Source organism: Notechis scutatus, chromosome 1, assembly GCF_049901735.1.
Source record: "Notechis scutatus isolate UNSWTSFEM ecotype Mainland chromosome 1, rNotScu1.2, whole genome shotgun sequence".
Taxonomy (NCBI): Eukaryota; Metazoa; Chordata; class Lepidosauria; order Squamata; family Elapidae; genus Notechis; species Notechis scutatus.
The window spans coordinates 23,266,465-23,379,642 of NC_142009.1; the positions used below are offsets into that span (position 1 = coordinate 23,266,465).

At 40.3% G+C, this 113,178-nt stretch overlaps 5 protein-coding genes, 1 long non-coding RNA gene and 2 other non-coding genes across 12 annotated transcripts; 3 read left to right on the forward strand and 5 right to left on the reverse strand.

The window, feature by feature from the left end:
• Positions 1-2,740: 2,740 nt before the first annotated feature.
• VKORC1L1 (vitamin K epoxide reductase complex subunit 1L1) lies at positions 2,741-18,756 on the reverse strand. Its single transcript, XM_026671701.2, has 3 exons — positions 18,527-18,756; positions 6,083-6,192; positions 2,741-3,691 (listed from the first exon to the last, which is right to left on the reverse strand). The coding sequence occupies exons 1-3, from the start codon at positions 18,718-18,720 to the stop codon at positions 3,465-3,467; spliced, it is 531 nt and encodes a 176-aa protein (XP_026527486.1). The 5' UTR covers positions 18,721-18,756; the 3' UTR covers positions 2,741-3,464.
• A 5,666-nt stretch (positions 18,757-24,422) lies between these two features.
• CHCHD2 (coiled-coil-helix-coiled-coil-helix domain containing 2) lies at positions 24,423-34,479 on the forward strand. 2 transcript variants are annotated; one of them, XM_087958450.1, is made up of 4 exons: positions 24,423-24,591; positions 32,567-32,804; positions 33,267-33,420; positions 34,201-34,479. In XM_087958450.1, the coding sequence occupies exons 1-4, from the start codon at positions 24,542-24,544 to the stop codon at positions 34,209-34,211; spliced, it is 453 nt and encodes a 150-aa protein (XP_087814576.1). In that variant the 5' UTR covers positions 24,423-24,541; the 3' UTR covers positions 34,212-34,479. The 2 variants fall into 2 exon arrangements, with proteins under 2 accessions (XP_087814576.1, XP_087814583.1); XM_087958457.1 differs by lacking the exon at positions 34,201-34,479 and having other exon boundaries at positions 33,267-33,428.
• Positions 34,480-39,954: 5,475 nt separating this feature from the next.
• PHKG1 (phosphorylase kinase catalytic subunit gamma 1) lies at positions 39,955-64,591 on the forward strand. Of its 3 annotated transcripts, none has more exons than XR_015748211.1 (11): positions 39,955-40,150; positions 43,038-43,174; positions 43,803-43,978; positions 47,361-47,415; positions 52,383-52,448; positions 54,703-54,866; positions 56,152-56,242; positions 59,406-59,559; positions 59,890-60,015; positions 62,308-64,172; positions 64,207-64,591. XR_015748211.1 is itself a non-coding variant. In XM_026671693.2 (10 exons), exons 2-10 carry the CDS (start codon positions 43,092-43,094, stop codon positions 62,557-62,559), a joined length of 1,167 nt encoding a protein of 388 aa, XP_026527478.1. In that variant the 5' UTR covers positions 39,955-40,150; positions 43,038-43,091; the 3' UTR covers positions 62,560-64,591. The 3 variants fall into 3 exon arrangements, 1 of the variants encoding a protein (XP_026527478.1); XR_015748213.1 differs by lacking the exon at positions 39,955-40,150 and adding an exon at positions 41,360-41,458; XM_026671693.2 differs by having other exon boundaries at positions 62,308-64,591.
• Positions 64,592-64,998: 407 nt separating this feature from the next.
• On the reverse strand, positions 64,999-76,751 carry SUMF2 (sulfatase modifying factor 2). Of its 2 annotated transcripts, none has more exons than XM_026671695.2 (9): positions 76,572-76,751; positions 74,543-74,690; positions 73,477-73,591; positions 72,728-72,772; positions 70,660-70,810; positions 69,967-70,022; positions 67,914-67,998; positions 67,058-67,223; positions 64,999-65,538 (listed from the first exon to the last, which is right to left on the reverse strand). In XM_026671695.2, the coding sequence occupies exons 1-9, from the start codon at positions 76,705-76,707 to the stop codon at positions 65,430-65,432; spliced, it is 1,011 nt and encodes a 336-aa protein (XP_026527480.1). In that variant the 5' UTR covers positions 76,708-76,751; the 3' UTR covers positions 64,999-65,429. The 2 variants fall into 2 exon arrangements, with proteins under 2 accessions (XP_026527480.1, XP_087814531.1); XM_087958405.1 differs by having other exon boundaries at positions 67,058-67,293.
• LOC148132699 (uncharacterized) lies at positions 66,116-67,947 on the forward strand. The gene is made up of 2 exons (XR_015748249.1): positions 66,116-66,230; positions 67,868-67,947. It is a non-coding gene; the product is annotated as an uncharacterized LOC148132699 (long non-coding RNA).
• A 1,947-nt stretch (positions 76,752-78,698) lies between the features above and the next one.
• CCT6A (chaperonin containing TCP1 subunit 6A) lies at positions 78,699-90,423 on the reverse strand. Its single transcript, XM_026671692.2, has 14 exons — positions 90,252-90,423; positions 88,157-88,220; positions 86,681-86,815; positions 85,713-85,886; positions 85,468-85,571; positions 84,797-84,907; positions 84,212-84,371; positions 83,661-83,743; positions 83,055-83,151; positions 82,393-82,540; positions 80,743-80,876; positions 80,406-80,508; positions 79,328-79,400; positions 78,699-79,019 (listed from the first exon to the last, which is right to left on the reverse strand). Exons 1-14 carry the CDS (start codon positions 90,383-90,385, stop codon positions 78,947-78,949), a joined length of 1,593 nt encoding a protein of 530 aa, XP_026527477.1. The 5' UTR covers positions 90,386-90,423; the 3' UTR covers positions 78,699-78,946.
• Positions 85,015-85,149, reverse strand: LOC113414700 (small nucleolar RNA SNORA15). The gene has a single exon (XR_003371214.1). It is a non-coding gene; the product is annotated as a small nucleolar RNA SNORA15 (small nucleolar RNA).
• On the reverse strand, positions 86,252-86,382 carry LOC113414702 (small nucleolar RNA SNORA22). Its single transcript, XR_003371215.1, has one exon. It is a non-coding gene; the product is annotated as a small nucleolar RNA SNORA22 (small nucleolar RNA).
• Positions 90,424-113,178: the final 22,755 nt, after the last annotated feature.

Consider the following 113,178-nt stretch of genomic DNA (forward strand, 5'->3'; position numbering starts at 1 on the left):
CAGAAGTCAGGATTTTGCTTAAACATACACAGGGTGACGATACCTTCACACCTCTGTCTTGAACAAAAAAAAAAATAAGAATCAACATTTAAAAAATGTTGACTTGGAAAGAGAAATGAGCAGAACAGGTAACTTTTCAGCAGAGGGGAAAATGGGGTCAACTTGCACTTCCGCCCAAGGAATTGGAGAGGGGAAGTCCTAGGAAGAAAACTACAACTCCCTTGTATCCCCTATAACTGACCCTGGTGTATAGGCAACTATGCAACTTTATGAGCTGTGGACTTCAACTCCTAGAATTCCAGAGCATGACTCAGGAATTCTGGGAGTTGAAGTCCACAGGTCATGAAGTTGCCATTGTTGCCCACCCTGGTATAGATAATGGAAATCTCTACTTAGAAAGATAGAAAAGCCCCATCTCATCTGCAGACATGTAAAAAAATAAAGCTTCACACTATGTTACATAAATGTCTTAAAATAAAATTTTATCAGTGAGGGTATAAACTTGAAAATATTCTCCACATACCAAAGGTAACAAAATTTGAAAATTATACTTCCCCCATCAGCTCTAATTTCAAAATTCAAGACAAGCTTTAACTGTACTCTGGTTAATACAAAATACATTTCTGAGAAACTCTTTGACAAGGACAACAAGCAGAAATTAGTGTTCCTTTTAATACATATATACATACATGTACATGTACATGTACATATACATATATATACACACACACACACCATAAACACCTGTCTTCCTCCATTAAACTTGCGTTCCACCATAGTTCTGTACATAAACCGAATGTTCATTTGGCAGGCATTTAAATACTGTCAGACATCCCATCTTCAGCAGATGCTGCTCCCATTGGAAAATAAAATCCTGCACTTTTACAAAATGTTAAGCGAATCACATTTATACCTTAATGCTGATTTTTTTTTTTTTTATAGAAAATGACACAAAAAAAGAGGTCTCCTTACAGACTCAGGAGGAGGAAAGTGTTTAGACGCAGACTGGAATTTTAAAAGGGAGCTTTTTGGGAAGATCACTCTTCTTGGGAATAAGCAGAAGCAAGCATTGACGGTAAGGAAACAACAGGGTTCAAGTTTTTGGCAACAATGCCCTTTGTTGTATTCTGGCTATATTCTGGCCTGACCCGGTCTTTTTAGTTAGCTTGTTATGACCCAAGTGCACGGCTATCTCTGCTATAAAAGATGCCAAAATTGCTTTCTACCCTTAATACAAGTCACCCAAATGTGTTCATCATGAGCAGAAGAACCGTCTTAATGATCTCAGGGAGCCCAACTGGTGAATACACATCACAAGAAGCCTCTGGCAGATCACAGCATCCATTTGCTTCCAAAAGCTGCTTCGGTCACCGATAACTCCTTTTCGATCCTATCAATCCTGTAACTCATTCATTCTCTGGAAGCTTCTGGTACATTCTTGCATTCCAATGAGAAACAGGCTGCTGCAACAGGATCCTCGTTCTGCCACCGCAGGAAGAAACAGGGCAATCTTGCTGAGGAGTAGCTCTTCTGGTTTGCTTGGAACAGCTATGACTCAGCTGTCATATAAGAAACTGCAACCATCTTCCAAGGCTTCCCTGACATACCGAGGCATACTGAGGGACTCCTGGGTAAACTAAGCCCTAAATCTAAATATAGCAGACAAAATTTTATGTTCTGAGAAAAAGCATGTCTTTCTAAGGGGTACTCCAGCAGGAAAAGCAGAAGTCAGCATTGACTGCAGAGTTCAAAGCTGTGCCAATCAGGTCGGCAGCCTGTCTCTCTCTGTCTCTCTCTGTCTCTCTCTGTCTCTCTCTGTCTCTCTCTCTCTCTCTCAAAAAAAAAAAAAAATACCTCCAGGAATGTCCTACAAGGAACCATTTCCCTGGTGCCCTGGTATAAGAGAAGCTCAAAGGATCACCTACTACACACTGCAAAGATCTGATTCATCAAAAATATTATATATAGAGATGCAAGAACCTTTCTGCCTGCCAATTTCAATCACCCCCAATATTTGGTTTGTTAAGACAGAAGGCACTTTTTTTAAAAAAAACACTGCATTTTAGGACGATATGAATGGGAAATTACTTCAACTTGCTCTTTCAATAGAACCATGACTGAATCTTGGGCCAATTTTGTTTACTGTCTATTTCCTTTATCCTAAATGGGTGAGGGAGCGTCAATGTACATCTCCCTAAGCCTTAGCCAAATTTGTATGTAGGAATTTGAAATTGCTCTGCCTCTACAGATATAAATCTATCTATGTCCATAATCTGGGTTTTCTACACAAGCTTCACTAAATGAAGGGGAATTTCTCAGGAACATCAAAGCACCCTCCACTGACGTTTCTTTATATACCCCCCTCTTCACTTCTGTGGAACTTAGTTCCAAAGGGCTCACAGACGGACTGCATCCTAATTCTTCAGTGCATTCATTTACCCAGTGGGTTACTGAGATCCAGTGTCAAGTTGTAATTCAATACAGCAGCTAGAAATATTATAATCAAATTGGCTAACACTCTTTGGCTGTCTCCCATCTTCTGAAGTACACAGCCAATTCTGCCCCTCAAATGTCATTTGTACAGGCTTCCTACTGATGAGGCCTGGGCAACTCTAGATGCCCCATTACCCTTGTTAAGCATCCCCAGACAAAGACTGTTTCCATCCACAGCAAACAGTTCAGATGTTACAAGGAAACCCAACGTAGTTCAGGCTTTTTTTAAAAAAAAAAAAACAAAAAAAAACGCCATTTGAATTCCTTTTCTTTAGACATATCCTGAGGAAAAACAGCATCTTGGCAAAGATCTTTTGTTGCAAATCTTCTCCAGGGAAACAGACTAATTTCAATTTCATTTTTTTAAAAAAACATCTCAATAACACAATCAACCGTTCTTCAAAGTTATGCTTCAAGTCATCACTTGGTTGAGCTGTGCTGATCTTTCTTTGCCAGGACATAGCCAGTCTTTTCTACCACTTTGCGCCAAGTTGTGGTAAATGTTTTAGTTCCATCTGTGTGGTCAAATTCCCTTGGCTACCAATACACATAATGTAAACAGGGCAACATTTCCCTATGGTACCTATAAAGTCTAGAATAATCATAATCTCCCAGTTAAGACTTCCCCTACCTCAATTCACACTGAGATGGGAGACTTTCTGTAGCCTACCTGGAATATTTGGGGAAGGGTAAAGAAGGAGTAAAGAATATGCCTCTGCGAACTCCTTCAAAGTAAAGTTAAAGCTTGTCTCTGATCAGATTAAGACGTTTGCAAACAGTTCCTCCCCATAGCTATTGACTGAGGAGTTACCCAGGGCCCCTATCCTTTGAGTCATTCTAACTGAATTAGCTATGATTCCTGGGGAAAGCAAGTGATATGAATAATAATTAAAAAAAATCTTTTTACTGTGGAAATGAATATAAACAGAAGCCGGGCCTTCAAACTGTCAGTCAAAAGTTTTGCAAAGCAGTTAATCCTGTTTGGGTGGGAGCTGCCGTTTCCAGGCCTCATTCAAGTATACTAGTCGTTTGTAGTTGATGATCAAGAGAACGAAGTTCAGCAAGTATGTGATAACACAGACTACGCAGAATTCCTTCAGCACAAAGTACAGAATATAAGACAGGTACAAAGATCCTATTACTGACACTATGGAGGACATCATGAGGACCAGCGCTGCTACTGCACTTGCTGTCATACCTAGAAGAAGAAGACAAGCAGTTAGTGCGGTGGCTTTCTCTGGTTACAAGCCATTATCTATCAACAAGAACTTAGGTCAAGGGGTTAGAAGAGCAAAATGTGGTCAAACCTGCCAGGTACCATTTCAAAGTCTTGTCAACCAAGGAGGAGGTTTCTCCTCAACTCAAAGGCTTAAGAACAAATTAGTAAAAGGCTGTTCACTGCATGCTGATGTGAAGGAAACAAGCAATGCCTTTTTTCACAGAATGATAAAACTGGCAAGGACTGGACCTTGCCCCATGCCAGAATCCAATATGTGGCATTCCAAAACAATGACTGTCCGGTCTCCACATGAGCACATCCATTGAAAAGGAGCCCACCAGTTCTCTGGGTAGCTGATTCCACTCGCAAAGTATTTCTAAAATGCTGCAAACACCTACAACATCTAATTTATGGATAATTGTTAAAATACAGCAAAGTTCACTAACTGAGGAGCAGAATTTATGAGAAATGTAGATACATGCATGAGGTTTATTGCTGTTCATAATCCTGATTAAATGGCATTTCCAAATTTAGAGGCAGAATGCCTCTACTTTTCTGTTGCTAAAATGGAAGAGAATAGGGTCCTCATGCCCTGATCGTGGACTTTCCCAGGCCCATCTGACTGACCACTGTAGAAAACAATCTACTCACTTAGAAGAATCAATGCTTTGGATCCAGCACTTATGACTGATGGCTAGCATCAGAAATGCCAAGCAAGCTGATATCCATCTCTCCCACCACCTTAAAAATACAGTACATGTTCCTTATTTCAACAGATAAATTCCCAATTATTCAGGAGTTTCAAGATTGTATGATAGCTTAAGGTATTCATTAGTTTATGTTAGCAGACCCATTAAATACAGTCTAAAAGAAAAAGAGCCAGGATTCTCAGCCCACTGATATTAAGAACTGAAGAAACATACAGCAGCTCACCTTGCTCTTTTTGCAATTAACATTAATATAATGTTGTGTGGGCATTAACCATGACACACAATTAACTGCAATTCAAATCTCAGTTTGCAAAACCTTACCTTGCAGTTAATTTTGTAAGCATTAATATTTCCCAAGTTTATTTGGTGGGGGGGAAGAGAAGGGGTGAGTTTGCAGGCTGGAGAAGCAGCACAAAACTGGGGACAGGAGAGGAAGAAGACTGCATGAGACCTTGGAGTGGTTCCACATTCTCTTAACTGTCCCCAGGAAATGAAGCAACATTATGACTGGGCTCACAAAATGTAATTAACCCATTAAGCATTAAATTAAATTAATAAAATAAAATAAAAATGTAAGTCATGCAGAGTCACCATGTAGGGCAGGTGAGCAACATAAAAAATTATTAAATGAATAAAATTATATCTGCTCAGTTACGAACTACGTCTGCCCCTCTTTGAAGATCCAAAAGTTACTTTTATAACAGAACTAAAAACTGGTCAAGAGACTGAAGCAGAAGATTAGGACTCCTGCTGGAAATTCATACACACTCACTGCGGGTACAGCTCCGTGTCTCAGGTGAAGAAGACGCATAAGACATCCCTATATTGTTTTACACAGCAACAATGTCATGCATGGCATTTTTCTATGGCATGCAAATAAGAGAATGGATCCCACAACCTGAAGTCTTGATAGCTGGGAGAGTAGAAGAGGGGGAGCGGGAGGATGAAAGGGGCAAGGGCAGACAGGGGCGAACAGGAGCAGACACTGTTACACACACCTGCAAATACACTCACAAAAAACAGTATTGTGTATAATGCAGCATGATTACCTGTGCATAATCATTTAAAATCTAATTATTAAGGGTTTTTTTTGGGGGGGAAGGGGTTTATTTTTATTAGAATTTTTGAATCTAGTTGTTTGGATTTTAGAATCTAGTTGTTCTTTGCCATCATCCACAAGCAACTAAAGCAGTGGGTATTTGCAAAAGTCTGGCCTGGATTTAAAGGAAGGAGTAGGCACTTCATGGAGAAGATTGGGAAGGGAATTCTAGCTATCGTAGATAGCAGAAGGAGGTAAAGAGGAATCTGATTATCAGCCCCAGTTCTCTAATGTTGATCCCCCCCCTCCAAAAAAAAACGCCCTGCTATGAAATCCCTGGGAATTAGCAAGTTTTTCCAGCCTTGCTTTAGGATCTGCAGGCACTGCTGAAAGGACTGTGAACGTAACTTAGACATCACATTTGTCAGGCAGGCATGAATTAAATGGGAGATTAGGGAAGCACATGCTACAATTGTTAGCACTCAATACTATTATACAAGATTTTGATTACGAGACTGAAATAATCACACACACACAAAATTATATCCTACTCATGCCTAGAAGAGCAAAAAAAATAAGGAAGATATAGGCAGGGGTGAGAGATGGTAGTCCGCTACTTACCAAGCAACATTTGTAGTATATAGAATACAAGACTGAAAACGCTGTTTGGTTGATTTATTGCACTGTCTTTTCCAAAAATGGAGCCTAGTAGGCCAAATCCTCGACCCCATCTGAAAGAAAATAGTCCATTAAGTCTTAAGTGGTAAGCACTTGCTTTAATAAAAATACAAATCTATACACACAATGCACTTATGTACCCCCATTCGCTATGGACAGGTCAGGCAATAAATATATAGCATTATTGGATGGATGGTGTTCCCTACTAATTTATTGAACAACATTCAGATTATGCTAAATCTTGATTACAAGCTGTGGCTTAACAAACAATCCACGATATATAATACAACACAATAATAAACTATATTTATTAAAGCTACATTAAAAAATGATTAAAGCGACTAAAACTTGCTAATCTAAAACAAAACACACATGCTAGCGTGATGCGTGAGCCCTAATCCATCACAAACAAGATGCTACCCATTACCCAACTAAGCACTATCACTAATGTGAGTCCATCACCACCAATGCAAAGCAGAAAAAAAAATCTATGCAAATTTCATTTCAAATAGTAACTATCACATATAAGGGGTTTTTGTTGTTGATTTTTGTTTTGGTTTGATTTGTTTTTTTGCCTTCAAGTCAGGGCTGACTTAGGGACTATGTAGTCTCCGTGGTTTTTCTTTTTCTTTTTCAAAGAGTTCAGAAGTATTTTGCCCTTGCCTATGGCTGAGAGAGAGTGATTGACCCGAAGTCATCCCGTTGGCTTTGTGTTTAAGGTGGGACTAGAACTCACAGTCTCCCAGTTTCTAGCCGGAGTGCCTTAACCACTACACCAAACTGACTTTCAGTAATGAACCATGGTCCTTAAAATAAAATTTAAAATGCTTGGCTGTAGAGTACTTTTCTCTTTCTATCATAGTATTTCCTATACCCGTGATGGCGAACCTATGGCACGTGTTCTGGAAGTGGCACGCGGAGCCATTTCTGCTGGCACGTGAGTCACCCGGAATAGATCCACTGCACACGTGCGGGGGCGGGGCGTGCACAGGAGACACGCGTGCATGCAAAGGGGGCAAGGGGCATGCGGGTGGGTCGCACACACGGCGCAATGTGCACAGGGGGGCATGCCCATGTGCAGGGGGTGTCACGCGTGCATTGAATTATGGGTGCACTTTCGGCACGCAACAATGAAAAGGTTAGCCACCACTGTCCTATACCCATGCAGTAAACAGACTCATAAACAGCCTCTGTGTGCTGTGTTGTGCTCCTGGGTTGTCTCACAATAGTAATCACACTGCAAACACTCTGACAGAACTCCATATGTGACTCAGCTGGCATTCCCACCCCCAGGAAGCTTAAATCAGAATACAGTTGAAAAGCAATAATCTGCAGAACTGAATACAGAAGTGAATGAATCATCTGATTACATCAGCCTGAACCCTGTTAAAGGTATGACTAACTTCCACATAGGCTAAGAACATTCCTGAAACCTAGAGCCAAATGGGTGGGGAAGATATGGACTGAATGTAGGTGGACCTGTTTTTAATGCATCAGGTATTTTAAAAGTGTTATCACAATTTTTTTTTAAAGAGAAATACAGAAAAATATACAAATTAAAAGAAAAGTGTAGAATCCAATGATTAAATAACAGGTAAAGAATCGTAAGCATTAATATACAAAATTAATATAAACCACCTACATATATTTAAACATACAATAACATCATATCAAATTATGCAAAGAACCGAGTCCCTTCTCCTAAGATACTTTTATAAGAAAGAACTGGGTTTAAGTCTTAGCATTTCAATTGAAATAGGGCTTAAGGAATGCTGCATTTTAGGGGCCTCAGGATCCTTATGTGAAGAGATTTGCCCACTTTTAAGGCAGTTGGAGATTCTCAGTAAAAAGGACATTTAGGGTATAAGGATAAGGATATTTAGGGTATAATATAAGGATATTTTGAATACTGTACATTCGGAATCAGTATACAAAAACTGCTATCTTTTCAGAGACTAGAAAAACCAATTAAATACTCCCAAAACTATGTTCCATCACACCTCTAGATTAAGAAGTACATATCTGTTGTGGGGGAAACCAGTTAGACTGGTAATTTTTTTAACCAATTTTTAACTGGAATTGTTTTCAATGAATGAAAAGGGGCAACGAGAAAAGGCAAATTACTTCAAGAAGTTTGCATTACTGGTTAATTCAGTTGTCGCATTCATAGCCTACACTGCATGAATGAGTCTTACGATACCTGAGCCCTAAAACATGAGGCTTGTGACCCAAATCAATGAACCTTTTTAAGAAATGCACAAATACAGGCAACTTGGCATTAAATCATGAACTGGATGTGCAATATATACACCCATGTAAAATATAATCCACAGACTGTTGGCATAAGAGTTTGGCTGCTCAAGACAACAATGCAAAATGCTACATCTTGCTGGGCCCACACTATCTTCTGCTTAAGAACAGAATATTAATATTGATTTTTAAATTAGTGCAACTTTTCAGAACAGCTGGGGACAGCCATTAGTAAGCAACTGCCAACCACAAAATATAAGTCAGATTGCTTGTTGGTAAACAGCATTCATCTGACTAAAAATGTACACGGTAAAATAATTGTGCCACCCCTCTATTCTCTGCTCTCTTCCACCCCATCCTAGGAATTAAAAAGATGCTAGTGAAGTAACACATGTTTTATGTACGCTGCTCAAAAAAATAAAGGGAACACAAAAATAAGACACCCTAGATCTGAATGAATGAAATATTCTTATTAAAAACTTCGTTCATTACATAGTTGAATGTGCTGGCAACACAATCACACAAAAATTATCAATGGAAATCAAATTTAGCAACCCATGCACGTCTGGATTTGGAGTTACACTCAAAATTAAAGTGGAAAAAAACACTACAGGCTGATCCAACTTTGATGTAATGTCCTTAAAACAAGTCAAAATGTGGCTCAGTAGTGTGTGTGGCCTCCAAGTACCTGTATGACCTCCCTACAATGCCTGGGCATGCTCCTGATGAGGTGGTGGATGGTCTCCTGAGGGATCTCCTCCCACACCTGGACTAAAGCATCCCCCAACTCCTGGACAGTCTGTGGTGCAACGTGGCGTTGGTGGATGGAGCGAGACATGATGTCCCAGATGTGCTCAATTGGATTCAGGTCTGGGGAACGGGCGGGCCAGTCCATAGCATCAATGCCTTCGTCTTGCAGGAATTGCTGACACACTCCAGCCACATGAGGTCTGGCATTGTCTTGCATTAGGAGGAACCCAGGGCCAACCATACCAGCATTTGGTCTCACAAGGGGTCTGAGGATCTCATCTCGGTACCTAATAGCAGTCAGGCTACCTCTGGCGAGCACATGGAGGGCTGTGCGGCCCCCTAAAAAAATGCCACCTCACACCATTACTGACCCACTGCCAAACCGGTCATGCTGGAGGATGTTGCAGGCAGCAGAACGTTCTCCACGGCGTCTTCAGACCCTGTCACGTCTGTCACACGTGCTCAGTGTGAACCTGCTTTCATCTGTGAAGAGCACAGGGCGCCAGTGGCGAATTTGCCAATCTTGGTGTTCTCTGGCAAATGCCAAACATCCTGCACGGTGTTGGGCTGTAAGCACAACCCCCACCTGTGGACATCGGGCCCTCATACCACCCTCATGGAGTCTGTTTCTGACTGTTTGAGCAGCCACATGCACATTTGTGGCCCGCTGGAGGTCATTTTGCACAGCTCTGGCACTGCTCTTCCTGTCCCTCCTTGCACAAAGGTAGAGGTAGCGGTCCTGATGCTGGGTTGTTGCTCTCCTATGGCCTCCTCCATGTCTCCTGATGTACTGGCCTGTCTCCTGGTAGCGCCTCCATGCTCTGGCCACTATGCTGACAGACACAGCAAACCTTCTTGCCACAGCTCGCATTGATGTGCCATCCTGGATCAGCTGCACTACCTGAGCCACTTGTGTGGGTTGTAGACTCCGTCTCATGCTACCACTAGAGTGAAAGCACCGCCAGCATTCAAAAGTGACCCAACCATCAGGCAGAAAGCATAGGAACTGAGAAGTGGTCTGTGGTCACCACCTGCAGAACTACTCCTTTATTGGGGATGTCTTGCTAACTGCCTATGCTTTCCACCTGTTGTCTATTCCATTTGCACAACAGCATGTGAAATTGATTGTCAATCAGTGTTGCTACCTAAGTGGACAGTTTGATTTCACAGAAGTGTGATTGACTTGGAGTTACATTATGTTGTTTAAGTGTTCCCTTTATTTTTTTGAGCAGTGTATAAGAGATATGCTTTGATCCTGGCATCTCCAAGGAGAACAATTGCACATGGGGGGAATAGATGGTACATTGAATAGGGACACTGTTTAGCTGTGCAGAATGGATTGCAGTAACGTGGCTAATGAATTCATTAGTGTTGGCTTAGCTTAGCCATTTGGGGGTGATTCAATAAATCATGATTAAATAACACACGACTCAAATAGTACTACTCAATACAATAGCCATACTCAATACAAAATTTCAGGAGGATAGTAGATTTACAAAAGGCTGGGCAGAGAATACTGGGTGGAGAGATCCAGTTGTCAAATATATGATAAGGCAAATTCTAAACTTATATAATGTATTTGATATATATTACATATCTTTTCTATTTAGTTGCATTTATACATTGCCTGACTCCCAGAAACAAGAGGCAGTTCATAAGTAAAAAAGCAAAAAAATATAACAGTAAAAATAAGGAAAAAGATGACAAAAGATGCAGTAACAAAGCACACCCATTCCATGAAGGGGCTTCCCTTAGCCAAAGGCCTTCTGAAACACAAGCAGTTTGGGGCCACCTGGATATTTGGGGGACCTCACTCCAAAGAGTAGGAATTAGATGTGGTCATATTTATATAAACCACCTATCTATCTTGATATTGTTCATCAGTCAAACTCAAAGAAAATTCATGGATATTATTCAAGAGAGCAAATTAATTGCCTTAAGACCACTAAGTAATTTTTTTTAAAACAAAAGCTTCTGTTTCAGGTCAAATCATGTTAACACAAACATTTTATGGTACTGATAATGGATTGATTTAACATCTAAGTGAAATTTTCCCAATGGTTTAGGCACATTAAATTAAGGTCTTGTGGTTTGATTTCTGAGTAGGCCCTTGTGATTGAATTGTGAAAGGGGTTATATGCATTAATAGAGATAGCAATGCTCTCAACAGCTTTCAATGTCCGTGGTAAAAAAACAACGGAGTTGAAGTGAGGAATTGTACTGAAATGTCAACTTCTGGTCCAAAAAACCTCACATCATCATCATTTGGGTCCAATTCTTTTATGCAAACTTCCAGGAAGATGGCAATTGCCAATTAATAATGTCTTTCCACACTTCAGCCTGGATAAGTTAATCAGGAATAGAAATCAGTTTATGAATGTATCCTGGGTATAACAACCACTGTTAAAATATTTTTCTCTATTTGAATGTATTTTAATAAATTTTATATTATTTTTAACTAACAGTTGAATTACAAGAGAATTTCTAGATAAACAGTAGGCTTATGGAGACCAAAAACATATCCAAAATTTGGAGAAAGGAGCAGACATTCAGTGGAACAAAGAGAGTTCCGAATTAGAAAAACACTATTTGATGAAATAAGCAAATGAGTTTCCTGGTTTGTTTGTTTGTTTTTTGAACAGCCTGCCTCAACGTTACGACCACCGGATGCGTTTGGGCTACACTATTCACATTTCCTAACTATTCCACTAGAACATTCACAAAGTATCTGAACAAACAAAACTGTGGCCCAACTCATTAGAAAATGTATCTTTGAAACTTGGCAATAGGTATGCAAAGAATACATACATTTTGTCAATGCTATGATATAACATAAATATCAGCCTGACTATAACCTAATAGACAAATGATGAGGACCACATGAATATGCACCTAATATTATTACTAGTACACTCAGTCACACAGCCAGATGTTTAGACTAGATTTGGCATTTTTATCCACCACCACTTACTGAGTCCTTCCCAATGACCAAGATAGGCAGCTATTGTTGTTTAATAATATTAAAGGCACTGTCATAAGATGTAAGCTGTTCCAAGTAAACCTGTCTTTTGCAATTGACTGATGGTTATTTTGTCAATACCAAATGGTGTTCCAGATGTTTTGGGATTGCACCCAAGGAACCCCTTACTATTGGTACTATTTTTGTTTTCTTTTGCCATATCCACAATCCAGACTTTTGGGTTTATTTTATTTTTTTACTAATAATTGCTAAGTCTCAAGTGTTATATGGCAGGTGTTTGTTTGAATTCTAAACTCCCAGAGAACATTAGCTTCATCATTTTCTATTTCTTTCTATTATTTTGTGGTCCCACCAAGTTCTTGCTTGCAGGCAAATGGTATTTCTTGCAAATATTCCAATATTGTTGCTACTTTGTCACACTGTTGTTCCTAGTCAGTCTGTGCGGTCTTTTTCCAGCAGCTAATTAGCTGGTCCACTGATTCTTCCACTTTTTATTCTTGTCTTTGCATCAGGGTTGACTCCTGATGACAGCCTGGAAAATCCCTGCAATTTTCTTGGCAAAATTTTGAAAGTGGCTTGCCATTGTTTTCTTCCTATGGCTGAGAGAAAGTGACTGCCCAAGGTTATCCAACTGGTTTTGTGCCCAAGGCAGGACTAAAACTCACAATCTTCCAGTTCCTAGAGTGTTGACATAACCACCAACAAAATTACCATTATTCCTACTGTCAGAGGGGCAAGACATTACACTCAAGCATTCTTCATCATGCCCAAATACACATTTAATTAAATACACATTTACCAATTGCCATCAGCAGCCATGAAATCATGAAAGGAAGCAGCAGCAGCCTTTCCACTTAATTAGACCCAATCCTTTCATTACTACATGTGGAACTAGTAACCAAGAACTAATAACCACTTACTTTTTTCCTCTGACTTTTTTTTCCTTCTGTATTGTCCCTTTCTGATCATAAGCTGCAGGCAACAACTTTTGGATTTCTGATCATGGTACCAAATATTTGGAAGCTTTTTTTAATTGAACTGTTGGACCATTAGTAATATCTAAACAGAACAACAGATCCACAGGCAAGTGGACTAGAAACCAACAAGGCTGGCAGTAACTTAAGGACAAATGAAACAAGTGGGAAAGGGCTGTTCTTTCCTTTGCCTCACCTTTACTGATCTACAGATATTGCAGTAGCCCACAAGATTTTCTTTCAAATATACAGTACATATACTTGTTTACTGAGACAGAGATAGACAAACCCTTTTTTGCCCAAATCTAGCCATAGCCCTATGTCCAGTTACTTTTCACAGAAAGGGTTAGACTAGAAACTAGCATTATTTGAAAGTGCAAACTAATGAATACAGATCTAAATAACAGCCCATAACTGGACCGAAAGGTTCTATTACATTATTCTTAGATTATTGTATACAAAAAGATACAATCTGTTTTCTTGCCTAAGTCTGATTAGCTAAAATTACTTGATACTGGCTCTACCAGTTTCAGTTCAAATCTTTTCAAAATTCAAATCCAGTTTGATCTGTTTGTCACATATCCATAACAAGAAATCAAACAAAACAAAACTATGGACACAATTATTTTTCTTTTCAAAGTGTCACACCTTTCCTGCACCACTATTTCAACCAGTTTACAATTTTACAGACATTTCCCAATTCTAAACTGAAAAACTACTGGAAAATTGGGAGCGGGGTTGCACACAAATGTCCAAGTTTCCTATAGCTGTAAAATATTCAGATGTTACTCAACTTCTGAAAATATACTTGTAGAAGATGCCATCTCTAGCAATAACTACAACATGCAGGAGAACACCAAGATTCAACCCTGAAGAGATATTCTACAAGTGCTGCTGTTGCCAGAAATCTGTCAACCTTGAATTTAGTAAAGAGCTGAAAATGTCCAGTTCCCTTGTCAACCTATAGGAAGCTAGGCAATCAAAAAGAGGGTGTATACAATACTTAACATGTTTTAGTTACAAATGGCTAACTTAAAACACAAATGAAGTCAGCGTTACTAACTATTCTGGATTTGCAAGGCAAGGCTGGCATTATTTTCTTTCAAGGCATAGCAAACATGAAAAGTACCATATTTTTTGGACTATAAGATGCTCCAGATTATAAGATGCACCTAACTTTTGGAGAGGTAAACAAGAAAAAAAATCTGCCTCTGCCTCCCAGCAATTTCCCACCTTGCAGCAAACAGCCTTGACAACTTCAGCACAGCCTGATTTAGCATGAGCAAGCTGATTGACGGTTAGATCAGCCTCCCGGAGTACAGACGACCAGCTGTTCCAGGCTGCGGGGATTGCTGCCATCCATCGCCACCACTGCCAATCACTGTCTATCGCCGCCTCCGTGCACCCCATTTTTGGCTCATTCTAGCTAGCTCTGATGCCTGGAATGGGCTGAAAATGGGACATGCGGAGGCCAAAAACGGGATGTGGAGAAATCAGCTGTTTGCTGCAAGGAGGCAAATTGCTGGGATGCAGAGGCCAAAGGGTGGAGATGGGTGGGGCTTCGGTAACATTCGCTCTATAAGACGCAAACATTTCCACCCATATTTTTTTTGGGGGGAGTGCGTCTTATAGTGTGAAAAATACGGTAATTACAAGTAGTCCTCGATTACAACAGTTCATTTAGTTAGTGACTGTTCAAAGTTACAAAGGCACTGAAAAAAGTGACATGACCGTTTTTCACAGTTACAACCTATACACCATCCCTATGATCATGTGCTCAAAATTCAGATGCTTGGCCACTGGTTCATATTTATGACCATTGCAGCATCCCAAGGTCATGTGAACCCCTTTTCAATCTTCTGACAAGCAAAATCAATGGGGAAGTCAGATTCACTTATCAAGTTATTAACTTATCAACTGCAGTGATTCACTTAACAACTTTGACAAGAAATGTCATAAAATGGGGCAAAACTCACTTTAATGTCTCACTTAACCACATATGGCTCAATTGTGGCCATATGTTGAGGACTATCTGTTCTATATGCATACGAGGTGTCTGCCGTTCTGTTAAAAATGTACAGTCTTTGCATGTTTCAAGGGAACTCAGAACCAAGTATTCCTACTCCGATGAAATTTAATGACACACACATAATTTAGGAACTCTTTGCAAGTGGTCCACGGATTGGTTTCAGGATTTCTGAACTGATGCAGGGATGCAGGACTAGAAAATAATCAATGCTACTTAATTTCTAGAAAGAAAGGAAGAAACCAGGACTTGCTCTGTCTTTGTCCACGATCTAATTTCCTACAAGCCTAATAATGCAGGGGGGACATGTCTTTCCCTGCTAATTTGTTTCCCGAGAAGGAACTTCTTTTTCATTGAAGAAGAAAATCAGGTGTGCAACGCAGACGAGCGAACTCTGACATTGAGCAAACAAATCCTTGCCCTGCTCCTTTTTCTCAATGCAAAGAAAGCAAATACAGTGGCAGAAAAGATGAAGCACAGCAAAAAGCTGTTCTTGGTTCTAAACATTGGTTCTTTAAACATTCCCCAGATTTATTACTAATACATGGTCTGTAAAAAAATTAATGTAGTCCTCCAGCTAAAGTGGTTCACTAGTGCTGCTCTCATCATTTCTGTAGTCACCTTATATGATTGACATTCCTTTATTTTACTTAGTTTTTCTGACTAGACCCCAGCCCAGGGGTGTCCAAACTTTTTGCAAGGAGGGCCAGATTTGGTGAGGTGAAAATGTGTGTGGGCTGACCATTCAGCCTGACATTCACAGGAACTGCTGTACAGTGAAGGAAAAAACACCAGCTGGCGGGGATGAATGACAGGCTGAGCTGGCAGGGAGAAGAGGCTGCAGGCCGCTCAAAATTTGAAAACAGGCCACAATTGGCCCCTGGGCCGGACTTTGGACATGCCTGCTCTAGCCTGAGGTTATTCTGATTTTGAATTGACCCTTTAGATTTGATATCCTACTCTCCAACCCAGCTAACTATGATAGCCCTCACTAATTGTCTGTTAATTAAAACGGATGTATATTAGGTGAAATCTAATCAAACCAGAACATGGCAGAGATTCTCTAAGAGAAAAGCAAAGAGAGGTCAGTCTCATTGGGAAATCTTTATTGGCCAACTAGAAATAGGGGTCAAAGACTCTCACTGTATCTTATTAGGCAATTTAGCTCTGAACGTAACAGAAAAGATAGTATCACCTGAAAAGATATTGTATTGTCAGAGAAGCATTTGGGGGAGGGGGAATGATAAGTCAAACAGCAAGGATTCTATTACAAAAATGGATTTAATCTATCTTTTTCATACTACATATACACAGAAAAAAATCACTGGCTGCTTTCAGCAATTACCAACACAACCTGAAAAGAACATAATTTGGTTCTGAACCTAAAAAAACCCAACCCAATATCCAGCACTTAAAGCAGTGGCAAAAATATTTTTTCCAATTTTAAGTCAACAAATGTAAACAATGTAAAGTTGAGGCTATTGCTTTGAATTGAAAAAATAACTTTTAATGTAATTTTGTTTGAGATCTTGCAAGTATTATAAATCTGCCATCTACAAAAACTGTTCTCCACTAAGCTAAAATAGACTGAACATTACTGGATTTATAAATAGTTGTGTGAATACTGTAAAAATTACATGATTACAAGTACACAGTAGTATGGAAAACACAAAACAGTAGAACTAATCTCTCTACTTGCAAAATATTATCCAACCTAAACAGCAAGTCAATTTTCTGAAAAAACAATATTACCAATGATAGGCATTAACAAATGCAGTGGTACGCAAGAATATTTTGACCCTTATTTTTAATACAGAATTTGGAAAATACCTGCATAACAAAATTGAGAACTCTTTTTATTCCCGAGAGTAAACTTAAAAGCTTCACCAGGCAATATCTAACAATGTCTAAGATTGTCAGCAAATGTTCAACTTGAGCTTCTTTCAACACTTTCAACACTTCAGTTCAAGACACAAAGTATTTATTGTTAAGTGATAAACATTTTCGGAGCAGGAACATCTATCTAGCCATAATAAAATACATGCTTTGCACAAATGCACTTCATTTGACAGGAACCTTCTTTACTATTTGCTATTACTATTTACAACAGGCTTAGTGTCAACTCATAAAATATTCCTGTGGTCGGAATCCTGACACTTAGCTCCATAAGAAACCTTTACTCAGCATTTGGCCCCAAATGTTTCCATACCAACACTCTACTGAAATTCTGCTAGTAAGCAATAGTATACTCATACTTTAGAGACACCTACAGGCATTGTTGAATTTAGTCTTCCTCCACATACACCTGACTTTTCTAAATGTTTCCTTTTCCTAATTTCTACAAACCACCCACTCAGTTCATTCAGCGAGGGTCGGCAGACATCATCAGATAAAAACTTATCACAAGCTTTCGATTCTTGAAGCCTACACAGTATACAGCCAAAGTAAAAATAGTTCAGGTTCACACCCACATTAGTGTTGCAGCCTCACCCCATTCTTCAATTCTCTGCTTCAGTCCACTCAACAACCACATACTCTCCTTCAAGCATGTCCAGGCACTAAGCATAAAATCAATTTATCAATACTGATTAGCAACCTACCCTGGAGACAACATTTAACGTGCTAAAGTAATGGAAAGGTCCTAGATCAATGTTCTGAGCTTTCTTTCATGGAGCTGTTCCTTTTAATTCAGTTGTAAAGTCTTGAAGCTCCCTAAAAAGTCACTCACAAGATATAAACAGGAAATGATTGACAATTACAATAGGTTTCACAGATCTGCCATTATCAAATAAGTCTGATAAATGGACTTCTCATTAAAACCAATTTTTGTTAGTAAATTAGTAACTAGTAGTAATGCTAGTAATATTAACACTGCTTAACTAACCTAGTTGGTATGTTACAGTGTTTTGCTCTGATTTGCAATGCTAAGCTTTTTCATCTCATTACTTTTTAATGTTTCCCTTCTCCCTTTTCTTTCCTTTCTTGTTAATTAAAAGCAACATTCATCATTCTGATCTGAAGGAAACTGATCCAGAAAAACAATCAATACCCTTTGCATCTTTAGCTGTGATTAACAGCTCTGTAACAGAAGCCAACATGATTAACAAGGGAGACTTTAGGAAAAGAAATTAATATTGGGAATGATTTATTTCTGCGATTAGTGAATAAGTTTTCAATCGCGGAAGGGTTTTAGGCAAAGCCTCAGGGCTGAGGAAATACCCCCCCAAAACTTGAGGGACTAGTGAATTTGAATCAGAATCATTTTGGAGAAAGGATGAGCAACTCTACAAACACTCAGCAGCTCTCCTAACTTTCGCACAATCACGGCTAGCCAACGGAGCAGATCCCAAACAGTTCCTGGCGGCTTCCGCCTCAACCCCCCACCCGTATTCTCCCGCTTGCTTGACCTGGAGGAGATGGCAGAGGAGCACCGGACACGCTCGCTGAGGTCACAGAGTGCCTGGTATTGGAGGTCGCGACCCTTCTCACGCTCCAGATGGCAGGCGTAGAGCGAAAGAATAATCCCGGCCAGACACACGACGTAGCGGGCCACCCGCTCCCAGCGCGGCACCGAGACTCGCAGCAGGACGGGCGCCGCCATCTTAGCCCAGCCCTCGCTTAGGCGGACCCGGTAGGAGACTCCTCACCCTTGTGCGTGCGCAGGGCACGCCACACCACGCCGAAATGCGGAGGGCGCGCACCGCTCGTTTATTGGCTCGCCGCCGTAAGGAAAACCACGCCCATTTTCTCCTGCCATCGGCTGCTTGCCGGGCCATGGGTGTTTCTCCTTTTTTCCCGTTCCGAGCAGAACGTGGCGCTTTCCGTCGTAACAGAGGCGAAACCGGGTAACCAATCATTCGCGAGCGCGGGAGGCAACCCCGCCCACCTGCCTCTTAAGAATTAACGGCATCGCGAGACTTGCAGTTTGAAACAAGGAATGAGAGTGTTCTCTCACAAGCTTGCTCTCTCACAAGCTGCGATTTATTGTGTTAAGATTTTTTCTGACCGGGCATCTGGCATAGCTTGCAACACACAATAGCTCAGCTGCTCAACTATGGCTTATTGAATAAACGAACTAGCTGAATCAAATGCACTGCAGTAGGTCAGAACTGGAGATTTCAAACTCCTTTCCCAGAAGTGCTCTGGCAGTGCACGTCCTAGCACTGCTTCCGACCTTGCCTGCGATTTTATAATTTGTAGAGCACCAGGCTAGAAACTAGGAGACTGTGAGTTATAATCCTGCCTTCGGTATGAAAGATTCTGCTGGGAAACTGGGTCACTCTCCCATTCTCTCTCTCAGCCCAAGCCACCTCACAGGGTTGTTGTAGAGAGAATAGATGGATAACTATAATAGATAACTAAAAAGTGTTATGTTCACTGCTGTGAGTTATTTATAAAAATACTATAAAAGGTGGGATATAAATAAAGTACCATTCATTCCAAAGGAAGAAAAATAAAGAGCAGCTCGCTCATTTTCTCTCAATTCTCTTGCACTGTTTTCAAAAATAATCTATCCTGTTTTGCAGAAAGGGAGAGATTTGGACACTCTAATTTTTGTAATCTGAAAGGGTTGAAAGGGCACCATGTAGAAGGCGGAACCAACTTGTTTTGGGAGGACAAGAAACAAGGGTTTAAATAAAGTAGATTTTGGTGAGTCATCAGGGGAAAAAAATCAGCAATGGTACAGAGTGCCTTGCGGGGGTGCTAGAAGTGTTAAAACACAGGCTTGATGGCCATCTGTACCATTGTTCTATGTGCTTTAAGCAGGAGATAGCTTGTCAACTAATTAATGAGGAAACATGGAGGTAAAATTTGTGACTAGAACTTGAATAACAGAGTCTTATTTGTGCCAAACGAAGATGATTCTGCTGATAATTTCCAGGACACCTAGTGAAAAGTATTCACCAAGGGCTTCTCTGTATTGTTTTGGCTTGTCTTTGTACTGTACATTTTTATGTACACAATTCTACACAAGGAACAAAACCCCAAGGTCTTGTTTGTAGAGTAACAGACTTTTCAATATTTACCTGAAAGTTTTTATTTTTTAAAAAATTAAAAATGCACTTCTTTCTCATTTGTAATTAATGACTCCCATATAGAATGAAAATTTGAATTGTAATGATACTTTAAACATAGACTTAAATTAACAGCACAAATCATAAATATTTTCATCTTCTTTATAGAAGAACTTTAGGAAGTTTAAGATGTGCGGACTTCAGCTCCCAGAATTCCAGGAGTTGAAATCTACACTTCTTAAAAGTTGCCAAAGTTGGTCCTCAAGTTTACAGCAGTTGATTTAGAGACTGTTCAAAGTTACAACAGCACTGAAAAAATTATTACCAGTTTTCGTACTTATGATCACTGCAGCATCCCGATGGTCACATGAAAATTCAACCGCTTGGCAACTGACTCATATTTATGACAGTTGCAGGGTCCCGGGGTCATGTGTTGTTCTGACAAGTCAGCAGGGATGTCAGATTAACTTAACAACCATTTTAACTAACAACTGCAATGATTCATTTAATAACTATGGCAGAAAGGTCGTAAAAAGAGGCTAAAATCACTTAGCAACAGAAATTTTGGGGTCAATTCTGGTCCTAAGTTGAGGACTACCTGTATTGTAGATGATAGATTTGCAGGTCTCCCAGTTTTTAACCTCAGTACTGCGTCACCACGGCAACTCCGAGAGCAGGAGAAAGGTGCAGCATTAAGATCCGGCTCTGTGACGCAGGTGGGAAGGACCCGCCTCGGCCGCGTCTAATGACTGGACTGAAGCGGGACAGCAAACATTTCGGGGCGGAAGGCGAAGCCCAGGCGCCGCCATGCGAAGCGGACGGAGCGGCTCAAGGGCGTCCGTAGTAGCGGCGCCCTCTTCTGGGTCAGAGGACTCCGAGTGGGAGGAGGAGCGCGTGGCGCGGCTGCGGGAGCGGGCGTGGCGCGATGGCCCGCGGGGTCCCGGATCCGGCGGGAAGGGCCGCAGCCGCCGCTCCAGGGAACAGCGCACCAATTGGCGCGTCCCGGCCGGCCACGAACGGAAGATCACCGCCAAGATTCGCGCTAGCTTAGCTAAACGTCGCCTCCAGCAGCGTCCGGGGAGAGGACCTAGATCTGCCCCGCTGCAACCCAGAAAACGCGCAGAAGCCAACGCTAAGGTGTGGGGCTTTGCTGGCGGATCGAACGAGCATCGTCCCGCTCTCAGAGCCTTCCCCGATCTGGGAGCCTTTCAGATGAGCTATAGTGTCTGCCTTCCCCAGGCTGCACGGCTGATAGTCACGGGAATAAGACCGCCCCCCTCCTACAGCAATAGAACTTATACACTGTTTTATAGTGCTTTACAGCCCTCTCTAGGCGGTTTACAGAGTCAGCATATTGCCCCCAACGAGCATGGTGGGATTTGAACTGTATTTTAATTGTTAATTTGAACTGTGTATTAATTATAGGCAGCTGGCTGCAGAAATAGCTTGCAATACAGCCCTCTAACCACTGCGCCACAGAGGCTCCTTAATTATATACCTGCCCCCTTTGTATTCTTTGCGTTCCCCTGCCATTTCGAGGGGAATAGAATTGTAGAATCACTCAAGGCAAGAGCCTTATATTATCCCAGGCAAATAGTTGTGTCAGGTCTATTTTGGAAAAACCTCCAGTGATGAAGCAATGATTGGGAAAATAATAAGGGAGCTTTGACTGTATTTATTAATAATAGATATGCTGCCCGAAGCCCTGTTCTCATGTTCCCCAGTATTTCTGACCTCTCCAAAATACACTTTGAGTGTCTTTCCCTTTCCTTTGGCAATACATATACAGTACATTCCACTTCAGTCTTAAAGAACCCACAATGTAGATCAGTGTTTCACAGCTTTCCCCATTACCTGGTTGGGTAATTTGGGAGCCAAAGTCCACACCTCTCAAATTTGCTAAGTTGAGAAACACTGATACAGTTTTTCCTTCTTCATATGAGTTCCAACCAGTCCTAATTCTCTAGCAGGTGGCTTCCTGGTAAAATTAGGAAGTTGTTCCTTGATAAATGCATGTGCTTTTCAGTGTTTTACAAAATACATTAGTACTATTAAGCTCTTCCTAGTACAGTTCTGGAGATGTTTTCATTTTCTTGCTCATCTCATTTTGATACCATTAAAAGAGGATAGAGTCTAAAACATCCCTTGTGAACTATACTGCTGGTACAATCGGCCTTCAGGAGTCTTTCATACAATGAAACCTTTTTAAATTCGAAAACCAGCTCTTTGGTTGTTCAAGATTGGAATGTTTTCCCAAGTAAATAGGGATCCTGCCAAATAATGAAACATTTCCATGTTTTCACATAGAGGAATAAAATGCCCTGTGCAGATACGCCCTTTGTAGGCCAAAATGAAAAGTTGCCTTCCACTGCTGTTGTATTTCTCATTCCTGCTCCTTTTGGTTCTATAGATGCAGTCAAATAATTATTTAACTGCACATAAATTCATAGTCTTATCTTGAATGGGTACCCTCAACGGCTCCAACAAATGCATTAAGGCAGTAGATCTTGCTTCCACAGGTCTATTGCTGCCAACACTGGGCAAGTTTGGGCTGCAGATTCAAGGCATCTTTTGTTTCTTTTTTTCAGACTCCAGAAATGGTCACCTGCTGAGCATCTTTTCTCACAATCTCTGACTGCAGCTACTCTGTAGCTGAAGACCCTCTCTTCAGTGTATGCTGCTGTGTTTCAGAGTCTCCGTCCACTTCAGTTCCCTGTTGTGTTACCTAGAAACCATTTCTTCTCAATAACACCAAATCTGGGCACTTCTGTTCCACTCTTAGCATGATTACATATTTTCCATTTTTATCTGTGAGATAACAGATTACTCAGGTGTCTTCAGATCACGCTTTGAAAATCACTGCTCTAGGAAAAAACAGCTGTTTTTGATACACCTGAGTGAAGAACTGAATGATTGGATGAATTGTTGCCTTTAAAACGTGCAAAGTGCATGTTTGGCACACATGTGCACGCAAAGTGTGCACAGCATGCCCACTAAGCCACGCCCACCGAACTGGTAGCAACTTTATTTGAATACGACCACTGCTGCAGTTGCTAAGTTAGTAAGAGAATCTGGCTTCCCCCGGGGTGGGATGCTACCGGTTGTGCCTAGCTCTATAGAACCGGTAGCTCTGAAGAGCAGCAGACACCGAACCGGTTCTGTATTTGCTGCTGTTTGGCCCACCCACCCACCTGGGCTCTTACCTGTCCTTTATTTCCTGCTTTTTCAACCTCAGCTGCTTTGCACAGCACAGCTGAGGTTGAAAAAGCAGGAAAAAAGAGGCTTTTCAAATGCTGCGCAGCACCTGTATGCAGCGCTTTTCAGCTGTCCTGGCAGCACAGCTTAAGTTTTTTTACACGTGTGCACAGTCAGGAGCAAAACGTAGTCACTGAACTGGTAGTAACACTGGTTGAATCCCACCCCTGGGCTTCCCCATTGACTTTGCTTATCATAAGGTCGTAAAAGGTGATCATGTGACCTTGGGACACAGCAATGGTCATAAATATAAAGCAGTTGCCAAGCACCTGAATTTTGATCACATGATCATGGGAATGCTACAAAAGTCGTAACAGTCACATTTTTCAGTGCCATAATTTTCAATGGTCAATAAACGAATGGTTGTAAGTGGAGGACTACCTGTACATATGGTATTCATCCCAGTGTATGTCTAGGATGCTGTGTGAGCAAGGAGAGGAAAAAGGAAGGCTTTTCTTTTTAGCACCCTGACTAAAACATCTGCAGCCCTTCTCTCCCTTGAGGCTCTCCAAATATGCTAAATCAGAGGTTTCCAAACTTTGTAACTTTTAAGACTTGTAGCCTTTAAGTCCCCGAATACTCCAGCCAACTATGCTATGCTGGTTGGAGAATTCTGGGACTTGAAGTCCACAAGTCTTAAAAGTTGCCAAGTTTGTGGACCCCAGTGCTAAATGGCAACTATCCCTGAAGTCTGGCGCATCTGAAGAACATCTAGCGGGGAAAAAAATCAGGCAAGAAGTCTAGACGACTTCCAAGGTCCCTTCAGTTATTCTGTTATACCGCTAAAAGGGCTTTTGGGCGGAAGCCTAAAGAAACAGAGACGCGCCATGGGCCTCATTCAGATTTCCTTGGCGTCGCTCTCGGAGGGAGAGGGGGGGAAAAGGAGCGCCCCGATCACGTGATCCAAGCGCCGATGCCCTCCTCGCTTTCCCACAAACTCCGAGGCTTTCCGCCGCGGCGAAGCGGTGGCGTCATCGCGCATGCCCTTTGAGGCGAAGCGGCTTCGGTGACCTTGGGCCTGGAGGAAGTGGTCATTGGGACGGAAGTGGGAAAAAGAAACATCGCAAAACGCGGAGGACGAAGATACGATCGACCAGGAGGAGAAAAGCCGCTGCAGGGGAAGGAAGGTTGAGCATTCGTCCGTGAATCATCATGCCGAGGGGGAGCCGAAGCCGAACGTCCCGGATGGCGCCACCCGCCAGGTGAGAGGGGGCATATGCAGCCAAAAGGGGAGCGAATCCGGGCTTGCAAAATCCGAAGGGCAGCCGAGGGAATGGGGTGAACTTTAAACGGGCCTCGGGGGGTGGAGGAGGGGGGCGGGTTTCGGATGGGAGTGCATTGAAAGGCCGTTGAGGGGAGCTTTGAGTGGGGGGGGGGGTTGCAGTGGGGGCGCAGGCTGTCATTTGCCTTATCACGGCTGAGGGGCCACGTGACCCGGAGCGGCGGCGACTCGTCAGGGAGAGCGGATGAGAAGGCCGTTTTGAGAGGGCTGGAGAGCTGGGAGGAGCATCCCCGGAGGTTGGGCTGAGAGAGGCAGAGGAAAGAGAACATGGCGGGCGGATTTTTTTTTTTTTTAAAGGAAAGTGCCGGTTGCACGAGGGAAAGTTCTTATTTATTGGATTTTTTTTTTATCCCGCCTTTTTATTTTACTTTTTTTAAACAAGTTTTATTAATCCTTCAAGACATACAATACATAAATACACATAAACACAAAACATAAAAGCATAAAAAATCTCTTTTCTGAAAGTTGCTTAGTCCCGGGTTATAACTCTTGGTACAGACACAAATTCAAATTCATATTCCTTTTATATACCATTTCATATCTTATTAACATTTTCAATTTTCTATATAACTTCTCCTCTCTTTTAGATTTTCTCAATTTTATTTTATTTTATTTATCTCCTCTCAATTCAGATCATAATATTTATTATTCTTTGTCTGTTCTATTTCCAGCCATCCATTTATTTTTCTTCTTTAAAAAAGAAGAAAAACTTCTCCTGTACACTATATGGCAGGGGTGGGCAAACTTTTTGGCTCGGGGGCCGCATTGACTTTTAAAATTTGACAGACGGGCCGGGTCAGCACAAGATTTTTGGGAATCGCCCCCCCTTCTCCTCCTTCCCCTCCCCTCGGAGGCCCCTGAGTCAGGAGTTGCTACGCCGCGCGGCTCCGGTCCTGCGTTGCCTCGGGAAGGGAAAGGCAAAAAGGAAGAGCCGCGGCGGTGCTTTGCAACGGGAGCAGCACCTGAGGCAGGCTGGTTTTGCCTGAGGCTCAGGCTCAGCGGCTCCTGGTTTTGCCTTTCCTTCCCAAGGCCGGACACCTGAGCGGAGCCCGGGCGAAACTGCCTGTTGCTGCTGCCGGAGCACCGCCGGGTCGCCTCCTCCAAGCAGCCTGCCCGCCCGCCAGGCTTCCCTCTGCCGCGCGGCTCGGGGCCAGGCGCGAGTGCCCGCGAGTTAAAAGGAAGCCGAAAGTTGCTGGGAAGTTGCTCGGGTGCTGGGAGCAGGCTTTTAAAGTGCGCCCGAGCAAAGTTTAAGCAGCCCGCCCGCCCGCCGGGCGGAATCCTTCCTGCTCCTCGGCGGGAAGACGCTCCAGCCTGCAAACTTTGCCTTTGCAAAGTTTAAGCCTGAAGCCCCGGAAACCCAAGCAACTTCCCAGCAACTTTCGGCTTCCTTTAACTCGCAGGCGCTCGTGCCTGGCGGAGGGGAAGCCCGGAGCCTCCTCCAAGCAGTCCGCCCGCCCGCGCCGGGCTTCCCTCTGCCGCGCGGCTTGGGGCCAGGCGCGAGCGCCTGCAAGTTAAAAGGAAGCCGAAAGTTGCTGGGAAGTTGCTCGGGTGCTGGGAGCAGGCTTTTAAAGTACCGCCTGAACAAAGTTGAAGCCTGGAAGCCCTGGAAATCCGAGCAACTTCCCAGCAACTTTCGGGTTCGTTTAACTCGCGGGCGCCGCCCGACCGCACGGCAGCCCACTCCAAGCAGCCCGCCCCACCTGCCGGGCAGAACCCTTCCCGCCTCGGCAGGAAGACGCTCCAGCCTGCAAACTTTGCCTTTGCAAAGTTTAAGCCTGAAGCCCCGGAAACAGCAACTTCCCAGCACTCCGTTTAACTGCGGGCGCCGCCCGAGCCGCACAGCAGCCCGCTCCAAGCAGCCCGCCCGCCCATCAGGCGGAACCCTTCCCGCTCCTCGGCAGGAAGACGCTCCAGCCTGCAAACTTTGCCTTTGCAAAGCCCTGGAAGCCCCGGAAAACCGAGCAACTTCCCAGCAACTTTCGGCTTCGTTTTAACTCGCGGGCACTCGCCCCGAGCCGCACGCCGGAGGGGAAGCCCGGAGCGCCACGGGTCGCCTCCTCCAAGCAGCCCGCCCACCCGCCGGGCTTCCCCTCCGCCGCGCGGCTCGGGGCCAGGCGCGAGCGCCCGCGAGTTAAAACGAAGCGGAAAGTTGCTGGGAAGTTGCTAGGGTGCTGGGAGCAGGCTTTTAAAGTGCCGCCCGAGCAGAACCGCCGAGCCGGGAAACGGCACCAAGGCAGGGCAAGGCTCCACCAGCAGCGGCCTAGCTTTAGGTGGCTCCAAGCAGCCCGCCCCGCCCGCCGGGTGGAACCCTTCCCGCTCCTCGGCGGGAAGACGCTCCAGCCTGCAAGCTTTGCCTTTGCAAAGTTTAAGCCTGGAAGCCCCGGAAAAAAAAGGGGGATCGACGGGGACTCACCATCGGAGAGGTCGCACTCGAAGGTGATTTCGAACTCCCAGCCAAGGCCTTTGCAAATTTCTTTTCTTTCCTACCCCTAGATCGCTCCGCACTGTTTTGCAGCTTTGGCGGCACAGGGCAATACGCCACGCCCAGCGATTTTTTTTCAGGGGCGGGCCGGATTGGACAGACCAATGGCAGCGATTTTTTTTCAGAGGCGGGCCGCATTGGACAGACCAACGGGCCGGATGTGGCCCGCGGGCCGTAGTTTGCCCACCCCTGCTATATGGAGTATGATGCCTTTATCTCTCTCCTCTATATTTATAATACTTAATATAAAACACATAACTTACATTGGGATTCTGTCTGGTACATTCTAAAATTATACTATGTTATCAAAAATGATACAAATCTATTCATTAGTATTGATACTCATTTATATCTTAAACGTTTAACACATTACTTTTCAATTAAATCACATACTTTTATGGGAGCCCTATTTTCCATAGTTATTCCCCCCCCCACACACATCACATATTATAGCTCATTATTTCATTACGATGTTCCTCCTCCTTCTACTTCAAATCTCTCATTTCACAAAAAATTTCGCTAATATACCATAGTCTGATCATTAATATTAACAATCAATTATATCTTAAATATTTTATCCATTTCAATTAAATATCATGCCTTTGTGGGAACTTTCCAAAATGCTTTCCAAAAATTATTACCACCCCCCCCAAATAACAATCTTAAATCATATTTCATTGCAGTACTCCTTTTTTCTTAACAAAAATTTCACTAGTTTATGTTAAATATTTTATCACATTTTAAATTACATATTATTTCCAATTTTCTATAGTTATTTCTAAATACAAATATATAAAAAAACAGTCTTATGTACCTTTCTAGAATCCCTTTATCAATAAAGTTTATCCATTATCTCTAAACAAACTTTTGCTTCTTAACATCTTGCTCCCCACCATTAGGGCTTCTCATCCCTTCCTTTCTCCCTTGCTTTTTCTTCTCCTTGTCCTCTTTAACCCCTTGTCTCTCCACCTCCCTTTTATTCTGTTTTCCCCCTTTCTGTTGTTTCCTAACATAATGTCCCTTTTTCACCTTATTCTTCTCTTTTTGGGTTGTTTTTCCAGATCTTAGAGTCCTCTTTCCTTTTTTCTCTTCCTTTTTCCCTTCTCCAACCAAAGTCATTTGTTCATCAAAGATGGCTTCTTCTTTGTCCCCTTCATCCTGTTGTTCATTCTGCTTCACATAAGTATAAAACGTCATTTCTAAAAATTGAAAAATAGTGCCAAGACCATCTTTCCCTTCTTGTTTTTCTTTTTCATATTTTTGATATACAAGTTTCAATCCATCCACAAGTGATGCCATTGTGTAGAGAAAAAGTTTTTCCAGACAACCACCCAGATGTTTTAATCAGAAATAATTCTCAAAAGTTCCAAAGTCACCAAACAATCCAAACAGGCTGTTTCTTTTAAATACCTTCTTCTTCTTCACTTTCTCTTTCTGGAGTTAAAGTTCAATCACAAAGTTCCCTTTCAAATATATTTTTTGGAAGTCTTATTGATGTTTAGTAACTCTTTAAAATTCTAGGCAATCTTCTCCTTATTTTCAAATTTTGCTCCAATTTTTTTCCCTCTCCCTTCCCACTCACAGCCAAAATGATTTCCCTCCGCTGTCACTTTAGGAAGGAGAGTGGAACAAAGAAAAAACTTTCCCTTTTAAAATATTCGCAGCTTGTAACTCTCACTAGAGACAATGCATACTTAGCAGCCTTCAAGATTCCAGGTCACTTTCTCTTGTCTTGTCCCGGTTAGAAGCAACTTTCACTATTCTTCCGACTTTCTTCCTCCTGCACCTGCTTGTCCGGCTGCAGATTTCTTCATGGCGGCCATTACTGACCGCCGTTCCTCCGCCTCGGGAAAAGGGGGTTTAGCCGGCTGGGGAGGGGGTCTGCGTCGCCCCCAAACCCCTTTCCGGATCCCCCCTGTCTTCAGCTGCCTCTACGGGGCAGCTTTATCCCCCAGATCCAAACGGATCGGGGGAACCTTGGCGGCGAACGCAGCAGGGATTGCGCGGTATCGCGAATCCCTGCCGCCGCCGAAACCTTGCAAACCGGAAGTCCTATCCCGCCTTTTTATATGTACAATTAGAGGCGGCAAACATTGTTTTTTTAAAAAAATTACATTTATTTATTTATAAAACTTATATTACGCCATCCATTTCGCGGTCCATACTTATTTTCCCCACAACAACCCTGAGAGGCAGACTGGGCTGAGAGAGACTGACTGACCCAAAGTCACCCAAGTGGCTTTTAGGTCTAAAGGAGGCCTCTTGGTTTCTCGCCAAGCCTGTTCCTCACTACACCAAACTGGTTTATTTCAAGGCAGGGGGTCCCCAAACTTGGTAACTTTAAGCTGTGCTGGCTGGAGTATTCTGGGAGTTGAAGTCCACAAGTCTTAAAGTTGCCAAGTTTGGGGACCTCTGGTTCAAGGCAACAAACATGCCTCTCTTAGTGAACTTCAGTGCTGCCACTCAAAAAACCTGTGGGGGAGGTTGGTTTGACCCACACTTACTGAGTTAAGGCATGAGGGCTGAAAGTGGACTCAGTTCATTAGATTGGATACCATGGTCTGCAACAGGAATAGTTGGTCCAGAGGAATGAAAAGAAGGACAAACAAAAACCCCAGGCTTAGTTATAAGGAAGTGGTGAGCTGCAAGATAGAATAACACCATAGATGTGTACAGAACGGAATTAGAATATATAAATGAAGATTCAATCATCCAGTAAAAAAAGTATTTTAAAAAGGTTAAATCATGGCAACTCGACCAGAGTTTATTAAAACTGAGATGTTTCATTACTCATCCAAATAACTTCTTCAGTCAAAATGGAAATTTTGGGTAGGCAGAGTTGTTGGAATGCACCAAATCTTGCCATACAGACTGCAGGGGGAGGTTCTCTCCATAATGAAAAGCAACATATAGATGAAGACTCAATCATCCAGGCCAAAAGTATCTAAAAAGGGTTAAAACATGGCAACATGGAAATGGAATTGGAAGATACCGGAAAGATAATCTAGTCCAGCCTGCTGCAGTGCACAGAAAATTCTACCTGAGTGGTGGCTATCCAGTCTGTTTTTAAAACTTTTAGATGGACATCCCATAAATTCCATGAGTACAGAACTTACCATCAAAATGCTTTTTCCTGATGTTTAAACAGCATCAAGATAGTCACAACATAAATCCAATATTTTTGTCCTAGTTTCTGTCATAATAGAAAAGAGTTCCTCACTGTCTTTATAGCAGCCTTTTTATGTAACAGACACAGGCACACCATTAAGAGGGAAGAAAAACAAAAACTTTAAGCAAAAAGGGGCTCAGACTTTTTTTTATTATACCCTAAAACAGGGTCCCCACCTTTTGACCAGGACCGGCACATTTTGCAGGGGAGAAGAGAAGGAGCCCCCCCACCCCGGGGCCCTTCCCCACCCGCCGCGCTTACCACATCCCACCCCGCCTGCCTGCCTGTTTCTGTTGTTTATAACAGCCTTTTTATGAACCCCCACCTTTATAACAGCCTTTTTATGTAACTAACCATTGATATGTTTCCTGTCAGTCATCTTTGCTCCAGATTGAACACCTGCCTGACTTTAGAGAACATGATCTCAAATCCCCATTTAATTTTTGTTACCTTCCTCTAAACCTCTTCTAATCCATCAATATCCTTTCGGAAATAGGATATCCAAAACTACAGATAGAATTTATGCTTAAATTTATTAATTTAATTTATTATTAGAATTTATGCTTAAACATTCTAGTTGTCTAAAGTCTTGCTTGATTGTAGGCTTATCCTGGAGAAGCATGGTCTTCCCTGCACTGATTAGATGTGTCAAATGTCATAATTTAGTTAGATCTTCAAAAGCAGCTGTTGGGGGCTTCCATGTTTTATAAAAGTTACAATTGTAAATGCAAATTATAAAAATGCAGTTGTAAATTGTAATATAGATTGTGCTTTCAATTGCATCTTCTTACTTTCTATATATGATTCAGAGTGACTTGTGTATGGACCTGTTAAATTAGGTTTCATTTTCTATCATGTTTTTTTCATTAAACAAGCTTTAAAAGACAGACAAAATGAATGTCAGCTAGTTTTGTCAAAGATCATCCATAGCTGTGTTTTTCTGTCTTCTGGGCTGTGCAGATTAGATAAGCTGTATGTGAATATTTAACTTATCTAGCAGAGTCACAGCTTTGTAATTTGTTATGTTGACAGTTCAGTTAAATATTACAGTAGGGAAAATCAATGTTCCTTTTCTTTGAGAAGAAAATCAGATTTCTCCAACAAGTCAACTCTAACCTTATTCTGTGAACAAGAGATCCTCCTCTTACCTATGAAAAATTTGTCCCTTTAGTATATTAGTGTGGCATAGAATGGTTCAGGCAGCATGTCTGAAAACATGTGTTCCAGGTGACAGGCACATTGTATGACTGATACAAGTGGATTCATCTGAACATAAGGGTAATGGTAACAAGTTGTATTTGTTTAATTTTCATCTTAGGCTTCTTAAGAGAAGGAAAAGTTAAAGCATGAACAATACTGACATAAATATTGCTGTTTATAGTGCTTCAGAGTCTCTCATATGTTGTAATGGTGCAAGACACTAAGAAGATATAGTGGGTATTGTCTGCTTTCTCACTTATGTACTTAACTGTGGATAAAGTCTGTGAGAATGTGGTTGGCACTCGGAAAATAATTCCCAATTTCAGCTGGAATTTCATTGCAATGTTTCCAAATATACTATACTGGTTCTGTGTTCTCAGAAAGCTTTGGCAAACCACAAATGTGCTTCATCTTCTCCTTTCAGACTGCATGCTCTGAAACATGACGTTTCCCAGCCCAGTTTACCTTATAGGGTGGTTGCTGTAGGGAAAAATAGCAAAAAGTGGTAAGTGCAGGTAGTCCTCAACTTACTACCACAATTGAGCACAATATTTCTTTTGCTAAACAAAGCAGTTTTGAGTAAGTTGTGCCCTGTGACCTTTTTTTCTGCATTTGTTAAGTGAATCAGGCAGTCACTTAAGTACATGCCAGTTGCCAACTGTCTGGATTTTGAGCATGTGACCACATGCATGCTGCTATGATCGTAATAGCCAATCTCATTGTACATATGTTGTACTCTGACAATAAAAGTAATAAGTATGAAAAACAGCCATAGGTCACTTTTTCAGTGCTGTTATAATTTTGGTCACTAAATGAATGGTTGTAAGTCAAGAACTACCTGTATTGTATGCCTCTTGAGTTCCTGAATTAAAAGTGGAATATAAGCCAAAAAAATAAATAGCAAGAAATGTGGCAGCAGTTCATGACAACATACAAGAGATACTGCAGAGAGGTATCTTCAGTAATCTTCAAATGTGAAAGAAGCTGGTATTTCGAATTATACTGTACTTGGCTTTTAATTGTTTTCTCCATTTCTTTTCATAGCCGTGCACCAATGCGATCAGCTCCACCCATGGCTGCACGTGCTCCTGTCCCTGCTCCAGCCCCAGCTTCAGCCGTGGGTTCTCCTGCCCCCAAGCAGCCTGGCCTGATGGCCCAGATGGCCACCACAGCTGCAGGTGTCGCTGTAGGTTCTGCTGTGGGCCATACTTTAGGACATGCCATGACTGGCGGCTTTGGGGGTGGAAGCTCTGAAGCTGCAAGACCTGACATCACTTACCAGGTAAAATAAATTACTTCTTTTCTGAAATGTATACTTTCAAAAAAAATTGTGAACTGGTTAATAGGGAGAACAAAAAGGGAAAGACATGTGGTACTTTAAAAAATGATATTTTTAACATGAAGTGCTATTTTTTGAAGACTCCATTTCTTCATAGTGTTCCACAAGACAAACCATTTATTCTTTTTCAGGCTGCTGCTGCTATTAGCATAATTGTATTAAATATAATGGAATGCTTGAGACATTTAATTGAAGAAATTGGAGGATAAAGCCTGCTAATTAGGAAATGGGTTACATGAAATTGTCAGCAGGACTGAGAATTCCACAATTTGTGTATGTGAACTTTCCCTGTTTTTGCAGTTTGTAACAAGAAGAGGTCCTGGTTGGACTTCCTTATCAGGATCTGTTATTCTCTCCCTTCCCCTCTTCCAATTCTCAGTCTCATTGCTTGCATTTCTTCCTTAGGAGCCTCAGCCAGCCCAGCCTGCTATGCAGCAGTCCCAATACACGCCTTGCCAGTATGAGATGAAGCAGTTCTTGGAGTGTGCTCAGAACCAGGCTGATCTGAAGCTATGTGAAGGGTTCAGCGAAGTCCTGAAGCAATGTCGATTTGCAAACGGTGTGTAGCTTCCTCTGGAAATTGGAAGCAGGCTTCTTTTTGAAGCATGAGAAAGAGGACAGCTCGTTTAGGCACTGTTGTGAATCATTGCCGGAGGGCTTTTGACAGTGATAGTTACAATGTTAGGAAAGCATTTAAATTGTTTAACTTAATTTGTACAGTAAACTTTGCTTACTTACAGTGATAATTGAACTCCATTATTCCATGCAGAATGACAATTTAAAACTGATTTCTATAATTGCATGGCAGTTTATCCTGCAAACTTAAGATTTCCACTGTTTGTGTGCCTCCTGGCAAGCTGTTAGTTCCAGCTTTGTCAGACATTCCTGACATAGTGCATAATCTAAACTTTATGAGAAGAGGCATTTTGAAGATACTCAGTTATTGGTAGTGGTCTAGTATTGGCTATCAGTTGGCCTCATGGTATCTTGAAGAAATGCAAGTACATAATGCATTAAAGTAAAGTCATATCTGTGTTTGATCAAGGTAGTAAGTCACATCAATATACAACTTGGGAAAGTCTGTACTAAAAATCTTCAGGTAGAATTTAGTATCCAGCAACCCACTTCTACTAGCTCATTTTTAGAATTTTGATGAAAGAATTAAAAATAACATTGCATTGGTGTAAATAGTGGAGGAAAAATGGAAGTGACTATGGTAGTACCTAAATGTGGTAAGGAAAGGTCAGGGAACTTAAATGTGATTTTCTTTGGATCCTGCAATGTATTCTTTTTATGTATTGATACTTATATGTTTTATTTTTTTCCTTCAAATCCACAGGTTTAGCTTAATTAAACTCTGGAGGATCAAATCTAGCTCCATCACTGAGATAGATCGCCAGTAAAATGTTCTTTTAACGTCTAAAGCTCTCCGGCGTTTCTTTGTAATCAGTTTTCCATCTGACAAGAAAGCATGAAGCTTGCAGCAAAAAGAATTGTGGCAATAACTTCTTGTGATTGGAAAAATAGAATGATCATTCAGTTGTAGGATTACTTCACGTGTTATTCCAGATTGTGATTGTGTATGATCCTCAGAATAAAACATTATTATTCTGGAAAAGAGGTTTTAAATTGCCTGTCAGTCTTTGATAAATAATGATGACTGGAAACATAGGAGGCATGGGATGCATTACTTTTATTTGTAACAGTTAAGAACTTGTTTTCTTAGCTTATTGTTAAGGCAAAATATTATAAAATGCAGCATCTACTGTCATTTTTCCTGAACAATTGGGCTCAATCTACATTTTGCAATTTGGGGAGGGAGGATTATTTATTTAGTCCATTTCTGAGGCTGTTCAAAAATGGACAGATAACAAGGCAGTGATGGGATTCAAAAAATCTTACTACTGGTTCTGTGGGCATGGCTTGATGAGCGTGGCAGGGGAAAGATATACTGCAAATCCCATTCCCTCCCCACCCCACTAACCTGATTTCCAGCTCTGTTCTCCTGTGCAGGGCAACCAAAGAAGACCCAGCCAATCAGCTGGGACTCGGGAGGCAGAGAATAGATGGGGACGGAGCCAGTCAGAGGTGGGATTTGCCAATTCTCCAAACTAGTCAAAATTTCTGCTACCAGTTCTCCAGAACTGGTCAGAACCTGCTGAATACCACCTCTGTAACAAGGGTTAAAGCAGCTTAAGAACAGGAAAAAACACAACAGGTCTATCTGAGGAAGTGCTACTATCCAGATCCAAAAGTGGAAAAACTAAATGGTGGTGGTGGTGGGGGAGGGTTGAGGAGAGAAGTCAACCCAGGCACCGTACCCTCTTTAATGTCAAGTGTCAAGAAGAGATGTTCTTCCCCCTTGGGGAGGGATCATCTGCTAACAGACTCAACAGCAAAATACTTCTTAATATTTCTATAACATTTCCACAGAGATCAACAAGGTGTCATAAAATTCAGCACTGATCCCCACATTTCTTACCCTGAGCAAACAAAGTATTTCAGGAACATTCCATGGTTGAAGCAATACATACAATCAGTTGCTATCCGGAAAAAGCAACAAGGGCATTTAAAGTGATTTCCCAAGTCTCACTCCATGAATTCAGTACACAGAGACCCAGTCATGGCAATTTATACAGTACCTGAATTTGTATAAAGGTTACACTATCACGGGACGCATTCTCCCTTTCAACCTCCCAAACTCCTGGGAAATTCTCGGAACTGAAGGCTACATCTGAAAAGTGCCTGGCAATAAATAATTGATTTTGGGATACTAATACAAAAAGCAATCTTACGTAAAATAATAGGCAACAGGATCAAGATGAATTAGGGTGTCTTTTTTTTTTAAACTGAATTTACTTGACTGTCAAAAAAGATTAGCCAGAATCCTAATGTTATATTCCATAACAAATAGCTATAATGGACCCTCAAAAGCATTAAATAAAATACATATACGGTATTTCTGTTCATCATTTTGGATTACATATAAATCCCAGGGATATGCCTACGGGGAACAAAACAGTGGATAGCTAGCTGCAGTTCAATACTTTATTGATAAACTGCCTGTTAATCCAGAAAAAAAAGGTAAATTGGGAATTAGAAGCATTCTGGGGACTAAAATGGTGACCAGAAGAGGTCTCATTACTTTGCCTTTTGTTAAAAGAGTGAACAGTGATAACCAATCATGGATAAATTCTATTGCCTTTCAGTATGTCTCGTTAAATGCCAGTGCTTCAAAAAAATACCTTTGACATGAGATATGTTCCACCTATTTTTATGTAATTAAGCAACCACCTCTTCATTAATTCACTTCTATTAATGCCTTCTAAACTAAATATAATTTGAGAAAACTTCAGCTTCAGAAATATGATGAAATATACTGATAATTCTTATGTTTTAATTTTAGAATTGGATAAACCAATGTTTTTCAAACTTGGCAATTTTAAGATGTATAGACTTTAATTCCCAACTAGTTGGGGGAATTCTGAGAGCTGAAGTCCATATCTTGTAAAGTTGCCAAGTTTGAAAAATGAGAAACACTTAAAAAAAATAATGCATACATCTAATTTGTAAGCTAGAGCATACAGAAATAACATGTTAGAGACTTATGATTCATAAACAATAGTCAGATAGATGTATATAGTCAAAATACTCAATTTAAATGTGGACCATCAATAAACCTTACAGTGGTCAGGAATTTAAATTTTTGTACATAGCTCAGATCATAATTATTGCATTACAATACTCAGATTTACTTTTATGAAGCAGTGATCTAACAGAAAATATGGGGGAGATAGAATGTTGGATTAACTTTACACTCTTTAAATTTTCCTTGGAATTGTAAATAATATTCCTGTTTGCCAATCTGACCTTTACTGAATGATATGAAGAACAAATCTAAATTTTATGAATTATGTAAACAGGTTTGTCCTTGACTTACAACCGCAGTGGAGCCCAAAATTTCTGTTGCTGAGACATAATTAAGTGAATTTTGCCTCATTTTATGACGTTTCTTGCCACAGTTGTTACATGAATCACTATGCTTGTTAAGTTAGTAATACAGTTGTTAACTGAATCTGGCTACCCCATTGACTTTGCTTGTCAGAAGGTTGAAAAGGTGATCACATGACTCGGGACACTGCAACCATCATAAATATGAGCCAAGCATCTGAATTTTGATCACATGACCATGGGGATGCCACAACAGTCATTAGTATGGAAAACTGCATAAATCACCTTTTTCAGTGCTGTCTTAACTTTGAACACTCACTAAACAAGCTTGAGGATTACCTTTATCAAATGTACATGGTTTGTCTCGGGTGAGATTCAAATTTTTAACAATCGGTTCATGTGACTGGGTGGGCGTGGGTTTTTTGCAGCAACCCCCCTGCCACACTCCATATTTTTTTTTTGCCTTCCTGGGCCTCAGGAAAGCCTCCTGGGAGGTGTTTTTGCTCCCAGAAGGCTTCCCTGAAGCCCAGGAAGGCAAAAACAGCGCCGGGGGGTGGGGGTGGGGGCTGCGCAGCACACACACATCCCATGCACACCTTTTTGCCTCCTGGGCCTCAAGGAAACCTGGGCGAAGCAGTAAGACAGGGGGATCCGGGCACAGCTGATCATTGGAACAGGTGATTGTCAGGAGGAGGAAAAAAAAGAAATACCTTAAGCAGTGACTGGGCGGGGGAGAATGCAGTCTGTGATGTTTGGCATGTGCGCAATGTTGCGCATGCATGATAAAGACTTACTGGGAGGGGAGGGGAGGGAGGGGCAGAGGGGGGCGGGGCCAGCCACGGGCATGATTTGCCGGTTCTCTGAACTGCATAGAATCATAACAACCGGTTCTATAGAACAGTCCAAACCAATAGAATCCCACCCCTGCTTTGTCTAAATTTGCATCATATTGCCCTTTTAAGCCTTCTATATTTTATTTTATTTTTAAATAAACTTTATTCAATTTTCAAAATAAGCCTTCCATATTTTAGTCTGCTCTTCATAAGTCATCTGGGGAACAGAATGTGTAAAATATTAAAGGCAGTCATTACTGCAGATGATATTTAGCAGCCCCCCTGATTTCTAAAATTTCACTAAGCACCGTTAGATATAGCATCCTGAATTTCTCAGATCTGATGCCATCTACATAAATGACTATGGGCATAGCCAGGAAAGCTAGCTGATACCCAGAGAAAATACTGAAGCCACACAACTCTGAAAACCTTCAGCAGACACCCCACTCCACAACAGCTTTCCAAAAATTATCACCCAATTGCAATTTTTATTTAATTGATTATGAGCCATCGAGTCAATATTGACTCTTAGCAATCACACAGATTTTCTCCAGGAGTAAATTTGTAAATTTGCAGACAATCTGCAATCAATAGCAGCACTGGAGAAATGTTGGACTGGTTTTACACACCGCATTCAGTTCAAGTGTGGCTAGCTTGGCTAGTTTGTCATTGTATAACCCAGATGCTTTGGCTAAATCAGTGGCCCCCAACCTTTTTTGTACCACGGCCCAGTACAAAATGTACAAAATGATCCACGGACCGGTACCGGCATCAGCACGCACAACCAAGGCAAGGCGAGCCGAGCGACCGGCCAGCCAGCCATCCCCCACTTCTCCCCGCCACCTTCAACTCCTCCTTTGTACCTTCTCGTGGTCGATGGGCTTTTCGGGCTCTTTCTTAATCTCCTCCTGAGTAACGCGAGACTCCACCGCCATCGGGACGGCTCTTTGTTCGAAGCCGCCCCCCCCCCTTCGACGAAACTAAGGCGCAAGGATTCCTTCAGCACCCAAACGCCGCTTTCCAACCAATGACCGACAAGCTTACCCGGAAGCACTTTCTCAAGCGCCGTTGAAACAAGATGGCAGCGCCCAAGCAAAATAGGCGGCCCGGTACAAAATGATCCACGGACCGGTACCGGTCTGGGGCCCGGTGGTTGGGGACAACTGGGCTAAATAACTAATCCATGGCTCAGTGTCTTGTTTAATGCAGTGCCTCTCAATTTCAGCAGCTTTAAGATGTGTGGACTTCAACTTTCAGAATAAAGTTGCCAAGTTTGAAAAAAAAATACTGAAATAATTCTAGCAAATTTGAATGAAAAAAAAAGTTTTGATGTTTGTGCCCTCTCCCTAGCATCAGGACCACAAAGTTGCCTATAAAAGCTTTGCTATGAAAGAGGTTAGTATGTAGGGGAGGGAAGGAGATGCTCGTGTGTGTGGAAGTAAAGCAGCAGAAAGCAACTAGAAAGGTATGCTTTTCTCTAACAGTACTTACAGGGAGTAGGAGTAGGAATAGTAGTAGAAGCAGTGGGGGAAGAGTAGAGAAGAGTGAACAGTGGGCAATGGTAGGGGAATATGTGAGTTCTTGTATGTGTTATTTAGGGATCTATGAGGTGGGCTTTTTTGTGTATGTTTTGAGCCCACCAAATTGGATACTGTTCCATATTAGCAGGCTTGAAACCCTGCATTCCTATTGATACAATTTAAAATATCCATGATAACTTTTGATTAAGAATTTAAATATGCCATTAAGAGCCAGCTGCATTCTCAGCTGCTCCCAAATGTGCCCATTAAGATACAAGGTATTATAGAAGTGAATTAATGAAGAGGTGGTTGCTTCATTACATAAAAATAGGTGGAACATGTGGTCTCTTGCGTCAAAGGTATTGTTTTGAATCATGAGACAAACTGAAAGACAACAGAATTTATCCAGAGTAGGTTATCACTGTTCACACTCTTTAAAAAAAGGCAGATTAATGAGAACTCTCTGGTCACCATTGTAAGAATTTAAATATGCCACTTAGGGCCAACTGCATTCTCAGCCACCCCCAAATGTTCCCTCTTACAAAGGAAAAATCAATCCTGTTGCACTTCACATGTCCTGCCTTGTGGAATCACATTCATGCATTCCAGATTATGTTCCTGATTCTTGTTTCCTTGGTGAAGGAATCCCTGTTTGTCCTTTCATTCATGGGAGCGCTGTTGGTTGTTGAAGAATTCCTTCACCTCAAAGAGGGTCACTCCAATCTAAGCAGAGAGGGAGTTGAGCGTGCAAACTAGAGGACTTGGAACAATTCTCGAGTTGCACTGCGATTTTTATTTTTGGCAATGCAGTCGCCAGAGTGTGAGTGATCCACAACAAATTAAAAGAGAACGCGAGACGCTGCTATGTGGTTCAATTGCTGGCCATCAAATAACACAGGGAATTCTTTCTCAAAGTGGGCTTTGGGAATAGATCTGCAGGGTTACTCTTGGTTAGAAGATACCGATTGTGCAAATTTCAGTTAGGGTAAGTAATTATGTCTTGTATCAAATAATTGATCGTCTTTAGTGAAATAATTATGCAACTCTGAAAGGATATTAGTTGATTTGGAGATATGTACAGAGAAATAAGGCTAAGGCTGAGTTTGGGTTTAGCACTATATTAAAGATAAGGAAAGAACCTGTAGAAAAGGATAGTTTTTTTCATTCCCAGGCTATCAGAATGTATCTTTAAGACTTTTAGAGTGCAAGACAAACATTTTGATCTTATAGTCTGCTTTCCAGGGAAACTTCATTTTAAAATGTCTTCAAATCACCCAGTGAATCACTTTCCTACAGTTAGCAATCAGAAAGAGGAAAATATTTGGAGTATACCTCAAACTAATTAATACTATACTACATATGAACTGAATTACAGTACTGTTCAGATCCAGATTACATTTGTCCTTTATTTAAAACTATCTGTCTTAAGTAATAACTAATGTATGTTATGATTTCAAGGGGATAAAAGCAGCTTCCCACAGATAGATAGATAGATAGATAGATAGATAGATAGATAGAGATAGAGATAGATATGTTTTATTATAGATATAGATATAGATATAGATATCAGATATGATATAGATATAGATATACATCATGATATATCTTAAGTTTTGCAGTACTTAGCATGTATGGTATTCAGCTTTGTTTGGGTATTTGCCATCATTATAGTTGTGCTTTTAAAGTTGTAGTCTGTTCGGTCAGAAAAAGTCTGACTCACAGAAGAACACAATACAGAAGCCTGATGATGGCAGATGAGATTCTGCCAAACGTTGCTACAACTACAAAGCAATTATAATGGCGAAAATACCACAAATATATATATATATATATATATATATATATATATATATATATATATATATATATATATATGTATGTATGTATATGTGTGTGTGTGTGTGTGTGTGTGTGTGTGTGTTGTATGTGTATGTATATGTATATATATTATATGTATATGTATATGTATATGTATATATATATATTATTATATATATATATATATATATATATATATATATATATATATATATATATATAACTTAAGTTTTAAAGGCACAATATATGGTATTCGGCTTTGTTCAGGTATTTTCCCACGTCATTACAAAGCCGAATACCACACACACACACACACACACACACACACTATATATATAAGGAAATTGCTTTCAGTTCAATAGAACATTCAGATTCAGCCTTATTCTTAGACCATCTATCTTGGCTTTCCTTCTATGACCATGAAGAAAGATTATGGCAGGTCAACATTTCCTACATAGAATCTTCATTATTTGTGGTGTGTTTCAGTTTAGACATTTGTTAGACAATGTCTAACAAATTTAGACAAATATTGATCTGTCATAATTTTTTTAAAAGATCTTATTTATAAAGCAGTGTAAATACATTTATTTAAGAAAACTGTAAGTTTGTGACTTCAGTCTGTGTATATGAACAATTGAACAAAAAAAAACCCACATAACACAAGAGAAAAGAACTACAATCATATCTATATTCATAATCAGTAGATGGATTCCATTACCATCATTTGAGGAGAAAAATGCCAGGTGTTTCCATTATATGAAAGACTAATAGAGCTGGGGCCATCATATCAGAGGGAGGAAACTAATTCTGAAGAGCGAACACAACACCAGCTGACAGAAGAAGGATTAATACCTTGGGTAGTTTTGCAGTATAAATGTTGAGATGATGATGGAAGCCAGTCAGGAAAATAGAAAGGGCTCTTTCCCATGGCCAAATTAAACATGCATTTTAATTTTGCAAAAGTGTTTTGGAGCAGGTGCATTCAAAAGAATGAATAGTGCTAAACCTGTGAACAATGGCTGACAGATAGAGGTATTTGTTGGAGAGGAGATGAAGACAACATTATGAGGATGGTGTAGAAAATGAAAGTAAGTTGGTACCATGATTAGATGCAAGAGAGGGAAGGCTCAAATAGGACAGGACAACAGAATATGAACAAATTTTTATTAAGGCTGAATTAGTCATTTTAGTGTATATACACATGCCTAAGCCTGAAGTTTATGAGTCATGGTTTATTAATCAAATTACAGCAGTACATAAATCTTGCTAAGCCACAGTGCCTAGATTCTGCCATTACATTTACTAAAAAAAAAAAAAAATAGCAAACTAGTTTAGCTAAATGGAATGTGTGAATCCACCAATTGCTGTTTTCATCAAATATTTTTGATTGTGATTATTTTGACCAAGATTAAGTGAATCATGATTTATTCAGTTAACCCAATTTTATGGATTTACATGGCACAAAGAAGCTGGCAAAGCAGGAATTAGTCAAAAGACCAAAGACTTGAAAAGGAGAAAAGAAACCACTTAAATTCTGGAGCCAAGGAAGAGAAAGAAACTTGATTTCTGTGTTCTGCAATAAGCAGATCTTCTAAATAAGTAGTATTCTTGTTCTCTGCAATAAATCCATTTATCTACTGATACTCTGCCCTTAACTAGTTCAGGTGGGACTGAATTTGTGGAATTACCATCTTGCCTCTAAATTCTGACAAATGGGTTCAGTTAACATATATTCAAAATAGGTTTTAGGTCTAAAAACTTTGTGACACAGACATTTCCATAATTTTGCATATCAATATAGAACAGTATTTTTCAACCTTAGCAACTTTAAAATGTGTGGACTTCAATTCCCAGAATTGAATGGTAGCTGGATAATTCTGGGAGTTGAAGTCCATACATTTTAAAGCTCCTGAGATTGAAAAACACTGTTGTAGAACTGCACAAAGGAACCTTTACAGAATATTTATCAAGGGCAACATAATATGAAATTCCTTGCTGTAACTATAATTTTGAGAAAGATTGCCTGGGATTTTTGTCTGTTTCTGTTGTTGCAGCATTTTGTTATTTTAGAATAATCCTTTGGGAGGCTCCTAAAAAAGACAACCAAAATGACCAAAACGGAAGAACTGCCAGATAGCCATACTTCTGAAGAATTTTATGAAAAATATGAACCTAAGGAAATCTTGGGAAGGTAAATATTTGAAAGTTGGGGCTATTGTAATAGGTAATTTGCTATGTGACCCTCAAAACAAAACCCCAAAAATGCATTTGTTCCTTTAACCAACATTTCCAATTTCAACATAATCAACTCAGAACATAGCAAGTTAATTTTAATATACATGTATTTCAAATAATTTAGTTACAAGAACAGATAATTGAAAATAATTAATTGGGAAACTTCAACTCCTGAAAAAGGAGGGTAGGTATAGTCAAAGCATTTAAGTAAATATTGAAGAAAAGTACTGTATTTTAAACCTTTCATAAACATGGAGCTGGGTATAATTTTTCCTCAGAAGAGACTTTCAGAGAACTGTGGCTACCATTGAACAGAAAATACCATTCACATTTCTGTTAAGATATTTTGCTATTTTATGAAGACAATGCCTACAAGCATTTGTGATGCAGTAGTAGTATTTCCAATAACTACCAATTTTAATAAACCTCTTTATCCTTGCTTCTCCTCTTGTCACTTTGAACATGAGTGAACAACAAAGTAACACCGCCTTTTAGAGATCCGTGTGTGCGAGCTTGATTCTATCCCTCTCTCTAATCCTCGCTCCCTCTCTCTAAGATTTCTTCCGTGTGGACTGTCTTTTCAGAGGAGTAAGCAGTGTTGTCCGTCGATGCATTCATAAAGTCACTCGACAAGAGTACGCTGTTAAAATTATAGACATCACAGGTGGAAACCTCTCCCCACAAGAAGTTCAGGAGCTGAGAGAATCCACTCTGAAAGAAATCAACATCCTCCAGAAAGTGTGTGGACATCCTAACATTAGTAAGTTGGAATTTGCTTCCAGATTATCATAGTTGTACCATAGCAATAAACCATTGAAGACAAACACATTGAAACTACCTTCTAAATATAGTATATAAAATCATACATTGCAATGTCCTACCTGCAAATGAATACTTCAGCTTCAATCATAACAATACAAGAGCACATAATAGATACAAACTCAAGGTTAACCACACCAAACTTGACTGCAGAAAATACAACTTCAGCAACAGAGTGGTCAATGTTTGGAATACTCTACCTGACTCTGTGGTTTCTTCCCCCAACCCCCAAAACTTTAACCTGTCCACTATTGACCTCACCCCCTTCCTAAGAGGCCTGTAGGGGGTGTGCATAAGCGCACCAATCGTGCCTACCGTCCCTGTCCTATTGTTTCTTTTATTTTTCTTATAAGTATCTATCTCATGTATTCAAAACTATATTTATTCTTATACCTGTATCTTGTAAGCGATTGACAAATCAAATAAATACTAAAAATACTAAAATACTATTGGCTAGGCTTGCATGACATGCCTAACCATCCCCTTCTTAAAATATATTGCAAACAGAGTGATTAGATGCTATTTAGAACATAGAGCATATATTTCATTGGCTGGAAGGAACCTTGGAGAACTCCTAATCCAAACCCCTGCTTAAGCAGGAGACTTTATACCATTCCTGATAAATGGCTGTCCAATCTCTTCTTGAAAACCTCCCGTGACGGAATAACCACAACTTCTGGAGGCATTCGACCGATTAATAGTTCTAGCTGTAAGGATTTTTTTTTCCTTAGTTCCAGATGGGATCATTCCTTGATAAGTTTCTATCTGTTGCTTCTTGTCCTTCCCTCACGCGCTTTGGAGAATAAATTGATCCCTCTTCCGTGTGACAGCCCTTCAAGTATTGGAAGATTAGACTGGGTATTATGTCACCTCTAGCCCTTCTCTTTTTTAAATCTAGTTCCCTCAGCAGTTCATCATATGGTTTAGCCTCTAGACTAATTCAATTTAATCAATATTCTTATAAATGTATTTCTAATTTTTGGTAGCCTCTAATAATTTTTAAACAACTGAGAATCCAAAATCCTTCTGATCAATTAGAAAACCACCCAATCTGCCATCCACTTTTATTGTTTGATGACTGTTTCTTGATCTTTTCCATTTCAACCAGTGGTCCAGATTACCCTCCCCCCTACCTTTCCCTTGCACTGGTCGGGATGATGTATTTTCAATTTGCTGATGAATTAGTATTATTATAAGTGCAGGATATAATTTCAGGAGGAAGCGTTTATGTTTGGGGAAAAAAGTGTCCAGTTAATGTTAACTTACAGTATTGCTAAATGTCTATGGAGATTTTCAGTTATTCAGGTCATGGTTGTCCTAAAGATGATTTTCCAAAATGTAACTGGACTTTTTTTCCCCCTTGAAAACATTTCGCTTCTCATCCAAAAAGCTGCTTCAGTTCTGAAGAAATCAAATGCTTTCAAAGAAAAAAACAACAAGAAAGTCCTGTTGCTTTTTAGAAAAAATACACTATTGCTACTTTCTAGTATGAAAAGCTATGACCAAATTTATCATCCCTATGCCATTTGTAAAAAAAACATTGGCATCTTCTGGTCTGGAAAGAATCTCAAACATTCCTACAAAAACATAGATGACAACAAGATCATATTAGTATATATGTGTTCTCTCTCTCTCTCTCTCTCTCTCTCTCTCTCATTCTCCCTCCCTCCCTTCCTCCCTCCCTCCCTCATATTAATATATCCTACAGAGGATGAATTATTTGTATTTTTTCTTTGAATCTGCTCCTATCCTCGCTTGGATGATCCTTATGTCTACAATTCAAGTTATGTCATATGTATTTATTACAGCAATAACATTTCTAGCCTGCTCTGCCCCCAAAGGCATGGAAAGATACACACAGAAAAACCAGAGGTCTAAAAATAATAAGAAATAACACATATTATAATGGCATCACCCCAAATTTAACATCTCCCAGAGTCAAGTTTTCATATCATGGAATAGTCATCATCATAAATGAATAAATGAACAGGCATTTTATTCATAACATGTCCCATGTAACAGTAATTGAAAATAAGAAAATCTAATTTACTGATGTTGCTACACCCAATGATATTAGGGCTGAGGAAAAGCAATCTGAAAAAAGTTACAAAATCCCAGGATTTGTAGATTGAAGTTGAATGCTTATAAAAAAAAGAAATCTGCTGTTATACCAAACATGATTGAAGCCCTTGGAACAATACCTAAAGAATTTCCTCAGTATTGGTCATTTTGGATATTGGGCCTGAATACCCTAATTTTACACACACACAAAATACACTGGGACTGCCTCTATCCTGCTAGCTAAATAATTATTAGGTTCTTGGTTAGAAGTTAAATTATTAAATTTTCATCAGTCTTTGACTGTGAATCTAATTGTAGATTACTTGTATAATGATAAATTATTCACAAATGAGACAGTGACAATTCATAGGGAGATTCTTATACATGTCTATTGAGAAATAAATCTTTATTGTATTTACAAAGCACCATCATGGTTTAACAACCAAGCTTGTTGAATAAACTGTCATTGATTGGATCCACCCATCTTCTTAAGCCATAAGACAAAGAAGTCATAATGGCTTGGCAATGCAACATTTTACAAGATCTCAGGTTCTAATTCTACTGTTTTTCAAAACCAGAGATTTTAGAAAGTTACTGGTTGTCAAAGTGGAGAATGTTGGGATAAGTGAACTAATGGCCCAGATCAAGATCAAGACTATGTGGACAGTCTCAGAGATGCCTAGCTGAAGATCCAGGGCATGCTGGAGGAAAGGCAGAACAGTCTGTGGGATTGTGCATTGAAGCCAGGGGTCTATGCTTCAGTACCTTCCCATTCTTGCTTAGTTTTTAAGAAAATTTGTAATGTTATTTCATATTCGCCGATGAGGTTGCCTTGGTAAAATGCTCTCATAGAGCACTGTGCACCAGAACAACTAGACACAAGGGCAGTTTTTTCCCAAACGCCATCACTCTGCTAAACAAATAATTCCCTCAACACTGTCCAACTATTTACAAAGTCTGCACTACTATTACTATTAATCTTCTCATCACTCCTTATCACCCATCCCCTCCCACTTGTGACTGTATGACTGTAACTTTGTATCCTTATGATTTATATTGACTGTTTCCTAGTATGATTTGATTGCTTATTGTACCCTATGACTATCATTAAGTGTTGTATCTTATGATTCTTGACTCTTGACAAATGTATCTTTTCTTTTATGTACACTGAAAGCATTTGCACCAAGACAAATTCCTTGTGTGTCCAATCACACTTGGCCATTAAAGAATTCTATTCTTAATATATCCCACTTTATTTCCAGTCCAGCTGAAGGACAGCTTTGAATCTCACACCTTTTTCTTCCTGGTGTTTGATCTGTAAGTATCAAAGTTCTTTTTGGGGTGAGGAGAAGGGAAGTGTCAAATGTGTTCTCCTTAAAAAAGTGACTTTTCTAGGCTGGGTGATTGCCTTATGCTTTCTACGTTTCTGGGAAGCAGTTTCAGAACTGTAGCTAGCCAACCATCATAAGTTGGCCAACTTGACTTGGCAGATGGATCATTTGTGTGGAAATATACTCATTGAGGTAGATCAATGTATGGCTTCAGAAGACACTTCTTGATACAGCACGTATTTCCAAATGTGGACTTTTCTATCATCAAATGCAGGCTACTAATTTCAGTACCTTAAAAGAGGTTAAACAAATTCAATTATTTTTATTATTATGGTTGGTTGCACAGTCAGCCAGCGGTTTAGACTGGATTTGGCATTTTTATCCCTCTATCCTTCCCAAGGATCTGGGATAGAGGGACAAAGGTTGTTGTTTCATGGTATTAAAGGTAGCAAGACAAAAGCTGTTCCAGGTAAAAGCTCCCTTTTGCAATTGATTGATGGTGTTTTTGTGAGTGCTGACAAGTGATGGGATTCAAATTTTTTTTACTACTGGTTCTGTGGGTGTAGCTTGGTGGGTGTGGCAGGGGAAGGATACTGTAAAATCTCCAGTCAGAGGCGGTATTTGCCGGTTCTCCAAACTACTCAAAATTTCCGCTACCGGTTCTCCAGAACTGGTCAGAACCTGCTGAATACTTCTGGTGCTGACCTGGTGTCTAAGTGATGCTCCAAACGTTTTGGGATTTGTACCCAAGGCACCTATTACCATTGGTACTATCTTTGCTTTCTTTTACTACAGTCATTCTACTTCTGTTTGGAGGTCTTTGTATTTTGTGATTTTCTTCCATTCTTTTTCTTCTATTCTGCTGCTTCCAGGTACTGCCATGTCCACTAACCAAACTTTCTGTCTTATTGACGGTTGTTAAGTCTGAGGTATTATGTGGCAGGTGCTTGTCTGTTTGAACTGAAAAGACCCACAGAACTTTAGCTTCTTCATTTTCTATTATTTTGTCTAGCTTGTGGTATTACCAGTTCTTGCTTTCAGGCAAATGGTACTACTTGCAGATATTCCCCGTACTATTTTTGTTTAAAATCATCATGGCGGTCCTTTTTTTCCACCACGCAAAATGAGGCAATGCCAATTCACTGTGCAATCCTGTGCATGTCTACTCAGTGGTAAATCTTACTGGCTGTGTTTGTACATCACGCTTAATTGTCGTTTGTTTTAACCATTGCTTAGTGAATAAGTCATAATTGACAGGGTTCACACATCATGTTAAGCTATAAGTAGTCCTCGACTTATGACAACAACTCAGCCCAAAATTTCTGTTGCTAAGTGAGAGATTTGTTAAGGAATTTTTCCCCGTTCTATAACCTTTCTTGACACATTTGTTAAATGAATCACTGCAGTTGTTAGTAACACAGTTATTAAGTGAATCTGGCTTCCCCTCTGACTTTGCTTGTCAGAAGATCGTGGAAGGTGATCACATGACTTTGGGACACAGCAACAGACATAAATATGAAGCAGTTGCCAAGCACCTGGATTTTGATCATGTGACCATGGGGATACTGCAACAGTCATAAGTGTCATACGTCACTTTTTTCAGCGCTGTTGTGACTTCAAAGTCACTAAATGAACTGTTGTAAGTTGAGGACCACCTGTATAAAAAAACAAAAATGCTAACAGTGTAGGACTAGGATGAGGAGAAACAGTTTTTGATCTCCCCTGAGTCGAGCAACTGGCTGGTTGCTTTGGATCAAACCCTATCTCTCAGCCTATGACAGTGGTGGCTAACCTTTTTGGTCTCCTGTGGCAAAAATTGTGCACGCACTTGCGCGCACGTGCTAGCACCCAGAAGGCAATGTGCATCTGCCACCCTGTGCATGCATGTGCAATCCCCCCTGCCGCCCCCTTACCTGCACTGCGCCTCCCAGCTGATTTTCAGCCTGCTTGGGGCCATTTTTGGCCTCCCAGAGGCTTGAGGACAGCTTCTGCACCTTTGCAGGCCAAAAAATAGGCCCGTTTCGTCACTTCCGGTATTTCCGGGAATACAGGAAGTGACAAAACAGGCCTATTTTTCATCCTGCAAAGCCTGCAGAAGCTGTCCTCAAGCCTCTGGGAGGCCAAAAAAGGCCTCAAACAGGCTGAAAATCAGCTGTGAGGCGCGCACATGTGCAGTGAAGTAAGTTTGCCTGCTGAACGCGTGCCATAGGTTCGTCATCAAGCGCCTATGATATGCCACAGGTTAAGATGGGGGAGAATCATGCACAGGGGCTGCCACAAAGAAGAGGGAGTCAAGCTATTCTCCAAAGCACCTGAGGGCAGGATAAGAAGCAATGGGTGGAAACTAATCCAGGAGAGAAGCAACCTAGAACTAAGGAGAAATTTCCTGACAGTTAGAACAATTAATCAGTGGAACAACTTGCCTCCAGAAGTTGTGAATGCTTCAACATTGGAAGTTTTTAAAAAGATGTTGGATAATTATTTGTCTGAAGTGGTGTAGGGTTTCCTGCCTAAGCAGGGGGTTGGACTAGAAGACCTCCAAGGTCCCTTCCAACTCTGTTATTCTAATATTCTATTCTAATATTCTAATGTCACAGATATGTAGTTTAATCACATTTCATACAGGAAATACAGCAAGAAACCCCCATAGCTAAGTGAAATGCCCATGTCCTGGAGCAGCCTACCTCTTAGGCAAGTAAGTCAAGCTTGCCAGTTTCTCAAAGGCCTTGGTCTGCTTGATAAACGCCACAGTGTTTAGGAGCAGGTGCATGGTGACTCCAGCAAAAGACTTCTTGTGTTCTTTCCTCCATCCATATATTGTAATTTTATATCTCTGCCAGCTTGTTTAACTGTTTGTGAAGGTCTCTGCTGATCTCAGGGCCAGCTGTACCATCCACCAAACCGACCAACCACCCGCAGCCACAAGGGAGCGAAGTTGCCTGCAGCTGTTTCATCTTACTGGTCCCGTATCAATAGCCTGCTCAGATTTCCACATAACCTTTGCTAAGATCTTGGCAGTCACAGATCCACACTATTTTTAGGCATCCTAGACTTGTGTAATACTTTCACGGATGTCTGCTTGAAACCGCTGTACCAGCATTACAGCTTCCATGGGAAGAGAAAGTCCCAAATTCAAAAAGTTGTTTAAAACAGATTGTTTGAAGACTCTTTGCCAGTGAAAAACCTGACAGGCTAGAAAGGGATGTAACAACGGTCTTTGATATAGAGGAGCTTGTAGAACTGTTATTTTTAAAAGCAACTTGTAACGTTGACAATAGCAGCATAAATAAAATACTATACTGTATAGAGAAGCTTGTAGAGTAGTGGGTTGTTGTTTTTAAAGCAAATTGTAAAGTAGACAATAACAGCATAAATGAAATATTTAAATCAGCCTTGCAGATTCAGTGCCCTCCAGATGAGGAGAAGACGTTTGGTGGTACCATTTCAACAACACATTTTAACAGAATAACAGAGTTGGAAGGGCCCTTGGAGGTCTTCTAGTCTAACTCCTTGCTCCGGCAGGAAACCCTATAACATTTCAGACAAATGGTTGTCCAATCTCTTCTTAAAAACCTCCATGTTGGAGCATCTACAACTTCTGGAGGAAAATCGTTCCACTGGTTAATTAGTCTAACTGTCAGGAAATCTCTCCTTAGTTCTAGGTTGCTTCTCTCCTTGATTAGTTTCCACCCATTGCTTCTTGTCCTGCCTTCAGGTGCTTTGGAGAATAGCTGGACTCCCTCTTCTTTGTGGCAGCCCCTGAGCTATTGGAACACTGCTATCATGTCACCCCTGGTCCTTTTTTTCATCAGACTAGATCTACTCATTTCCAGCAACCGTTCTTCATATGTTTTAGCCTCCAGTCCCCCAATCATCTTTGTTGCTCTTCTCTGCACTCTTTCTAGAGTCTCAACATCTTTTTTACATCATGGCAACCAAACCAGGATGCAGTAGTCCAAGTGTGGCCTTACCAAGGCGTTATAAATTACAGGCATTATGTTTGATTAAAAGGCATAATCTTTTGGGAGTTATAGCTGATGTGTTCATATGCACAGAGTGATTAAATTGATACAGGATGTAATTTGGGGTGAGGGGTGGAATGAAAGAGCGGAAGCAAGAAGACAGGTACAGTTTACATATAAAGCACATTATAACTACCTTATCAATTAACAGATGTAATACATTAGAAACCTCTTGTGTGTCTTGAGATCTTCCAAGATGGTCTCACTCCTTTTGACGTATAGGTAGTTCACAACCTACAATCATTCATTAAGTAACCATTCAAAGCTACCGTACAACAGTACTGAAAAGTGACTTATGACTGTTTTTTCACATTTACAGCCACTGCAGTATAATCAGGGTCCTGTGATCAAAATTCAGCTGCTTGGCAGCTGGGATGTATTTATGACAGTTGCACTGTCCAGGGGTCATGTGACCACCAGTTGTAACCTTCCTAGCTGGCTTCCGACAAGCAAAGTCAATGGGAGAACCCAAATTTGCTTCATGATCACGATTCACTTAACAGCTGCAGTGATTTGCTTAACAACTATGGCAGAAAAGGTGGCAAAATGGGGGGAAATCCACTTAACAACTGACTTTAGCAGTGGAAATTTGAAGTTCAATTGTGGTCTTAAATCAAATTTAATTAAATTCCACAATCTCTCAGCTTTACAAATCAAGGATCGGATTCCTAATTTTTGGCTACCATAGACCAGTGTTTCACAACCTGTGTAGACTTCAACTCCCAGAATTCCCAAGCCAGCATGTTGAAGTTGAAGTCCACTGGAGGAGTTGAAGTCCACACATTTTAAAGTTGTCAAGATCAAGAAGCACTGGGATAGACAGCCACATCCAAGACAAAAGCAGGAGTGTTGTATTGTGGGTCCATGTTTTATTTTTATACCATTTTTGTTTTTAACATACTCTACATGTCTAAATTTCCCCCCTAAACAGAATGAAGAAAGGGGAGCTGTTTGATTACCTTACAGAGAAGGTGACCTTAAGTGAGAAGGAAACTAGGTGAGCTATTTCAACCAACCTGCTAATCTCGTCAAAACACGGAACTTCCCTCCTGCAAGCTAGTGAAATATGTGGTGCCCTGTGTAAATGATTATACAGATTAGTTGTGACTAGAATAGAATAGAATTTTTTATTGGCCAAGTGTGATTGGACACACAAGGAATTTGTTTTGGTGCAAATGCTCTCAGTGTTCATAAAGAGAAAAAGAAAAAAATATATTCGTCAAGAATCATAGGTATAACACTTAATATTGGTCAAAGGGTACAAATAAGCAATCAAGTCATACTAGGAAACATAATAATAAATGATCAAATCAAATCAAATTATACTAGTAAACGTCAATTAAAAAATCATAAGGATACAAGCAATAAAGTTACATTCATGCAGTCATAAATGGGAGGAGATGGGTGAAAGGAAGGATGAGAAGATGAATAGTAATAGTAATTGTAATGCAGACTTAGTAAATAGTTTGACAGTGTTAAGGGAATTATTTGTTTAGCAGAGTGATGGCATTCAGGGAAAAACTGTCCTTGTGCTTGGTTGTTCTGGAGTGCAGTGCTCTATAGCATCATTTTGAGGGTAGGAGTTGAAACAGTTTATGTACAGGGTGTGAGGGGTCTGTAAATATTTTCACAGCCCTCTTTTTGACTCGAGAATTATACGGGTCCTCGATGGAAGGCAGGTTGATAGTTGTTTTTTCTGCAGTCCTAATTACTCTTTGAAGTCTGTGTCTGTCTTGTTGGGTTGCAGAAGCAAACCAAGAGAGTTATAGAGGTGCAGATGACAGACTCCATAATTCCTCTGTAGGACTTTATCAGCAGCTCCTTGGGCAGTTTGAGCTTTCTGAGTTGGCACAGAAAGAACATTCTTTGTTGTGCTTTTTTTTAATGATGCTTTTGGTGCTAGTCCATTTTAGGTCTCTAAAATCTCACTGGTTTAAATAACCAACAAAGTTTAGGAATCTTAGTTTAGAATTGTACTGTACTGTACTGTGATTCACTTCAGCCATAGCTTAGTGTATGTGAAGTACTTTGAGCCATGTACAAAATGTTTTCTTCTCTCTATTTCAGTGCTTCTCAACCTTGCCAACTTTAAAATATGCGGACTTCAACCCACCAGAATTCCTCAGCCAGCGTAAGATATTCTTGGAGTGGAAGTCCACCTATCTTAAAGTTGGCAAGATTGGGAAACACTGTTCTATTTGGTAGCTGTAAGCAACTCATTTACCTTTCCATATAATACAGGGATTTCAAGCATTTACAAGAGGTGTCCATAGTGAAATTCAGTTTGAGATGTTAAACTAATGGATTTCTGCATTAGGCAGGGGTTAAACTAGATGTTCTCCCGGTTCTCTTCTAGCCCTTACAATCTATTCCAGTGGTGGCTAACCTTTTTGGGCTCCCATGCCAAAAATTGTGTGTGTGCTTGCATGCCAGCACCCAGAAAGCAATGCACGCAGGGCCCCCCCACTCATGCCGCGCATCTCTGCGCATGCGCGCACATCGCTCGCACACCCCTGCCCCCTGTGCATGCATGCCAGTTATCTGACAATATAACTGGGTGGGACTCTTCTGGACGACCTCTCACGTGCTGGCAGAAGTGGCTCTACGCGCCACTTCCGGCACGCTTGCCATAGGTTCGCCATTATGGATTTATTCAATACTATAATTCTATGAAAACACATTATAGGATTTGTTGCATCTCTTTGCTGCCCTCTAATGGTTGTCTAGAATTGGGCAGGCAGCCCAGATCTGGTAGCCCTGGTGACATAATCCCCAAATGCAAATATCCTTCATTCACACCTGATGATTGTGAGATCAAAACATCCCGACCTGACATGCTCATGTGTTGGAGATCTTCCAAGATATCTGAAAATTAGGGAAGACCAGCTAAACATGATCAATGGGCAATGCCAGGAACCAAGCATAGGTCCTTGGTGTGGGGTATAAAAAATGTCTGCCTTTTCTTTTGGATATTTGCTCATTTAAAGAGAGGTGTGGTGGCTCAGTGGTTAGAATGTAGTACTGCAGGCTACTTCTGCTGCCTGCCAACTGCTTGCAATTTGCAGATCGAATTTCACCAGGCTCAAGGTTGACTCAGTCTTCCATCTTTCTGAGGTCATTAAAATTAGGACCAGATTGTTGGGGGCAATAGGCTGTAAACCACTTAGAGCGGGCCGTAAAAGCACTGTGAAGTGGTATGTAAGTCTAAGTGCTACTACTATTTAACTGACCAGATCATTTTCTCCTTGTAGGAAAATCATGCGTGCTCTTTTTGAAGTAATTCAGTTCCTCCATACCTTGAACATTGTTCACAGAGATCTCAAGCCAGAGAACATCCTGCTCGATGACGACATGAACATCAGACTCACTGACTTTGGCTTCTCATGTCAGCTGCAGGAAAATGAAAAACTCAAAGGTTGCCTGTCCATCTCGGGCAGAAATTTTAAGGGAGGGGGCTGTGAATTGGTGGCCTGCCTGTGGCAGTGAAGCTTAGGAATGTAACTACCTAAGGAGAGACCTACATTGAATCAGCTTGCTCAAACCAGCTGTAGCATGTTATATGAATCCAGCTATCACAATTTGCTAACCATGGATATTAAAACTTTGCATATGGCAGTGGACTTAGCCAACTGCAAATCATTAAGTAAGCCATGGAAACCTAGGATTTAATGCAATGTGTAAATAATTTTCTACATTGACCAAGGGCACTTCTTCAGGATTCTGCAAAAGATTATGTCTTAGCCAGAAATTGAATTTGGGATCTTGTACAGACAATTTGCTCCATTGGTGAACCTTCTTTAAGTCCTCTTTAACTGCTACAATGTTAAAGTCATGTTTTTTCTTCCTACACAAATTTTGTTGTGCATATGATCTGACATGCTTCGTTGATAACAGTTGGTGATTATATATTTGGAGGCGGAGATTTTAGCTCTGGTGGTCATTTTAGGCTGCTGCAATCACCTCTTGTCTCCTCTGGTCTTGGGCATGGTTATCCAGGGAAGATTAGACATGTGGCTTCCACAGAAACATCTGCCTGTATAATGCCAAACGATTGCTTTTCAATACAAGCGAACTTGTAATATGCTTCTTATATTCCTGGAATTATCACTCTTATGAAAGAGCACTAGATCTATGTGTTATAAACATAATGAATTTTCTCTTGGGAGAATAATAATCCTGTGCTGAACAACAGATCAATTTAAACTGGGAAAGAGCAGCATTTTGCTGTAGTCAGATCCAGATCATAAATACCATTTTTGGGAATTGTAGCTTTGTATAGTCACAAAGCAACTGGTCATAAATTATAGGATCTCTATAATGCCCAGTTCCTGAGTTTAGTTGGTTTTGGCTCAAGGTTGACTCAGCCTTCCATCCTTCCAAGGTCATTAAAATAAGGACTCAGATTGTTGGGGGCAATAAGTTGACTCCGTAAACCACTTAGAGAGTGCTGTAAAGCACTATGGAGCAGTGTATAAGTGTTACTGCTAGTGCTATCCTTAACCACAAGGTAGCCAACTGGACATGTATGTTGCATGTCAAACCACTAAGGAAAACCATTGTGTGGATGCAACTATGAGTCTTTTATCTGATCTGACTGAGGCTACCCCTATTTTCTTTAACTCCAAGAATCCAGCAAGACTTGCATCTCCAGAAACAAGGTCACCAAAGTTTCAGCCAATTTTTTATTGCTTTTCTTGCAGAGATCTGTGGCACTCCTGGCTACTTGGCTCCAGAAATACTAGAATGTTCCATGGATTCAGATCATCCAGGTTATGGGAAGGAAATTGACATGTAAGCAAAATTGTGTGGCAAGTTCACTCATTATCCTAAGCAGTGGTGGGATTCAAATTTTTTTACTACTGGTTCTGTGGGCGTGGCGTAGCGTAGCTTGGTGGGCATGGCATGGCTTGGTGGGCGTGGCAGGGAAAGGATACTGTAAAATCTCCATTCCCACCCCACTCCAGGGGAAGAATACTGCAAAACCCATTCCCTCCCCACCCCACTAACTTGCTTTCCAGCTCCATTCTCCTGTGCAGGGCAACCAAAGAAGACCCAGCCGATCAGCTGGAACTTGGGAGGCAGAGAATAGATGGGGACAGGGTCAGTCATAAATGGTATTTGTCGGTTCTCTGAACTACTCAAATTTTCCACTCCTGGTTCTCCAGAACTGGTCATAACCTGTTGAATACCACCTCTGATCCTAAGCCATAATTTGGGTTATTTGAGTTTAAGCAAATGGTATGTAAGTTTCGGATATTCAGAGGATGTAGTACAATTAATTGTGGCTTATATCAGTAAATTGCAGCTTATATCAGTAATCAGCTTAGACTGTGAATCCTGCTATATTTATCCTAATGAAAAAAATAAATGTAACTTTTAGAGGAATTCACTTATTTCCCATCCAATCTTCTATAGCATTGTTTCTCAATTTTGGCAAGTTTAATATGTCTGGATTTCAGTTCCCAGAATTCCCCAGCCATGTTTCTGGCTGAGGAATTTTGGGACTTGAAGTTGCGAAAATCACTGTCCAAGGCTGCATAAACAGTGAGATAGAATCAGGATCATGTGAAGTGTTAATAACAGTTTATAATACCCTGGTAAGGCCATGCTTAGAACATTGTCCAATTTTGGTCACCGCAATGTAAAAAAGATGTTGAGACTCTAGAAAGAGTTCAGAGAAGAGCAACCAGGATGATTAGGGGACTGGAAACTAAAACATATGAAGAACGGTTACAGGAGCTGGGCATGGCTAGTCTAGTGAAGAAAAGGACCAGGGGAGACATGATAGCAGTGTTTAAGGAGCTGCTACAGAGAGGAGGGGGGTCAAGCTATTCTCCAAAGCACATGAAGGCAAGACAGATAACAGATAATCAGAGTTGGAAGGGACCTTGTAGGTCATCTAGTCCAACCCCCTGCCCAAGCAGGAGACCTTACACCATTTCTGACAAATGGCAGTCCAATCTCTTCTTGAAAGCTTCCAGTGATGAAGCTCCCACAACTTCCAAGGGCAAGGTGTTCCATTGGTTGATTGTTCTCACTATCAGAAAGTTTCTCTTTATTTCCAGGTTAAATCTCTCCTTGTTCAGTTTCTACCCATTATTCCTTGTCTGGCCTACAGGCGCTTTAGAAAATAACTTGACCCCTTCCTCCCTGTGGCAGCCTCTCAAATATTGGAAGACTGCTATCATGTCTCCCCTGATCCTTCTCTTTACTAGACTAGCCATGCCCAGTTCCTGCAACCGTTCGTTGTATGTTTTAGCCTCCAGTCCTCTAATCCAGGGTCCCCAACCGCTGGTCCGCGGACCGGTACCGGGCCGCGGAACAAACCTTACCGGGCCGCTGGTTGCTGGGCGCCGCCATCTTTTTTGGTAAAAAGCAATTTTTCGTCAAAAAGATGGCGGCGCCAGCGCTCGGTGAGCTTTTCCGGTAGAAAGCCATTTCTACCCGAAAAAGCTCACTGAGCGCTAGCGCCGCCTTATTTAACGAAAAATCACTTCCGTGACGCCACCGGAAGTGATTTTTCAAAAAAGATGGCGGCGCCCAGCTGACGCCGGAACAGGGCCGCGGCGCCCAGCTGACGCCGGAACCGGGCCGCGGCGTCGAAAAGGTTGGGGATCCCTGCTCTAATCATCCTGGTTGCTCTTCTCTGCACTTTTTCTAGAGTCTCAACAACTTTTTTATAATGTGGTGACCAAAACTGGATGCAGTACTCTAGGTGTGGTCTTACTAAGGCTTTATAGAGTGGTATTAGTACTTCCCTTGATCTTGATTGTATCCCTCTGTTAATGCAATTTAGGATTGCATTAGCTTTTTTGGCGGCTGCTGCACACTGCTTGTTGTGAACTAAAGAAATGTATTTAATAAAGATTCATTTGCATAGCAGGATCTTAATCCTGCACTTCCTATTGGCCCATATAATGGCGAGTTATGATTGGTTCATTCCGAGCAATCTGATTGGCCGCGCCAAGATTCAAACGCTATAATGCTATCCATTGGTTATCCAGATAGCAGCTTACTCTATAAAAGAGTGACTGCTAGCCGGGTTTTTTTTTGTCTCTGTTATGCTTGTGAATAAAGAGCTGAAGTTCAAGGTTTACAGTCTGGTCTCCGTTCATTAAACCCATGCCTCAAACTTAACACTGCTGGCTCCTATTTAGCTGGTTGTCCACTAAGACTCCAAGATCCCTCTCACAGTTACTGCTGTTGAGCCTGGTTTCACCCAGTCTGTATGTCTACTATTGGTTTTTCTTGCCTAAGTAACGAATGGAAACTAATCAAAGAAAGGAGCAACCTAGAACTGAGGAGAAATTTCCCGATAGAATAATTAATCAGCAGAATAACTTGTCTCCAGAAGTTTGGGTGCTCCAATATTGAAGGTTTTTAAGAATAGATTGGACGACTGTTTGTCTGAAATAGTATAGGGTTTCCTGCTTGAGCAGGGACTAGAAGACCTCCAAGTTGCCTTCCATCTCTGTAATCCTGTTATTCTTAAAGTTGCCACAATTGAGAAACAATGTTCTATGGAGATGACTTTTCATCTCTGTCCATGTTACTGCTTTTTAAGATGCCAGTTTTCCCCAAAGCAGCCTTGCCAAAAATTATGCCTGCTTAATTTGTTGGATTACACCTTGCAGCAATCCATCCAGCAATTGGTGTATTTGCAGCATCAATTGGGCAAAGAATAATTATTTTTTTTAAGTACCAGCATATATAATTCTTTGTAACTAACAATTACAATATGTGGTATAATTGCTATTTAAATAAGACCATAGCGATCATTAGTCTGCTTAAATCTTTACCACTGACTGAGAGCTGGAAAAGAAGACAGAAAGACTGCTGCAACAAAGATGTTCTCCATCAAACTGCTTTTGTTTCCCTGTATTTAAAATATCCTGTTGTTAAAACAGTGGACAAAAATGTTCAGTCTGTCCTCCTGACAGTTTCCTTGTTTCAGGTGGAGTGCAGGAGTCATCATGTACACCTTGCTGGCCGGATCTCCTCCTTTCTGGCATCGGAAGCAGATGCTGATGTTAAGAATGATCATGAATGGAGATTACAAATTTGGGTCTCCTGAGTGGGACGATCAATCAGATACAGTCAAAGACTTGGTAGGTAACTTTCACCTGGATGGATCCAGAGGCTCTTGGAGAAAAATAAAGGAGAAAAATGCAGGGCAGAAAAAGATAAAAGTAATTGGAACACCTGATGATTAAGAAATTGACCCTAACGCCAAAAATACAGTACTTGGGCCCAATTGGAAAATGGCTCCCTTTTGTTTCTTGGTGTTCATTTTCCTATCCAATGGGATTGTATGGGGGGGGGCGGGTTTACTCTGAATAATTAGTATTAACCAGTGCTAGACTCGTTGTGGTTTTCCACTGCATTCAGAAAACCAATGCCTCGGCTTCTGAGTCACAACTCTGTTCTTCTGCCTGCAGATTGCCCACTGTTTAGTGGTGAAGCCGCACAATCGTTACACTGTGCAGGATGCCCTCACCCACCCCTTCTTCCAGCAGTACATGGTGGAGGAAGTCCGGCACTTCAGCCCCTTCCGGAAATTCCGGGTATGCCCAGTTGCAGAGAATTCTGGGAAAGGGATGGCCATTTTTCTCAGTAATAGCCAAGGATTGAGGGGAGGGGCAGGGGTGGGATTCAAAAAAATTAACAACCGGTTCTATGGGCTTGGCTTAGGTGGTGGGCGTAGCTTGGTGGTCATGTGACTGGGTGGAAATGGCTTGGTGGTCATGTTATTGGCTGGGTCTGGCCAACTCAATACCACTCACATCGAGGCATGCATCTCCTCGCCTGGCCTCTCATGACTATGGGGATGCTGTGAAAAATGGTCATAAGTCACTTTTTTCAGTGCCATTGTAACTTTAAATGGTCACTCCACACCAGCAAAGGAGGGGAAAGAAGCTCCAGAGACGTTCCTGAGACAGGAAGTCTAGTCCTGCCAAGAATGTAATAAGGGTTAACAGAGAGGCAGTTTCTGTAAGCAACACCAGAATGTTTCCTTCCTGCCTTCCTTACAGGATTAGGCCAGTAATTTCTTCTAACAACCGGTCTGCTTAGAATGTTAACAACCGGTTCAAGTGAATAGATGCGAACTGGTAGAATCCCACCCCTGGGGAGGGGAGAGTCAACAAAGTCAAGAGGATTACAATTGAAGCTGTGCCCTTTTTCTATGTGCCATGGATGTAAACTAGATATGGGCTTAGATTGTGCAACTCCTGCCCAACATCTTGACTTTTTTGACCTACCCCATGGATGTGCCTGCTGATGACTCTGATCAAGTTTTTTTTTTTTTTTTAAGTGGGAAAGGGGGAGGCTAAGTCAGGGGTTGTTGTGGGACCTGCATGAATCATGCTGCTGGGCTGTGGATCCTAACCCAACAAGACACATTCACACAATATGTTAAACCATTGCACTTTCCTTAGTTTTGTTTCATTGCATTGTGGAAGGTTGTGATTTATTCAGCACATGAAGTAGGCTTGAGTATCTTGCCCAAAATTGGTAAATAGCAATATATTAATATATATTAAACATACATTAAGTGTGTTGTCATATAAAAAAAAATAAGGTTCGTCCTGGAAAACCTGAAAGACCAGGTTAGGGACAGATTGTCACCGTCAAAAATCTATCTCTGTGGTTGCTAAGAGTTAACACCAACTTGAACAATTTGTATCCATTCATCAGTACATTCCAGTCATGGGTTTCTTCCCATCAGGTTTGTATAACGGCAACTGTGTCATACCTGCCCTTGTCTACTATTGCTTCTTGTTCACCCTGTTTGTTGCCCAAGCTTTGAGCATTTATATGTAAGCATTTAAGACCTTTATGCTTGTCCATGGGTATGTTTCCTGCCTCTCCTAATTGTTGTTTGAGTTTTTCTCTTTTCATCCCTCCCTCCCTCATTTTTGGTTTTTCTTGGGATTTATGATTGGTTTTGTGTTTCAGATAGTCTAAAGATTAGTCACCCTCCCCCTTCAATTTTAGTTTAAAGCCCTTCTTGATGGCACATAAACAAATTAGGCTCAAATGGGGGAGAGTTATTGGTGACACAGGTTTTTTTGAAACTCAAACCATTGCTTAGCATGTTTTATCCAGTTATTCAGTTATCACATTCTAAAGTAGTGGTATTTATTTATTTGAGCATAGCATAGTTGTGTGAATATAGCAGCACTGAGAGTTAACTTGAATTTAATGTGCTGTGTGAACCCGACCACAAACTCAAGAGGTAAAGAATTGGACCCAAAGCATTCTGTATATAAAAACAGCCTCCTTTTTATTGGCAGTGGCCCATTCCTGGTGAATTAATGCATCCTTTAAAACACGGGTGTCAAACTCACGTCACGGCAGTGTCACATGGCCATCTTTCCCCCTTTGCTAAACCAGGTGTGGGCGTGGCCAGCGCATGACGCATCTGGCCCACAGGATGCCAGTTTGATATTCCTGCTTTAAAAGAAAAAAAAAAAGAACCACAAACCAATCAGATATAATTTAAAGCAGTGGTGGGATTCAATTTTTTAAAAATTTATGTGGGCGTGGCTTGGTGGGCGTGGCCTAGCTTGGTGGGCATGGCAGAGGAAGGATACTGCAAATCCCATTCCCTCCCCACCCCACTAACCTGCTTTCCAGCTCCATTCTCCTGTGCAGGGCAACCAAAGAAAACCCAGCCGATCAGCTGGAACTTGGGAGGCAGAGAAAAGATGGGGGCAGGGCCAGTCAGAGTTGGGATTTGCCGGTCCTCTGAACTACTCAATTTTTTTGCTGCTGGTTCTTCAGAACTGGTCAGAACCTGCTGAATACCAACCTCTGCTTTAAATATGTCAAGTCTAACAAACATCTCTTCCCAGGTCATCTGCCTGACTGTCCTGGCCTCAGTTCGGATCTACCTCACCTACCGCAACATCAAGCCGATCACCCAGGATGTGCTGCAGCGTGACCCTTACGGGCTGAAGCCAGTCCGCAAAATGATCGATGCGTGCGCCTTCCGGATCTATGGCCATTGGGTGAAGAAAGGAGAAGCTCAAAACAGAGCTGCCCTCTTTGAAAACACTCCCAAAGCCATCCTGTTCAGCTTGGCTGCCGAAGAGGAGCTTCTCTGATTTCCAAGATCTCCAGGAAGAAAGCCGTTCAAACAGTCTTTGGCATCTTCCTAATTGGGCTGAGCATGATCCCAACACATGTGCAGAGTTCAACTCCCACAATTCCCCAGCCAGCAAACATGGAAATGAAATAGCAAAGGGTAAAACCGAATACAGGCCAGAATGCCTTTTTATTAAGTGCCTTATTATTGGTTGCACAGTCAGCCAGATGTTTAGACTGGATCTGGTATTTTTGTTTATCAGTTACAGGTAGTCTCTGACTTACAACCGTTCATTTAGCAACTGTCTGAAGTTAGAACTGAAAAAAGTGACTTGCAACTGGTCCTGGCACTTAAGCCATCACAGTATTCCTACTGTCATGTGACCAAAATTCCAGCGCTTGGCATATGTTTAGTCACCCAGTTTGGATAGTGAGATGGGCGGCATCTAAATTTAACAAATAAATATAATTTAATAAATAATGATGATTGCAACAGATCCAGGTAACATGATAACCAATTCCAGTCAGTTTTCAAAAAGCAAACTCAATGGAAGAAGCCCAATTCATTTAACAACGGTAGTGATTTGCTTAACCACCGTAGTAAAAGTAAAATTGGGCATGAGTTGCTTAACCGCTTTGCTTAGCAATGGGAATTTTGGTCTTAATTGTGATCTTAAGTTGAGGACTATTATTATTTTAGTATTATTAGTATTATTTCTGAAACCTGTGAGATCTAAGGATAAATGTAAAGCTCTGGAATGTGAAGCTGCACTACCACATCATAGGGCTAATTCCCATCCGCGACGGTTTCTCTACCCCTCCGAAGGGCTTTTAACAGTCATAGGATGAAATATCCAATAGGGGCCTTTTTCCAAGAAGTCTTCTCTCATCCCAAGACTCTGTGGCTGCTTTGAGGCTGAAAACTTCTCTTAAGAGACTCACAAGCTTTTGTACTTGTTTTTAGGCTGCCAATCCCTTCCTTAGATGGTGTTAAAAAGCGATGGACAAATTTATTATAAGTACATGGATCCACCATGTTCAGCACAGTCTGTCTTATTTATTTTTTTGAAAGGAAACATTGGAGAAAGTGGGGATTTCTGCTTGTGGGCTTCCCTGTTACTGTTAGATTCAGGATGCTGGGTTAGCACGTTTTAGAACCCAAATCTTCCATTCAAAGTATGGGGGATGTCTTTGGCATGATGTCTGAAATGGAACTTCCGTGTTTCAAGCCAGCCTATTTCTGAATGCCAGTTATTGTGGATTGCTGGGGGTGGATGGGAGAGTTGCTGTCATTGCTTCACTGATGTACTATATGCTAAGATCCAGGTTGCCATTACTGCAATGAAACACGTCCCAATCCAGCAGAAATAGGCAAAGAAAACATCTAATATAAGCAGTTCCATAATCTGTAACAAGGAAGATGATAGATAAATATTAATGCATATCTGAGTTAGGTTAAGGATTCTCAGTCATCCAGGTAGTTGTCATAGTAGCAGTCAACTACTACTGGACTTCTTGTTTTTGTTGGTTCAAAACATTTTGTTGCTTATTCAAGTAGCTTCTTCAGTCTGAGCAAGTTGGTTAGGGGGACCACATATATGTCCTCCAACCCATCCTGGAGGACATATATGGAGTCCCCCCCCTAACCAACTTTAACTTTAACCTAGGACTAAGGAGAAATTTCCTGAAAGTTAGAACAATTAATCAGTGGAACAACTTGCCTCCAGATGTTGCTGGTGCTCCAATACTGAAAGTTTTTAAGAAGAGATTCAACAGCCATTTGTCTGAAATGGTATAGAATTTCCTGCCTGAGCAGTGGGTGGACTAGAAGATTCTCAAGATCCCTTCCAACTCTGTTATTCTATTATCTTGCTCAGACCGAAGAAGATACTTGGACAAAACATTTCAAACCAACAAAAAGAAAAGAAACCCAGTTGCCATGACTCAACTCCACATAGATGTGTTATGGAATTATTTACTACAGCTGCATATAAGAACATGATTTTTAAAAAGATATTTAACAAACAATAACATGTGCTTTATTTATTCAGATTGAATTGAATTGTGATATGTGGATATATTCTCAAATTTCATCCAAAGTTGATAGAAACTTATCCCAAATTGGTCATGATCCTGTCTCACTTAAAACTACTGCAGACTCATGCTGGAGGGGAGGAGAGGGGGGAAATTATAAGCGTACATATATTATATATTATAAGGTTTTTGGAAGGGATCTCAAAATCCAAAGAATTAGTGGCTGGATTATGACATAGTGCTAAAACCACAATATGATTTGTTTGGTTTTGGTTTACAGTGTTGTGTAAAGAAAGCCAACTCTGGTTTAAACAATATTTCAAAAAAAAAAGGGTGTGGGCAGTGTCAATGACATCACAGCACCCACACCATGCCCCTTGTGGCTCCTAGGGCCAAAAAGGTTACTCGTTCTGGCAAACCATGACTTTGTTAACTATGGTTTCTTAAATTAATCAACCAACACAACATGCTGGTCACAAGCTATAGCTTGCAAATCTTATTCAAAAACGCTAAACCAAAATGCTGTTCAAAATGCTATACCAAAAACAAATACTGTAAATGGCTTAGAGAAATGAATGAGCCCAGCCAATCTCAGTTTAGGTAACCCAATGGTTTCCTGCATAGGATTGTTCCAGAATGAAACCAGTAATCTGCAAATATCAAACAATGTGTATCCCTATTACAATTACAACCAGTAGAAAGGTTTTGTTCATTTTTAGCTTTCAAGCTAAAAATTTTTGATTTTTATCAAAATCAGGCAAAAAAAATACCCAAAGTCTGGCCAAGAAAGATGCAGGCTGACCCATCTCCATAGGAGAAAAGATCTGGGTCTTTTTAGAAGAGTTTAATGTTGGCTTCAGAGTTCAGCCTTTTTGCCGACAGCTTCCTGTGCTGGTTGCTTGACGAGGCTGGTGGCACATCGGAAGCTCAAGTTGTCTGAAGAAGAATCGGGAGTGTTCCCCATCCTATGGATTAAGAGGAACAAAGTTTGTCTTAGTAGAAAGTCTCCTCAGTCATCTGGCCCAAATCCAGAGCTACTTCAGCCTTCCAAAAATTTCCTCTTCCCATACTTTAGGACTATAACCAGAACTCTGCCTGGGAAATTCTAGAGGTTGCAATCTAAATACACTTGAAAAATGGCAGCGTGGGGAAAGTGGGATTTAGTTCATTCAATCAGTTTACTCTTGGTGAGTTTAAAAAGGAATTCCACATTAATTAAGCAACGGTAAACATCAATATACATTTAAATGTTTATTTAATGGGGATCATAAATTGCAAAAAGGATTGTTGTGACCTGTCGGCTGCCGGCCCCTCCGGCAGCTGAATCAGATGAGGAGGAGGAGGAGGCATGGGAGTCAGGGGCCAGCATCATGGCAATCTGAGAGCTCTGAGGGGAAAGAGGGAATGGAGCTGGCAGAGAGAGAGAGAGAGAGAGAGGCAGAGCCTGGGCCGTCTGTCAGTCCTCAGATGGAGAGTCAATAGCTCCCAGTCTGGAGGTGGCTGATGAGGAAGAGGAAGAACAGCTGGGTCCAGTCAGTGCCTGACGCACTGAAGGCAGAGAAGAGGAGAGCAGCGGAAATCTATGGGCCAGTCCTTGGGATGGAAGAGCCACCACTGCTAGCTCTGAGGATAAAAGGCAGGGGGCGGAGATGATTAGGTATGGCAGACAACTATTCATCTCCCTGCTGGTCAGTCACTGATAGCCTGCACTTCTGAATCCTGTCTGGAAATTATCAGAATTCTTCTTGGAATCTGCAGCGCCTTCTGAGAGAGAGAGAGAGAGGGAGGGAGGGAGAGAGAGGGGGGAAGAGAGAGAGAGAGAGGGAGGGAGAGAGTCTGCTGCTGGAAGAAAATGAATTGCACCTTCCAGAACTTCTTTTGCAAGTGTGGAAAGAGAGAGAGAGTGACTCCTGGTGTGTTGGGGCCAGTTTAGGGGGAAAGGGAGTGAGTATCACTTTCCACAGGACTAGAGCCTTCATAGTCTCCTGTGAGAGAGCGGCTGCTGGCGCTCCTAACAAAGAGAACGTTTCAATACTTGTCTGGAGCTGGAAGCAAGGATGCATTCTTGCTTTTTCAATCTCTTCTCCAGCTGTCTGGAATTTGTATGGCCAATCTCAAGATCTCTCCTTTCTGAGGAATTTTCAGTGGTCTGAATTCAGCATCCAGCTGCAGTTTTCAGTCATAATGTCTCCTGTTGCCAGTGGAATGTCAGTTAGTTTTTTCATCACCGGAAATCTTGGCAGCCCTGGCTACTTTTGACAAATGATATAAGCAGCATCATGCTATTATACCAGAAGCTCCACCCTTTTTAAAATGCCTATGTGATGTTATGACACATATACAAAATGGACAGGACTTGCTACACAACGGTGTACTGTTGCTGTTGTGAGACTGATGGCTGCTGCTGATTGTGTTTGTCCAGTATACTGTAAGTTTTAAATTCTGGAGGAGAAGATGCTGATAAGATGTCACCTGCCAGCATACCTGGTTGTAACCTGAGCTTTGTGATTGGCAGAGCCATCCACTGTATCAATCCAGGATGCTCCTCGCAGGACACGCATCTTTTGACCTGGCTGGCGGGATGCAGGACCATTCGGATGGTACTCTGAGGATGTCCATTCCCAAGTATTTCCTAGCAAATCGTATAAGCCTGTGATTACAGCAAAGACAGTAATTCACTTGGGGAAGCCTCCAACCAGCCTGCACAGAAATATACGAGCCTTGGAAGATCAGAAAGGAAAAGAACAAATAGACAGAAAAATGTATCTACAAGGTTTGTGAAAAACTGATGCTGGCATATTTTCTAGAACTAAACCTGCATTCATATCACAAACTCAATTGCTGGCCTGGAATGAAGATTCCAGTCCAGGTAGTCCTTGCATAGCAATTACAATATGGACCAGCAGCTCTGTCACTAAGCAAAATATCAAGTAATTGTACTGGATTTATGTCATTTCCATTAAGTTAATCACTTGCTGTCATTGTGACATCACTTAACCACAACTTGCAATTTTACTGCAAGTTCTCCATTGATTCTGCTTGTCAGAAATCATAAAAAAGCATAAAAATTGAAGCATAAAAATTGTGATCATGTGATCACAGGATACTGCAACAACCATATGGGCAAGAACTGGTCAAAAAGCTACTTTTTCTTGGGCCATTGTAACTTTGAACAGACATTTAACAGGACTTTGTAACATGCAACTATGTGTTAGGAAGACAATTTAACTTCCTAGAGAGAGGACCTTGAACTTTCAAGAACCTTCACTTAAAATGCTTTCTATTCCACACCAGCATCCATAGACTGACCAGTTCCAATGACTATGACCTGTAATCTTACCATAGTTATTCTGAGGAGGAAATGCTGCCACTGGGGATGCTCCACGAAAGCCATCTTCAGCTGTGTCAACTTTGGGGAAGGTGCCCTATGTAGACAAAAGGAGGTAAATAAGTGAACAACCAAGATAAATAAAAGACAACAAATCCAAACTGGGTGCCAAAATTCAGGTGTGTGTGTCATAGTTCAAGAGTAGTCTTGAACAGCCCATGAAACAATGAAATGGTATAATTGATTAACAGTTTATGTGTCATCAAATTGGTATTAAAATTTAGTAACTCAATAGATAGATCTCTCTTTCCTTCCTTCCTTCCTTCCTTCCTTCCTTCCTTCCTTCCTTCCTTCCTTCCTTCCTACCTACCTACCTACCTACCTATCTATCTATCTATCTAAGCTTTTATCCCAGGGCAGTAACTCCACTGAATTCTACTGTATAGTGTAATATTAATGCAATATCAGAGGTTTTCAATCCGATGTATAGAATGTGAAGGATGTGTGTTTGTGTTTATTTTCAGTCATAATGTACACTGAAGATGGTATTTAATTTTGTTGTACGAGGTGCAATGACAATAAAGTAAACTAAACTAAACTATCAGAGAAGGGGAGGAGGAGAGGGAGAATAAATATACAGGCTGCACATCTGACATATATGACTTCAGGCAGCTAACAATTAAAACAGAGTACAAGAAAATAAAAAGCAATCAGAATAAATAATATAAAAGTAGCAACTGAGAATGCTGACAAACAAGCTATGAAAAAGGCTCCTTCATACAATCAGGATCTCCTAGACTTGATGGCAAAGCCGGGCTTCTAGTGCCTTGTGAAAGGCCATCAGGGTCAAGCCAAGTCTAATTTCTAGAGCAGGGGTCCCCAACCATCGGTCCGTGGACCGGTACCGGTCCGTGAAACAAGTCCTACCGGGCCGCTAGTTGTGCGCCGCCATCTTTTTGATGAAAAAGCCCGGTGAGCTTTTCGGGTAGAAAGCTCACCGGAAGCACTTTTTCATCAAAAAGATGGCGGCGCCCAGCTATGCCGGTACTGGGCGCGCCATAAAAAGGTTGGGGATACCAGGCCGCGGCATAAGAAAGGTTGGGGATCACTGTTCTAGAGGAATGATGTTCCTGAGGGCATCCTGCAGATGGATCTTCTCCAGGACTTTCTGTCCCCAACCTCATCCTTCAGAAAATGTACCCATTGCCACAACAACTGATCCATTTCATCATTTCTCTCCCCCCTCACTTTCTCTTCACTTTCCCAATATTTCACAGACTTTTTCACAGAGCTAGGTCTTTGGATAATGTGCCCAAAATTTGATTAATTTCAGCCTGGTCATTTGTGCCTCAAAGTGCAGGGTGTAACCAGCAACAAAGTATAAAGGGATGATCATGCAGATAAAGAAAAGTCTTGGCCATGTGGACATATGCACATGTGGAATAAAAGAATCTAGGACTGTGAAATGGTCTAGGACAGTGTTTTTCAAAATTGGCAACTTTGAGGCGTGTGGACTTTAACTTGCAAAATTCTCCAGCCAGCAGATATATGAAATGGGCAGCCTATACACTTATTCCCTTGACAGCCGAAGTGGTAAAAGAGGAAGAAAGAAGAAGAGGAAGCCTATACATTTATTAAATTCCTTATATGCTGACTGGGGAATTCTGGGAATTGAAGTTCCCACGTCTTAAAGTTACCAAAGCTGACAAACACTGGTTTACACACAGGAATAGCCTTGAACTGGGATCAAATGATTCAAAAAGAAAGATTGGGAGTGCTTATTGTTATTACTCTTAAGAAGGGTTGCAATGATGTAGGATTGGATGCTTTTACTGAATTTTGCTTCTGGATTTCATTATATCATCACACTTTCTGCAGTGTGGTTATAAATAGATATGGAATTTTTAATGAAATTAAACACAATGCATATCAGTGTTGCTATTTTATTGAAGCCAAGTCACATGAATGTTATACAGGAGCAATATAATCCCCTCATTTTGCATATTAAATATGGGTATTTCAAATCCCTATTTACTGTCAAGACTACATACCTACTACTACTTACCTGCCAGAGGTTAGTGCGGTTGGCTAAAAATTTGTTTCCCCAAGGATACAATCTGTCTAACAAAAAGGGGAAGAAAAAAATAAAATGGTAATGTCAATTCACTCTATCAATTCTAAACATGCCCATTTCCTCCCTTCAACCATTGACCCTGGAGTAGTCTTTAATATCAAACATTTAAAAAGCATGTGGATTATTAAAACCTGAATTCCTAAATACACTGTTTGGATAGCATGCTTAGGGTTATTGGTGTATATGCCCATTATGCGCTTGTTTACTCTCTTGTAATCCTTTCCTCTCCAATCTCTCCACTCTGCAAAGGGAGAGAAAAGCCCAATGCTAGCTGGGAAATCCTGAAAGTTGAAGTCACACATCTTCAAGTTGTTAATAGAGAAACACTACTGTAGACTGCCTGCCTGGATTAACAGGACAATAATCTTGATTGACATCAATGCTTCCCAAACCTGGTAAATTACCCAAAATTAGATAAAAGTGGCTTTTCTTTGGCTAACAACATACAAATCCATTACCCAATTATGAAGAGACATTTAAAGTGACTTAAAATGTTTTACGTACACTGGGTAAAAAAGGGTTTTCTGATAAGGGGTTTTGGGTAGAAGAAAGTTTGGGAAACAGTGATCTAGATGCTAGGCAGGGTGATGGATCTAAGACCACTTTGGTTCCTTGCTTACGTACTCTCCAGGCCTCCCCTAGCAGCAAACTCCCACTCCTCTTCTGTTGGTAGCCTCTTCCCTTTCCATTTGCAAAAAGCTTGAGCATCATTCCAGCTCACGTGCAACACTGGGTAGTCTAGCCTGTCTTTGATGCTGGATCCAGGACCTGAAGGCTGGAGATGGAAAAGAATTCTAGTTATTTAAGGTATTGTTTTCCATTTCCTCTCTTTAAAAAGGCTCTCAGAATGCCTTGCAAATCTCTGTACAGTAGTGAGATGCTTTCTGTTCCTCAATCTTATAATCTAAACCAGGGGTCGCCAACCTTTTGGACCTCAGGGATCACCAATCTCATAATTTTAGATCCTAGGGACCACTAACTGGTTCTGTGGGTGTGGCCTAATTTGTGGTGGTCATGTGACTGACTGGGCACGGCTTGTATGTAAATATTATAAATATTTATATAAATATTGACTTTTTTTTTTTATTATAAAAAAGAGCAACTTTTACCCAAAATCAGGCAAAGCAGGCAGGCAGATTGAGCTGCTCACAGAATCGCAGATTCATTCAGAGATCTATCTATCTGCCATCGGCTAGCTCAGTCTGTCCCATAAAATTTGCTCGCAAGCAATCTCACAAAATTAACTCACAACACACCATGCATGTAAATATTGAATTTTTTATTTAAAAAAAGAACAGATTTTACCCAAAACCAGGCAAAGCAGGCAGATTGAGTTGCTCACAGAATAATTCTATTATCTATCTATCTATCTATCTATCTATCTATCTATCTATCATCTATATCTCTGCCATCGGCTAGCTCAGTCTCTCAAATTTGCTTGCCGTGAGTCTGCACTGAATTTGCTTGCAAGCAAACCTTCAGTCCTAAGGGAGGTTCGGCTGTACTTAAAAGCAGAGCCAAAGATCTAAAGACTAGCTGGAAAGCAAGAAATCCAACCATTTCCTGCTTCCTAGCTAATCTAAATCTCCCGGCACAGAGAACAGATGATGGTGGGGGAAAAAAAATAGAAATTTAGCAGACAAGTTTACCGGGTAAGGAGTGAGTGGGCAGGGAGGGTTCTCACGGGCCATGTGGGAGGCGTAGCACTTGTGTTTCTGTGCAGCCTGGATTAATTGCTTTGGGGGGTTGCTCTTGGGGTGAGATTTCTCTGCTGCCCACCAAAATTTTCTGGTTGGCGACTGCTGATCTAAATGACATGACACATAAGGAATCAGGACAAAGAAGGAAGAGGAAAAACAAACTCTGTTGTTATCACAACCAACTGAGAAAGAATTTGGGTAATTTGATGGAATGACAGCCAGTTAAGAGGCAGCTGGCAAAAATGTCAAAGATTAGCTTTTCTAAAGGTCAACAAAGATAATCTTTCATCAATTGATGAGATAAACAAGGGCAAATTTAGCATGGATCTTCCTCACTCAGCCAATTTAACATCTGCATATGCCAAGGAGTTTATAATTGTTTTTTGCCCAAACTAGATCATCAACCCATGTAATCTGGCTTCTCCACCATAGACCAGACTAGTTTCTTGGATTTATTCATTCCCTTGGGGGTTTCTGGTTCTCTCAAATCCCTAAATTAAATTTGCATGTCTGAAAAGCTACTGCAATGCAGGGTCTACCAAAGACAGATTAATTAGTTCAATGTCCAAACTACCTTAAGACATCATTAGTCTCATCCTCAAAGATCTTGGGCACACTCAACTGGAAACAAAAACACCACATACTTTCTTACCAGGAATGTCATTAAAATCTTAAAATAATAATAATCACATTTTCACAAGATGTGGTGAACTGAATTTTTTTCCCCTTTAAAAAGGACTAATTTTCAAATGTCATCTGGGGAGCCTGCAGATACCATGTAAGGGCACTGTGGATTTTCTAGCGCTGGCAAAAACATTTGGTGCATTTTCTATTGGCAGGGTATGCAGAGGGCCCCAACTAATGTTATTATGCATCTTGGATGTCAGCCTAGTCTGTCCTGTATCCAGTATGGTTCACTAATCAACACTGTGGTACCCAAATCATGTCTCTAATAACATCTATATTCCTCTTGTCCTCTAGTAAAGACTCACCTGTCTCCAAAATGCCTTCTCAATTGGAAGCCACCATGGTGCAGACTAAAGGAAAAAATAAAAGTAGAATGTAATCAACAATAAAAAAAATCCCAATTATGAACTGTTCCCTTCTTCACCAAAATAACATGCATTTGTCCCCCATTTTTAGAATAACATTGGAAAGACAATCCTTTTTAAAGGAAGAAGGATGGCGTAAATTTGACCACAAATCTTGGTTCATGAAAAAGCCCATTTTAATGATTTATTATGATTTCAAATACATTGGAAGGTGTTGTAAGGTTGGTTGCTAAGATCACTAAAGCTGAAATTGTTGCTCAATAAAGATACAGAGCCCTAAGGACTTGGCATGCCAAACTAGAAGCAACAGAAGATATATGCAATAAGAAATCAGAATTATACTTTGCAGGCTGAAGATTTCAGATCACAAAACTTTAGGCAGGTTCGCTGAAAAGTTGTCACTTTCTGCCAAGCTACAGAAGCTACATTAGGTGAGATAGATCGACTCACTTCATGACAGTTCATGTTAGAATTATAGTTTCCTAGAATTTATTACTTGTAGTTTCTCTCCTTGTTAAATCACACTCTGGACACTCACACTATTTCCCAATACTTGACTGATCCATTTACTGATGTAAATTGGTGCTGAGTAATCTATGAACTGTAAAACTTACTGGAGTTTGGAACCTTGAAAAGCAGGTTGATCAAAATCACCCCTTTCTCCCAAATACTGAAAAGTGGCCCTTTACCTCTAATTTTTGCGTCACTTTCTTTTTAAGCTCTTCTGGGACAAAATTCTCAAAGACAAAACTCCAGTCAAATTTCTCAGCTTCCGTTTTGTATTTCTGGTCCTTCACGAATTCCCTGTGTCCAAAAGATAAAACGGATTTCCTAACCAGCCATTTTTGGAGATCTCTTAACAATTTTGTGGATGGGGGCTTCGGCTTTTAAAATTCAGGCAGGAGAAAGGTACAGGGGATGTGATAATGATGTGCTGAAATCACCTGGAATGGGGACTGAATTGATGGTGCCCTATTGTTTTTATTTGTCACTTTTATACATTTACACAGTGTACGATACGTCTAGTTCTTTCTATTCCCATAAAACATCAGTGGGAAAGTGCACTGTTGTCATCTGAGTGTTTACAAATATCTTAGGACATAATTTTGTAGCCTCTGAGGGACCCAAAGAAAAGGACTGCGGGAACACATATGATGTACAACTAGCTACAATGCACTAAGCCCTTTCTCATTCAGCACTGGTTTCTTGTGTTAGCCTTTGCACACTAATTATGTCTTGTTTTTCATAATGATATTCTGAAAATAAAGCAACTAGTAAATCCAGGGTATGAAGAAATTTGCACAGACAGAAGGTTGGCACTGAGGGTGTTATTGTTCTTTCTTAACTACTAAATAAATTGTTCCCAAATTGGACTTTGCCACAAAATAGCTGTATCAGAAATTTACCTTCCCTACCATTCCATCAACCACAAATCTGTACTCTATTTACACCACCCAGCTAAGACAACCCTTCATGCATGATTGTAATCCTCACAAGTATCATCCCACAATGTTCTATTGCAGTCTGAGCTGTAACTTTGAGGAGTTTCTTAACAAAATAGTGCATAGTTCTGGCCTTCCTGTAAAGTTTGTTTCCTCATCTGGTCTACATTGAAGGGCTGACCTGGAATTGTTAGAAAGCTGCAAGTTGTGAATGCAATCTAAAATGGTAGTGAACATATTGTATTATTTAAGTAAGAGAGAAACCACTGCCAGTCAAAAACTATGTACAGCTAATGTGGGATGTGACCTTTACCTGAAGTCTTTGTTGGTGACCGGATACTTGTCCATAAGGAATGGTTTGATTGTCCTAAGGGATCTGTCTTCATTTTTACCATCCAATATGTTGGTTCTAATTTCCAATTTCCCACCAGGCAGCTGTACTGTTTCATCTTTCTCGAAAGCTGAGAGAAGAGTTAAAATTAGCAGCAAGAATGTTAGGGAATAGCAAAGAATGAAGGCAAATATACGTGTCCCAGGATAATGTTGCAGGATCCAATCTGGATTGGTCACCAGGAGCAGAGGTTTCTTTAGTCTTATGAGCTTTCTCACATTCTGGTAAGAGAATTTCCCTGAGGATGGGTTCTACTTCTAGCATGAGCCCAAAAGCTTGGAAGACTAAATCTCTGGTCCCAATGACCAACCCAGATTGGATCTAGGAGCAAAGAAGAACGAAGGAAGGAAAGGTAACAGCTGGATTCACAGAAGGCTCCAAAGGTGTTGGCATTTTGTGATCCAGACATCATGGAAAAACTTCCATGACTTGTAATTTGCTGTTCAAATCAGCCATCATGTAAAACTAGGACTTGGTTTATCGGGCACAACATATTATATGAACACAATAATTAAGTTTTGCTAATCTAAGGTTATGGTCTAATGCAGGGGTGTCCAACCTTGGCAACTTTAAGACTTGTGGACTTCTGGGAGTTGAAGTCCACAAGTCTTAAAGTTGCCAAGGTTGGACACCCCTGGTCTAATGTATGGTGTGAATATTGTTTATACGTCAGGAGTCCAAATTTTGAGGACAGTCATAGGAAGTCTTTTTGAGGGCTGCAAAAGTCTTCTAGCAGAAGAAATTATAGGGAAAAAATAAAACAGGAACCACTCAGTATGCTCAGTTCTCAGATATTTCTAAAAACGTGAAAACTTGAACAAATGAGAAGGCACAATCTCATGTATACTTTCCCCAACATTTCCTATTTTCTTATTTGAATCAAATGCTATAACTATTCCAAACGACAGTATTGTACTTTTTAAAAGCAAGAATTTGAAATACCTTTGCACATTATACATTCTGCTTTTGCTTTATCCATTATCTATTTGGATATTGCTATTTTACCAACTGTCCTGCATCGATAAAAAGACAGAATATAAACCAAATTAATAATAATAAAAATACTTACGTTGCATTATTTATTCTGTAACTTGGGCAACCTCCATCCAAAAATCATTTAACTTAACACAATATTTCCTTAAAGTTATACCCTTTGGAAACACATTATTGAGTACATTCTGAATCAGAACAGAGTTGAAAGGGACCTTAGAGGTCTTCTAGTCCAGCCCCCTGCTCAAGCAGGAGACCCTATACCATTTCAGACAAGTGACTGTCCAGTCTCTTTTTCAAAACCTCCAGTGATGAAGCACCCACAACTTCCTAACACAAGCTGTTCCACTGGTTAATTGTCCTCAGTGTTAGAAGTTTCTCCTTAATTCCAGGCTGCTTCTCTCCTTGATTAGTTTCCACCCATTGTTTCTTATGCTGCCTTCAGATGCTTTGAAAAATAAATTGACCCACTCCTCTTTGTGGCAGCCTCTCAAATACTGGAATATTGCTATCTCTGCTTGCATACAGAGGTGTTTTCCCCATAACGGTGCACTAAAAGCTGAACGCCGTGATAAAACCATTAATTTTTGTAGGATTCGTAGGGTGCTCGCTAATTTTGCTGCATTTTTTTCTTCACTGCAACAGCCTAAAAATCTGGAAATGGTGGTATGTTGCACCAGCCTTCCTTCTGATGGATCCCAATTTAATTCTAATGGGAATTCAACAGGCACAGCCCTAAGCATGCCCGTCTGTGTCTGAAGCAAGTTCCGCTCTATTCTGCGGAATTATTTCTCGGCTTCGAGTCTTTCTGGCAAAAACATTCTCGGGGAGGGAGGGAGGAATTGGGGGGGGGGGCTTTTCCAGGTTTTAGCACCCGGCTGCCCACAAAGAGAGCATTAGTTAGTTCGGTTAGTTCGACCCCCAGGAGGGAAAAGGAGAAGAAGCTGCGGCGGGGACTCACCGGGGTGCTCCGAACGGCTCCCGGTCACCGCCCAGGGCGACAACAGGACGGGCAAGAAACTCGCGAGCAAGGCGGGAGAGAAGAACATTGACACGGGGAGAGGAGAGGACGATCCCTTCGCCCCCTTGGCAGCCATTTGCAGCGAAGCAGCCGGGCACGGCGATTGCTTCCGGGGTCGACAGGAGAGACACACACGTGTACGGGCAGCTGCGAACTTCCTTCATTTCGCAAACTGCCTGGGTTGGTTTCGCGTCGGATTTTCTCGGTGAGGACTCCGCTCCTATCCCTCTTTTTATTCGAAATAGTGCTGGTCTTAAACCCGGAGGAAGAGAAAAACTATCTTGGGATGATTGATGGCTATTGGAATCTTCTGTCTCCGAAAGGATATTTATTTTATTATATAAATATTATAATATTTTAAATAAACAGTTCATGAAAGGTTCTCATTTTATTAACCAGTTTGAACAAGCCACACTTGACTCAAGTCAAAAAGGAGCAAACAACATAATTTTGGGTGCCTGAACTAAGGCCTTGTCCCGAGTTAAAGCTGATTTAATCCTTAGTCAGCTTTTTTTGCAACTTTAATTGCATTAATATATACATTTGTTTTTCCTTTTGAAAGAGGATTACGGACTGGTGGGTATTTCTGAATGCCAGCATTCAGCATTTAAGTGTTGGTAACCAGTTATGAAGGATTCTGAGTTTTGCAATTGCCTCCATTCTGATGTAGTCTGGGGTGTGCAGGAAATGTGGCAGCATACAGATTTAGGAAAGGAGGGCTTTAGGCGATTAGAAACAAAGCATTCCATTTTATTTTGTAGTTGCTGTACTTGGCTTCCTTCCAGTGCTTGAAGTAACAAATATAGAGCTCATCTGTTTTCTGCCATCCTACTGTTATACATCAGTGATAGAGCAACTCATTTTTATTTGAATAGTGTAGTAAATCCATAAACAGAAAATACCTGTTTTATAAAGCTACTCAAGATAGTACAGATTAATCCTTTGCAGGGGTGTCTTAACTGGCAGCTCGCAGGCTGGATGCCTTTTTCACCCCAGCTCTGTGAAAGGGGAAAAAATACTGCAAAATGTCATGTGACAGCAACATGACACAGCAAGTTTGACACCAGCTTTAGAGAAATCACTGCCTAATTCAATCATTACAGTGCAGTCAACAAAGCCTAGTTAGTCCTTTTTATAGGCCAAAGTAGAGACCAGATTTTTCTTTGCAATCTTCCCATTCTCACTTAAATCAGGGGCCACTGAAAAATGCCTTCTCTGCTACAGCTGAGCCCAGTATCAGCAAAACCAGAGTGCTACAATGCTATGAAAATTGGGGAATATGGTAAATGCTCTATTTAATATAGTAGTGAGCAAGGGTTGAGTAACCTAACCCTCAGTGGCAAGATGTCTCACTTTTGCCTACCCAAATATCCCAACGCATTATACCCATTGCCTGCCTCCCAAGCCCCTTTCCAGCACCTCAGCTGACACCCCAGTGCAGCGTTTTGTCCATTAAACTAGATCCTTTCAAGAAAAATGGCAAAAATGCATCTCATTCGCCAGGCTTTTAATTTCAAACTACTTTTTAACACCTTGATTTTAATTCAATTATTTTATATTTGTAATGCGCCACCTTGAATGCATGTATAAGAAGATAATTACGCTTTTTCTGGCAATATGTGCCATGTAATTTCATACCAATAATGCAGTGGAAACTATGGGTGACATGGTGGCCTACTGGAGAAGATGCTCACCAGCCACTTGGAAAGTTGAGTTCAATCCTAGGTAGTAGCCGATGTTTCTCTCCTAGGGCGAGAAGAAATATCTGCTGCAAACTCCCATGTGGTATCAGGAAGGGCATCTGGCCAGTAAATGCTCAGCTCCATCTAAGAGATTGGACTGCCATTTGTCAGAAATGGTGTAGGGTCTCCCGCTTGGGCGGGGGGGTTGGGGTTGGAGTAGATGATCCACAAGATCCCTTCCAACTCTGATTATCTGTATCTAATCACCTGGCTCTACCAGGAAGGGATTACAGGGTCATAAAAAGGGTGGGGTTTTTTTATACAATGGGAACTATAGAAAATGATATAAACAACGAGTATTATTAAAACAGACCACACTCAAGTCTGAAGAGATGGCAAAACTTTAATGGGTAGAAAGACAGTAACTTCAGATGCATTTGTTCAGTGCATGTAAAAAATAAATAGTAATTGGTTCTATAGAAGTGAAAGATATCAATTTGTGAGTTGCCAAATTCCTGAAGGTAAACTTTTCTTCCTCCTATAATTTTTGAATTACACATTGGAAAGGGGGTGCTGTTAACATGAATTCAGGAAACCGTTGGTAGAGATTCCCCACTCAAGAGGTCTTCCAATTCAGCCTTTGAGAGATGACATTCCAGCTCGCATAATTTCATCAACCAAAAGAATGTTGCTAGCAATAACAGTGCTGGAGAAAACAGGAAGAGAAATTTCATTGGTCTTTATCGTTCATTTAATAAAAGTATAGTCAGCCCTTTTTCTTGTATTCTTTAAGAAGGTTCATATGGCCAATTTCACTTCTGCTTTTTCTTCCCACATTAAAGGCAAAAAAACCTGAAATATGAGACCCCATACCTAGTTACTAGCATTAAAATAGTCTGGAAAAACATACCAACTTATTTATACAAAAAGTATACTCAACCAGGTCTTAATTGTCAATTAAATTCTATATGCAGTTATGGTCATTTTTTTAAATGATTAGCTATAAAATGTTACCTAGAATGAAGCAACTGTTTTTTAACACTGTAATTATCCCAGATTCCAGCTGCTCCTGCTACCATTGGCTCACCTGAAAGATATAGGAGAAGGTTCATTAAAAACAATATCGTTTCCATAGTCTTTTGATAAGATTGCCAGGGTTGTTTTGTTTTATAAAGGATCCTCTGTGCAAACTGGTTTGGAAAACTAAAGACATGCATAAATATTCTATCGAATTAAAAATGGTTTAAAAACTGGAAAGCAATTGTCTGTTTCCTTTGGGAGCAATTCTGCAACTTTCCCAGCCAGTTTCCAATAAGCCAATTGGGGAAATCAGATTCACTTCATAATAGTGTGATTCACTTAACATCCATGTGATTCACTTAATGATTGTGGTAAGAAATTATTGATTTGCTTAATGACTGTGGTAAAAATGAGTCATAAAATTGGGTCCAGTCAACTTGCTTAATGACTACATCCCTTAGCAACATTAATTCCAGTCCCAATTGTGATTTAAGTTCAGGATTACATGTACAACAAATGTTTATAGCCTGCCCTTGCCTGGGTTATTGGGGATACGACCAAGCCTTCTTTACAATATTCAGATTTGTTTATGTAACTGCTAAATTGTCACAAATAAAAAGTACAACCATTAGCACCAGTTCACCTCAATGAATTCTACATGAGAACATCATCGATAAAGGAGAATGCTTGCAGCTCAGGATTGAACTGTGGGGTCCTTGGTGCTCTCTGACCTGTTGTTTTCTTGCAGAAGTTTCATTACCCAAACTAGGTAACATCATCAGTGTCGATGTTAGTTTGCGTAATGAAACATCTGCAAGAAAACCAAGCTCAGACTGCACTAAGGATCTTCTGAGAACTTTGTTGGTTTAGTGGTACTGTTTTCTGGATAAAAGTTTGCAACTGAACTCAAGCTGAACTGAGTTTATAATAACTGTCATTTTCAAAAATCATCACCCATCTGTTAGCTTAGTTTGTAAAAGAAAAAATTTGAAGACCATAATATACCCAGCAGTTTGGAACTGTGAAGTAAGCCCATCAATCATGCTATTCCCAGCCACTGTTCTATACTCACCAGAATTTAGGTCCACCCCCACTAGTTGTCCCGACTCGGCATATTCTGCTTGAACTTTAACTAGTGTTTCCTGAGGATCATATCCAGCATTCTGAGCAAGTACCTGTAAGAATAAATACAGGGGAAAAAATAATTATTTTCTATTGTTCACTTTGTCAAAAATGAGCTATTTGGTATTTAGTGGAGATAAATGTCCAATATATACTTAGAACTGACTGACACCCCCCCCTTTCATTTTAGTTTCAGCTGTATCTCTGCTGACAGCTGGAAAGTCTTGTCAATGGTAACTACAGAGCTCAAGAATGCTATAAGAGGTTTTTGTCCAGAAGCTTCCTACCTTAGGGATGATCAGCAATGCATCAGCAAATGCCTGAACTCCCAGCTGGCTTCTTCCTTTCACACTGGGCTTATGTTTCACAAGGGCATCAGCTATTGCCACCTCCAGGGCTCCAGCACCTGGAACTACACAACCTGGAAAATAAAAAATCATTTGTTAACAATCCTGCAACAAAATGCAGGACAGACACCCAAGGAAATAGTGTTTTAAAAGGGTAACCCTGTTTCTTAAATATAAAGCTTTTGGGAGTTCTCAAGTCTTCTTAAAGGAAGAGTTTTAACTCTGGAAATCTTTCCAACTCAACACATGCTGTATGCCTCTGATGTTCGCACAATCATCTATGTGGTAAAGTCTTATTTTACCTTCATTCCCTCCTCTCATTTATGTACCTTTAAAATAGTTTTAAGTTGAAAGGCAGGACAATAGTAACTACTTATAATTATTTTTAAACTAGTTTTAAAATAATTAGTTTAAACTAATATAATTATTGAAACTAGTTTACCTGAGGTTTTAGTGCATTATTATGCTTCAGTTTAGGAAAGGAGAAGGGTTGGTTGTAATTGCCTTGGCAGTGTATTATAAGCTGCAACACCTATGTTCATTCAAGATGGCTTAATTATATTAGCACAGCCATTACTAGGAGCCAGAGCTGGTGTGGTATTTCTATTTTATGAGAGAATTTATATTGTTTTGTTAACCATCACCACAATTTCAATTATATTGGTACTCACGTAGCCAAAACATACTGATCACAAACAATAAGTACTACTGGGCCTATCTAAATTTAGTAACACAAAAGTATCCTGAAGCAAAAATGTTTAAAGAAGATTGTTCTTCCTTCTACAAGAAAACCTTGAAATATGAAGGATGCTAAACTTTAAAAATTTTAAAATATAATTTTCTGCAGATACAATTTTTCTTATTCGAGACCCATCTTACCATTCATGAAGTTTTAGATTCCACTGTATCCTCCAAAGTAAAATTAGTGAACCAACATATGCAACTGCAAGATGCTAACATTGAAGACCAGAAAGATGCAGTTTCCAATCCATATACAAAGTAGCTCTCCAGTCAGTCCAATCTGTCCCTAACCATTGCTTTTGTTGGAAAAAAAATCAGAGAAGGGAGTTCTATGTATGCCACTTTGAGCTCCTGGACCTCTTTTTGATAAAAAGGAATTTTCAAAGTGCTATTAACCAAATGTATTAATTGAAGTAATATTAAAATAAAACTTCATTTAATCAATTGGCTACCCTGAGGCTACTAAAATATGAAGTGCTTCTAACCAGGGGTGGGTTTCTACCGGTTCTGTCCACCTCTGTAGAACCGGTAGCTCTGAAAAGCAGCAGACATAGAACCGATTCTATGTCGGCTGATGTTTTTGCCCAGCACTCACCCGGGCTCTTACCTGACCTTTATTTCCTGATTTTTTTCAACTTCAGCTGCTGTGCAAAGCACAGCTGCAGTTAAAAAAGCAGGAAAAAAGGGCTTTTTGAAAGGCCGCTTCTCTGCATGCAACATGCTGATGACGATTTACAGGTGCAGCTGGCAGCGTGCAGGGAAGCACACTGTAAATGACCGAACCTTGTAAATGACCGAACTGGTAGTTAACCCTGTCGGATCCCACCCCTGCTTCTAACCCAGACTCACCATCGTCAATGGCATTTTTGACAGCACGTAGTCCATCTCTTATAGCATCCTTGATCTGTGTCAGTGTGTGCTTATTCGGTCCCTTGATCAACAGAGTCACAGAACGAGGGTTTTCACACTTCTCAATAAAGGTATATTTCTCTTCACCCTGTGCAGAGAGAACAGTTCAGACTTTAACGATCATAAATGCTAAGTATGTGATATATATTGAATTTTCTACAGTTTTGAACAGTGCATTTATTATATTGTTACTGTGTCTATTTTTATTTGTGTTTAAAAAGCTCTTAGCTTGTTCTATTTAGTAATAGCTAAGAATTCCAAGATTAAGTTATCATATTTCTAAATCACTCACCTCCCTCAAAGAGGAACTCTAATTCTATGAAACATTCTTCCACCCATCCATCTACCCCAAGGGTCTTCAAACTTGGCAAGATTAAGACTTGTGGACTTCAACTCCCAGAATTCCTGAGCTAACATGGTTAGAGGAGGAATTCTGGGGGTTGAAGTCCACAAGTCTTAAAGCTGTCAAGTTTGAAGACCCCTGATTTACCCACTTGGCTCATAACGCTATTGAATAACGCTATTGAAGTTAGGTATTAATTATAATGCTTGCCACAGAAATCAAACTGAAAAGAATTAAACACTTTAAAAATCAAACTCACCAAGGTATATTCATAGACAAGACCTGCATGTCCCAGGCAGTCAATGGAGAGGTCATCTACAGAATTCATAGCAATACCTCCACAGGCAAGGGTTAACCTGAACATAAAGAATAAATATGCTTGGATATTTCTGTTATAATCTGGATTCATATACTGCTGTTTGCTTGATTTGGCTTCGCAAGTTGTGAAGTTGTGAACCAGCTGTGATTTATTCAGTAAACCAGCATTTAGGCTAGTGGCAATATCTGCTCTTTTTAAATGCAACCAAGAATGTTAAGTAGTCCCTTTGTTCTAATAACGGGATCAATGTGTGAATATCTTTATGTAATACTAACCATTCAAAGTGATTAAAGTGGTTAATTTATATCAGTATTCTAAATTTATTTTGAAGACATTCTAAAGAAAACATTGTTTATAAATTTCCAAATGTTTTCCAAACATCTAGGATTAGAATTATAACATAAGAGAAGATCACTTCTCACAAAAGTTTTGGGCATCACTTTTCTGATTTACAGCAAGATGCTGTATTAGGGACTAAACATTTTCAAAGGAAAACAAATAGCAGTGTCAGTCCAAGGCAGCCCCCAGGTTCTTGCAGAAACTGACCTCTCCATATTTCTTCGCTTTGCTCTACGCAGTGCTACTATCCCTTCTTTTGCAAGTGCATCCAGGGACAAAGGATCAATCCCCTGAAAATACAGAAGACCATGCAATAAGCAGATCTACTCAGGTTTAAATAAAGCTTATACTGAAAAATTAAATAAAGAAATGATGCAACAATACCATGATTTAATGAACCACTAGGGTTCCTATTATAGCCAAATGTCTATTAATGATGAATTTATTATCAACTTTCAATTTCATTCTACGCGTTGTGCACTGACAATAAACATTTTATTTGATTTGAACTTATGTGACTTGCATAATAAAATGTCATCTGACTCCCAGAGACTCTGGATCATTTACAATAACACAAGTAACTAATTTTCACAAATGGCCCATTTCTGATAAAATGGACCAACAAAATCTGGATGCAAATTTTGTCCAATGCTAAATAGGAGGCATGTAAAACAATGTTTCATTCGATTTGGCCCATTTTGTATTATAGACCCATTTCTTAGGCAACCATCTCAATCAATACCAAGCCCTCCGCCTACCTTTTGGTTGATGACAATAAAACCTTTATTTGAATCCCCAACAACTGAATTTTTCAATTCTATGATTTTATTCACTCTTTCTTCAATGAACTTTCTTTCTGCTTTAACAAGCTTTTCTCTTTCTTCTGCACTCTTATAAAAGAATCCAGAATTCACCTCTCTGGAAAAAAAAAAATACTGTCAGAATTTAAGTTATACAGGAAATATAAAGAGTAACCAAACTCTCGGGTCAAACTTAACTCCCGGTAAAGGACATTGACAAAATCCAGGCAGTTTTCTGGGAAACTATACAGAAATAGCTTCCCGTTGTCACCTTCCAGGATTTTTTCATCTCCTAAATCTAACATATCCTCCAAGCATTATGTGGTGTCTCCCAATCAATTACTAACCAGATCTGGCCTGATTTGCTTTCTATCCCAGTAAACATATGTGAAGGTAAGGGCAGTCAGAAGCAATTGACACCAGAAATAGTGGATTTTAACCAAGAAGATCCTATACACCAAATACCAAACTCCACAAATTTAGGATTAAACCAGCTCAGTTTGCAAGTCCCAATTAGAGCTGTAAGTCCTAAGGTACACATACGTTTTTTCATATTCTAGTGACACATTGCAAGTAAGGATGTAAGCATCTTCAAGCCTCTTCTTCATGTCAGGATGACGAGCGCCATGGTCCAGGACAAGTCCTCTTATTAGGCTGTAAAAGATATTTAAAATAGCTTTTTAAGAAGTTAGTTTCAGTTGTTTATCCCTTCTAGTCTTTAGCATTTCCTGCTAAAAATAGGACACTTAGGAACAACTTTGTTGTGTATCCTTTTCAGACCCGTGCATACTGCTTAAGGACAGCATGTCACTAGACAAATCTGAGGCAAGTTTTATTCTTGCATGGTGTCTGACTCCATTAGCCATTGCAAAAGCCAATGCAGAATTCACCCATGCCCTCGGTTCTAAATACTTCAAACTTTGACTTCAATCCCTTTAACAGTTCAGAATAAAAGATATTCTTTATTTATCAGATATTATAAAGCAGAAACAATATAGTAAATCTTCCACCCTAAGGCCCACACTTGAACAATAACTCCCACAATTCTCTGTCATGCTGGCACAGAATTCTACAAGATCCAATATCTGGAAAATGCCAATTTAGGAAAGGCTAAGAGAGCATGATGTCAGACAGTGATGATTCTGCCAGAAGGGAAATGCAAGACTGATATGTTTCAAGGCTTTGGGAACAGAGCCCATTTATCTTATACCTACGTTGTGTCTGTTTCAGATTTATGCTTCATCTCCATTATTTCAACCATAAAAAGATCTATTGGCTCATTTGGTTTTCTGATTGCCAGAATCGAATCGACTACAGCCTTCAAAGAAAAGAGAACAAGCCACATCAAACAGGACTCCAGAATTTAGCAACTCAACTATCCCTCCTCCAGGGATCCACTTCACTTTAAATATGGGAATTATATAGAATTTAGTTCTGGACACAAATCCATGAAACTCACCTCAGTTAAGATGTCAGCAAGTTCAGCATGGACCTTTGTGCGGAGGGAAGTTCTAGCAACATCTAGGAGTATTTCCCTGTCCATTTCCTTTGCTACTTTGACCTGCTCCAGGATCTGAAGAGCTTTTTCTTTTGCAGCTTCAAATCCTTCTGTAACTAATCGAGGATGTAACCCCTAATACCAACAAAAACATGGTTTAAAAAAATCATGCGCACATATACAATTCCATACTCTGGTTACAGACAAAAATAAAGCGATCAGTTTCCACAAGCAATTACTTTTTATTATTAAAAAAATATCTCTAGACATACTTTAAACCCCTTGGAGCAGGTACTGAAACCCCTTGGAGCAGGCCAGTCGCTACGATTTGAATGGCATATACATTTAATAAAATATTATGACATTATTAATGGTAAAGGTTGAGAGAAAAGAAAACAATGGAAAATCTGTCTACACAATAGATTTAATCAAGTGATTTCAAGGGAAACTGTTTTACTTTTTTAACTTTTCTAGATGATTGGAGGCTGTGCATGAAGACATTTTGTACTGTCCTTTTGAATACATGTAAAAGGAAAAACAGTCCTTTCAATGCAGAGGTAAAGTACAGTTTATTCTTGCACAGAATTATGCCAAAGAAACTATGGAGCTCATTTGGGTGTTCACTGTGCAACAAACTCAGAAATTTCTCACATACTGTGGTCAAAACTCAATTATATATCATTCTTAATCTGAATAAACAAAAGTTCAGAGCCACAGGGGAAAATAATAATTTGTTAAATATGTTACAAAGATTGAAATGTTAGTCTAGTTTATGGATATTCACTTTGATTTAGCAAAATAGGGATGGTGCAACTAAAGAGTCTTTTTAAATAGCAACACCAATAATTTCTCACTCAGCTTTATTTGAATATGAAAGCAAATTGAAGATGTCCTCATGCACACTACAAGCACATAACACTGTCACATACCTCTGAAATATAGAGATCTGCCTGTTTGAGCAGCTCACCAATTATAAGGACATTAGAAGTAGTCCCATCACCAGTGATGTCATCTTGTGCTGTTGCTACTTTGGCTATCAAGGAAGCTGTTGGATGTTGGATTTGCTGATGGATGCAAAGAGAACAAAAAGAGTATCATCAAAATGTCATTCCTTTGCTTAGTTACTCACGATCTCTGGATTCCTGCAATATGCTCTACATGGGGTTCTCCATGAAGAGCCTTCAAAAACTTCAAACTTTTGTTTTTATGCTTTATGATGTATATCACCCAGAGTGATTTTTTGAGATGGGTGGCCCCAGAAAGCAAATAAAAAGGTACACAAGGCAGCTGCCCAAGTAGTTAAGTAAAGGGTGGCAGATTTCCAATCAATATAAAACTACAATATTGCTATGTGAGTTGCATTGTTGCCAGTGTGCTTCTGGGTGCAATTCAAGGTGCTGATTATTGTATTTAAAACCCTTCATGGCTTGAGACCAAGCTAGCTAAGGGGCTGTCCTCTCCCAGTCATTTCTATCTTTCCAATTTGATGGAGCAGGTTAGCTTGGGCATGTTATGGGGCCCGCTGGCCAGGGAATGTCATTTCTCTGCCTTAGCCTCTGCCCTCTGGGGAACATTCTCCTTTCATAGCTCAAGATGATCCCATACTTCACAAGGCCGTGAATAGTTGGGTTATGTATCTGGGGGCCCAAATGTGTTAAGGTGTTTCTTAACTATATTAAGACCCATGGCAATAATTCCACTCAACAACCATACGTATTTACTTTTATGCTTTATGATGTATACCACCCAGAGTCATTTATTGAGATGGGTGGCCATAGAAATCAAATAAAAAATGAATACATTCCTCCTTTTACTATTGTGCTTTATTATCAATTTAATCACTTGAAGAAACAATCCACAGTAACACCAGCAATGTATATATTCTAATCTTTGAACCATAAAAGCAGAGAGAAGCTTATGCTTTGACCAACAGATCCTTCTAGACCAGGGGTGTCAAACTGGATTTCTTTGAGGGCCAGATCAGCATCGTAGTTCTCCTCCACAGGCGGGGGGGGAGGGGGGGGAGAAGAGATGGGACGGATGGCCCCCAGCCCCGTTTTCAGCCTGGACCGCTTCCTGCAGTACCCTGCAAAATGGAGCTGGTCCCTGCTATTTCCAGGCCAGCCCCATGGGCCAGATTTAAACACTCTGGATCCAGCCAGCAGGCCTTGTGATACCCCTGTTCTAGACTATTGTTACACAATTTGAACTGAAGTAAAATATAAAATCATCAATAACTTCGACATAACATTTTTAGTAAAAATTTTGCCCTGTATCACCAATAGTGTTCACCTAGTAAGATCTAGCAATGTGCTTCTTTTCTGCATGTAAATAAAAGTTCAAGAAGGTATTGTATGAGTTGATATTTTTAAAATTATGTTTTTGGAAGGGAAGGGAAAGCTTACCATCTCATGAAGCAGGACATTGCCATCTTTGGTAAGCTTGATATCACCAGCACCAGACACAAGCCTATGGAAAACAGAAAGCAAAGCCCTCAATCCTAGTTCTTTTTCCAAGTGTTTGGGCAAAAGGACCTGACAAATTTAATTCCCTAATATCACTATTCTTACTGTGTACAAAGAATGATTCAATACTTTTGCAAAAAGAAGACATTTCAAAGCAAACTATGATTCTTTTTTTGGCTAATCATATATATCATTAAGGAAAGGCCTATTAATAAATATATATCTTACCCCAACCATCATAATTTGAAATGAAGGATATCATTACAGGTAGGCCTCGACTTATAACAGTTCAGTTAGTGACTATTCAAAGTTATGACGGTACTGAAAAAGTGACTTATGACTATTTTTCACATGTCCATTGCAGCAACCTCTGTCATGTGATCAAAATTCAGATGCTTGGCAAATGACTCATATTTGAGTCTGCAGTGTCCCAGGGTCATGTTTTACAACCTTCTGACAAGCAAAGTCAATGGGGAAGCCAGATTCATTTAACAACTGGGTTTCTAATTTAACAACTGCAGTGTTTCACTTAACAATTGTGGCAAGAAAAGTCACAAAAAATGTCTCACTTAGCAACATAAATTTTGGAGTTAATTGTGGTAATAAGTCAAGGATTACCTGTATAAAAGACCCACATTGCCACCCCAATATGGAGAATCTTCTGATTGTTTGGCATGCATCCCATAGCCCCTGACTTTTTCTTTAGAGAAAAAAGGAGATGGGGACTTAGCAAATGTAGTTTGGGGCTTGGCCAATAAAATAATACAATCTGTGTGAAAGAAAAACCTATGTAACAGAAATGTTAAGCGGGCACCATCACCACCAGGGCTCTTTTCTACTTTCAACTCTGGAACTGACTATTAATCAAGGGCAGAGGTCTCCAAACCTGGCAACTTTTAAGACTTGTGGACTTCAACTCCCAGAATTCTCCAGCCAGCATAGCTGGCTGCAGAATTCTGGGAATTGAAGTCCACAAGTCTTAAAAGTTGCCAGGTTTGGGGACCCCTGACAAGGGAATATTCTTCTAATGCCATCTCCTCCTCCAGCCAGTTACAGCAACCAGATGCAGATGGCATAGCAACTTCAGTACTTTAGAGTTGTGTAAGTGAGCTAATTTTGGGAGAGGTACAATTATAAAACTATGACATTGCCTCGGACTAAAATCTGGCCAATCAAACCTGCCATGCTTTCTTTCAGCTGACACCATGCACTGATCATTAAGCCAAGTACATGGTAACAGTGCTCCACCTGTGATGGTGGATGAGAAGTTGCAATAACCCCACCCCCAAAGGTAAGACAATTATGTTCAATCAGTATGTTTTAACTTCTGACTTGTACAAAACAAATTGGCAGATGGGACAATTTTATGCTCAAAGCATAAAAATTTAGAGTGCCAGTGGGGTTAAGGAGTTGGACTAGTAAGATACAGGTCCTAGTCCACCTTCAGCCACAGAAACTCAGGGGTGATTTTGAGCCACGGGATTTCTCTAAGCCCAACCCAATCTCATGGGTTGGCTACTGTGGGGACAAACAGGAGGAGGGATTGCACCTCGAACTCCAGTACAAAAGGCAGGATATACATTGAAAAAAAAATTCCTAACTAATTGCGTAGATAAAATAAAGAAAGCCTTATTTGTAATCACTCTAAATCGACCGAGGCAAAAAATATAAGTATTTTATACCGATCTGAAAGTGCATCGTACCGCCCAATGCTTTTTAACTAATTACACGCCCTGTAAAGACATATTTGCTGTCGCTCTGCATGTATTTTTTTTTTTAAATAGATGCCACTACTGGTACTGCCTGATCCCTTCAATTTTTATAAAAGAAATGTCATTGACAACACTGTGGAAAGGCTAAGTACAAAAGAGCATATCGGTAGGTGGGTTCGGGGTTACTTTGCGCACGCATTCACCTCGCTGCTTCCGGCCTCGAGCGCCATGTGGGTGGGTGGGGCTAAGGTGTGGCCACGCCTCTCCCCAACCCTCAGCTCCCATAACGAGCTCCCCCCCTTCACCCCCCCGCCCCGCCTTACATCTTCATGGTTCCTTTGGGCCCGAGATTGGTCCTGAGCACATCCTGCAGGCCCCGCGCCGCGCTGATATTGACCGCCAGGGCTGCTTGAGCCCGCGCTACCTCAGCTTTGGGATTGAGCGCCTTCACCGCCATCGCTCCCGGGTACTTCTGGAGGAGAAAAAAAGGAAAGGAGCGAATGTGCGCACGCTCCCGCCTGACTCGACCCAGGTCTGACGAAACGAGGGGCGGGCCTAGCGACGTCACAGCCTCCTTAATTCTAGAACAGTCCATATCAAGGCCTAAGCACTTGGGGTGCTATTGGTCCTCTGAAAAACCGCCTTTCATTCCCATTGGTCAAATATCTGCGTCGCTCATGAGTCCACTGGGCTTCCTTATATAACGGCTAGGATGGCGGTTGGAGACGGTTGCTATGCAAAATGGTGGTGGGCTTACGTGTGGAATATTCATAAAACTTTAAAATACTACTTTACAATCTGATTAAGTTATTTGTTTAAAAAAATTTTTTTTGCTATCTGGATTGCTTAAAAGATATTTATAAATGCACACATACACCCGCACACATGAACGTACTGTTAACATTATTCCCTTAAATCTCAGATTTTGGGATTCTCCCCTGAACTTTCAGGGACTGAGAAACAAAATCAAAAGAATGAATATAGGAGGGTCCTATATTTAAATAACTCTACTCTTCCTATCATTTTAAAATCTGACCACTAATATAAAATCATTTGCAATGTTTCCCTAACAGTTTAATACATATATTGTACTTAGGTAACATTAATTATGCCATATTCCACAGAACAAATAGAGAAGTCAAAAGTCCTAATATTTGGGTTTTGTTTTTAAAATTCTCTTGTGTTAGTTCTAATAAATACATACTCGACTTAGGGCCAAAGAAACATGCTAGGGATGGCAATCCTAACATCCTTCCAATTGCATGGCAGTATTGCTTTATCAAATTGCCTAATCTTATGGTGGGTGTTGTGGCCTAGACTGTTAGTACAGGTAGTCCTCAACTTTCGTTCAGTGACTGTTCAAAGTTACAACAGCACCCAAAAAAGTGATTTATGACCATTTTTCACACAACCATTGCACATCCCCAGGGTCATGTGATCAAAATTCAGATGCTTGGCAACTGGTTCATATTTATGATGATTGCTGTGTCCCAAGGTCATGTGATCCCCTTTTGCGACCTTCTGACAAGCAAAGTCAATGGGGAAACCAAATTCATTTTACCAACCGGGTCACTAACATCAACTGCGGTGACTCACTTAACAATGGCACTTAACAAATGTCTCACTTAACAACAGAAATTTTGGGCTCAACGGTGGTCATAAGTTGAGGACTACTGTACCTGTACTGGGTGATTTCAATCTTTCCTCCCTGAAATCAGAGGTAGCCTAGGGTTTCATGGCTGTCAAGGCAACCATGGTCCCACCCCCATCAGTGGCCTGACTAATATGAAAGACCATATTCATCTTGGAGCAGATGTGTTGTGATTTCCTTTGTGGGGAGGCTTTTACGTCAGTTCATTTTTATGACAGATCCTTCTCTTGTGATCTTTAAGTTAACTAGACCTGCCAGGGAGGAGGGGCTTATTTTTTCCCAGATATCTGATGGACACAGCAGGTTTACCTAATGACATTTTTGCTTTTGATCAGGGCTCTTTGGCTACCTTGTTGATCTCTGGAACACAGAAGTGCTAGGGCATTTGATAAGCTTAGCCCTGAGCAGCCTTTCCTTGCCTGCCAATCCTATGTAGCCCAGTGGTTTAGTGACGGCCTCTGGGAAATAAAATGGGTGAAGAGATGCCTGGAACAATGCTTGAGATAAAACAAGAAGCAAATGTGACCAGACATGAGTTAAAGCTTATGTTTCAGCTTATTCTGTAGCGATAAAAACAATGAAGCATAATTTCATCTCTGCTCTTACTACATCCATCAAATTACAGTGCATTGTTCAAAATGTCCCAGAAAGGATGTGCTGGAAGATCCAGTGAGTATTAGTTGTCTGGTCAAGCATTTTGCTGATAAAAATTATTCACATTCATTCTGAGTTGGAAGTCATATGAGCAGAATCTATAGAAATGTCAGATTGTTTTGATCCTGTAGATTCTTAGGGAATGGATACAATCCTCTGCAATTTTAATTCAGCCAGCTGTAGATCAGATCCTTGCCCTACCTGGCTAATGATGCAGGATACAGTCAATACTTCTTTGAGGAAATGGGAGGTGGTAGACCAGTGGTGAGATTCAAATTTTTTTACTACCAGTTCTGTGGCGTGGCTTGGCGGGCGTGGCAGGGAGAAGGATACTGCAAAATCCCCATTCCTTCCCCACCCCACCCCACTAACCTGCTTTCCAGCTCCGTTCTCCCGTGCAAGGCAACAAAAGAAGACCCAGCTGATCAGCTGGGACTTGGGAGGCAGAGAATAAATGGGGGCGGGGCCAGTCAGAGGTGGTGTTTGCCGGTTCTCCAAACTACTCAAATTTCCACTACCGGTTCGTCAGAACCTGCTGAATACCACCTCTGCGGTAGAGGCTGGTGCATGGCTTCATCTGCTTCTCAGGAGGCCTGATTGAATAAAATTGGACAACTACTGTCCTCTAAGTCTTTCTTCCTGGGGAAATTTATTGACAAAATGATGGGGTTACAACTGTCAAGAGCTCTAGAGAATACAGATAATCTATATCCTTGGCAATTGGGTTCAGACCTGGTGATGGGAGAAAACAGCATTGGTTGGTCTGATGGCAGGACTTGAATGGAGTGAGGTCATTCTTGTCCTTCTAGATCACGGGTGTCAAACTCAATCGCGTCACAGGCGGGATCGTGACATATCGTGACGTTTTTTGCCTTTGCGGAATGTGTGGTTGACGTTTCCAGCCTGTAGGCCACCAGTTTGACAGGCCTGCTCTAGATCTTTCAGCAGCTTTTGATAATAACAACTGCAGTATCTTTCTGGATTGCTTGTGAGGGTTGAAAAATAGGGGCATAGTATTGCAAATGAGGCCAAATGTTGGTAATTGTGAGAATTTGCTCCAAGAACAGTTACAGAATTACAGAATATGTTCTTTATGGAATGTCTCATGATTAAGTCTTGTGTCATATCTTGGAATTGGTAACTATAGGAAACTGTTGAGAAAAGTAACCCATCAGTTTGGGATGAAGTACTGTATCATCAATATGCAGTATTTATGTTCAATATGTATGTTTGTTACACAGCTCTATCCTGTGCCTATAGGGAGATTCAATAGAAGACATGACTTGATATCTGGAGGCTATCAGAGTTTGGATGTAAAAAATTAGGCTCAACCCAGACAAGATGGAAGGATTCCTGATTCAGAGACTTACTAATAGTGGACTTGTTCAATCTTTGAGTCTTGATAGGACTGAGCTCCTGTGGAAACGGCAGTCCTGAAATCCGGCAGTCCACCTGGCCTTAGGTTCCCAATTTGAAGAGCAGGGGGAGACTATGTTCGGACTTTTGCATAGTTGTGACTTGTGTGCAAGTTACAGCTAGTTGCTAGAAGAAGATGCACCAAAGACGGTCGCTCATGACAATCCCTTAGTTAACCTACTGTGGAATCCTTGGAATAGCACCGGTCTGCAGCATGCCAGAAACTGGTCTGCGCAAACAAGCCAAGCCCCATCCACAGGATGCAGGCAGCATGCAAAACCATGCCCTCTATGGTCCATGGAAAAAACTCTCCCTAAATAACTGGTCCTTGGTGCCCAAAATGTTGGGGCTACTGGTTTATAAAACTTTTAGAATTTCTTATGTATAGTGAATAATATATATTGTAATTTCTTTTGAGAGAGTCACCCAGATTTTCCATTTTCCAGATGTTTGGAACTGCATTGGGCCCTCTTCATAGTGTGATGTGCTTCAAGAAGAATGGAAACAGGTAAATGAACCCTGCATTCTAGATTAATTTTCAATTTTTTTGCATACAATTATTTTTTAATAGTCTCTAGGAAGAAATATTCTTTTTGGTTCTTTTTTTAAAAATTTCAGCATATATTTAGGTTTACCAGATAAATGCAAGAACAGCCTGAAGGTTGTCTACTGTTCTTATCTCCACATATCATGTTTCCCCCAAAATAAGATCCACCCTGAAAATAAGATCCAGCCTGATTTTGGGGGGCTGGGCCTAATATAAGCCCTACCCCCAAATAAGCCCGGGGGAAATGGGCATGGCCAGCACAAGAGGCGGCAAGCACGCAGAGGCCAGCAGTATCCAGCAGCAGCCACAGCCAGCCCCTTGGTGCAGCGCAGATCACTCTAAGTGCAGAGGCAGAGGTGGGGGTGGAGACAGGCATTCCGGACGTGCTGCGCGGTTGCCTGGCTCATGGGAGACTCACAGCAGATTTGCGTGGTGGCACCGGCAGCAAGCAGAGGCAGAGGCATGGGGGGAAGGCAGACAATCCTGATGTTCTGTGTGGTTGCAGGCAAGCCAAGAGACAGTGGGATGGAGTGGGTGGCGTGGGTGGCTCCCTCCATCCCCATGCCTCTGCCTGCTCTTGGCTCCACTGCACACTTTTTGCCTAGAGGGAGACTGGAAACTTTGTCTGCTTGCAAATGGGGCACTTTGAAATGGAGCAATTAATTCTGTTTCAAAGTGCCCCATTTGCAAGCAAGCAAAGCTTTAAGTCTCTGTCATTTCTCTGGGTGAAAAGTGCATCTGCCCTGGGAAGCCCTTTAAGCTGTTGTGGCCACGGACAAACAGATAGTGGGAGGGAGTAGGCGGTCAGTTGCAAAATAAGACATCCTCCGAAAATAAGACCTAATAGGCCTTTTGGTCCAAAAATATATATAAGACCCAGTCTTATTTTCAGGGAAACACGGTATAACATATGGTAGCATGTCTAAACTGGGTTTACATATCATGCTGAGCTAGAATTTTCATACAGTAATGATTTGCTGAGTAAGCTATTGTTAATTGGTTGACATTTCACTCTAAACTGGTACATCCTTATGGATGTACTTTACATAGGATTAACACCCATCACCTATCTATCAAAATTAATCCAATTTTCTAGGGTCACACAATATACCCAATCACAATAGGGTAGGGCAAAATAGGATTTTGGATCTAATTCCAAAAAGGTGCTTCAGAGTATATTGGGATACAAAGAAAGAGTCTGGTCTGTAGTTCCTTAAATCAGACACTGGGTTTAAGGATTTAAAATAGGTGCTATGTTTACATCTCCAAATCCCCCAAAGCATCCTTTTACCTTGAAATCTAGAGCATTTCATCATGTATCCCAGTTGCTGAATTCAAACATAGTGTACTTCAGGCTAGGTTTGGCTAGTTTGTGATGCAGTCTCTTCTATGAATACTACCAGAGAACAACTGAATTTAACTCTGAGTAGATATAATAAGTGGATTATTTAAACTGCACCAAAAGGAACATATTCCAGGACATACTTTCTCCCTATTCTATCAAATTCAGATAGGAAAAGCAGAATCTGGCAAGTTGCTTTTTCTCTAATTCAGAGGAAATATGCCCCCTTTTCAAAAGATGCAGGGACAATAATATGCTTGTAAACCCCTGGAAAAGAAGATAATACATTATTTTCTGGTTTTGAATTCCCAGTCTGAAATCTGTCTGTATCTTGGTTACCATATTTATTTATACATGGAGCCTTTTATTTTCCTTGAACTGTATAGAATCAATCAGAAGAGGGCAGTGTATTCATACTAAATCCAAAAACTTGGCTTTGTTTTCTGGCTTGTAGAAAATGTAGACTATTCTCAAGTGAATTTTCATAAATCAATCCTCAGCTATTGGATTCTGAAACTGATTATCTGTCCTCTACCCTATGGCTGAGAGCAATTTCAGAGATGAGATGGGGAGAATGGTATTGGTTGGGAATACATTTTAGATACTACTCAGTTTAAACCTGCAGTACTACTTAAAATGATCTCTTCTTTGAATCCTACAAAAGAAAGGAAAGAGTTGAGCTTTGGGAGATCTAATAATGTATTTCCCACATTATGTCCAAATCCAGGGTATAGCTGAATTTTGGAACAAAGTGAAATCTTTGAACTTGTGGTTTCAGCAATTAAAGAGTTTTCAGTCTGTATGAAGTTCTACTTCTCTTTTACACAAGAAGTTCAATGGATGTCTTTGGGCCAGTAGCTCTCTCTCTCAACCCTAGGAAGAAAGCAGCAAGAGCAAACCACTTCTGAAATCTTGCCAAGAAAACTGCAGAGACTTGTTGCTAGGATTCAGGCTTGACTCAAAGGCATACACATACACATAACATTCCTTTGCAACTTCCTCCTCAGACCCTTCCACATAAAGACTTTCCCACAAGTTCAAAAGCAGATCTGATTAAAACTGACAATTGAGACAATTTATTTTTATTTGGGTTTTTTAAATGTCAAATTCTACAGAGCTTGTGGGCAGGTTGTTTTCCATTAGAAGAACAAAGAATATAGAATATTAGGATTGGAAGAGAACTTAGACCACCTGCTCAAGCAGGAGGCACTATTCTGGACAAATGGCTGTCCAGTCTCTTCTTGAAACCTGCTAGTAATGGAGAGCACCCACAACTGCAGGAGGCAGGCTGTTCCACTGATTAATTCTTCTCACTGTCAAGAAATTTCTCCTTAGTTCTAGATTGGATCTCTCTTTAATGATCTTCTACCTATTACTACTTGTCCTGCCCTCAAATGCTTGGAGAACAGGTCAACTCTGTCTTCTCTTTGGCAACCCCTCATGTACTGGAAGATGCTATCTTATCACTCCAGCCCTTCTTTTGATTAGACCAGATATACTTAGTTGCCTCAAATTGTTCATCGTATGGTTTAGCCTCTAGACCCCTTATGTTTGTTGCTTTTGTACTTTCTAGAATCTCAACATCTGGAACTGGATGCTGTAATTCCAAGTCAAAAGGCGGACAAAGGAAACCCCAGAAGATAATACATTATTTTCTGGTTTTGAATTCCCAGTCTGAAATCTGTCTGTATCTTGGTTACCATATTTATTTATACATGGAGCCTTTTATCTTCCTTGAACTGTATAGAATCAATCAGAAGAGGGCAGTGTATTCATACTAAATCCAAAAAGTTGGCTTTGTTTTCTGGCTTGTAGAAAATGTAGACTATTCTCAAGTGAATTTTCATAAATCAATCCTCAGCTATTGGATTCTGAAACTGATTATCTGTCCTCTACCCTATGGCTGAGAGCAATTTCAGAGATGAGATGGGGAGAATGGTATTGGTTGGGAATACATTTTAGATACTACTCAGTTTAAACCTGCAGTACTACTTAAAATGATCTCTTCTTTGAATCCTACAAAAGAAAGGAAAGAGTTGAGCTTTGGGAGATCTAATAATGTATTTCCCACATTATGTCCAAATCCAGGGTATAGCTGAATTTTGGAACAAAGTGAAATCTTTGAACTTGTAGTTTCAGCAATTAAAGAGTTTTCAGTCTGTATGAAGTTCTACTTCTCTTTTACACAAGAAGTTCAATGGATGTCTTTGGGCCAGTAGCTCTCTCTCTCAACCCTAGGAAGAAAGCAGCAAGAGCAAACCACTTCTGAAATCTTGCCAAGAAAACTGCAGAGACTTGTTGCTAGGATTCAGGCTTGACTCAAAGGCATACACATACACACAACATTCCTTTGCAACTTCCTCCTCAGACCCTTCCACATAAAGACTTTCCCACAAGTTCAAAAGCAGATCTGATTAAAACTGACAATTGAGACAATTTATTTTTATTTGGGTTTTTAAATGTCAAATTCTACAGAGCTTGTGGGCAGGTTGTTTTCCATTAGAAGAACAAAGAATATAGAATATTAGGATTGGAAGAGAACTTAGACCACCTGCTCAAGCAGGAGGCACTATTCTGGACAAATGGCTGTCCAGTCTCTTCTTGAAACCTGCTAGTAATGGAGAGCACCCACAACTGCAGGAGGCAGGCTGTTCCACTGATTAATTCTTCTCACTGTCAAGAAATTTCTCCTTAGTTCTAGATTGGATCTCTCTTTAATGATCTTCTACCTATTACTACTTGTCCTGCCCTCAAATGCTTGGAGAACAGGTCAACTCTGTCTTCTCTTTGGCAACCCCTCATGTACTGGAAGATGCTATCTTATCACTCCAGCCCTTCTTTTGATTAGACCAGATATACTTAGTTGCCTCAATTGTTCATCGTATGGTTTAGCCTCTAGACCCCTTATGTTTGTTGCTTTTGTACTTTCTAGAATCTCAACATCTGGAACTGGATGCTGTAATTCCAAGTGTGGTCTCATCAGTGCAATGTAAAGCAGTATTATTACTTCATTTGATCCTGAAATTATCACTCTTGATGCAACCTGAGATTGCATTAGCTTTTTTGGTAGTTGCTGAACGCTGCTTGCTCATACCTAAGTGGTAATCTACTAAGACACCTAGATCTCTCTTATTTTCTCTCTCTTCTTCAGTGGTGGGATTCAATTTTTTTTACTACTGGTTCTGTGGGCGTGGCTTGGTGCGTGTGGCAGGGGAAGGATACTGTAAAATCTCTAGTCAGAGGTGGTATTTGCCGGTTCTCCAAACTACTCAAAATTTCTGCTACTGGTTCTCCAGAACTGGTCAGAACCTGCTGAATATTACCTCTGCTCTTCTTCCACCTGAGTTTCAACAGTCTGAGTTTATATAGAATATTCTGTTGTTGACGTCTGGTGCAGGGGTGGGATTCAACCAGTGTTACTACCGGTTCGGTTATTACGTTTTGTGCGTGTAAAACCACCTTAAGCTGTGCTGCCCGGACAGCTGATAAGCGCTGCGTGAGGGTGCGCAGCGCTTGAAAAGCCTCTTTTTCCTGCTTTTCAACCTCAGCTGTGCCGTGCAAAGCAGCTGAGGTTGAAAAAGAAGGAAATAAAGGACAGGTAAGAGCCCGGGTGGGCAGGTTGGTAGTAATTGCTTTTTCTGCAGTCCTAATTATCCTCTGAAGTCTGTGTCTGTCCTGTTGGGTTGCAGAACCAAACCAGACAGTTATCGAGGTGCAGATGATAGACTCAATAATTCCTCTGTAGAAGTGTATCAGCAGCTCCTTGGGCAGTTTGAGCTTTTTGAGTTGGCACAAAAAGAACATTCATTGTTGTAGTTTTTTGATGACATTTTTGATGTTAGGTGTCCATTTTAGGTCACGTGATATAATAGAACCTAGAAATTTGAAGGTCTCTACTGTTAAAACTGTATTGTCTAGTATTGTAAGAGGTAGTACTATGGGAGGGTTTCTTCTGAAGTCTACCACCATTTCTACGGTTTTGAGTGTGTTCAGTTCCAGATTGCTCTGGTTACACCAAAAGAGCCAAAACATCCCATTTAATGAGAGAGCCCGATTGAGTAAAAGCAACTATAGGTAGTCTTTGACTTATGACCACAATTGGGCCCAAAATTTCTGTTGTTAAGTGAGACATTCGTTGTGAGCCCTATTTTAAGACCTGTCTTACCACAGTTGTTAAAGTGAATTATTGCAGTTGATAGGTTAGTAACCTGGTTGTTAAGTGACTCTGGATTCCCTATTGACTTTACTTGTCAGAAGGTTGCAAAAGGTGATCACATGACTTTGAGACACAGCAATGGTCATAAGTATGAACCAGTTGCCAAGCATCCAAATTTTGATCATATGATCATGGGGATGCTTCAAAGGTCGGAATTGTGAAAAATAGTCATAAGTCACTTTTTTCAGTGCCGTTGTAATTTTGAATGGTCACTAGATGAACTGTTGTAAGACGATTACAACCTGTGTTCAATGTAAGTATTATTGCCATGAAATAGCATTTCAGCAGAAATATTAAATACACTAAAATTGCTTTTAATTACAATCACCCCTTAATATGTGATCAACAGAGGATTATTTTCATTTCATTACTGGGTTTATTTCTTTGCCTGGAAAATTCTAGTGAGATCATATATATATTGCATATGTGCAGTGTAATTTCAAATATATGTCTTACCATGAATGTCCACATGTTCTTACTGTTTTCTTCAAAATGATGAAAGCATAATTGCACTCCTTGAGCTCTGGCCACCCCATGACTGGATAAAAACTTATTACAGTACAAACAACATCACAACACATTACAAAAGGGAGGAGGGGCTTGTGCAATGCTGTTTTCATTCATCCCTCCATGAATACCAATATAAACCTATTATAATCAAATTGAATGGATAGGGCTGGGATGGTGAACCTATGCCACGCGTGCCGGAAGTGGCACACAGAGCCATCTCTCTGGGCATGCCAGCCGTCGCCCATTGCTTTTCGGAGTTCTGGTGTGCACAAGCGCACCAGCCAGCTGGTCTTCGCGCACGCGGGAGCACCAGGAACTGGAAGAGCAGCTTCATGGAGCACATGTGCACGTCAAGGAGCTACTTTTCTGATTTCCAGCGCACACATGCGCGCACGCTCCCATTTCAGCACTTGGTGCTGTAAAGGTTAGCCACCACTGAGATAGGGTATTGATGGCATACCTACTTGATTTTGAAAGGTGTCACATAAAAACCTTTGAACTTTTTTGGAGAGACTGATGTACACAGGAAAGTTATGATTTTTTAAATCTTCTCATATATTTGAAAAATTAATGCAGATAGACCAATACCTATATAGGCTGGGTAATTTATAAAACACAATCTAGTTACTGAATTAACTTTCCTGGTGTTGCACAAAATACTGAATCATAAATATTAAGTTGGCAAGGTTCACACCATATGCTAATATAAAACAAGAACCAATCTCCCTTGCTAAAATGTTGGGTACAGGAATTATTTAAGAGGTGTGACTTTTGCTGCAGTAAAATTTTCTTTGGAAAGGCTTTGGAAAATTTTCACTAGAGAAATATTGTAGTTTTTTTAAAAATGTAAGGTTATTTACATTTACAAACCAGAGGTCAATTTTGTTATATTTATTTGCTGTACTTTTTTGTCACTGTATAATTTTGTCATTCCCTTTCTCTTTTATGTTAGTTTGTATTTTAATACATGATGTCGAAACTTAATAAAGATATTCCATAAAGAAAAGGAAAAAAGGCTCAAGAGATGGATAGATAGAGAGTGTGGGTGTGGATGTTGGGTAATAGCCTGCCTTTAAACAAGGGACTGAACTGAGCATTTTTTGGTCTTTTTCAGCTCCTGGCTCTAAGCTTTCCCTTCATATTATATGACAATATAATATGAGACAGTATGTCTCTTAATATAATTTGTTACTAACTCAAATTGAAATGGGGAGCTATAATTTTTAAGCTTATTTTGATTGATTTGGGAACACCTTGGAAGTTTACCCATGATTATTTTCATGGACTGGAAAAACAAGCTTCTGCAAAAGACAGTTTGTTTACTAACTGTTGATTTGCAGAGGACTGTGGGGAAGTTTGAAAGTGTATGTTCACTTTCATGTTCATGAAAGCAGCTCTGGAGAGCCCAGCAGGCAAAGCAGAGGCTCAGTACTAAGCAACTTTTCTTCACAGTATAATCCAGAATGTATAAGGCACTGAAGTTTCATGGCAGGCAAAATTATTCAAAAAGAGATGGGGCGGGGGAGACGAGGCTGAAAGAGCTGAACTGCTGCAAACAAAATTTGTGCCATGATTTTATGTCTGTGGATCTTTTGGGAGAAACAAGTTTACACGTTCTTGCCTGCTTCAAAACTGTACATTAGTTGCTCTGTCAGCTCTTGGGTTTGTTCCTCTTGTCTTCTGCGGCCAGTAGCTTCCCCCCCCCCCTTCACTTTCCTTCTTTAGGTTGCCTTCCATGCCAGGCCTTCTGGCTCAGCTCCCCATCCCTTAATCTGACTCCTACAGACTTGGCAAGTTCAAGGTGACTTGTTCAAATCAAGACAATTTTCCGCCTCTTCTCCACCCACTTTCTCTCTGCCGGCTTCCCTTCAACCAATTGGGAATCTTGCAGGGCTGGGTTTGAGGGGCTCCTCCCCCCACAAAGTGCAAATTTCTTTCCTAAGCCTTTCTGTAAACAACCTGAGCCCTTTGCTTTCATGTAAGCAGCAGTTTTTTTTTTAAAAAAAAAGGAGGGCCACTGCTTGCTCAGCAGAATTAAGAGAGCTGTTCACAGTAAATGTGGCTGGCTTCCAGTTCATTTGGTGCTTTTGCATCTATGTGACTGAAGGACTTCTCTGATCCTTTTCTCGGCTCCACAGTCAGGAGGTAGCTGGCACTGACGTCCAAAATTGCAAAGGACACCACCATACTGTAAGTTGCTGGGAGTTTAAATTCAGGGAACATATTTCCATTTCCTTTCTTTTCTTCTTTTTTCCCCTCCGATTTTGCGACTTCTTCAAACTGACAGCTAACACAAAGAATTAGCTTCCAAACCCTCTGCTGGTTGATACTGTTTTTGCAGTGGTGCTGGAAGAGGTGCTGGGTCCTTTTGTAACGAATGAATGATGCAATCCCAAAGAGGGAAAACATCAGCATCTCAATCTGGAACAGAAAGTTGTTCTTTTTGCATATTGCATAATATGTGTCATTTCGAGGCTCCTTTCCCCTCTGGTAAAAGGCTTTTAAAAATATAAGACAAACTTTATCCAAATCATCAACACTTTTTTCCAGGGGAAATCTTATTATGAAGAGCTCTGCTGGATTACACTCAAAGTAAAGATTATCTAATCCAACAATTTGCTTTTTACAGTAATTGGTCAGATTCTTCAAGGAAACCAAGGCACAAGTTAAGAAACTGATATCTTGTTTACATGCTTAGACAGATTTGCTGTTGAATATGGAGATTCCATTTTTCCCCATCAGTAATCACCCCCAGTGGATATATTTATAATAAATTTGACCATTGTTTTGAAGGCATTTTCAGCTTCTATTTTTAAAGTAGTAATCTTTATTTTTAAAAGCCCACGTCACATACTCAGATGTTGAAGAAATGTTTTATTTTGCCAGAGGAAAATAATGCAGGATTCTGTGGAGTTAGAAAACATATCTTCATTTTTATTAAACACAGTATTCAGTTTGGTTATCTGAAAGAAATTGAAACAATGTGCTAATGAAAGGAAATATTTTGAAAAAGAAAAAGAGAAAAAAAGAAAAGCAGAGCTTTTCAAATCCCAGTTTCTCTGGGCTGCAGTTCTGCTGTAAGTTTTGTACATCGAAATCCTTTGTATTTTGTGGAAAACTGTTCGCAGCATATGTATCAAGCAAATTTCTCACAACTATTAACTTTCTGCAACATTTCCAGTATAGATGCCAGTGTTCCAAATTGATGAATGGTTCATCAAGGGTGAGAAGGAAAAAAAAAAACTAGGAGTCATAAACAGCACAGAATTCACAAATAGTGATTACTTAGGTCTTCCAAAGGCCATTCACTAACTTTATAGAGAGAGAGTCTGCTTGCTGTTGTTGGGACTTTCTTCCACCAGGCCAGGAAACTCGGAGCCTTTTTTTAAACAAATACTGTTTAAAAAATACTGTTTATTGTTCCAGGTAGCAGATTCCACATATAATGCTTCCAGTCCCTGATGGAATCATATTGTATCCCCATATTTTGTCTCTATTTTGTAAAGGTTGAAGAAAGGAAGAATCAGATTCCAGTGCAGAGGGAAACTCCTATCCTTAAAAATGTGCTATCATTGATATGCTTAATGAGATTAGTGTTGCTGATTTTTTAAAAATTATTTTCATCATTCCTACTTTGCCTATTTATTTTTATTTTTATTTATTTATTTATTTGATTTGTCAATTGTTTACAAGATAATAAGTATAAGTATATACATAGTTATGAATACATGAAATGGGTACATATAAGAAAAATAAAAGAAACAATAGGACAAGGGACAGTAGGCACAATTGGTGCACTTATGCACGCCCCCTACTGACCTCTTAGGAAAGGGGTGAGGTCAATAGTAGACAGTCTAAGGTTAAATTTTTTGGGGTTTGGGGAAGAAACCACAGAGTCAGGCAGAGTATTCCAGACATTGACCACTCTGTTACTGAAGTCGTATTTCCTGCAATCAAGTTTGGTACGATTAACCTTGAGTTTGTATCTATTGTTTGCTCTTGTGTTGTTATGATTGAAGCTGAAGTATTCATTGACAGGTAGGACATTGCAGTGTATGATTTTATATACTATACTTAGATTGGACTGAAGACGGCGTAATTCAACGTTTTCTAGTTCTAGAATTTCAAGTCTGGTGGCATAAGGTATTCTACAACGAGTAGAGGAGTGGAGAACTCTTCTTGTGAAATATTTCTGGACTTTCTCAACTGTGCTAATATCAGATACGTAATGTGGGTTCCAGACTGATGAGCTGTATTCGAGTATTGGTCTAGCAAATGTTTTGTACGCTCTAGTTAGTAGTGTGATATTACCAGGGAAAAAGCTACGTAGGATTAGGTTAACAACTCTTAATGCCTTTTTGGCTATGTAGTGGGCTCTAGCACTTAGATCATTAGAGATGAGTAGTCCAAGGTCTTTTACAGAGCTTGGATCATCAACAAGGTCTTGACTATTCAGCTTGTATTTTATTTTCTGATTTTTTTTGCCAATATGTAAGACAGAGCATTTATTTGTTGAGATTTGAAGTTGCCATTTGTTTGACCATTCTGATACATAGTCAAGATCTTTTTGAAGGGTAGCAGTATTGTCTGTGGTATTGAACAGCTTTACATCATCAGCGAAAAGAACGCAGTTGCTCTTAATATGATCACAGAGGTCATTTATGTAGAGTATGAAGAGAGTTGGTCCTAGAACACTGCCTTGGGGGACACCACTATTGACAGGTACAGAATTTGGTAGGACACTCCCAATTTTGACTATTTGTTGTCTCTTTGACAGGAATGCTTCTATCCAGTTATGCAGTTGTCCAGAGATACCATAGGATTTTATTTTTAGGAGTAGTTTGTCGTGTACCACTGAATCAAAGGCTTTACAGAAGTCTATGTAGATTGCGTCTATTGCTTTGCCCTCTTCGAGTTGTGCCGTCCATATGTTTTTGCAGTGTAAGAGTTGCAGATTACAGGATAGTTTTTTCCTGAAACCAAATTGTTTATTGGAGAGTAGGTTGTTTGTCTCTAAGTGGAGGATGATAGATTGGTTAATAATTGATTCCATGACTTTACAGGTGACACAGCATAAGGAGATTGGTCTGTAATTTTCAACTAGGCTGGGGTCTCCCTTTTTGAAGATGGGGATGACTGTGGCTTGTGACCATAGGTTAGGCAAGGAGATGGTCCTGAAAGATTTTTCAAAGATTATGCTTAGAGGTTTGGCTATGGCAGTGGATAGCTTTTTTAAGAAGTAGGCACATATTCCATCCGGTCCAATAGATAGAGATGGTTTTAGATTGCGTAGTGCTTTTTCAACATTGTCTTCTGTAAAATCGATATGTATTAGATCATTGTAGTTATCTGTGGTTCAGCTAGGAAATACAGGGCATGATCCATTGCTGTTTACAAATACTGAGCTGAAGAATGTGTTAAAGATGTTGGCTTTAGTGGTGTCGTCGTTGCAGTCTTTACCATTAGGTCCTATCAGGAGTGGGATGGACCTTGAGTCTTTTAGTTTGTTGTTTACAAAATTGTAAAAAGCGTGGGTGGAATTGGTGCATAGAAGGTTTTCCTCTTGTTTAATGTGATAATTGGTGCATTCAGTCTTTATCTGGTGGCATAAATTTTTGTATCGGGTTTTGAAATTGGCAACGTGACCAGATTTGTTTTTCCGCCAGAGTGATCTCTTTTTGGATTGAAGTTTCCTTATTGTTATGGGTAATCTGTTTTTTTGTTTTTGTTTTGGGAGTTGTTGTTGGTACATACAGTTTGATGACTCTTTTGACTTCAAGTAAAAATATGTTGTAATGGTCTTCAACAGTATTGCATCCAGTGAATAGAGATTGCCAATCAAGGGATGAGAGATCGTTGTCTATAAGATAATAGTTGCCTTTTTTGAAGTTATAATTTGGGATTACATCATTGTGGTGATTTTTGTGTGGGCGTATGTTGAGACAAAAGTCAATCATATTGTGGTCACTGCTGGAAAAGGGTTCTTTAGTTTGTATTCTGTAAATTAAATTCAAACTATTGCAGAAGATGAGATCGAGGCAGTTGTTTAGTCTAGTGTTGTTGGTTACTAGTTGTTCCAGTCCCAGATATTTAACAGCATTGTAGAAGGTTGTGTGTATGGTTTCAGTTGTACATTCATTTAGGGTCCAGTCAATATGAGGTAGATTGAAATCACCAAGAAAGATAAAAGGGTATGGGCATGATGCTGCCCATGTTAGTAGTGTATTTAGCTTGTTTACATGTTCGATGTCATAATCAGGTGCTCTGTAACATAGTAAGAATTGAAATGTGATATTTAAGGATAGTTCACAGATGATGGTCTCAGGAAGAGCAAGCTCCTGGGTAACTTGGATATTTTTTAGATGTAAGGACTTTTTATAGAAGATAGCAACACCACCTCCTCTACGAGTTTCACAATCTGATCGGTAAACATGATAGTCTCTTACTGTGGTAATGGAGTCAGGGAGAGATGCGTTGAGCCATGTTTCACAGACAAATATAATGTCGAATTTAGCCATATTTAGTAAGAGGAAAAATTCAGGTATTTTATTCGTGAGGCTTCTTGCATTGAATAGCTTGCATTTAAGGCCAGCAGTAGTTGGAATTGAGGTAGTTAGGGGCGTGCGTGCCTAGTCTTGGGTGATGGTGGATTGGTTGAGGTAGGGTTGTGGTTGAAGGTTAAAGCTGAGTTGTGGGTTGTGTGACTTACTTTTGATACTGCCTATGGGCAGAGCATTCTAAAAATTATCAAGAAAGCTGACAAGAAATAGCCACAGATAGATAGATAGATAGATAGATAGATAGATAGATAGATAGATAGATAGATAGATAGATAGATAGATAGATAGATAGATAAAATAATGTTGACAAAAATGCTGCTTAAAATTGCTGCTTTAAAATGTTTTAAAATATATAAACACACCTTTCTTTTTCTTCTTGGTGATTAGAGTGAATTGCTTTGCACAAAACAAAAACAAAACAGATTTTTGAAACTGCCAGTTCAAGTTCCTTGCTTTAAAAAGGATGATTCATCATTGTCAATATTTTTTTAATCTTTGGAATCTAGGACTGGCCTGTTTGAGAGAGGCTTCCCAGTTATTTTTCCTCAAAGCTAGCACTCTCTCTTTTTCTACAAAGATATTCTGGACTCACCTGTTACTTGACTCTTATCAGCCAAGATGGCCAAAGAGCAAGCATATAAGTGGTAGGTTGCACATTTTCTCAAGCTATGGTGCTTGATGTCCCTGAGCATGATGCAGAAACAAGGCCTTTGTCTCCCCTTGGTATGCCCCAGTTACCTTCTGTTCAGATATGGGGTCTTGCCAATTGTATCTCCAGAAAGTAACTGTTAGTAAGGGTCAACCCACTGTGTGCTGAACTAGGCAAAGCATGAATGAGACAAAGCTCAAAGCAAGAACCAAGCAAGGAAGATGGCACACTAACAGAATCTGTAGAGAATATTGGCAGCTTCACATATCCCACTAAATGATTATTAGCTTTACTATGGTTTGTTCACCAAACCATGGGCAGCTTTGTACAAAATTCTGTGTGACTCTGATTGCTGAATCATAATACTTTGACAAGGAGGAAGCCACTTCAAAGTCTCACATTAGACCTTGGTGAATCATGCAGCACTCTCTATTGTCTTTGGTTGTTGAACTGCTGCCCACGGGCACTTTATTTTTATGTTTTTCCAATTCCACAGGTGGAAAGCAAATAGCAATATACTGTAAGCACTTAGATGTATACATTGCTTCACAGCTCTTTACAGCCCTCTCTAAGCAGTTTGCAAATTTCAGCATATTGCCCCCAACAGTCTGTACATGTGTATTTCAGTTCAAATGGGATTAAATGCAATTGTGGGAGTACAGATCATCATTCAATATATTTTATGGCTGTAGCAACTCATAATGTCCATCTTCAGAAGCTATTTATTTCCAGATATATTGTGTTGGGGATGGAAAATAGGGCAGGGATTTTCCTTCCATCTTTGCTTTTCTTAGAAGCATCTGGATGGACACAGTGAAAGCAGAATATGGACTGAATTAAGTTAAGGCATCCATTACATTCTTTATTCATTCATTAATTCACACTGCTAATATAGGCAATATTTTTCATTATAACTTAATATAAAAACACTAGCCTTTTCTTACATAAACTCACCATTAACATTTTGACAGCTGGGAAGAAAACACAGGAAGGAGATTGAGATTAGAGCAAAGGGATGCGTTATATAATATATATCCTAATGTATTCATATTGATTCATATCCTGTTCTATTGCATTATATCAAAGTGGCACAAACAAGATTAAAAATATTCAAATAAAACTAATCAGTCCTCCAAATTAAAACACTGGCAATAAAAGGCAATTAAAAGACTTTATAATATTAAATATTACAATAATTTTTATTAAAGAAGATACTTATGTTACAAGAGAGAATCCCATCATCTGAGTATTGTTATTATTGAATTGTCCATTGAAATGTAAAGCCCCATTGAACCTAATGGGACTTATTTCTGAGTAGGGCTCTGGCTGTCTCAGCCAAAAGTCTGGTGATTCTCCAATTTTTCTTTTCTGTATGTGTTGTATTCTTGACCTTGTTTCTGTGTCTGTTGGATTTTCGTCCTGTGATTACATTGTTTTCTTCCATTCCCAGCAATAGCTGGAATACAGTGAAGTCACTTCACCGGACTGCTGTTCCAAAACTGAAAAGAGGGGAGGGGGCTTCTCTTTCATGAGGAAAGAGAGAGAGAGAGAGAGATTAACAAAGCACACTTTTCAGAGAAGAATGACATTTTACACTGCTTATGAACTGAATACTGTGAAGCAGTCTTTATGCTTCTAGTGCCAAATTATCACTAATCCTTTAAACTTATTTCACTTGCATTGATGCCATTTTTCATTCTAGTTGCCCTTGAACTTTACTAATAGCACCTTGGCAACAAAAAAAAAACAAAAAACAGAAGTACTTTTCCATTTCCTACTGCTGAGACTAATCATTATGCAAATCACCCCACCTTTTCTCTGTTGCCCAATGCTAAAACAGCTATTCATCACGCCCTCAAAGTTCCAGCCTGCTGGATAGGTTCTTCAGCAATCAAAGTTGGTTCTTCTGTCCCTAGAGCTGACTTCCAATAGAAATTGATTCAAATGCTAATTAAATCACATGTCTGTTTTTATTACTTTGGCAATAATCCTCTTCAAGCTATAATTTATTCATTTATCTACAGCCAAAAAGATGTCCTGTGCCTCTTACACAAAGTTATTAATAATTTGACAGCCCACGTCTTTAATGTTCAAAATTTAGAGAACAAAAGATAACAAGAAAATAGAGGACTGTCCGCCCTTCTCCAGCGTGGCTTTGCTTTTAGCTTCCTTAAATCATGCTTGCAAATATATGTAAAATGCCGTACCAGAAAAAAAGAATAAATTGAGAAATTGAGCATCACCGAGGTAACCCTAAGTGTTTACAGTTTAAAGATGTTCTAAGTTGCTTGCTTTTTCATTGAACAGCAAAAATTTTAAATTTGCTGAATTCCTGAAAAGTAGTAAAGGCAGCAGGTTGGAAATGAAGAGGCAGTGAATTCTAGCCCTGATTTAGGCATGAATGCTGGCTGGATGACTTGACAGGGTTGTTATGGGAAATAGGTGGAGGAATGAATATATATATATAAAAGCGAAATACCACTCACACATCATTACAAAATCTCCAGGACCGTAAAGCCTACAAACTTGAAATTTGGCACATATGTTCCTCTTGGCTTCTAGGTGCTCATTAAGAAAGGATTTTTCAAAATGACCATCAGAGCATTAGTATTTCCTATATTATTATTAACACGCTCTGACGCTAAGGAGTTCTACTCCCCCTCCCCACCTGAAAAGAAATCTCTTCCAAATGCAAAACACAAGCAGAGGAGAGGAGTTTCAGTTTTAGTTTCACAGTATCAAGCAGCTTTAGTACAGAACAGTTGATCTAAGTCACGCCCAGGCTCCTTGCTGTTCTTGCTAACACAGCAAATACTGTTTCAGTTTCCAAACAGCCCTCAACTCCCACACACTGACAGCCAGATGAATACCAATGGATGCTGGTAGGCAGAGGCACATTTTTTTTCTCCTTATTTTCGTCCCCAAAAACTAAGCCCAACCACATAGTTTCGTAGCGAAGCACGGGTATCGAGCTAGTATTAGATATGTTCGCTTCTTGAGTTATTTATAATAAAGGAAGGATGAAAATGTAATAAATAAATTCTGGGTAGCTTTAGGAGTTGGCTGACGTAATATTTGGTTAGGGTTAGTGGCTTATATACACTGATATATAGCTTACCTTATTTTATTTATTTATTTATTTATTTATTTATTTATTTATTTATTTATTTATTTATTTATTTTGATTTGTCAATCGCTTACAAGATAATATGTATAAGTATATACATAATTATGAATACATGAAATGGATACATATAAGAAAAATAAAAGAAACAATAGGACAGGGACGGTAGGCACGTTGTTGCACTTATGCACGCCCCCTACAGACCTCTTAGGAAAGGGGTGAGGTCAATAGTAGACAGTCTAAGGTTAAAGTTTTTGGGATTTGGGGAAGAAACCACAAAGTCAGGTAGAGTATTCCAGACATTGACCACTCTGTTGCTGAAGTCGTATTTCCTGCAATCAAGTTTGGTACGATTAACCTTGAGTTGTATCTATTGTTTGCTCTTGTGTTGTTATGGTTGAAGCTGAAATATTCATTGACAGGTAAGTCATTGCAATGTATGATTTTATATACCATACTTAGATCAGACCAAAGACGGCGTAATTCAAGGTTTTCTAGTTCTAGAATTTCAAGTCTGGTGGCATAAGGTATTCTCCAACGAGTAGAGGAGTGTATGTGTATTGCATATACAGTAAGACAATTATACATTATTTAGTGAACAATGATCAAACAGACCTTGACTTTTCATATTTTATGAACCCAGCTGCTAGTTATTCTTTGTAATAAAATTCCAAACTATGTATTATGTTATATAACTGCTTGGGTTTTTTTTGAAGAGTATCCACTTGAAAGAGCTTTAAAAAAAAGCATTGCCCTTTTCTGCTACCTTTGAAGCTTGCCATGAAAGGAAGAGTGAGAAACTTTACAATTTAAAATGTATATACTCCTTAAAGGCACTCAAATATTAAAGCTGCAGTGCCATCCACATTACTTGGGATTTATCTCTTGAAGTATAGGTAGGGTTGGTGCCCATAGCCGCAGTCCTCTTGCACATTTACCTAAATTTAAGAACTTCTAATCCTAGGATTCCTAACACCACTAATCAAAAATATCCTGAGGCTCTCTGTTGTCTTTCCCTCTTCATCAGTTGCTGCTGTTTGTTTGCTTGATTGATTTATGAGAAAAATGATAGAGCAAATGGCAAATACCCTTGGGAAAATTATGAATGGTATTAATACATTTGGATCTCTTTTATGAATGAGGCAGGGCGATTACATTAAAACAGAACAGAACAGAATAACAGAGTTGGAAGGGACGCTTGAGGTGTTATAGGGCAACCCCCTGCTGAAGTAGGAGACCGTATACCATTTCAGACAAATGGCTGTCCAGTCTCTTTATCTGAAATCTCCTTCTTGGTGAGACAGTAGAGTTCTGCATCCTAAATTGTTGGAAATTTTTCTTTCTCTTTTTAAACTAGTGTGAACTTGTTGCATTGGATTTATGGGTCTTACATTGCAGTTCCATAAACACCAATGCAGAGATGAGCCTAGCTGAGTGCAGGTAAATGTGTATATTAGATTACAATTCTGTTATTAGACACTTTAGTTGAATTTGGCTCATTTTACTTATTTATCCTGAAAATATTTTCAAACATAATAAACAGTATGAATTTACATTTACCTAAGGCTCTGGATATCAATTGTTTTTTTTTTCTCTTCTTCAATTGTATCTGATTTAACTGATTTAAAATGTGGCAAAATCTCAGAAGGAGAGAAGCAGGAGTTTTTCCAGAGATTAAGACCAAGACATGTAAAGAGCTATTTGCATACCTCATGTAGGCAAACAAGCCTAAGAAGGAAGAGCTATATTTGCATACATTTTCCTATATAATCAGTTCATATGAAAACAACATAATCTGCATTGGTTTCCAATGGAGTGTACATTTCTAAAATAAGGAGGACTTTGCTTTTAGATTTTTTAAAGTCCCAGCCTCTGTGGTGCAAGATCTTATCCCTGACTGGGAGATGATCCGAAGAGGCCTAACTCAACCCTGGAGGGGAGCCTGCTTGGAAGCCCCACTGCGTGCCGCCATCAGCTCAATCATGTAAGAGAGAATTGATATACAAAAGGAAAGTAGTCCAAGTTTTCCTTCTACTGGTGAAGAAAGATTTCCTACAGTTTCTCACTCAGTATATTGTATTATGTCCCTGACAATGTACAGTATATGAACTATGGCTTACGCCAGGGATAGGTATGCATCATCGGAAATCCTTTTTTGGGACACTGTAGAGGCCAATCAGGTTTATGCTGCTAAACTTCCGTCTCAAATCACCAAATAAATCCCTGAAATTTTCTATCAGTTTTCTGCAGGGAAATAGATGAGTTATGTATCTGCTAGGTTCATACTTATAAAAAGGTTAACAATCTCCCAACCAAATAAAGTGCAGGGAAACTAACTCCAAATTCTAACCTCCTATATATAGCATTAAGTGCTCCCAGTTTCTCACATGAACTGCTCATACAGGAAGAACAACAAGCCAGCACTGGCATGTTTCAGATTTCCACTTTCTTGGGTACCCTTGGACTAAGTTTTCTGGCATATTTGTCTGCCATATCATCCTCTTTTGTAGCCAGCCAAAGTGTTCCTATCCCTAGAGGGTCTGAAAAGCCTCTAATATCCAAAGTGAACCCATATGGTGGA

Coding starts and splice junctions, on each gene's coding strand:
- SUMF2 (XM_026671695.2), bottom strand. CDS start 76,707: ATGGCTGCCAAGGGGGCGAAGGGATCGTCCTCTCCTCTCCCCGTGTCA. Junction 73,592..74,542: donor GTCACCAACAAAGACTTCAG/GTAAAGGTCACA, acceptor TTTTGGACACAG/GGAATTCGTGAAGGACCAGA. Junction 70,811..72,727: donor AGAAGGCATTTTGGAGACAG/GTGAGTCTTTAC, acceptor TTCCATCTCCAG/CCTTCAGGTCCTGGATCCAG.
- CHCHD2 (XM_087958450.1), top strand. CDS start 24,542: ATGCCGAGGGGGAGCCGAAGCCGAACGTCCCGGATGGCGCCACCCGCC. Junction 24,592..32,566: donor CGGATGGCGCCACCCGCCAG/GTGAGAGGGGGC, acceptor TTCTTTTCATAG/CCGTGCACCAATGCGATCAG. Junction 32,805..33,266: donor GACCTGACATCACTTACCAG/GTAAAATAAATT, acceptor TTTCTTCCTTAG/GAGCCTCAGCCAGCCCAGCC.
- PHKG1 (XM_026671693.2), top strand. CDS start 43,092: ATGACCAAAACGGAAGAACTGCCAGATAGCCATACTTCTGAAGAATTT. Junction 56,243..59,405: donor TATGGGAAGGAAATTGACAT/GTAAGCAAAATT, acceptor TCCTTGTTTCAG/GTGGAGTGCAGGAGTCATCA. Junction 59,560..59,889: donor CAGATACAGTCAAAGACTTG/GTAGGTAACTTT, acceptor TTCTGCCTGCAG/ATTGCCCACTGTTTAGTGGT.
- CCT6A (XM_026671692.2), bottom strand. CDS start 90,385: ATGGCGGTGAAGGCGCTCAATCCCAAAGCTGAGGTAGCGCGGGCTCAA. Junction 88,221..90,251: donor CCCAAAGGAACCATGAAGAT/GTAAGGCGGGGC, acceptor TGTTTTCCATAG/GCTTGTGTCTGGTGCTGGTG. Junction 85,887..86,680: donor CAGATCTCTATATTTCAGAG/GTATGTGACAGT, acceptor TGTTGGTATTAG/GGGTTACATCCTCGATTAGT.
- VKORC1L1 (XM_026671701.2), bottom strand. CDS start 18,720: ATGGCGGCGCCCGTCCTGCTGCGAGTCTCGGTGCCGCGCTGGGAGCGG. Junction 6,193..18,526: donor TCCTCTGCCATCTCCTCCAG/GTCAAGCAAGCG, acceptor ATTTTCTTTCAG/ATGGGGTCGAGGATTTGGCC. Junction 3,692..6,082: donor TATACTACAAATGTTGCTTG/GTAAGTAGCGGA, acceptor TTCTTCTTCTAG/GTATGACAGCAAGTGCAGTA.